Source organism: Dipodomys merriami, unplaced genomic scaffold (genome assembly GCF_024711535.1).
Source record: "Dipodomys merriami isolate MVZ:Mamm:240054 unplaced genomic scaffold, mDipMer1.0.p SCAF_35, whole genome shotgun sequence".
Taxonomy (NCBI): Eukaryota; Metazoa; Chordata; class Mammalia; order Rodentia; family Heteromyidae; genus Dipodomys; species Dipodomys merriami.
In genome coordinates, this window is record NW_027205048.1 from 9,989,902 (window position 1) to 10,134,080 (window position 144,179).

General features: G+C 45.9%; 4 long non-coding RNA genes, 1 other non-coding gene and 2 pseudogenes across 5 annotated transcripts; 4 read left to right on the forward strand and 3 right to left on the reverse strand.

Moving 5' to 3' along the window:
• Window positions 1-282: 282 nt before the first annotated feature.
• Window positions 283-13,397, reverse strand: LOC138803923 (uncharacterized). The gene is made up of 4 exons (XR_011365097.1): window positions 13,330-13,397; window positions 7,155-7,317; window positions 5,065-5,175; window positions 283-3,693 (listed from the first exon to the last, which is right to left on the reverse strand). It is a non-coding gene; the product is annotated as an uncharacterized lncRNA (long non-coding RNA).
• Window positions 13,398-14,875: 1,478 nt separating this feature from the next.
• Window positions 14,876-71,487, reverse strand: LOC138803921 (uncharacterized). Its single transcript, XR_011365095.1, has 4 exons — window positions 70,982-71,487; window positions 61,225-61,326; window positions 26,054-26,168; window positions 14,876-15,088 (listed from the first exon to the last, which is right to left on the reverse strand). It is a non-coding gene; the product is annotated as an uncharacterized lncRNA (long non-coding RNA).
• LOC138804005 (U6 spliceosomal RNA) lies at window positions 27,092-27,194 on the forward strand. Its single transcript, XR_011365125.1, has one exon. It is a non-coding gene; the product is annotated as a U6 spliceosomal RNA (small nuclear RNA).
• Window positions 30,146-35,875, forward strand: LOC138803845 (transcriptional protein SWT1-like; annotated as a pseudogene).
• Window positions 36,108-38,352, forward strand: LOC138803846 (transcriptional protein SWT1 pseudogene; annotated as a pseudogene).
• A 1,186-nt stretch (window positions 71,488-72,673) lies between the features above and the next one.
• Window positions 72,674-104,741, reverse strand: LOC138803922 (uncharacterized). Its single transcript, XR_011365096.1, has 3 exons — window positions 104,671-104,741; window positions 78,308-78,380; window positions 72,674-74,179 (listed from the first exon to the last, which is right to left on the reverse strand). It is a non-coding gene; the product is annotated as an uncharacterized lncRNA (long non-coding RNA).
• Window positions 94,285-106,916, forward strand: LOC138803924 (uncharacterized). Its single transcript, XR_011365098.1, has 2 exons — window positions 94,285-94,631; window positions 106,134-106,916. It is a non-coding gene; the product is annotated as an uncharacterized lncRNA (long non-coding RNA).
• The last annotated feature ends 37,263 nt before the right edge of the window (window positions 106,917-144,179 follow it).

Consider the following 144,179-nt stretch of genomic DNA (forward strand, 5'->3'; position numbering starts at 1 on the left):
TGCCACCATCAGCCAGAGTCAGCAGGTGCCATGGTATCCATGTTGGCATCAGTGAGAGCAAGACACCTGGTTTTTCATGGCCATTCAATCCAAGCAATTCTCACTGGCACACCAGATGATTGGACCAATGCTTCATGAACGTAGGGGCCAACATGCCTTTTATAGCTTTACCAGTTATCAGAAGAGTTGGTTTATATCTGATCATACTTAAGAAGAGGCAGATACAAATGAATATTAAGTCTGTTTCATACACAAATGGTAGTTTATTCGTCATATCTCAAATAGCACCATACATTCTAACCCCCATGTTACAGATTTGGCAATGCTGCTTCCTGCTACCATTGGTCAGCTTGTGCAGCTTCCCTGTTATCTTCTGTTATCTGCATGTTAGTATATGTTCGTAAACATTGCCTATTTTACTTCATTGATTTTGTAAAAATGTACAGAAAATGGAAAATTGGATGAGCTGATGCTAGTGATTAATTTTTAAATCTATATAGATACTCTAGATACAGGGACCACTAGACATGTGGCAAGCAGGGACTTAATCCCTTACTTATTCACTGGAATTTAGCCAGTAGCTTGTGTCTAATTGCAAAGAATAAAAATTAAGTTCAAGTCAGGCAATGGTGGCTCATGCCTGTAACCCCAGCTACTCAGGAAGCTGAGATCTGAGGATTGCAGTTCAAACCCAGCCTGACCAGGAAAGTCCATGAGACTCAACTGCAATTAACCACCCCAGATCCAGAAGTGGAGATGTGGCTCAAGTGGTAGAACACCAGCCTTAAGCAAAAACTCAGGGACAACATCCAAGCCTGAGTTTAAGCCCAAGGACCAGAACAAAGAGAAAGAAAGGGAGAGGGAAGGGAGGAGGAAGGGGAAACCTTGGGGTTATGATAGTGGGAACATTAGCCAGCATCTCCAGAATACCAAAGATAACACATTAACAATGTCAAGGCTATTAAAGGTAATAAATAATAACAATAATAATAGCAAGCATCCATTGTGTGCTAATGCCATGCCTCACTGTGCTAAGTAAGTACTTATTTAATCCTCACAAAAACGATCAGAGGTAGCCAGGTACCAATGGCTCAAGCCTGTAATCCTAGCTACTTAAGAGGCTGAGATCTGAGGATTGCAGCAGTTCAAAGACACTCTGGGCAGGAAAGTCCATGAGATGCTTATCTCCAAGTAAGCACTAGGAAAAAAAATCCAGAAGAGGAGCTGTGGTTCAAGTGGTAGAGGACTAACCTTGAGCAACAAAGCCCAGGACAGCATCCACACCCCAAGACTAGCACACAAATAAAGCACCCCAAGGACAGGTATAGTGCACATGGCTGGTGACACTGAGGCTGAGAGAGTATGATGAAATCTCCAAGGTCCGAAGAGGAGCTGGCGTATAAGGACAGGAAGCCTGACCCCATGCACTTGTTCACCATGCTCCATTCCAGAAGTGGGGCCACCCTGGCAGCAGAGGGAAGCTGGGCTGGCCAAGGCTCTGGGGAAGTCTTGAGTAGCTGGCCAGCAGAAGACAGTCACTGTAGAAGGCAGCCGTATGCAACGGAATAACACTTCAAGTCAGATAGAAGCTTCTGACCTCAGAGACATCTGAGTTACTTAAGGTACTTAGAGCCAGTCCCTTCTTTTCCAACACCTTCATTCCAAGAAGCAGTCTTCCCATTCTCCCCAGGGATAACAAGATGACCTGGCCACTCCCACATCATCTATACTTTCCTTCTAGTCAGCTCTCCTCCATCATCATCTAGAAGGTTCTCTCCCCCCCCCCTTTTTCATCCTTCTTTCCCTACCTAACTGTGCTTCATTTAAAAAAAAAAAAAAAGGCACAAAAGCTGTTTATGGTGACGTATGTCTGTTACTGTATCTATGCAAGAATTACAAGTATGGAGATTGAGATCTAAGTGAGACCCTGTCCTAAAAATAACTAAAGCATAAAGGGTTAGAGGGTGTGGCCCAAGGGATAGAGCAGCTACCTAGAAAGTACAAAGCCCTGAGTTCAAGCCCCAGTGCTGCCAAAGGGGAGAGGGGACAAATATAGAGATGGCACATATTCAGTAGAGAGTGAGGGAGCAACTGGATCTCTTTGGTGCATATTTCAGCTTAGGGCCAGCTAGATGTGACCACACTGAGGCCAAGAGGGGACTATTGATAGCTGAGTCAGCACCACACTGTTTCTATGGCCTGTACACATTTGCTGGCAGGTAACCGTGGTCTCTAAGGAGAGCCCTGTAGGATGAATGTTGGCTTGCCCAAAGCCAATGGGTGCTTCCTTAGGAACATTGACTTATAGTCTGGTATGTGATCCTGGCCAAACAGTCATGAGAAGTCTACTGGTGGCCAAAGGATTTGAGGAAGAAATGTTCTCTTCTGGAGGAATAGGAAAGCTTGGGCCCCCCAGCAACCATTATACAACCAGTTAGGGACAGGCCTGAGGTCCAAAGTCAGTAATCTAAGTTGGCAGAGCAGGGAGACAGAATGAGTGTGAATACCTATGGATGTGCTGATACCAAGTGAACTCACAGTGGGACTGCCTGACCTCTTGAGCTTCCTATTGTGTGAGAGTTCAATCCCTCTTAGGGTCTGAGTCATTTTCATTTGGACCCTCTAGTAGACAGCTGAAAACCCCAGCAGCCTTTGCTAACAAAGGGATCCCTACCAAGTTCAACTCGGCACCAGACAGAGGTGAGTCCAGTAACTGCCATCCCAGGGCTATGAGCAAAATGAAAGTAAGAAAGCAGGAAGTTACACATATAAGGAACTTTCCTGGAGGCTGGGAGAAGTGTCAAAGCACTTTACAATCAAGACTAATTGAAAACAACAGCTCTTTAATCTAAATTTACAACATAATCAGCCTTCTGGTTACCTAATTATAATTAAATTAGATTGGCAGTGTATTTCATATATGCTAATTGAAAGCATAGAAAGGAAAAGCTATGCTGGTAACTGCTGGATCTGTTGCTTCCCTCTTGGAGCTGGTATGAGTGCTCCTGGGACTATAAAGTTGGAGATCTAAGTTCTAGTCCTGCCTCTGCTCACACTGGCTGTGCGAGTCACTTTAAGCCAATCATTTAGTCCTTTGGAGTGTCTTCTTATCTGTCAGATTCCAAACCAGAAGGATTTGGGGAGAAAAGTACTTGACATTATACAAAGTAGAATCATGGATCATTTTGCCTGTTGCTGGTCATATAACTAAATAATGCAGTACCTGTGTTTTGGTGTCGAGTAAGTAGCTCACTACATTTCTGAGGGAATTTCATAGCCAGAGAATTAAGGAGCCTAAACCGGGGAAGATATCAACTACTCATGCATTAAACAACCCTGGGCCCCAAGATTGTGCAAGGGGGAAGTTGGCTTGCGCAAGTCTGCTCACACAGCCTCTAAGTAAGGCCAGCTCCTCAGTGCTTGCTTTAAAGATGGAGATGCTGAGCACGATGGGAGCCACTCAACCAGTGGAGTCGGGGCCTTAAAGAGGAATGAATCCTGTGAACTCCTCCCAGAAGTCAGAGGAGGCATCTCCTGGAGGGCTGGAGGGTGTGTCCACGCCTTGTCCACACCTTTTGTGCTTCTGCCCAGCAGGATCTTAGACTGCTGACCTTCGTGGCTTCTGTTGGCTCTTCTTCCCCTTTCTCAGTAGTTTCTGTTGTTGTTCTACAGTTTCTGCTCCTCTTCTGGGTACTGGGATGTGTGAGACAGATGTAGTTTATGTCATCAAAGCAAGAGAAGCCACATCCAAACTCTAGAGTGGACTGCATATCCGCTGATAGGGAGGTGGATGGGGGAGGGGTGTGTATACCGGGGGAGTGGAGGGAGAGGTAGCAAAAGTGTGCACCTGTCCTAAGCGCTGGTGGCTTATTCCTGTAATCCTAGCTCCTAGCTACTCTAATTAACCAAAACGCTGGAAGTGGAGCTGGGGCCCAAGTGGTGAAGTGCTAGTCTTGAGTTCAAGCCCCAGGGCCCACACACAATCTCTCTCTCTCCCTCCCCCCCCTCACACACACACACACACACACACACACACACACACACACACACACACGTGTGCGTGCACATGTCCCAGTTCCATAGTATATGGTTGTATCTAGTAATCAAGTACCAGCTCCTTTGCATTTTTTCCTACCAGTAATTCACACCACATAGAAGTACCATTTTAAAGTGTATCTAAGGAATATGTCTTACATTCACAACATCAGGTAGCCAGATTTTCCCTACATCAAGTTCTAAAACACAACACACCAGGAGAAAGACCCTCTATCTATTACAATTACTCCCCTTTCCTCCCTCCAACCAGCTCCTGCTTTCCATCTCTATGAATTTATCTTTTCTGTATGTTTCTCATTCCTCATGTGGCTTCTGTCCTGCAGAGTCTGGATTTTTTCACTAACCATGTCTTCTGTGTTTGCCCACATTGTAGCTTGAATCCGCATTTCATTCCTTTTGATGGCTGAATAACACTGTATTGAATGGATATACTACAACTGGTTTATTCACTTATCCATAGCAGTACATTTGGACTATTGCTGCTTGTGGGCGGGGAGCTATTGGTAGATGATGCCATTACAAAATCTATGTCCAAAGATTTGTTTGAATAGCTGTCTTTACACTTGGGGATACATGTCTAGAAGTAGGATTGCTGGGTCAGATAGTAACTGACTTTCTGAGATAAGGACTAGCTCATACTGGATTCATACTTGAGATCCTCCTACCTCAACCTCTGAAACTGCTCAAGTTTTAGGCATGTACCCCTGTACCCTGCTGGTTCAAAACTGCCAAGAATAACTATACTGTTTTCCCCAATGTCCTTTGGCATAACTAGCTCTCCCAAGTGGCAGGTAAGTGGCATTCACAGACTACTCATATTAGACTGCTGAGCACCCCAAGGATGCACAGGAGGGAGGAGCCATGCAGTGGGGGATTGGTGTCCACTTAGATGAGGACTGTCCAACCAAGAGCTGCCAGGCACCATGGTGTAAACAAGACACAAGCCTGTGCATACTGTGGTAAGCCACTGAGGTCCCAACCACAGGTATTAACTACTACAACCCTTACCTTCCTCTGAATTCCCAGCTTCTTCGTATTGGTTTATGTGTGCGGTCCACCCACACATAACCAGTTGCTTACAACCAAAAGCAGGCTCATCATTTCCACTTTAGACAGGATCTGTGGGTTACCAGAAGCAGAAACAAACTAGCCAAAGCCAAAAAGGTGTTTAAGGCTTCCAAGATCTCAATAACCTTTGTGACAGCAAAGGAAGTCCTTCTGAGACTCCTGCAAGCTACCAGGCAGAGCAAAGAGGGAAGGTGGAGGAGACACAAGTGCCAGTCAATGGGGTGCCACAAAGACAGAAGGAGAGAACCTTTACTATTTTAGTTTTGCTTAAGCTGCTATCTTTAGTTATGCTAAACTTGAAACCTCTGGTCTGCTATGTCCATACAAACTCTGGTCCTCAGGTTCCATGTCCTTTTCTCTGCCATGGAATAAGTCTCCTGTCCTGCCACAGAGAGCCAGAGAGCTCCACTTCCTGATTCAGGGCCATGCCATCTCTCATGTCTGCTTCTGTCTGGACAATGGATTCATGTTCTGCATGAAGTCATCATCTTCTCTGAGCCTCTCCCTGCTGGGCCTGTTTCTCCACTACACACAGCCCAGCTCTCGCACCCCATCTCCAGACTCAGTCACCTTTCTCTGAAAGCCTAACTTGGGCACAGCCCTTCTCCATTTGACTCCTATACCCCATTGTCCCATGTGGCTTGTCTCAGTGCAGAGAGGTTCCCCACGTGGCACCTTGTCATCGTAAGCAAGTTAATGTCACTGAGCCTCTATTTCCTCCTCTATAACATGGGTGGAATAACACTATCCCACCTCAGCAACTCTATTCTTTTTTTGTTGTTGTTGTTCCAGTCATGGGGCCTGAACTCTGGGCCTGGGCGCTGTCCCTCAGCTCTTCAGCTCAAGGCTAGCGCTCTACCACTTGAGCCACAGCGCCACTTCCGGCTTTTTTCTTTTTGCTTATGTGGTGCTGAGGAATCGAACCCAGGGCCTCATGCATGCAAGGCAAGCGCTCTACCACTGAGCCACCTTCCCAGACCAGCAACTCTATATTATATATTTTTTGAAAAGATAGCACAGGCTTGCTGGGCACTAGTGACTCACACCTATAATCCATAATCCTAGCCACTCAGGAGGTGGAGCTCTGAGGATTGCAGTTTGAAGCCCGCCCAGGCAGGAATGTCTGTGAGACACTTTATCTCCAATAAACTACCAAGAATCTGAAAGTGGAGGTGTAGCTCAAGAGATAGAGCATTAGCATTGAGGGGGGCAGGGGAAGCCCAGGAGCAGTGCTCAGGCCCTGAGTTCAAGCCCCAGGACCTAGATAAATTTAATTAAATTTTTAAAAACACAGGCAAAGTGGGCCCCTGAGACACTGCGTGAGCTCTCAATCCCTGTGCTCTGACCCCCTCTCGGTCTAGCAGGTGCTTGGTGAGTAGTAGTAGATATGATTGGTGGGTCAGTCTGCAGATCTCAGACATTGACGTGGCCAGGCCCAGATAACTTGTTTTAGGGAAGGTTCCTGGCCCCTCTGCCAGGCCACAGGACCAGAATCTCAGGTGTCTGAGCTTAGAATCTGAGATTCTCATGATTACTGGGTTTTGGCATCCTCAGGGAGACCTCTAGAGCCACCTCAGGAGGAGAGAAGGGGGAGAGAAACTACCAATCCTCTCCTAAAATAGTCTTCCCCAAGTGGTCCTCGGAATCACACACACACACACACACACATACCCCTTGCTCAATGATCCCTCCCCAGGGAGGAGGCAATCTCCTCCCCCACCCCTCCCCCACCAGTCCTCCACAGCTCTTTTACTATACCGTGAGTTGTCTGCTTTGCATTTTTGGTCTTTCTCACTACAGTGCACTACTGTGCACCTGCTGGTGCCTGACACACAGGGGTGGAGAGCACACGGAGTGAACAGCAGAGGACCCTGCCTCAGCTCTCCCCTTCCAGCCATCTCAGCAGAGCCTGGGCAGAGCTACTGGCTTCTTTCCTCTCAGAAACAGCCCACCTGGGCTAGAATCCATCTCTACCTGGGGCCAAGGGGACCGTAATCACCCACAGTTGGCTTGGGGCTCCAAGGACTTACATGGAGTCAGGTGGTCCACTTTGCTCCTTTCTGACCTGGGAATACAGGGGTCTTTGCCTCTGTGGCTATCCTCTCTTTTCCAGCTTCTTGGCCATGGGGGCTGGGAAAAACAGGGGGTCTCCTGGGATGGGCTTGCCTGCTAACCCTTCCAGATGCTGGCATCCTGTGGGCAGAAGACATAAATTCACCTGGATCGAAGGGGTCTCCCTCACCTCCTCCCCTGATGTGAATGGTCTCACCCCCCTGAGCTAGCTTTCATTCCCTCCACCCCCAGCCCCCACCCAGCTGCTCCATCTACTGTGACTCTTGGTCCTAGGAGTTCTTTCACCTGGAGTCAACAGCCTCCCACCATGGAGCCTGGAGACCTGGGGCAGTGGCCTACCCCCACATCCACCTTGCCTTTTCTTCTTTTTGCCCCATCCCTCTCACCCCCAGCTCTGTGATGATCATCATGGAGTGTACCCAGGGCCTAAGACCTAGCTGATCAAAGTAGAGTGCCAGCTCTTCCTGTAGGTACCTCAAGCCCTCCAGGGAAGGAAGGAAGGAAGGAAGGAAGGAAGGAAGGAAAGGAGGGAGGGAGGAAGAGAGGAAAGGAGGGAGGGAGGGAGAGAAAGGGAGAGAGAAAAAGGAGGGAGAGGGAGAAAGAAAGAGAAGGAAGGAAGAAAGAAAGAAAGAAAGAAAGAAAGAAAGAAAGAAAGAAAGAAAGAAAGAAAGAAAGAAAGAAAAGAAAGAAAGAAAGAAATGAGGGAGGGAGGGAGGGAGGGAGAAAGAGAAGGAAAGAAATAAAGAAAGGAAGGAAGGAGAGAGAGGGAGAAAGAAAGAGAAGGAAAGAAAGAAAGAGAAAGAAGGAAAGAATGAAAGGAAGGGAGGGAGGAAGGAAGGAGAGAGAGGGAGAAAGAAAGAGAAGGAAAGAAAAGAGAAGGAAGGAAAGAAAAAGAAAGGAAGGAAGGAAGTAGGGAGGGATAGAGAGGGAGAAAGAGGAGAGAAAGAAAGGAAGGAAGGAAGGTAGGAAGAAAAGAAATAGAAAGACAGGAAGAAAGAAAGAAAGACAGGAAGAAAGAAAGAAAGAAAAAGAAAAGGAAAAGAAAAGAAGAAAGAAAAAGAAAGGAAGAAGGAAGGAGAGAAAGAGAAAGGAAAGAAGGGAGGGAGGGAGGGGGATGGAAGGAGGGAGACAACACAAAGCACAATGGAATGGCGAACAGTGAGAGGGTACTGGGAGCGAGGAGGACTGAGAGGATAACCTCACGTAAAGCTCCAGGCACAGCCCTCATTGCCAGGAGCCTCAGTCCTCCTCTCTAAGCAGCCAGCTCTGACAGGGGCTCAGCATTCCCAACACCCAGTGGCCCAACATGCAGCTTGTATATAGATTCATTCTGTCCAGCTGCCTCTGTCCACCTGAGCATGAACAGACGGCAGGATCTCTCTCTCTCTCTCTCTCTCTCTCTCTCTCTCTCTCTCTCTCTCATACACACACACACACACACACACACACACACACACTCACACTCACACTAGTACCAACAAAGCAATTGGCCACAGAGGTCCTGCCTGGCACAAGCCCTCCACTGTGCTGGCTTTGCTCCTTTGCGTAATGGGCACCACCTGGGTCCCAGGGACTACAACTGGCATCAATTAGTTCTCACTGAGCCCAAACTGGAGCAGCACCCTGGCTCTCCTCCCAGGTACTGGCATCTGAAGCAATCAGCTTCTGGCTGGGCATTTTCATCCTGACGACCTCCATTGGTGACCTCTTCCCGATCAAGCTGGGTCCACAGCTGCTACCACCATGAGAACCCCAGATCCAGGAATGAAGAGCGCAAACCCCAACCACCACTCTGACCACGGAGGGACTGGTGGCCAAGGACAACGGGAGCAACATTCTGTGTGTAGAATTTGATCTCATATGGAATGACAGCCGGGCTAGAATCGGTGTGGCGGTGTTCCCAAGCGACTTCAAGGAAGTATGGGTAGGATCAAATCCCCACTCGGCAGTTTCCAGTGGTTATGTTTGGCAAATAATTTCCCTAAGCCACAGTTGCCCTCTGATAATCATAGTACTTACCTCAAAGGTCAGCTAAAATAATTCCTGTAAAAGCACTTGTTCAATGTATGTTTTGCTATGATTTATCTTTTTTGTTCAAATGCCTTTTTCTTTTTCTTTTTGCTAGTCCTGGGGCTTGAACTCAGGGCCTGAGCACTGTCCCTAAGCTTCTTTTGCTCAAGGCTAGCACTCTACCACTTGAACCACAGTGCCACTTCCGCCTTTTTCTGTTTAAGGTGGCACTAAGGAATCAAACCCAGGGCTTCGTGCATGGTAGGCAAGCACTCTACCACTGAGCCACATTCCCAGCCCTCATTAAAATGTCTTTAAACATCTATCACATGCTAGATGCCTTTCTAAGCTCAGCAAGGACAAGTAACAAAGCTGGGCTCACTAAAAGTTCTCCCACCTGACCACTGTCCATTGTATAGGCTCCAGCACATTTAAACGTGGCCTTAGATCTTAGACTGTCTAATCTTAGACAGAGTTATTGGCTTCAAGCAATATATGTTCCTACTTTCCTTACAACTCTGTGGACAGTCTGGATCATTCTTACAGCCTTCTTCAGGCTGGCCAGAACTGGGTGGTACCTCAACACACAGCTCCTATCGAACACCTCATTTCTTGTTGTTTTCTGAGACTCATCCTACTGTATTTAATCTTCAGTTCTTTGTGAAGACCTGTTTTTTTGTGTTTTTTTTAAAATTTTGTTTCTTTGTCGGTTGTGGGGCTTGAACTCTGGGCCTGAGCACTTCCCCTGCACTCTTCAGCTCAAAGCAAGTGCTCTACCACTTGAGCTACAGTGCCACTTCCGGTTTTCTGGTAGTTTATTGGAGATAAGAGTTTCATGGACTTTCCTGCCTGGGCTGGCTTTGAACCGCAATCCTCAGATCTCAGCCTCCTGAGTAGCTAGGATTACAGGCGTGAGCCACCAGCGCCCGGCTTATGAAGACCTGTTTTTATAAAACTTTTTTTTTTGTTTTTTCCAATGCATAATGATCAGCTTAGTTAAACCTAGATTGTGTGTTTGTAAATCCGCTTTCTGGAGAGCAGCGCATTTGGAAAACAGTATTCAAATTCTCCTGGGCATTGAGGCAAGGGCTGATGAGAAAGTTTGTTGCCCTTATCCAACACCACAGAGCAGTCCATGGCACGCGAGTACCACAGGTACTGAGAGCCTGCTCCCAGGTGCACTGAAGGAAGTTGCTAGTACCAATCAGAATCTTAAAGGATTAGGAAAGCATAATTGCTTCCTTATTGTTTAGCCCCAAAGGTTCAATACTTTTCTCACAGCCCTATGGATTGTGTTTAACAAGACTCCATCTCAAAGGAAGAAGCAAGATGAGGTGGAGCACACCTGTCATCCTAGCAATGGAGGGAAGAAGTGAGACCCTATCACAAAATAACAAGTGCAGGTGACCACAGACTGTCTTTGTCAAAAAGTATGCCGTTTATGGAAGTGGCACTGTGGTTCAAAGTGGTAGAGTGCTAGCCTTGAGCAAAAATGCTCAGGGATGGCTCCCTAAGTTCAAGCCCCACAACTGATTTTTAAAAAATTATGCAGTTTGGGGCTGGGAAGGTAGCTCAATGGTAGAGTGCTTGCCTAGCATGCATGAAGCCCTGGGTTAGATTCCCCAGCACCACATACACAGAAAACGCTGGAAGTGGCACCGTGGCTGAAGTGGTAGAATGCCTAGCCTTGTGCAAAAAGAAGCTCAGGGACAGCACCCAGGCCCTGAGTTCAAGCCCCAGGACTGGCAAATAAATTATGCACATATTAAAATGTAAAGCAAAACTGGTGGCTCACGCCTGTAATCCTGGCTACTCAGGAAGCTAAGATCTGAGGATCACGGTTCAAAGCCAGCCCAGGCAGGAAAGTCCGTGAGACTCTTATCTCCAATAAACCACTAGAAAACCGGAAGTGGCGCTGTGGCTCAAGCGGTAGAGTGCTCACCTTGCACTGAAGAGCGCAGGGACAGCGCCCAAGCCCAGAGTTCAAGCCCCACGACCGACCCCTGCCCCCCAAAATGTAAAGCAATTCCTTCTGTCCTGTGTTATTTATAATTGTCTGCTCCGCAGGATTTGGTCTTATGTAAAAGTGGAAGTTTATGATACAGTGGCTGTTTGCTGGTGGCCCTTGAGGAGAACTTTCTCGGTTCTCTCTCCCTCCTTCACCCCCAACCATGGAATGGCTTTTAGTATTTTGGTCTTATATCCTGTTAGCTTCCTATAGCTGCCCTAGCAAATTACCATAAATTGGGCAGTATAAGACTATCAAAATGGTATTGTCACAGAATAAAACTTCAAACCAGAAGTCTGAGGTTAAAACATGGCAGGGCAGGGCAAGGCCGTGCTCTGCTCCCCCCTCAGGCTCCAAAGAAGGAAGTTCCTGGCCTCTCTACCTCCACTGCTGTCAGCGTCCCTTGGTTTAGGATGCTCCGCCTGCCCTCATGTTGCCTGTCCCTCCATTTGCCTGTGGTCTTCCTGTGTGCCCTTTACTGTGACACCTGTCATTGGACTTCAGTCCCACCTGGGTGACCAGGATGATCACTTCATATCATAATCTTCAATTGCATCTACCAAAACAGTATTTCTACCTAAGGTCACCTTCAAAGGTTTGGAAGGTCACCTTTCCATCCACTGCACATGTAGTTCCTGCAGTTTTCACGTGTGAGGTGGGGCCAGCCTGGACTCCTCTCCCCAGACCACGTGAGCTTCTCTGCACATCATGCTTCCTCTCAAAAGGCTTGCTGAGGCAGGGTATTTGCCGTACACCTGTTCTAGGGGAGAAGGGAATGCTTGGGGCTTTGAAGGGGCCTTCTAAAGGCCATTGAAGGGGCTTCTTCCTGCCTTCCACCCTAGATGGTGGTGAGAGGAGACGGGTCAGGAACACTGCTACTCCAGGGACCAGGGCTTTCTCTGGTATTTCTTGAAAGGCAAACAGACCCTTGCCAGACCTGAGCGGACAGAGATCTCTTATCCATAGCAGCCTGCCAGGAAGGCCACAGTCTGTGGCTAGTGACTTTTTTTACCCCTCCTTCCAACTTGAGACCCAGCACAGGACCTGACCTGCTTCTGGTTTTCTCACATGCAGCTTTCCTGGGCCCCGCCCCACCTCCACTGGAGCTCCCCCAAGGAAGTCCTCTTCCCACACAAGCTTCCCCACCCCACGCCTTTGAGTCCTGCTCTAAAGGAACAGTGTGTCTGCTCTCATTTGAGAGATTTTCTTTCATTTCCTCAATACAGACCATACACATTGATTTGCAAGAAGGGGAGAAGGGAAACGGGAGTAATTAGCTCTGCAGAAACTGCCACCCCTATATGATGTTAACACAACAGCAGATGTGGGGGCACAGACAGCCAGAAAGTCTGCTTCTAAGACCCTCTACAATCTATACACACGTGTGTGTGTGTGTGTGTGTGTGTGTGTGTGTATACTCAGATTCTTTTATATTCTAAAGAAGGGCTTTGAATAGTTAAAGTGCAGTTTGGTGGGTTTGGGGTTTTCGTTTGTTTGTTTGTTGTCGATCTTGGGGCCTGGGCACTGTCCCTGAGCTTTTGGGCTCAGGACACTCTACCACTTTGAGCCACAGAGCCACATCTGGTTTTCGGGTGATAAGAATCTCTCAGACTTTCCTGCTCAGGCTGGCTTAGAACTGCGATCCTCAGATCTCAGCTTCCTGAGTAGCTAAGACTATAGGCATGAGCCACCAGTGCCCATTAAAGTATAGTTTTTAAAAAGCAACAAAAGAAGTTGGGCATAGGAGCTGGGGGTTTAGCCCAGCGGAAGGGCGCCCGCCTGGCACGCCCAAGGCCCTGGGTTTGGTTCTCAGCCCTGGTTAAAAAAAAAAAAAAAAGAAGTTGGGCATAGTGGCACACATCTGTCGTCCCAGTTATAGTGAAAACCATAAAATAGGAGGATTTTGGTCTATGCACAGGCATGGTCAAGAAGCAAATCCTCAGCCAGGAGCCAGTGGCTCACACCTGTAGTAATCCTAACTACTCAGAAAGCTGAGACCAGAGGATTGCGGTTCAAAGCCAGCCTGGGCAGGAAAGTCCCCATGAGACTCTTATCTCCAATTAACTACCAGAAAACTAAAAGTGATGCTATGACTCAAGTGGTAGAGTACTCACCTTGAGATGAAGAGCTGAAGGACAGTGCCCAGGCCCAGAGTTCAAGCCTCACCACCGACAAAAAGAAAAAAAGAAAAACTATCTCAAAAGTAACCAGTGCAAAAAAAGGACTAGTGGCATGGCCCAGCAGCAGATCACCTGCCTAGCAAACAGAAGGCCCAGGGTCTAAAGCTTAGTACTACCCAATAAAAAAGCAAATTCAGTCTTCAATAAGACTATTTCTTCAGCACAATGAACATCTTTTCCTGGTGTTCTACATCTCACTTCAGTAACCAGCACCTCTAGAAAACACATTAAAATACCATTAGATTTCACTAACCTTACTGATCATTTACTAACTTGATTAACCCCCTACCCTGTGCTCAGCAGAAACAAGCTCATGCCAAGCTAGTTACATTTTGCTAGAGTGCATCTTCAATAGAACAAAGAAATGAAACCTAAGGGGTGTGTGTATGTGTATGTGTGTGTTGTGTTATTGTAGTACTGGGGATTACACTCGAGACTTTGTCCTGCCAGGCAGGTATTTACCAACTGAATCATGCTCCCAGCCCTTTTTGGCTTTCATTGTTTTTAGGATAGTGTTTCATGTTCAGGTTGGCCTGGATCGTGGTTCTCCTATTTACACCTCCTGTGTAGCTGAAAGGACAGACATGTGCTACCATATTGAGCTTTTGGTTAAGAGACGGTCTTGTTGACTTTGGGCCTGGATTGACCTCAAACTATTATCTTCCCCATCTCCACCTCCTAGGTAGCTAGGATGAGAAGACTTGAGCCAATAGTTCCTAGCAAGATGTTTAAAGACAACTAAATCTCAGGCCACGCTTCAGACTTGCCCAACTTTCTCCCACGTTGGGGCCACCTCCAGGACTCCTTTATCTCCTGAAACATCTCTCTCTGGCTAACAGCCTGGAAACATTCTCACCCAGCAGTGCCTAGTTCAAAAGTCCATTCCTCTCCAATTCTGCCTTGTACTCCCTGAGGCACTGCTGCAGGAGAGGGGCTGACGTCAGGCCAACCTGATGAGCCATCAAGTTCTGTCCCCAGGGAGCTGGGAGCCCTCAGCCATGGAGCTCTGCTTGTTAAGCAAATGCTCAGCTCACCTATAACATGTGAATCTAGAAATAGGGGTCATGATTGCCCTGCCTCAGGCTTGCACTGAGGCAGGTATGAGCTCATGTAAGAGATCCTGGCATAGAGCAGAGGCCTCAGGCCTGTGCTGGCTGGGACACTTTGCCACAGGTCCAGAACACTTGTAGCCAGAGGGACTGCATTCATGGCTCTGCTTTCCCTTCCATGTACAAAGGGACCACTGGAGTTCAGTGTGTTCAATATACAGGCTGTGACTTAGACATTCAGAGGCACCTGAGAGGTTTCTGTTTCGTTTTTGTTTTGCTTTTCTTACTAGTTCCAGAGTGTGTGGAGACCACTGGTCCTAGGTCCACATCTAAAATAGCCAGACTTGAAATGACACTGTCTCCTTGTGAATATCTAACACCAAGAAGCATGAAGCCTGATAGGAGCTTTTCTGTACCCAAGGAGACCCAGAAATTTGCTGAGAAAAGCAACCCAGAAGAGTCTGCTTAGTGGAGTTGAATAAGAATCACTGTTCAAAGCAATGGCTGATTGGAAATAACCCTGTGAGTTTTATCCTTCAATTATGAATTTCTTTTCTTCACCCCAAGATCCAATGCTGGTCAAGCTGCTGGCCACAGGAAGATGAACTCCTGACTGAGATGAAGGCAGAGCAGGTGCAGGACAACTGTAAGAACACAGGAAATGCAGATTTAGGGATAGCAGCGAGGACGTATCCAATGCTTGCAACCAAACATTAGGGGTTAATATATTTGGATAAGTGTCCCCCAAAGGTCTACATGTGAAAGACTTAGTCCCAGCCCATGGAGCAACTGGGAAGTGATAGAAATTTTTTTCCAAGTGATGTTTTTTTTTAAAAAAACTTTGGAAGTGATGGAAATTTTAAGAAGAAGGAGCTTGTGAGAGGTCTTTGGGTCACTGGGAGTGAGTCCTTGAAGGGGATCATAGAACCCTTTTCACTTTTTCTTTTTTGCTTCCTGGCTACAAAGTGAGTGACTTTTTTCATCACACTCCTCGCTGTGGGGTGCTGCTTCATCACAGGCCCAAAAGCACTGGGGCCAATCCATCATGGACAGGAACCTCCCACCTTTCTTTTTTATAAAATGATTGTCTCAGTCATGTGTTACAGCGGCAGAGAGCTGACTCACCCAACTAGGCGGACTTCTGCTCTGTGCTATTATTTCCTGGCAACCTCGCCCCAGGTAGTGCCTTTTCCCTTCTCAGCTGCTAAGAGAGACTTGGAGCTCCTTTGGCCCCCTGTGAGATGGCAGCGGGGGTGTGGCCTCTTCCCCCAACCCCAGAAGAAGACATTCCTCTCTGGTGCTGATTGGTGAAGGGATTCACTTTCACTAAAAGTCTCCACCAACTACTTCCTTTCCCTTGGTTTGGCCTTCATTCCAGATGCTGTCATTCATCCCACAAAGATTGACTATGTGACTGCCTAAGGTTGTAAGCTGAAGGACAGAATGTGGAGGAGAAGTCTCAGGAGTGGGGAAAGTAGACAACAAATAAGACACACAAATAAGCAGGGTGTGGTGGTGCCTGTCTGTGATCCACGCTACATGAGAGCCAGGGCTAGCAGGATCTCAGTCTAAGGGTAAAAGTATGAGACCCTATCTGAAAAGCAAAGCAAAAAAGGTAAACCAGTATCACATAAAGAGTAAGGGAAGAGGAGGAGGAAGAGGAGGAAGAGAAAAAAATATCAAGTATCTGTAACATCAAAGGGCTGGGAACAATTTAAGTGACTTTCAATTGGCCAAATTAACTTTTGTCCATAACCTGAAGACCACTCTGCAGAGATCAAAACAAAGATCAGAGCTCTGCAGACTGAGAACACACTGCCTGTAACTTTCCCAGTGGTAGGCAATTAGGAATCTGGAGCGGGAGGGACACTTCTGGTCTTTTTATTAGATCTTTCTATATTGTTCTTATTCTTATAATCATGTGTGCAGGTGTTGCTTTTAAAGAAGTAATAGGAAGCATTGACCACCAGTGGCTCACAACTAAAATTCTAGTTTGAACCCCAGAGGACTAGAAGGAAAGAAGGAAGGTAGGGAGAAAGGGAAGGAAGCAAGGGAGGGAGGAATGAAGAAAAGAGACACACTAACCTCTGCTGGTAGGATTAGGTCCTCCCTAACCCTGCATCTCTCATCACTTCAGGACCCTCCTTATTGTTGGGAAGTCTTTGTACTGGGAATTTCCCCCATCGTGAACTTGTATTTGCGCCCAATTAATCACAAAGTTCACTAGGCCACCTGGCCATTGGTGAGCTGTTGTGAAGGGCAGACAAAAGCACCCACATGATCCCTTGTCACCAGCAGGCCTATAGGTTGGACTTGAGATAGTTTATTGGCATCTGACAGGGGCCTCACTCATCACTGAGCATCAGCTCCAGCCCCCCCCCTCTCATTCCCTGGCCTCCTAGCTTGGTGACTGCCACTCTAGATATTTCTCCAGATGAAGAAGATCAGCTGCCCCCAGAGTCCCAGCCCTCTGAATTGGCCGTCCACATCATCAAATGACGATAACATTGAAAGGACAGTGCAAAGGGTAGGCAGTCAGGCAAACAAAGCAGCTTCAATGTCACTAGATGTTAAAAAGTAATAAAACAGTGGCTTGTGTCTATAATTCTAGCTACTTGGAGGCTGAGGTCAGGAGGACAGTGGTTCCAGGCAAGCTTGGGAAGGAAAACTCAGGAGATCCCATCTCAATAGAGAAGGCTGGGCATAATGGCACATGCCTGTCATTCCAACTCCTGCGGAAACATCCATAGGAAGCCTAAAATAATGAAAGAAAAATAAAAGCAAAACAGGGGCATCACTCAAGCAGGAGTTTGATAAGCACTTGCTTATCAAACTAAAAACCTTGAGCTCCAACTCCAAGACTCCTCCCTGCAGAGATTTTCTGTAACTTCTCCAATGTCTCAAGCCCCAATACTGACTCTTCTCTCCCCTACGGTCTCATTCCCAGCTGAAAGTGCTCATTGCCACAGCCAGCACCACCCACACCCAACTCTCGAATAGCCTCTCCCAGTCAACCTTCACTTCCCCCTGTTTCCAGCCCATACACACAGTAGGGTGGCGGTTCATTAGAGGAGCCTGTCCCCAAGAAGGCCCCCATGTTCTAGGTCTCTCGAGAGCATGGCCCTTCTAATGTGCCAGGAAACCTTCCCAGGGATATAGGGATACGACTGCCTGGCTTCCTGCTTAGCTCTACCACTTACAAGCTCTATACTCTCGGGCATCTCCTTGAGCCTTCACGGCAATACCTTTGCCTACCTCTTACAGTTTCTGAGGATTAAGTAGCTCATAAATCCACATTTCTGAGAATAAGAAATGAAAACATATATCCATACAAAAACTCATGGATATTTATCATAGCCAAAAAATCAAAACAACCCAAATGCTATCAGCTGATGGATGGATAAATAAAATGTGATATGTCCACACAGTAGAGTGTTATTGGGCAATAAAAGTAAACAAAGTAATGATACATGCTGCATGGATGAGCCTTGAAAACATGACGCTAAGTGAAGGCCGCCACTCACAGAGGACCACTCGAGTATGAATCATTTGTGGGAAATGTCTGGAACAGGGAAATCTAGAGACAGGAAGTAAATTAGTGATGGATGGGACTGGAGGAACAGGGATGGAGTCAGCTGCATTTCCCCTGGGGGGGGAGGGGATGAGAACATTGTAAAATTCATTGTGCTGTCTGTATCATTCTGTAAATATACTAAAAGTCATTGAATCATACATTTCAAATTGGTCAGTTGAATAGCATGTGAATTTTATCTCAATAAAGCTGTTTCGAACTTCTTAGAACAATGTCTGCTATATACTAAGCACTAAATAAGTGCTTCATACTACTGTTGTCCGATACCAGGGAAACCAAAACGAAAATGAGGAGCAGATACTCTGGTCTAGATGCGTGTGCTCCCTCAGTAATTCTGTGCTGGCAGTGAGAGGTGGGCCTTAGGGAAATGATTCGATTGAGAGGACAAGCACTCATGAACAGGATTTTTGTCCTGTGAAAACAGGTCGAAGAAAGACACCTTGTCTCTTGCTGCATGGAAGGACACAGAAGAGACAGCCATCTGTGAACCAGGAAGCAGTACAGGTACGGATCTGCCTGTACCTTGATGTTGGATGTCCCCACCTCCACAGTATGAGAAATAAACTTTTGTGGCTTATGAAGTCACCCAGTTTGTGGAGTTTCGTGATAGCAGCCCAAAGACTAGGACTGCTCTGCCTCCTGCTGCCGCCCACCTGACCCTTCTCTTCACTCTGCCTGACTGAGGGGACAGGGCAGGTGGCTAGCTGTGTTCGAGCAAGTCCAGTGTACCGCTGTATGTGAAGAGGCGACTTGTCATGACCAGCCAGGCCGTCCACCTGGCCTTTCCCGTCCCATTCTCATGGCCCCCACAGCCTGACTTTTTCGCGTTCTGAGCCCCTGACCTCCCTCCTGGCCCCTCATCCCTACTCTTGAACTTGACAGTGTTGCTCAGTTTAGATCTTCTGCCAGCATCTCACGGGATAGAGGAAATGCTATTCCCAGGGCCACGCCCAGGTTCCAAGCATACTGGTTCTAAGAAGGTGGCCCTTCACAGTGGGACTCCAAGTCGGGGACAGTTCCTTGTCCCCAGGAACCACCCTTGACCCACTGCCAAGCTGCCCTCCTGGAGAGGCTCGGAGTAGGAGGCTGGCACCCTCAGGCTCAGGCCCACGTGCAGGAGCCCCCTCTGCTCAGCGCTTTGCTCCCTCCTCCACTCCACACGGAGGAGTTCTCCCTCTCCAAGGTCCCAGGGGAGTCAGTGACTCTTCACACAGTCACCTGCTCTCCCTCCTCCAAAGCTGGTGGCTACAGCAGAAGGCGAGGACCAAGCACACAGGGTCACCCAAGGCTGGGGGGCCTGGCCTCACCCCCACAGGGGCTGTAACTGAGGAATCGCATTGCTGTAGGCGAGGCTGCAGTGCCCCTCCTTCATCAGCAGGTGATCCTGGCTTCCAGGCTCCAGGTGATGAGGAAAAGACAAGGAGACCTGGGTGGCAGCTGCACCATGAGAGGACTGGACGGGGTGCCCATCCCCCCTCAGCGCGTGGACTGGCTCTCAGCTCTGCAACTGCCATGCTCGCCCCTGTTGGCCACAGTTGGCACCGCTGCATCGTGCACCTGCCTGGGTGACTGCCATCTTCTGTCTGCCAGTGCAGGCAGCCAGTGGTCATTAGGTATGATGAAGCCAGAAGATGAAAACAAGCGACTACAGGGAATAATGGCAGGCAGGAGCCAGACAGGGCCACCAGAGTTAGGACCTCCCCATCCCCAAGTGTTTTTTGTTTTGTTTTGTTCCTACTGGTCAGTCTCTCCATTTGAAAGCGACACATCATGCATAGGCATTCACATCGGGCTGTGGTAGGGTGTAGGGAGCAGGCTTCTGAGGTACAGGGGGCAGGGGAGCTGGCCACTCTGAGCCTTCCTGTTTCTAGGGCGGAGCCACCACCTCTTGCTTAGGAGGACAGGTCAGGAAGAAGAGCTTCTCAGCTCTCAAGAAACCATGCAGATGATGTCGCTTCCTCCTCTGTCCCTCCTACCCTGCAGCGGTCCCCTGTGGGAGGCTGGACATACTGCGTGTATCTATCTGGGTACACTGGAGAGCCATGAACTGGTGCTCCCAACTTGGGCTTGAGGTAGGGACTGATCCTTGCAGGCAGCCCGAGAGGGTGACCCACGGAGCTGTGAGCACGAAGCCTCAGCTGCAGTGAAGAAGCTAGGATGCAGGAGAAGCCAGGATTGTGGCCTGCCTGCCCAGGAAAGCTACAGACAAGTGGAGCCAGCTCACCAGGCAGGATGTTTGGGCAGCCAGTGTCAAGGTCATGGGGGTGAGGCCGCTCAAGCCCATCAGAAAATCCCACCACCCAGATCTAGATGTGGAGTCATCACATTTAGTGTTTGCACTGCTAAGTTTGGGTCTTGCTCTGGTCTGATCTTGATATGCTATTTCTCCCTTTTGAAGTGGGAATGTTTACTCTGTGTCATTGAGTTTGCCCAGAGCCTCTGAGGAGATGTTAATTTAGACTTTCAAACACTGTTGGAACCGTGGGGAATGTGGTGAAGCACTAAACATCTTCTGTGCTGTGAGATGGACAGGAGCTTTGTGGAAGGGGCGGGATATGTGGTTTACAGAGATGAGTTGGCAGGTATAGATGACGAGAGACGGACTAGTGATGGTTAATCTTGTCAACTTTATTGGATTGAGAAATGCCTAGGGGATTAGTAAAACATACCTCTGGTTGTGTTGGTAGGGGCCTTTTTCAGAGATAATTAGATCCTGAGGACTCTGACTTAATGAATGGATTAATCCTCTGATGGATTCGTAATCTGATGGCATTACAGAGGCCTGGTTAGAGGAAGTAGGTCACTTGGGGGCTGCGTCTTGCTCTGGCCCTTCCCATATTCCCTCCTTTAGCTTCCTGCTCACCAGAAGGGAGCAGCCTCCTCCATTCCATGCTCCCACCAATGTGCTCTACTGCTTTACAAAGGGTTCAGAATCAGCGGGGCTAAGTGACCAGAAACTGAATCCTCTAAAACCATGAAAAGAAATCCTTCCTCCCTGAAGTTGTTTCTGTCTGGTATTTGGTCACTGCTATGCAAGAGTAACCCAGCAAGCAAACTGTGCCTGGCATGCAGTAAACAGTTCAGAAATAGAGTCATCCTACTTTGAGTAAAAGAACACACTCCCCAGGAAGCCTGCTCGGCTTTCACATTTCTGATTCATTTTGAGGAGTGAAAAGAACAGAGAGAGGTGCGCTTGGGAGAGGGAAAAAGAGATAAGGAACAGGAACAGGTATGCATTTTGCGCCTACCTGGACCAGGCCCTCCCTGTGTTAGACCCTTGATATATACTATACCTCATTCTATCTAGCCAGTAGCCAGGAAACAGGCATTCTGGATGGCCAACAAAACAATTACTGGAGCACAGTTGCTGGGGACCTGTCAGGCTCAGAGGGAAGCCCCTAGCCAAATCACCATGAGTGGTGTTCAATGTCAGTTCAAAGGAATCAGGCTTGTGGGCACGAAGAAGATGCATTCTTTCTGGGGCTGCGGGGCTGAGAGCCTCCAACACTGCGCATTCTTTCAGAACAGGGAGATGAGGGCACAGCTATTTCCAGATAGGAAACAGAACTATGGCCATGCACCCTTCAAAGGTGAGGCCAGTACCGCTCAGGTTTAAGTTAGAGGCTCAGCTTCTTTGTTGTGCTGGGTCACAGGGTAAGCTGTGGGGCGGAATTCTGGAATGATCTGCTTGGCTCTTCATGAATGGCTGATTGCCATGGCAACAGGAACTGCAGAGATTCTGAGCCTGCTCTAATGCGAGTCTGCTTACTGGGAGCATTTCAGAGCTCTTTCCCCTCAGTGAGGAATGCAGGCTCCTCACAGGATGTGACCCCAACCAGAGAGAAGCCCCACAATACCCATTTTCTTCTTCACTAGCCACCCGTCTACCCCTTTTCTACCTCTTTTCCACTGTCAGCACACAGTGGATGCAGAGAGGAGAGAAAATGTGGTGCAGAATCAAGCCAGACCAGCCCCTTGAAGAACCCACCTGCAGGAGTCAGCAAGGCAGAGAACGCTCCATGTCCTTGTCTGTGTGGAGCCAAGCATCATTTCCACATCAACACGGCCTCAGCTCTTTATCCCTGTGCCCATTCTACAAGTAGTACCTACAGGGTTGAGAATGATACAGCTCCCCGGGGAACCGCGGGGCGGGTCCCAGGCTGCAACAGTCTAGTTGAGTATGGTGCCCAGGGAAAGAGGGGTCCTGAGAAGTAAGTGGGGTGAATCTTCTGGAGATGCCACCATCCCCTAAACTTTCTTCCCTATTGTGTTCCCCCCATAACATAATTGTCAGGGCCCCTCTTCTAATAATCCCAGGTCAAACCTTGGAGTTGGATTCATTTGTTTACAATCACATCTAAGCTGGGTGCTGATGGCTTACACCTGTAATCCTAGCTACTCGGGAGCTGAGATCTGAGGATTGCAATTCAAAGCCAGCAGGCAGGAAAGGCCATGAGACTTTTATCTTCAATTAATCAACAAAAAGCCAGAAGCAGAGTTATGGTAGAGCACTCTCTGTGAGCAAAAAAGCTCAGGGATAGTGCCCAGGCCCTGAGTTAAAGCCCAAGGACTTGGGTACACACACACACACACACACACACACACACACGCACACATGCACACGCACACGCACACCCACACACAGCCCATAAATCCTTTGGACTCTTCTGAATCTCTGGAGCATGATACTCTTCCTATAGAGCTGCTTTAACCAATATGGTAATACTTGTCAAGCCTGTAGGATTGTGCCTGGTACATGATAAAGGCTAAAACGATAAAGATGTTGATGTTATTTCTCAGCTTCCATCACCTCCAAAAGCTCCATGCTCTACAGCACAGTTTCGTCCCACTGCCACGGTTCTCTCTTATGCTTGGGGATGTATCTCATCTTCACATAAGTCTACAGGCTCATAGGGGCTAGTCTCAGGAAGCCAAAGAGAAAGCCATAGTGCAAGGTAAGGGCTGGGATCTATTTTTCCACTGTGGAGAGAAGAAGGCATGTCCCAGGTGGCCAGTCATTTCCTAACAGAGCTGGGCAAGAATTCCCAAACAAGAAGGCACCACCGTGGGAGAAAGCTTACATGAACCAAAGCTACAGCAATTATTTAAAATTTCCTGCCCTCACTCCCCTTCTGCTGAGATGTTATAACCAGAACAAAAGACACATTCCCATGCTCAGCTCCTTCTCTGGAACCTAGAGGAATGCTTTTCCGAAAGCTCTCTGCCTCATCAGAGACAGAGAGAGACCCAGTCTGTGGGCTCATCACTTTAAATGCCAGTGAGACAGACACTGGAGTTAGCCAAGAACCCAGCAGGAACATGGGTCAACCTCTGCAGGCAAGCCTTCATCCCCAGACACAGCTAGCTCAAGGGGCCCAAGGCTCCTGTCTAGAATAGATAAACCCAGCCATGCCCTGAGGTATCATCTCCCTGCCCTGAAGATTTAGACAAGGAGGCCTCTGACCTCCCACAGACCAACCCAGGCTTTGTCTCAGCATTACATTTCTACAGTCCCCAGTTTGTGTTCACCTGGCCCTCGCCTGTGCGTAGGCTGCCCCTGGGCTGGCAAAACCCATGCCAGGCCTCATCAGGAAGGCAGAGGGATCTTAGATGAGTTTAAAAGTAAACCTCAGGGGCATCTGCTTTCAAAACAGTACCTCCAACAGTGCCGACCAGTGCCTGTGTGCGCCAAGCTTCTACCTTCTCTTTGGTTGTGGGCTCCTTACAACCTCAAGTACCCATTTCATTATGTCGAGTCACTGCACGCTCTCCAACTCCATCAGAAAGTCTGAGGTCCCTTTGCTTGCACAATGGCACTTTCTTTACAGTGCACCATCTGTGCAGTCTACCAACACACATGCACATGTGCTCACACATGAACACATACAGATGCACACGTACATGCACACACACACACACACACACACACACAGATTTCCTCATTCAGACATGAAGCAAGCCACCCACTGTCCCTAAACAGACTGGCACATTTCAATTGACTTAGACAATGATTGCCTTACCAGGGCGTGAAGCTGGATCTGCCCTGGCCCTGCTGGACTCTCTCAACTGCCCTGTACTCCTGCTCTTCTACCTGAGTAGAGCTCGAGAGGCTGCAGAAGGAGAAGAAGGCTAGCCATCATTTGTAAAGCTGACCTCTCAATGTGCTTGAAGCCATTAATGACTAAGAGATCATCCATCACAGTCCTCACGTGAGGGTGAACAGTGAACCTGAACAGCCTACCTGTGGCCCACAGCCCAGCCTGGACTATGGACCACTGAGCCTAGGCTGTGAACCACTTCTTATACCAGGAAAGGAGAAAGGCTGAAGGTTGACCTGAGCTAGAGATGCCTCTTCTGGATATGTGCAGGTAAGATGGCCACAGTGCAGCCAAACTCCCTACCAACAACTCACCTTTATTGGTCTCCTGCAATAGTAAGAATCTAGCTGGCAGGTCTCTAGGGACAGTGACAGGAGAGGAAAGGAAGGGTAGTTGGCAAGGAGTCAAGATTAAAAGCTGGTTGGCCCAAGTCAAGGCAGAGCACACCTGGAGTCCTTCCCACAGCCACGATAAGGGTCCCTTCTGCCTGGCAGGCCTCTCCCCACTGCCCTGAGCCCAGCCCTTCTTGAGAACGTTTTCACCCTCCGTTAGGCACCATCTGGTAGTATCACTGGAAGCCTGGAGGGTCGCCAGGAGCTGGCGCTGGCTGAGCATGGAGACTGCGGGGCATGTGTGCTGGGCCTGGCTTGAGGGAGCTCAGCCCTTCCCTGATTCGATGGCTAGGGAGGCTTCCAGCTGCACGGAGAGTGGCCTCCCCGGCCTGACAGATGGGCCGCCCCGGGAGGAAGCCACATGGCAGGCCCGTGTTGTTGTTAAACGCAGCTCATTAGATTTCATCCACAAGATGCTGCTGGGTTGACAGGAACACACCTGCTACCAACAGGAGTGACCACAGAAGTGCCAGTGGCCCTGGGAAGACTGGTAGAGAGGCCAAAATGGTGGGCTTGCTCTAAGGGGGTGAGATTCAGACTTCAGAGGCCCTCTCTGTATGAGGATCTCATGAGAGAGCCTGAGATCAGGTAACCCCACAACCTGCCCACCCTACAGAAGATATCCAAGAGAGCAGACAAGATGTGGACAAAGCCAGGTCTCTCCACAGCTCTCCTGCTGCCCCTTGACTAGTCTCTGAAAAAAACCACACCAAGAACTTGGTAATAACTATTTCAGGCTTTCAGGACAAAAGCCAAAATGGGTTATATTGTGTATTTGTGCAAGTATTTCACATGCAATCATTTAACGATGTGAAAACCTTTCTTGGTCCATATGCAATACAAAAGCAAATGGCGGAGGGTAGTTTGTTGAGGCCTGGACTTCAATCTCCTGGGTAAGGAAGGCAGCAGAGAAGCCACTGGTGGCTTCCTCCAGAGCAGAGCCCACAAAATGCAGGCTCCATGAAAATGTTAGGGAAGGGCTAAGTCATGACATCTTATATGGAGCCTGGACCTGCCCGTGCACACCACTTCCCAAAACTGGCCTAGCAAAAGAGGCCTGGAAAGGATCAGTCTTGGACAGATTCCCATTGCCAACTTGAGCCATGCTAAGTCTCCTCCCCATTCTCAGGACCCCACTTGGTCTTCCCAGGCCCCAAGCTGCTCTGTGGCCATCCTGACATCTCAGGGTATCACTCAGCATCTCCTACACTAATTGTTTGCAGAAAAGAGACCAAAGGGGACTGTATCTGAAGCTCCCAGCTGTGATCAACTCAGTACCTGTCCCCTGTCCCCTGGTTTGTACTAGGCTCTAGTCACTCCCTAGTGTGATGCAGGCCATGAGCAAGTACTAGGTGGGCTCTGGGGCCTAGGTCAAGCCATAGCCCTACACTGGGACCTTTGCCTACTCAGTATTTCCCAGTCTGTCCTCACCTTGGACAAACTAGATGGAAGAGGCAGCTTGGCTAGAAACCTGGTCACATGGCCTTGGAGCCAGTCATGTACCTCCCACAGCTCTACCTTCCTCACCTGGGAAACATGGCAGCCACATACCCAGCTGGTGCCATATGTCACATGTTGGTCATGATCATGGAAACATCCAAGGCAGCACATCTGTGGCATGGCCCATTTTAGTCTTCTGCACCTGAAATGGAAATGCAGAATCCAGCTAAGAGATGGAGATGGGTATGGAGAAACAGCTGTGGGGTGGGCAGAGATTGGCAATGGTCAGAGCCGATGAGGAGGGAACTCTTAAGAAGGCTGGATCCAAGCCACAGCACCTTGTTTCTCAGGCTGCACCCCCGGGTCAGTGGCACAAAGGCAAGGGTCCCCAGAAAGGAAGGTGATATGGAAAAACCATCTGACTCGTGTCACAGAGTGAGACAAGCCTGAGAACTATATCCAAGTGATCTTACAATCTCCGCCCTGACTGGAAATAAGATGTCTTCCCATCGCTGCACCTGCCAAGAGCCTCACCACCAACCTGGCAGGAAGAGTCAGTGACTAAATGCAAGACCTTATGGAGACATACTTGTTGTCAGTTAAAACTCCTGTGACAGAATTGAGTTAATGCTGTGAACATATTTGATTCTCCAACATGGATCCACCCATTCTTAACCAATTCAGTTGTCTCAGTAAAGTCTAGGGTTCAAAGTAGTATTTCAAAAAGCCTTCCACTGAAACACCTATATGAGAATGTTCATAGCAGGTCACTTAGAATGGCCAAAGCTGGATACAACCCAAATGTCCATCAACAGTGGGATACACTCATGGAATAATTCCATCGTGGAATGCTACTCAGAGCTAAGAAAGAATCACTGATATGTAGAACAGCAGGGATAAATCTCACCAGCATAAAAAGGAGGTTAAGACTCATCAGTGGGGCGAAGGGATAGATGAGGATGGAGCTACTGTGGCATACTGGCTAGAAAGAGGCAGAGTTGGCCTGCTGGGAACATTGCTAACAGCAGGGAGTCCTTTGGGTACACTTAATCTGAGCACTTTTCTCCCAAAGTTCACTTCGTTAGACCTCAACAATATGTTATTCTCAAAAACAAAAACAAGTATCCGCTTCCGCAGCACATATACAAAAATTGGAACCATACAGAGAAGATTAGCATGGCCCCTGCGCAAGGATGACACGCAAATTCGTGAAGCGTTCCTTATTTTTTAAACCCTAGGTCTCCTTGGCACAGGCCGAAATTTTCTTAATAGAGACCCAGAAACACAACAAATCAAAGAAAGGTTGGACAAATGGGATTGCATGAAATTACAGAGCTTCTGCATGGCAAAGAACTTAGCTAGCAAGACCAATAGAAAGCCCACGGATTGGGAAAAGATCTTCACTAGCCATACAACAGACAAGGGCCTCATATCTAAAATATACTTGGAACTCAAAAAATTAAATCCCCCAACAACAAATCGTCAAAGAAACAACTGCCCAATAAATAAGTTGGCTAAAGACTTACAGAGAAACTTCTCTGAAGAGGAAAGAAGGATGGCCAATAGACACATGAAGAAATGCTCAACCTCCCTAGCCATAAAAGAAATGCAAATCAAAACAACATTGAGATACCACCTCACCCCAGTTAGAATGGCTATAATCAAGAACTCTAATAACAACAGATGCTGGAGGGGATGTGGACAGAAGGGAACCTTTCTGCATTGTTGGTGGGAGTGTAAACTTGTTCAACCACTTTGGAAAGTAGTATGGAGGTTCCTCAAAAGACTTCACATAGAGTTTTCCTATGACCCAGCAATCCCACTTTTGGGCATTTATCCAAATGATCACAAACAAGACCATACTAAAGCTACCAGCACAACTATGTTTATTGCAGCATTATTTACCATAGCTAAGATATGGAACCAACCCAGATGCCCCTCAGTAGATGAATGGATCAAGAAAAGGTGGTATATATACAAATGGAATTCTATATCTCCATCAGAAAGAATGACATTGCCCCCTTTGTTAGGAAATGGAAAGACTTGGAAAAAATTATATTAAGTGAAGTAAGCCAGGCCCAAAGAAACATAGGCCTCATGGTTTCCCTTATTTGCAATAACTAGTATATGTCTGAGACAAGCAGAAAAGGTCAGATAAGTTGATGTTAGGTGAAATGAACCCTAAGATAAGGATTCAAATGTATTTTCTTTCATGCCATTGTTTCTAACATAGTTATAAGATGATTTCCTTGTTGCTTTGTATGTCCCTCCCCCACAATATAACCCCTGCTTTCATTGTATTTGATGTTGGTATAATTTGTGGAGGGGAAGGGAAAAAACAAATCATTTAAATGGGGATACAGGTGTACCCATTGCAACAATAGTGGTGGGGGGGAGAGATGGGAAGGGAAAGGAAGGGGAAACAAAGGAGAAGGCAACAATGCTTGATCAGAAATGTACTCATTATCTTGCCCATGTAATTGTAACTCCTCTGTACGGTATTTTCATAATAATAAAAAAAGAGAATTTTTTTTAAACTTTGAGACTTGTTTTTAAAAAAATTCAGATCAAGAGAACCCAAGGACCATTCTTTCCATGGCCTTCAAAAGGAGTGATCAGATTAGTACAGAACCATGAGACCAGCCCTAGGTCCCTTCTGAATCTGTCCATTGCCCTGGATTTCTGGGATTCCAGGCATAACTAGTAGATATTACACTTGGTTGTCTTTGTTTAGATAGTTCTAGTTGAGATGGCATTTCACTGTAAGTAACACCACAAAAACCTAGCTTAAATAGTGGAGGCTGTCAGCCAGGCACCAGTGGCTCACACTCCTAGCTCCTAGCTACTTAGGAGCTAGGAGTGTGAAAAATCTGAGGAAAAATCTGAGTGTTGAAATCTGAGGATCTCAGTTCAAAGCCACCCCAGGCAGGAAAGTCTGTGGGACTCTGATCACCAATTAACCACCAGAAAACCGGAAGTGATGCTGTGGCTCAAGTGGTAGAGTGCTCACCTTGAGCTGAAGAACTCAGGGACAGTGCCCAGGCCCAGAGCTCAAGCCCTACGACCTATCAAAAAAAAAAAAAAAAAGTACAGGCTGTCATCTTATAGGACAAAAAGTCTGCAGGTAGGAGGTTTGAGGTGGAGCTTTGGGGCACATCCTCCAGGAGTATCTCATGTTGGCCTACCCCTCCTGGTGTTAAGATTGGTGCTGCAAATGTCTCCCCGCCCCAAAGTCTTACATCATTAATATGAGGGTGGAGGAGATCTTGTCATCTAGATAAAATCCCAGGAAATCTTCCCTCAATTCCTACTGGCCAGAACTAGGTGACATGCCCATCGCAAAAGCCATCTTTGGTAGAGAGAAGACATATGAGCCAGAAGTCCACACCCCTTCTCCAAACACACTGTGCCCACCCCACTAAGCATAGTTGGAAGGAAGATGGTGGGAATGCTATTAGAGTGGGAAACAATTGAGTTACATTGGGATTTTTGGTTTCTTAGCTTCTGCATATTTTTAACTAGATATTGCACTGTCAAAACAAGTGAGTCATTGTGCCCTTCTGAGTGAAGCTTGGTGGATTAATGCTTCTGTCCAAATTCCCAGGGAGACACAGATGCACGGATGGGATAAGGCAAGGAAATGTTAGGCTGCCCTTGGAATGGTATGCTGTCATCTCAGCCAGAGCTGGGAGGCTGTCTGTGGAGAGGAGGTAGGCTGGGACCCCATGGATAGGGAAGTTGTAATTAATGACTGAATCATTCACTATGTGACAGGAACTCTGCTAAGACACAAGAAAAGCAGCCCATAAAACACGAAGGGAAAAAACAAATTAAATTCTCCACAGAGTCCATGTGTGGTCCTGCTAGAGAGGGGAACCATCTCCTGGGCCTTACTAATCATTAAAATGGCTCAAAAAAGCCAAACATGGCATCAAACAATGGAACAGGAAGATGAGAGACTCTGACTCCAGCTGAGACACTAGCTCTGGGCCTCAGATTCTTCATTTTCAAAATCAGTATTGTGTGTCAAGGTCAAGATCTTTGCAGCTTTGATTTGTGACTACAGAGATTAGAAATAAATAAAAAGCCAGCAGCTATCTGGGTCCTGGTTATTTCTCTTCAAACTGAAAAAATAACCTCATGGTGGGAGTAATGAGGAAGAAGAGACTGACAGCAACAATGGCGATGGCTATCACACCATCCTTGCCATATGCTGGTATTCAAGTATTATCTTTCTTAATTCCCCTTAAAACTATAAGCCAGTTATTTTTATCGTCCTCATGGAAGAGATGAGGCAACTGAGACTTAGGGACGCTCTTGGCTAAGTTCCCTTGCTTTTGACTGAATTGTGCCCCCACCCCTGCCACTCACTGCTCAAAATTTATGTTATTGCTCCAAGTTCCAACCTGACTGCGATTCAAGACAGGATCTTTAGGACCTAATCATGGTTAAATAAGCATAAGGGTGGAACTCCAATATGACTGGTGTCCTTATTAAAAGTGGAAGAGACAGCAGGCTATCCTCATAAAGATCACAACAAGAAGGCAGCCATCTGTAAACCAAGGTGAGACCTCAGAAGGAGCCAGTCGGAATCTTAGATATCCAGCTTCCAAAACTGTGAGGAGAAAATGTCTATCATTCAAGCCACTCAGTCTGTGGTATTTATCATAACAGCCCAAACTGACCACTCCATTGCCCAATGCCACAACCAGTATTTGAACCAAACAATCAGGCTCCAGAGACATATTCTTACAGGCCTCAGAACCTACAAGTCAACACTTTCATCACAGAGATAGGGAATATGTGTCCTATGAGTAACTCGGTACAAAGTGTACAGATGGTCAGATTTTACCCCTTTCCCCCTCCTTCTATATAACAGGGACATTCCATTCAGGCGTAGCCAAGACCCAAGTTTGAATAGAAATATGGTCCAGTATGTGGTGGGTGGTTACCACCATCTGGGTAATTTGCAGAACTAGGTCATGCCTAAAATGGCTCTAGCCCCAAGGAGATGTGGTACCATTGTGCAATGGTATCACCATCTGCCTCCCTGGACGCAGTCTTGGATGCCGCACCAACCAAGTAGACTTGGGTTTAAATCCTGCCTTTCCCCAAGGACAGGCTTTTGGACAAGTTACTTCACCCTCGGAACCTCAGTTTATCCATCTGGTCCATGGGAGCTGAGGGATAAAAGAAGTTACCACGTGAGAAGCTGCTTCACAGATGCTCTGAATTCTGTAACACTTCACACAAGGGGCCACCTGAAATCCTTTTAGTTTCATCAAAGCAAAACCGGCAGTTACAAATCCCCTGGAAGACAGCCTCCAGTCCTTTCTGGAAGGAGCTGCGTGTAAATTATAGATCATAGCCTCTCCAATCAGTTGCTATTCTAGATTTTGCCCACCGGCATGCAGGGATCTAGGCTATCTTTCTTCAGGGCGCTGCTCATGGTCCTGGGGGCCCTTCCCCCATGCCGTGCCTCTCTTCTGCTCCCAAAGAGCAAATGCTTCCCAGGCTGGGGTTAAAGAGATTCTCTGGCAGGGCTCCCTGGCAATGATCCTCCTAAAAGCCCCCAAGGCTTAGCCCTAGCTACACTTCAGCCCCACCCTTACCACTGCTGAGCTTGCCTGCTTCATCCTCCACCTCAGAAGACAGTGGGAACAGAACAATTTGTCTTTAAGATAGGGAGGCTGTAAAGGCCAGTTATCAGCAGGGTTCTCCCCAGGGGGAGAGAGGGGGGGACAGGGACGGAGGGAGACTCCTGTGTCCTCTGTCCTCTCCACCCACTCCCCACAGCAGTTACACTCCCAAGGCCACACAAGACACTGGGCTTTCTCTGCTTCCCCCAAACCCTCTCTGAGAAACACCAAGTAGGGCATTTCTTTATCTGGGAAATGAAAGAATCATCCAGAACAGCACTGTCCCGGGAGCCAGATGGCCAAGCATCCCAAGCTGCCACCTTTAGCCTTGTGGTTCTGGACAAGCCTCTCCTCCCTCTCAGGAAAAAAAATGAAGATGTTAATAATACCCACATCACCGGACTGTGGCGGGCGTGGGGAGGGGTGGGGTGGAGGGAAGTGGGGGAGGAAAGAAATGAGATAATACAGCAAATGCTTAGCAGGCAGATGGGCAGGCCTTAACTCCCAGTAGATGTTAGCCAGCTGTGGTACAGGGCCTGGGTTTCCCAGAGCACAAAATCTAAGGCAAGACTCCTTCAACTTTGTGCCTTAAGGTACCTTGCCTACTTTAGTCTTAACCCTGTTCTTGTAATGAGTGAAAATGTTCTTGAAAGATGCAAGAAGCCCTGAATCATCTGACATTGTCATCAGCTTCTAGAAAAAGTAGCTAGAAACAGGGCTCAGCCAGCATGGCATCATCAATAACTCTCTCAACTTATGACACTTCTCTGGGGGCTGCGCTCTCATCTGAAAGCTCATAGGTTGGTCTTTCCTCACCATCTGCAATACAGAGCAATGAGGACTAACCAAGATACAGAATAAAAGGGTTTTGTAAACTATGATGGGGCAGACCACTACTAGAGAGTTCATTCTCCCCTTCCTAGCCCAATCTTGCTATTCACAACTTGAAAGCAGCTCTAGGTACTTGAAGTCTCCATTAAACATGGCTATGATTCTTATGCTTTATAATCTTGTTTCTGAGGAAAAGAAATCCAAGTCATGCAACATATCAGTAATAAAGTGCTTGATGGCAAGATACATCCATCTCACCTACAAATTAATTGTTTAAACAACCACCACAAATCACCATGCACCACTGTCACTGGATAAAATCGTAAGGAAAATTAGAAAACAGCTCGAATTTTAATCAATGTTTGTCTTGACCGTGAAAAAAGAAGTTCTTCTTTTGCCTGTCTCTAATCAGGAGTGTTAATTATCTTGGTTACATACTAGCAAATTAATTACGAGCTAATGGAGTTAAAGAAGGTCATTTGTTAAGGGAAACTGATCACATATTGTTAGCTCCAGGGATTAAATGGAACATCACTGTCATGAAAATGGTTTTGAAAATCAGACCAATATTTGATTTGTAAGGACAGGATGAATAATAAAGCACACTACCCTCACTCTGCAGTTCACAGATGCCATCACCCTGGGAGAGCTGTTGCCTGTTTAACTGTAGGATTAACAGGCAGAAAGTAGATGTGTCCTTTCCTTGATGCATGTCCAAGAGAGGAAAAGAGAGTTGGAGGAGGGAATGTAATAGCATCATGAAAAAGACTTGAGGGGGAAGTATAAGAATATATATAAGAAAGCAAGTAAGCTTTATCTCCCACTTACTGGTTCCTTTACCTTGTTTCCTTCCTTAAGATAACAATATTCTCTGTACTGAAGATATAATCATAAGACAAAGCAACATAACAAAATAAAGTCAAAACTTATCAAAAGAGAGCCGAATCTTGGCTGGTGCAGTAGTTCATACCTGTAACTCAAGCTATTCAGAAGGCAGAGACCAAGAAGTAGTTTAAAACTAATCTGAGAAAAACTCAGTCAGCAAGAATCTATCTCAACAGATAACCCAGGTATGATGGTTTACATTTCAATTCCCTGCTATGTGGAAGGCATAACTAGGAAGATCATGGTCACAGGCCAGTCAGGGCAAAAAACATATGGCTCTATATGAAAAGGAACCTAAAGCAAAAAGGACTGGAGACATGGTTCAAGTGGTAGAGTGTTTGCCTAGTACAACTAGAGTAAGAGACAAACACAGAGAGACACACAGAACTGAATTTAAACTACATTTACATGACAGACTGAAACAAACTTGTATTGCCTATCCACATATTGGTAAACTATAAGGTTCTTGTTTCCTTCGGGTTTTGTACTTTACTGCTGCTTGAATTTTCTCAAAAGGCCCTTTCATACTATTTCCCTCCCTTGGTCACACAGGAGTCTAAGAGTTACAGAATGGTGCATTCTAGCTAGTGCTGGCTAAGATAACAAAACTCCCAAAGTCCTTGAAATGCAAAACTAAGTACAAGGATTGAAGGAGAAAGCAAATGACTACTTTCTAGAGCACTAGGGGAGACTCCAAGAATATAGACTACATGGGAAATTCACCCTTGGGTGCAGTGGTGGCGGGCAGGGCCCAGAGTGTATGTCCTCATTCCACTGCTCCCTTTTTATTTCCCTGCCTTGTCAGGGTGAAAAAGCAATAGTGGATCCCAGATTTTGTAGAAAAATTTGACCCAACGGATGGGGGAGGTCAGACATTCAGGCATGACCAGCAATGTCTTCTCAGGCACAGGAGAGAGGAGAAAAATCTCCACTTTGGAGAACTTCCCACAACTCCCATCACAGAAGATAAGGGTCCAAGACATGAGAGAAAAACTGAAAAGATGGTCCCTGTGATGATTAAGACTCAAGTTTGCCAAACATGCAGAGTTAAGCAGGGCTCTGCCCCTCCCGTGTGGATGGTCTTGGCTGGGTCTATAAAGGGTCACTGGCAGCTTCGGTCAGACATGGCCACTAGTTGCCTTCTGAATCTCATCCTAACTCCCACTTCCAGTGCCCTTTTTGTTTGCACATAGGACAGGGCATCTTTAGTAGCTATCATCCTCAAGTGTATTCCTTGCTCCCATACCTGGGCAAATAAAGCAAAGTCCTTAGCCTTGGACCTTTGGAGAAGAAGTACTTCCGTGTGACATGAAGGCATCCTGGCTCCTCAGAGGGTGACCATAAACTTGGTTTTCTTCTTCTTTTTCATTTTACTCTTTGGTCTCATTTCTAAACTCAGGCCCTGTGTCTTTCCTCTTCTGCTTGTTCTCAGTTGCTAAAGATCAAAAAAGCTACAGGCATTCCTTGGTTTCCAGGGGCCTGGATCCCAATGCTAACTTCTGAAGATTTCTTGTAATGCCTAAGGCTGATTGCTCAATAAAATGTCCAGATTGATAATCCATTCTGTAGTTACATTTAGCACTCACAGAAACCCTCAGTCAGATTGGCCACATTTCCATGCTCAGTAGCTACATGTGGAAAGTACTAGAAGGTCAGTGGGAAAATGTTACATCCTAAAAACAAAGCATTCCATGGCCATCAGCACCTGCTCCAAGTCCAGCAAGCATGAGAAGGTCTTTTCTCCTGCCTTCTCAGCACTGCTAGAGATCAATCTCTAAAAAATTGTTAGTCTAATTCTGTCACTGGCATAGAAAAAGAAGGCAAGGCCTAAAATGATCAAGTGAAGAAACTGGCTTGCCCAGAGAGACCAAAAATCAATTCCTCATCCCAAGTACCTATTAAACGCCAAGAAGTATCATACTCAAATGATAATCAAATTACTTCAAAAGTGCTTCTTCAAATGGAACTCAAAGAGATAGTAAAGATATTAAATTGGCAAATGGTAGGAGTATGCTTGACTATGGAATTCAAATCCTTAACAGTCCTAAAACTTCCAAAGATGCAAAAGTGAAAGCCAAAGGTCAGGTATGAGATTTCATTTACTCACTCAGAGTAAAAGATGAAAGAAACCAAGAAAGATAAGAATAATAAATTTTGAGACAAAGCTAAAGAATGTGTCTCAGAGGAATGCACCAAAAAAATCAATCTTCTAAGGATAATGATTTCAACAAGATAATTACAGGAACTTTTGAATCCAGAAGGAAGATGAGCTTCTAAATCCCAATAAAATCCTGTAATGCCCACCAGAAGCCTACAGAAGCAGTGTCTTCAATTTAGAGTCTAATGAGTCAAAAGACTAAACCCGGGGGGTGGGGGTGGGGGAGCGGGTAGGGGAGGGAAAATATCTGGAAGCCTCCCCCGTTTTATTACATTTGACCAGCACAAAACAGAACACTTGGATTCAGATTCCACACATAAGCACACTGCCTGTGAGCAGAAAAGAAAGATGGTAATAAGCATAAAAATAATAATGAATAATAATAAGGTAGCATAGGGTCTGGAGGCAGGGCTCAGCACCAGCCTGTGAGCAAAAGCATCAGATCTTGAGTTCAAATCTCAGTCCCAGAAAATGAAGAGAAGGAGGAAGGAGAAGAAGGAATGAGAGGACGGGAGGGGAAGAAGGAGGAGGGGAAGAGGAGGAAAAACTGGCTCAAATTCAAAGGAAAACTTTACAGAATTTTGCAGTTCACTTTCCTCAGAGTCACCTGGACATTTTTGAAGCTCAGATGACGATCAGGAGACAGAGGTGGAAGGGCTTCCTGCTGCAGCGGTGGGTCAAGGTGTGTTGTTACCTGGAGCTCCAGCTCTTATCTCCTCTGCAGAGTTCATGAGAATAGACTCGGACTTGGTAGAAGATGTGTGACATTTTTCTTCTGCAAGTACTACTTCAGACAAACAACTTCTGATTGTAATTACCATGACTATTCTGATGAATCACTTCAAGTTTTGTTAGAATCTTGAAGACAGCAGAAATACCAGGCTTTGTCAGACTTGTGTTAATTCCCTGGCTTCTTATACAAGAGATAGATTGTATGAAGGCAGGAAAACAATGAAAACATGTCTAGCACAAAGCTATATCAACAACTCACTTCATCAATGACAATCTCAGAAATCAAGGGAGAAAGCTGTCAGATCAACAAACTTCATCTCAAGTAAAGAGTGCTGATAACACTGATGATCTAGAATAAACTGCTGTCTTTAGTAACAAGAATTATTCTTATTGTTCTCTTGTTTTACTGTGCACATATGCAAAGGCTGAAGTTGGGAGCTGGTAATCCTAGATACCTAGGAGCTGAGATCTGAGGCTCTCAGGTCCTCAAAGCCAGCTCATAGTAGGAAAGTCCATGAGATTATTATCTCCAATTAACCACAAAAAGCCAGAAATGGCTCAAGTGGTAGAGCACTAGCCTTGAGAAAAAACAACAACAACAACTCTGGGACAGCACCCAGGTCATGAGTTCAAGCCCCAGGACTGAAACAAAAATAAAAATAAAAGGCCTAACAAGTAGTGTGATATTATTCAGTAAAGATTAGGTAAGAGGACAGGTATAATCCCAGCTACTTGGTAAACAGAAATAGGAGAATCACAGTTCAGGGCTAGGCCATGCAAAAAAAAAAAAAAAGAAGAAGAAAAAAATTAACATGATTTTACCTCAGATAACAAACTAGACATGTAGCATATGCCTGTAAATTGAAACTAAACAGGAAGCACAGACCCTAGCTGAAAAATAACTAACGCACAAAGGTCCGAGGTGTAGCCCAAGTGGAATTACATTTTGCTTAGCAAGCACAAGACCCTGTGTCCAAACCCTAGTACCACAAAAGGAAAAAAGAGTGCAGAACTACTAAACATCTGTAAACACAGATATGTGCTATCAGCCTTCTATTTCTAGGCAACAGTAAAGTAGAAGCAACACTCATAGAAGAGAACTCTCAGAAGAGTCAGCAGATTCCAGACTGTCCATTCTACATGTACACATTTGGAAGTTTTATCTTTGTATTAGAAATAGAAATGAAAATTGCTTTGGGAAATATTTGGATGGAGATGTACTTGAAACTGCCCTTGACTCTACCTCATTTATTATATATAATACTTTAAAAAACAGCAGTTGAGCCAGGTACCTGTGACTCAACTATAAGCCTACCTACTCAGCAGACTGAAATCTGAGGAACATAGTTCAAAGACAGCCCAGGCAAGAAAAGTCTAGAAGACTCTTATCTCCAATTAACCACCAAAAAGTTGGTAGTGGAGGCATGGCTCAAGTGGTAGAGCATCAGCCTTTAGCAGAAAAGCTAAGGTAAAGTTCCCAGGCACTGAGGTCAAGCCCCAGTATAGGCACAAAAACAAAACAAAATTGGTGCTTGCCTGTATTTGGATTCGTTAGGGAAAAGTTGCTTTGAATTACTTAGCACCTATATGAAAATCTACCCACTACTAATAACAAGGTGGATTTTACAGCAGTGAAATTCCTGCCTCAGGATTCTAAGAGCTTGTGATGTGCTTCTAGTACACTGTGAAATTAGGATGCAATTCTTCCACAGGCCCTCACTCAAGTGAAAAACTGACCCAAGCACCTGCTGAGGTCAAGACAAAACTGAAGCCAAATTCTCCTGAATGCACAGAAGATAAGAGCAGGAAGAGACTACCTTGAGAAAGTTTCATAATCAAGAAAGCATAGTTTTCTTGGATTTGCCTCTTCCCCAACCCACCAGACTTGAAGAAAGGTGGCCTGTCCCAGAGACCGTTCATATGACAAAACATCAGAACAGCAAGGATGTGTTTCCAAGACTGGGCTCAAGTTCAACTCTGATTACTTCAAAAATAGCATCATTTGAAGAAGCATTTAGAGATCTTCAAAAGTTAATGGCAGCTGCAAAAGATGTTCTTGAAAGAAGGCAGAGCTCTGGGGCCCTAATGGGAATTATCAAGATGTTGAGATCGTCTGTAACATTCTAATCAAGAGGAGGTAAAATTCAAAGTCACCTTAGGGTTTTTCTCAGACTGAGGATCTGGACCTGGCTGCTGCCCACCGACTAAGCTGGAGTCTGTCATCATCAATGCAATGCGTCTGTCTACACAAAAGCCCCAGCTGGATGGTGTAAAGGCATTCAGTGACAAGACCCACCTGCAGATTTTGAATTCCAGAACAACTGCAGATATAATAGAGTAATTGTCAACTTGGTCACTTTTTTTGAGACAAACACAAGGAAATCTAAAGAAATGTAAGTCAAGCAGGGCATCGGTGGCTCACGCCTGTAATCCTAGCTACTCAGGAGGCTGAGAGATGAGGATCCTGGTTCAAACCTAGCCCGGGCAGGAAAGTCCATGAGACACTTATCTCCAATAAACCACCGAATGGGAAGTGGCGCTGTGGCTAAAATGGTAGAGCACTAGCCTTGAGCTGAAGAGCTGAGGGACAGCGCCCAAGCCCAGAGTTCAAGCCTCACCACCACCACCAACAACAACAAAAGTCAAAAACACTTCATACAACTACTTACAAATAATGTTTAAAACATTTTTCAATAATTTTTTTGGTTGGTCACGTGTCTTGAATTCAGGGTCTGGATGCTATTCCTGGGCTTTTCTGCTCAAGGCTAGAGCTTTATCACTTGGAGCCACAGCTCCACTTCTGGTTTTCTGGTGGTTCACTGGAGATGAGTCTATGAGACTTCCAGCCCTGGCTGGCTTTGAGCCGCAATCCTCAGATCTCACCTTCCTGAGTAGCGAGGTTAGGTGGCATGAGTCACCAGTGTCTGGCAAATAAATGTTTCATATGTATGTTTTTAAAAGTTGGGAATCTCAGCAAAGCTCTAAAAAAAATCTACTATATCAGTTGTGGGATAAACTGTGGACTCGATCCTCTGAAGCTGGTAGTCCTTCCACACCTCTACTCCTAGGTTACTGAGCTAGTGTCTCTGAGCAAGGCCAGCCATCTCCTAGTGGTCCAGGACTGGAGTGGCTGTAGCACCTAAGGAAGGCCCAGGGCTCAGCGCTAGCCTCCCCTAGCCCTGAATAAGGGCATGTGACCAAACACTGACAAACCCTAAGAAAGAATTAGGACACAACCACTGCCACCACATTCCACAAACGAACTTGTGCCCTGAGAAACTTGTCGTGCATATAAACCTGATGGAAATGGTACCTCTGCCTCAAGGGATAGTAGAATTTTTGACTTGAGCTCCTATGTTCTATATGTCCTATATTTTGAGGGGGAAGCAGTATTAAGGTTTGAACTCAGGGTTTGAGGGCTGTCCCTGAACTTTTTTTGCTCATGGCGAGCGCTCTACCACTTGAGCCATACCTCCACTTCTGGCTTTTCTGGTGGAAAATTGAAGCGAAGAGTCTCATGGACTTTCCTGCCCTGGCTGGTTTTGAACCACAATCCTCAGGTCTCAGCCTCCTGAGTAGCTAGGATTACAGGTGCTTTCTGACCTTGTATTCCACAGTTGCAGAACTACAGAATAGCAGGCCCTATTTTTATAGGTTACAATTGAATTTATTTTTTTCAAATTTTTATTGTGATTAAGTGGTTACATAATTTCCCAAATTTCACAGTATTGTGGGATAGTGATGCTCAGTTAAAGTCACACATTCTAACTTTCCTGGAGCAAATTGTCTAGCACGGTCTATAACATTTATGAATTCTATGAGCTTTGCGATACAGTTATTTCTTCCACATTGGGTGATCTGTACATTTCTTTTGTTTTGCATAGCATCAGCTGTTCCCTCTTTCCCACTTGTTCCCTCCCTCCCATCGCTGCCATTGAGTTGCCTAGTTCATTTTGGTCAATGTCCAGTGCAGCTGATGGGTCCCGCTGTTATATGTTTTTCCCTGATTCCCTCTAGTTCTGTGTCATCTTCGTGGTTCCCCTCCAGTGTACACATATATACTATACATGTGATCAGCAGCATGGGGTTATTTAGTAGTGATTCAACCAGATGAGTGGAAGTCCTTTGTTCTTAAGTCCTGTTAATTTTGTCGTATCACCTAACATTTTGGATTTAACATCCACTTATCAGGGAGACCATGTGCCGTTTGTCTCTTTGCTCTTGGCTTACCTCGCTCAACATGATTTCTTCTAGCTCCATCCATTTCCCTGCAAATAGCAGGCCCTATTTTTAAAAATAAATAAAGCCAGAAGGGCCTGGGGTGTGGTTCAACTTAGAGCACTTACGTAGCAAACACAAAGCTCTGAGTTCAACCTCTAATATTTCCCAAACAAAAGAGCTCTAAGTAACTTATTTTCATAAGGAAAACTTGTCAACCTAAGTTTCTAATAGCATTTCTGCTTTAGTTTGACTTTTCCTGATCACAAGGAAATGGCCAAGTTCATGTTTACAGATCAGTTAACAACGGCAACCTCTCTTTTGCCAATTGTGCTAGTTACATCCTTTACCTGTTTTTTTTTTTAATTGAAGGGCTTATTTTATTGTGTGTAGCAAGGCAAACCAGAGAGTACCTTATGTATTATCACAAGCTAGGAAACAAAATGGAATAGGTAAGAAAATTCATATAATCTGTATATAGTAACACTGAAGTTGTTTTTGAGACAAGATCTTATCAGGGAGGCAAACTGTCTTTCGGTCTTAGCTCCTATGTGCTGGAGTTACAGGGATATGGCTTCACACCTGGGAGTAACACACAGACACACACATACACGCATACATGCACTCACATATATATAAATACACATATAGGTATACACATGTGTATGTATGTATGTGCACATATGTGTACACACATACATATAGATACAGATATCAAATCAGGTAATGCCTGAGCCATGACTACATGAACACACATACCTTTAAAACCACAACCATCTCACTGCAACCAAGTAGACATCATAACTGGGCCACTTGTATGTTCAGGGCAGACTCAGTCTTCAGTGCAACCAAGTATTGCCTGAGCACCTTGATCGGCAAGTCAAGCAGGAAAACAGTATTTTTTTCTTTCCAGTGCAATTTGACTCCATTTTCAGGTAGCTTTTCTGCCATTTTAAAATGCTCAAATCAGGATCTACCAGGACAAAGACATTACACATACACCATGGATATACATACTTATAATTTCAGAGTATTCAGGTCTGCTTGGCATATATTTTATATATGCCATTATACCTAATGCTGGCAGAATTTTGTTATGGGGAAGATTCTGCCTGCATTACATATAAGGGATAGTTGATAAAGCGCATCCATCTGCCATCAGTGCTTCTAAGGCCTGGGTAATCAGCACACACAATAAGGACAGATACATCTGTCCACTACTCAGCCAGACTCCCTTTCTATCTCCCTCTCCTAATCTTACCTCTTTCTCCCCCTCCTCTTTATGGCTTTCTACTCTTTCTTCCTCTGCAATATAAAAGCACAAAAGATTTGATTTGTTTTTTCATGCATCCAAACATTTCCTGAGCACTTACTGCATGCCAAGTCTTGGGCAGGAAAGACAATGTTGAGTAAACAGGTACAACTCTTGTCTGCTTGGGCTTGGATCCAGTAGTTTCATAAATATAAACACACAAAGACTTACACTTGTGAATACATATAATCCACATACTGTGAAGACCATTATGAAAAGAAAGTAGATAGATTTTTGGTAATGGGGAGGAATTGACTTTACATTGGTACTGGGTAGAGGGCTAAGGAGGGGCTAACATAAAGAATTAACTTGACAAAAAAATGAGAAAGACTATCTAGTCACTGAACACTATGAACAATGGTCTTTAAGTGAAAAACTGCTGCTCCCCCACAACTGAAAGGCAGATGGCAAGATCTGTCTGGATCTTGTAGAAGTTTTGTGGGTCCTCTGGTACCTAAAGCATATCGTGTCAGAATAGTGTCTGCAGTGCAGACAAAGGCCCCCTGGATATGTAGGATCACACGAATATTTCCTCCACACCACGGTCCTTGAATTCTTCCTAGGCCACATTTCTGAAATAGGCAAACACCCTAAGATTTTCTCATAGGATGGTACATTGTCTTGCAACAGCTTGCTCAGATGTTTTGTGTTTAAATGTAAAACCTCTTGGTTTTTCTCTCATTACTTTTCATCTACAACTGGAAATAAAAGGCTACCTACACTGTCTTTGGGAATTGGTAAGTCAAGTCCTATGGCTACTCTTGCAGACAGTGGGCTGGATAAACTTTGTGTGATAGATATCTCATTAAAATTTCTTGGTTGGTCTCACAATGTCTCTGGAGGTAAACCAGGCTTTCCAAAACCGAGGTTTTTAAGAAGCAGAACTCCTCGCTTCATTCAGATGGGAGAAAAAGTTCTCCCTGCAGCCACAGCAGATCTAGGACCTCAGATCTTGTGTCCTCTTTTACTCATTATTTGAAGTTAGGTTTTACTTTGACTTTTTCCTCATTAACCACATCAGTTCTTTGTTAGACATGAGGCTGTGGTTTTGCCTCTCTCGGCTTGCAGTGCTTTCTGTCTTTCTGCTTTTAGGCAATTGTTTTTAGCATCTGGGTTTTGTGCCTTGCTAAAGAAGGCTTACATCCCCAAGATGACAAAAAAAAATACTCTCTTATATTTTCTGCAAATATTATTCTATTCTAGTTCTCTTGTTTTGTTTTACTCTCTGCTCCATCTGGAATTTATCTTCAGCCAGAATTGTTCTTTGCTGACAAAATGTTAGCCTCTGGCGGAGTTTGAGGAGAATGGAACTCTCTGGAAAGGGCCAGTTTGATGGGACACGGGGAAGCACAGCTAGGAAAGAGCCCACTTGCTAGGCAGAGTGTACAGAAGCCACAGCGAGGGGAGGGCAGCAGCTCAGGCCCTTTGGGCCTCCTATCAACTCCACAGCCACTGGCTTGGAATCCAGTACCACGCAGATTTTCTCACTGTTACAATCTCAGTTTACCATTTGTAAAATTGGTATATTAACATTGTCCTAGGAACTAATTTGTTTCTCTGTGTCTCTCACTCCTTCCTCTCTGAAGGATGTAAAATGACTGTTCCTAGGTTGTTGGGATGGTAAAATTAGCTAACAGTCCATGACTTGCAACAGCCTACAACAGTATCTCTCATGGTTGCAGGAGGACCAGCTCCGCCAGGCAGCTCTCACTTGGTGTCCTGGTAGTCGGTGACCCCTGCAGTGGCAGCCAGCGAAGTGCTGAGTGAGCCAGACATCTTCAATAGCTCCCTCAAGTGGTTGGCAGTGGAACTGCCTGTGGGCTGGGGGGGTGGTGCTTCAGGCGGGTAACCTGGAAGCACTTCTCTGAAGAGGTGACCTTTGAGGCTTGATCTGTGAGATGACAGACATGCATGTGCCTGGGGGATAGCCTGTCTCCAGATGAGAGAAAACAATCATGACAGCTCTAATTCTGATTAGACCCCATCGCAACAACCCTGTTGGAAGACATTCGTTCCATGGGCATGTGAACCAAACTGGCCAAAGAATGAGGTACCTAATACTCTCAGCCTTGGAAAAGAGCTTTCCAGAAGAAAAACAGAATGTAGACTGGAGGTGTAACCAGCTTGAGGCCCTGAGATCACATCCCATGCTGCCAAAAAGAAAGAAAACACACTAGAGAAGGGACCAAGAATGTGGTTTTGGAAGACAAGATTGGAGCCAGGACGCTCTTTCATCTGAGAACCACCTCCTTGTATAGCCAGGGCCTTCTCAATGAATTAGGACAGTTCCCCATTCTTCAAGTTATTTTGTTACTGCATTACCTCCAGTGACAAGTCAGTGACAGCTTACCCTAACAGAAATAGCAGGCCCGGAGACAGAATGTAAGATAACAAGACTTCTTTTATAAAGCAAGCCCAGCAGGCATCCGAAACACCCCTTACTCTGTTCCTTTTTCTTTGACATGAACAGCTGCACTAATGTAAGTTTACCCATCAGATTAAAAATAATTTGCTAAATATCACGGTAGAGTTATTTCTAAGTGGCTTCAGTTACCACCGTGACATGCAGAGCTTGTGCTCCCTAGCTAACAGTGGGGTGCGGCTCCACATCAAAACAAGGGCTGGAAGCAAAACTCCAGACAAATTAAACCTGTGTTCGTGTTTCCATTAAGTGGTATTGAAGCCTGGATTACTTAGCTCTTTGTTCATAGTTCTTCATTTTTTCATGGTATAAATAGAATACGGGACCAGAGATTGGAAAGGACTGTGATTCACTGAATTTTATTTCATCTCGACAGAAACTAAAATGTCACCGCTTTGAGTCAGCAATGAACTGGTCTGTTTAGGAAAACATGAAGTTAAGATTCAGTCCCTGCATGAAGAACCCAGAGGTTGGCAGGAAGGGGGAACGCTGATACATAAACAAGGATCCCTTGAGAAAAAGTGAAATGAAATAAGAACTGATGATAGACGCTCAACCTTGGCCATACACAAAAAAATAATTCTGGGAGGACAGGCAATGTAGCTGGGCTTATGGAAGACATAGTCACTAAGCTAGGCCTTCAGCCGCAGGTTAACAAGGTATCAGAGGAAGCCATGTACAGTGGTGTTAGGTCCTAAAGCTCCAAACAACAGAGCCCATGTCATGTGTCTGCTCAGGGAGGACTGTCAACCAAGTGCTCAGATTGCCTCCCCTCCTTGAAATCACCCAGGGAGTTTTCAAAACATCACCCAAAGCTGGGTGTTGGTAGCTCATGCCTGTAATCCTAGCTACTCAGGAGATAAAGATCTAAGAATTGCATTCAAAGCCTGCCAAGGCAGAAAATTCCACTGGATTCTTATCTTTAGTAAGCCATCAAAAAGTCAAAGTAGAGCTATGGCTCAAGTGGGAAAGGGCTAGCCTTGAATATAAAAGCTCAGGAACAACATCCAGACCTTCAGTTCAAGCACCAGCACTGGAACAACAACAACAACAAAAAGCCCACACCTGAGCCATAATCTGCAAAGATCTCAAGCTAAATAGCCTAGAGAGAAAGGGGACTACCACAGAGCTTGACAAGACTGCCAAGATGACACTAATGGATGGCCTATTAGAGTGGGAAACAATTGAGTTACGTTGGGATTTTTGGTTTCTTAGCTTCTGCATATTTTTAACTAGATATTGCACTGTCAAAACAAGTGAATCTTGGGGTATCAGTGGACCTGGGATGCCTTGTAATAAGCCCTCCACGTCACATCATAGAAAGCCAAATCAACAATAATAAGCCCTGTCCCTTATGAGACACTTACTGCTCTATTGACATTCTTTCAAGTGGGTCTTATTATCACCCTGCTGAATACTATACAGCTAATAGCCAGGTCTCTAACTCCACTTTGTGTTTGTTCCATTTTCTCTGGCTATCTGGCTGCAGTATGTTTGATAAATAGTGTGCATGTATAGGCACCTACTAACACCTCATGTCTACAGAAGGGTTACAGTGCCTTCTTGTAAGGAGAAAGTTTCTATTCATGTCTGTAATTTCCTATTGATAAAACATGATTGTCTGGGAAACAGATGCTGAACAGAATTCTGATAAGCCTTCCCAAGATTTTGGACTACTCTGCTCCTACTTACCCAATAGGTTAAAGGGTAATTTAACTATGACCTAAGGTGAAGCTCAAGAATTTAAAAAATCCAACATACAGCATTGTAAAAGCCATAACATCTGACATGAAACTGAACACCATGAAGAAAGCAAAGAAGCAGACAATTGTGACTGTCAAGAAAGAGATTAAATAACCGTAACCCCTCTGTATAGCATCTTTACAATAAAATTATTTAAAAAAGAAAAGAAAAAATCAAGCAGTCAAAACCAATCCAGAGTAACCAAAGGCTTCTGGGGTAAGTTGATGGACTAGAAGTTTCCTCCATGTGGCTTTGTGGGTTAGAAGATAATGAATGACAGGTGAAATTGTAAAGAAAGAGAGAAACAACATCAGGAATTAGGAAAGAAGTGACAGGAGAGCTACAAAGCAGAGAGAAAAACAGAAAAGTGTCACTGAGAAAAGTAGGAAGGTATGCAATTCCAACAGCATCTGAGGGGTGGTGAGCCAAAGATGCAACTCCAAGTAAGCAGGCAGCTGTGGGTAACCACAGACTGGCAGGACAAACCCACAGTGCTCCCTGCATTGCAGAGATTCTGCTGTGGCAGAGACTTCTCCTGTAATGAGACTGGCATTGGAAACAAAATCTACTGCATTGCTCTCCATATTACAGGGCCAAGGCCAAACACTATCCTGAGAGGAACCTGAAAACAAAGAACAATCACAAGTCAGGGAGTCTAGGGACACCATGCCACCGTGTTGAAGTGGAAGATGGCCATGAGGGGCAGTCATGGAGAGGGAGAAAAAGACACAGGCCTGCTGTGAAGTTTAAGGCTGTAGAGGGCATAGTGGTCAGTAGTCTAGTTTCTGTAACAAGGAGTAAGTCCAATCACTTGAGGAATATTGAGAGCTCCAAATTTGTAGGTGGTGATTGCTTCTTGTTACATTTAGTTCTCTGTCTGGTGAAAAACTAGTTCTAAGCCCATGTCCTACGGGTCACTCCATTTCCACAGCTTTCTCCCACCAGCTGGGCAGAGTCTGACAGCAGTGAGACCAACCTAGAGTCAGGTTTCCTCAGTTCTCCTCCTACAAGGCAGAACTCAGGGTGTGTGCGCTCCCTCCAGCCTCCAGCAACACTGAGCCAGTGCCTTTCAACTTGGACATTTGCCTTCCCTGGGCACATAAACTGGGGACCTCTAGAGTGAATGTGCTTGTCCTAATAAGGACAAAGAACCTTTGATTAACAGATACAAAAATTCTCAAGTAAATAACTGCAAACCAAATTCAAAAACATATTAAGATTATATATCATGATCAAGATCAAGTCAGTTTCATGCTAGAAATGCAAGGATGGTTCAACATCTGAAACTCAATGAACAGCACATAAGCAGAATCAAGGGCAAAAATCACATGACCACCTGGAAAGATGCAGGGGAAAAAAACTTTGCCAAAATTCAGCAACCTTTCATGACCAAAAGTTCTGAAGAAACTAAGACTATAAGGAACATACCTCAACATAATAAAGATTATATATGACAAACCCATAACTAACATTGTACTAAAAAGAAAAAAAAACTGAAATTGTTTTCTCTAAATGAGAGAAGTGAGACCACAGTAACCACTGTCCTTATACTTATTCAGTGTAATACCAGAATTCCCAGCCAGAGCAATCCAGAAAGAGAAAGAAAGAGAAAAGATGAATTGAGTTATTGTGAGAGTGTGTGCCAACACTGGGGCTTGAACTCAAGTCCTCATGCTTTCACTTGGCTTTTTGCTACAGGCTTACTCTCAACCATTTGAACCACACTTCCACTTCCAATGTAAGAAATTTAAATAAGGAAGGAAGAAGTTAAAGTATCTTTATTTTCAGATTATATGATCTTATAATTAAAAGGCTTTACACTCTTCACTTTTGGTAGTGAAACAGGATATACAAAAATCAATAATTTTTCTGCATGCCAACAGTGACCAGGCTGGGCAAGAAATCTAGTAAACAGCCTCAAAAAATAAAATTAAAGGGCTGGGAAGGTGGCTCAGTGGTAAAGCGCTTGCCTTGCATGCATGAGGCCCTGGGTTCGATTCCTCAGCACCACATAAGCAGAAAAAAAAAAGCTGGAAGTGGTGCTATGGCTCAAGTGGTAGAGTGCTAGCCTTGAGCTGAAGAGCTGAGGGACAGTGCCCAGGCCCAGAGTTCAGGCCCCACGACTGGACCCAAAAAAAGTAAATAAATAAATAAATAATAAAATAAAATAAAATAAAATACCTAGCAATAAACTAAGGAGGTGAAAGATCTCTGTAATACAAACTATAAAAACTTCAAGAAGAAATTGAGACACTAGGCGATAGAAAGACTTCTATGTCGGTGCATTGGCAGAATTTTGAAAATGGTCAGTTATGAAAGCCATCTACAGGTTCAATGTAATCCCCATAAAAATTCCAATGGCATTCATTGCAGAACTAGAAAAAACAATCCTAAAATTCATATGACACCCAGAATGACCAATGCAATTCAAACCAAAAAGAGTAATAAATGCTAGAAGTATCACAATGTCTGGTTTCAAATTCTACTACAGATCAATAGTAACAAAAACAGCATGGTACTGGTAGAGAAAACAGACATGAAGACCTATAGAACAGAATACAAGGCCCAAAAATTAACCCACAGAGCTACACCCATTTGATTCTTGCAAAAGTGCCAAAAATCCATATTGGAGAAAAAACAGCCACTTCAATGAATGGTGCTGGGAAAACTGGATATCTACCTGTAGAGATTGAAACTATTCCCTTTTACTCTACATAAAAACCAATTCAGAATGGATCCAAGATCTTAATTGTAAGATCTGAAACTTTGAAACCACTCAAGAAAACAGGGAAAACACTGGAAGATACAGGTATTGGTAATTTCTTTTCATATTATTTTTTTTGTGGGTCATGGGGCTTGAACTCTGGGCCAAGGCACTGTCCCTGCACTCTTCAGCTCAAGGCTAGTGCTCTACTACTTTGAGCCACACCACCACTTCCGATTTTCTGGTGGGTAATTGGGGGTAAGAGCCTCACGGACTTTCTTGCCAGGGTTGGCTTTGAACCACGATCCTCAGATCCTCCTGAGTAGCTAGGATTACAGGAGTGAGCCATCAGAGCCTGGCACAGGCAATTATTTTCTGAATAGGATTCCTACTGCTCAGAAAATAAGAGCAAGAATTAACGGATGGCATTGCATCAAATTAAAAAGCTTCAGCAAAGCAGAGGAAGTAATTGCTAAAAAAGACAACCTGCAATTGGGAGAAAATCTTTTTGGTGAGTCACACAAAGGATTATTATCCAAAATATATTTAAAAATTAAATATCAAAAGAATACATAATCCAATTTATAAATAGGCAAATGAACTGAATTCTGCTACTCTCAAAAAAAGTACAAATGTTCGATAAACACATAAAAACATGTTCAAGATCTTTAGCCATCAGGGAATTGCAAATCAAAACTATGTTGAGATTTTTTTCCTCACCCTAGTCAGAATGATTGATCATTTAATCACTAATTCTTTGGGGGGTTTTGTGTGTGTGTGTTGGTCCTAGGGTTTGAACTCAGGGCTTGACAAGTATACCTGAGCTAATTTTCGCAAGGCTAGTGCTCTACCACTTGGGCTACAGCTCTGCTTCTGGCTTTTGGCAGTTAATTGGAGAGAAGAGTCTCACAGACTTTCCTACCTGAACTGGCTTTAAAACATGATCCTCAGATCTCAGCTCCCACAATAGGTAGGATTACAAGCATGGAGGACCAGCGCACAGCTAATCACGTATTTGTATTCCAATCATCATCCCAGCTATCTTCCCACCCACCATCCAGCCAGAACTTAAGTACCACGTATCTCTCCAACATCTATCAACTTTAATGCCTGTTGGTGTCTATCAATCTAGTCCACCATTTGTGTGGCTATTATGTTAGAGTTCTATAGAGAAACAAAACCAATGGTGGGGGGGGGGAGAGGGGAGGAAAGACACATACATATAATAGAGGGAATTTATTGGATCAGCTTACACAGTTAGAAACTAGGTAGAACAAAAACGGCTCTCTGCACGCAGGAAGGGTAGAAACCCCAGCAGGTGCTCAAGCCAAAAAGCTGGAAGCTTCACAAGAAGAACCAGTGATGCAGCCCCAGTCTACACCTCGTGGCCTGGGGTAAGGCAGCACTGAAATATGCGATCACTCAGGAAGAGTGCAGCTTGTACACCCTGGCTGTCTGCCTCATCTTCAATTTTAATTCCATCTGGGCCTGCAGCCTACTTATTGGTGATCTCACATTTAGGGTGGGTCTTTCTCTCACAATTGTTCTCCTACGTGTCAATCATCTCTGGAAACTGCCTTACAGACACACCCAGAAATGTGCTTCGATCATCTAGGCATCTCTTAATCCAGTCAAGTTGACAAAAGATGATCTATCTCAGTTATTTAGTGAAAGAACATTTAGTGAACAGCTATTATATCCTGGGTAATGTGCTAGTTACTAAAAGCATGGCTGAAAAGAAGAAAAGCATGGCCAGCCACTGGTGGCTCATGCCTGTAATCCTACCTACTCAGGAGGCTGAGATGTAAGGATCGAAGTTTGAAGTCAGCCCAAGCAGAAAAGTCCATGAGATTCTTATCTCTAATAAACTACTCGGAAAAAGCTAGAATTGGTGCTGTGGCTCAAGTGGTAGAGCATTAGCCTTGTGCATAAAGAGGCTCAGGGTCAGCACCTAGGCCCATAGTTCAAGCCCCAGGATTGGCAATTTAAAAAAAAAAAGCATGATTCTTGCCCTAGCAGATATATAGCCTGTAAAGAGACAGCAAGCAACTGTACATACACATACACACACACACACACACACACACACACACACACACACACACACACCACACACACACACACATTAAAATTACATTTGTAATAACTGATATACATTTGTGGCTAGTGACATATGAGTTTCTTCAAAACTAGTCTGGCCAGGGAGGCTAAGGAAGGCTTCCTAGAGGAAATGACTTCATTGTTGGAGCGGGACCTCAACAAGGAGTAGGTTGGCCTCAGTGAGTGGGGGAGGAGCTGAGTTGTGTGTCGGCGCGCCTATCTTGGTCAGCTTAGTGGCTATAATACAATAGATAGAATGATTTAGAAACAACTGACTGGAACAACTGGAGGTGTGGCTCAAGTGGTAGAGCACCAGCCATGCATGAAAGAGGCCCTGAGCTCAAGTCTCAGTACTGGTACAAACAGGAGCAACTGACCTTTATTTCTCATCGTCCTGGAGGCTGGAAGTCCACATTCAGAGCGCCTACATGGTCAGGTTCTGGCATGGGCCATCTTCCAGCTGCACACTGCTGACTCCCATCATCCTGGCACAGGACGAGAGCAGCTGGAGCTCTGGTCTTTCTTATAAAAGCGCTAAGGCTGATGGCCTAAGTACCTCCACAAGGTCCTGTCTCCAGATACCCTCCCACTGTGGGGTTAGACTTCAGTTTATACACTTGGGGCAGAGGAGCAGAAACATTCCAAAGCAGGAAGGAAATCACAGAGTGGGCAAAGGCAAGGAGTAACCCCAAGTTCAGAAGCTGCCTGCAAGTGGGAAAAGGAGGTGGCTCGGTCTAAGAAGGGAAGCAAGGATGGACAAATTCTAAATGCAGGCTTCAAGAAGTCTCTACCTTGACTCAAAGGAGGTTATGGAAGGAAGATAGGACACCTGGGAGGATATCAGGAGTCCCTCTTGACCCCTGGTTTGCCAACTTTCCTGTCCCTGCCTTCCCTGTCAGCTGGCTATGTGTTGTGCAAAAGCAAATAAAACACTGGTCAGACCCAGTGTTGGTGACCAGTGTCTGGCTTGACCCAGGAGTAAAATATTTTCTAGGACATGAAACTTGGTTTGGGTAAGCTGAGGCTCAGTACCGTGTCTCCTTATGGAAGGGGATGTCACTACTTTTGGGAGGCAGCTTGAAAGGAAGGAGTTAGACCAAATGTCCAGAGAGTGGACTGGGTGCACAACCCCGGTGCCCGGTGCTGGCCTATGTGAACCTGCATTGCATGTGGAGGAGCCCCATGTATGGCCCTCCATTCACACTGTGCCTTTGTCACTGCTGCCGCCCCAGACCCCACAAAAGCCTCCCAGGATATAGAAAATCACTCAGGTATTAAGATCAGATATTACAGATGAGGAAATTGAGCCTAGATCATAGGGACGAGAAGGAGGCAGGTGAGGAAAAGGACATCTACTCTTTGAATTCAGTGGCCCTCAGAGTTCTGCAGGAGGAGGTGAGAGAAAGGAGAAAGCTGTCCACACAGAGGTCTGCCCTTCCAGAATGTTCTCTCTCAGAATCCTTGTCTTTGCCTCTTTCCCACGCCCTACCTGATTTTGCAACAACGGCGCCTTTCCATTTTGCAACAAGGTGCCTTACAAGATATGAACTTGCTGTTGAAGGGACTTCTAAGATAAATGGATACAAGTGCTCTAAAATGTAAAATCTAAAGAGATGAAGCCACAAAGTCATAGAACAAGCTGAGCTCGGTGTGGGAACAAGACAAGAAACAGGAGCCACACAATCTCAAGGACAGAAGGCCTTCGCAGAGCAGCCACTGGACAGACCTTCAAGGATGGAGCCAGCAGACTCTTGGAGCTCCTCTTCTGTGTCATACGGTGTGAGTCCAGATCACAGCTGAGGTAGATCTTCAGTCCCACCCAGCCCCACACAACCCAACTCCCCAGTGGAGAGAGGAATGGTACCCAGGTTGCTCTTTAAGAACCTAGCATGGGCTGGGAAGGTGGCTCAGTGGTAGAGCACTTGCCTTGCATGCATGAGGCCCTGCGTTCGATTCCTCAGCACCACATAAGCAAAAAGAAAAAAAAGCCAGAAGTGGCGCTGTGGCTCAAGTGGTAGAGCACTAGCCTTGAGCTGAAGAGCTGAGGGACAGCACCCAGGCCCAGAGTTCAGGCCCCACAACCGGACCCCCCTCCCCAAAAAAAAGAACCTAGCAAGTTATGTGGTTCACATAGATAAGTGAGCATAACATGTTATTAAACATATGAGAGAAGTTTATCAAGGGCATTGGCAATAAACTCTGCTGCAGCTGTTTTCCAAGTGATGTACATACTTTTTTTCCTGTGATTATTATATAGAGCCTTGGAATAGCACCTTGTAACGAACACATCTGTGTCTGGATTTGTGTGTGTGTGTTTTTTTTTTTAATTCGGATATATATATGGTGCTCACTTTAGGATCAGCAGTGTTGACCACTTATACTGCGGTGCTGTATCATAGCATTAGTAGTGGTATGTGATTGGGTGGCCCCCTGGGTATACAGATGTCTGCTGAGTGGGGTCTTAACTCACCTGTTGGTAAGTGGATGCCTGTGCATGTGTTGTATGTCATAGTATATCATCACATAAAAGGAGGGAGCTAGAAACCATTACACCAAGATAATACTGTGGGCTGGAAATGTGGCTTACTGGTAGAGTGCTTGCCTAGCATGTACGAAGTCCTGGGTTTGATTCCTCAGCACCACATAAACAGAAAAGGCTAGAAGTGGCACTGTGGCTCAAATGATAGAGTACTAGCCTTAAGCAAAAGAAACTCAGGGACAGTGCCCAGGCCCTGAGTTCAGGGCCCTTAGTTCAATCTCCAGAAGTAGCAAAAAAAGAAAAAGAAAGACTAATACTGTGCCTCTTTTTGCATAGAGTTACAGTAGTGTATTAAATATTGTGGATGGGGAAAAAGTTTTGTATTTTTCTGTATGTATGTGATTATATATTTGCTTATATATATGAACATTATGTATAGGTATGTAATTATGTACTTCTGGCAAGTCTCTGTATTTAAAGATATATGACTATCTTGACACCAATTTTACCAAGACCTGTGAAAATTAAAATATCCCTACCAAGTAGGGATATCTCAGCTGATTTGGTCACTAGTTTCCAATTCTGTTTTGTTTTTCTTCCTCACTGTGTAAACATTTGCAGGAATGTGACAAATGGGGAAATAAGCCAAATAATAAAGTGACAAACAGAACATATGCGCCTCATATGTGGAAGCTAGATCTAAAATACATCTAAAATGATAGCTTATACCAGGCTCTATGGATTTACACACAAACAGACTAAAGGAGAGTATACGTAGGAGAGGAATCCAAAGATGTAACTGCTCTGAACATCTAAAGTACTGTTTACCAAAACAAAATCCAAGAAATGGAAAAATGGGTTTGGTTTTGTTTTTTCTTTAGTTTTTGGCAGGGAAGACACAGGGAGAACGTAAATGGAGGGAGGGGTGAACAAATGCAGCCATTGTCTTCAATATATACTACATAAAAATGAACTCTGTAACTTGTAGGTAGGGATGGGAGGAGGAAAATGGGAGAAGGCAAGCAAGGGGTGAAATTGCCCAAGAAGCAGTCTAAGTGAACCTGACTTAGGAAATTTTTAACTCCTTTGGACAACTCCTTAGAAATAACATTTTTTTTTTCCAGGGCTGAGGACCGAACCCAGGGCCTTTCGCGCGCCGGGCGGGCGCCCTTCCGCTGGGCTAAACCCCCAGCCCCAGAAATAACAATTTTTAAAAAACTATTTTTTTAAAAGGAACCCAATGAGTAGTTCTGGTGATGACCCAGGTCTGAAAACGTTCTGCAGCCCATTTTGGTGGCCCTGCCTAGCTGTAACACACACATAGAGTCTGTCAGCAGAGTCTCAGGAGGCTGCACCTTACAAGATGGACAGAATAATGTGTCCATTTCACACACAAGATAACTGAGCCTGACTGAGATCAGCTACTTCATGACTCCTTATGAAACCAGTCTTGGTTAGCATGCCCTCCAACCCAGATCCTCCGCCCCTCCCTCAAAACCAGTTGATCTGGCCAGGCCTAACTGCAGCTAGCCTTCAGCCCCAGCCTTTCTTTCCACTTTACTTCCCAGAGCCATGTTTTACCCCTAGCCCCCAACTACATCAAGGAATGCTACCTAACTGTAACTGTTGCAGTCAGAAAACCCCACCATGGCTATGTGTCATCTTTAGTGTTCGGCTGCACACGCATGCAGAGGACTTCCCATCTTCCCACTCCTAGCTCCCCTGAATATAAATTTGACCCTGAACAAAGGACAGACACCATTTCTCCCTCTCCCAGGGGAAAGGTGGCCTTGTCAGCCCCTGCTGGCAATAAACTGTTTCTCCAGTACTTAGGTGTATCTGTGTAGTTTTCTGGGAGGGGGCTTACAGTCTTAAACTCCAAATCCTGGAGTTTCACATGGCAAGTCTGGCCACTCGCCCCTCTATAGCAAATAAAGAGATGAGTTGTCCCATCTTCAGGGCACCCATAAGCTTTAGAATTAAATATAGATTGATTAGGGCAGAGGGAAAAACACATGCGTAATAACAGTCAAAGGTGTGGCCACTTGATCAGATCAGCATCTCAGTCTCTGTTTGGAGAAGGTCTAGAGAAGTTATGGCTGTCAATATTTAAGACAGGGTAAACAGATCCTTGTTTCCTAAAGGATGGCCAGTTCAGAGGAAGTTTTGCTATTCCTTTCCCTGGGGCAGTTTTCTCCAAACTGCTTGTAAAAATGTTATCAAGTAGTCCTGTCCTTCCTGGATTCCCAGGTGATTACCTCTGACTGCAGAGGGAATGGCTCAAAGCAAATGCAACATAGATACCAAATAGGAGCCAGGGTGTCAAGCTTTTCTCTTGTTTTTAGTTTATTTGTGGGCCCAAGTCAGGAGTTGGTGCTTCTCAGCAAAAGCAGTATAAGTTCCTATTACAGTTTCACTTGGCTCTTATTCCATTCCAGAGCCCAAACAGCATCAACCCCACGCTCCTAAATGACACAACTCCACAGGGTCAGCACACTTTTCTGTGAAGGACCACAGCAAAGAGCTTGGCACTGGTGGTCCACTCCGCCTCAGCCGCAGCTGCCTCAGCAACTCTGCCACCAACAGAAGCCTCAGATACTGCGAGAGGGAGAGGGGTGCACTGGTCTCCAAAAAAGTCAGAAAAAAATACGCTGGAAATAGAAATGCAGATACTTTACCTATAAGATAGCCTTCTGTTGATTCTCCTAACTATTTAAAAACATAAACATCATTCTTAGCTCACAGAATGTAACAGAATGGTCATCAGGCTAGACCTCACCCCCACAGCCATAATGTACTGACCCTTGCAATTCATCCGTCCATTGATCAAGCAAGCAGCTTTCCATAGGAATGAGCTGAAGGGTCTGGGCTCAGGGGAGAGTGATTCCCTTGAACCTCTACTTAACTCTGTCCTTGTCCCTCATTTATCCTTAGGCCTACCTAAGGCCCTAGCCCTGACCACTTTCTCAGGTATGTACTGGCACTTCAGACCTGAACTATCTACTTCTCCTCCACCCAGCTTCAGCAAAGGTCCTTCCATAGGGCCCCACCAATGCCATACTGCCCTTCCAGGCAATCAGACACCTTGAAAAAAACCATCTAGAAATACAAGGTAAGACCAAGTACTTTAGGGGGTGGTGGGGGACACACGTAGCCCTGGGCAAGCCTGCTGAACTCTGGACAAGTCACATTGTCTACCCACTTTTCAAATGGCCTCTTCTGCATCTTATCCTCAAGTTCTCATGACACAGAACTCTCTTTTCAGTAGATTATTTTAGCTACAGAGCCAGTTCTATAATCTCTATCCCCTGGGGTCAAGTTCAAAGAGAATTCCAATGTGATTAGGTAAACATATGCAAGTAGTAGATTTATGTGCTACTGTGTTATTCTTTGTGATGTTGGCTTTGGGGGCAGGGAGTTTTAAGAGCTCCTTCGTGTTCTGTTTATTTCCTGAGAAATTAACTCATCGGTCCCCACTGTGGATGAAAGCTCTTCTGGGGACATGGACAGGCAGTTATGGTTCTCTCGGTTGAAGAGGAGGAGATGAGAAGATAATTAACAAGAAAAGAGCTGCGGTGATGAATCCTGGCTGTTTGTAAACGCAGGTGGTTCATGGAGAGGAGCGGAAGTGAGCTTCAGGTATTTCAGACCACCACTACAGTGAAACTGAACTGTAAATGGTACCTGGAGCGGTAGACTGGAACTGCCCCATGCAGGGAGTTAATGGAAACGTGGAGAGCCTTTTTCCTTTAACAAAGTACTTCAGCAATTATCTTCACACCCCCACAGCGCTAGGGGACCCTGCAGGCTGCTGGGTTACCCAGGCATTTAGAGGCAAATAAATTCCCTGACAGCCTTTGCCTGCCAGATGCTCTGGTCCTGATTTTGTACTGGCAACAAAAGATGTCTAGGACCTGAACTGCACTACAGCCACCCAAAACTCTGGTCGGGGACTCTGTTCACAGCCCTTTTTCTCTGCCTAAGCACCACTGGATGTTCCTACCTTCTAAACACAAAAATCCCACTTTACAGTTGATAAAAATTGAGACTTGGAAGGCTGATAAGGCAGAGCTAGGGCTGGAAATCTAGTCATCTAATTCTACATCTTGTGCTCTTTTCATTCTGCCCCAGTGATATGACTCATGAAATACTCTTATGCCTCAGCCCTCAAAGCAAACTAAGGCAAACTCTGAGCTCAGTCCAGGCTCACTGGAAATGAGGAAATAGCATGGCACTAGCCTTGAACAAGAAACTAGGTAAAATAGGAAGTGACTGACCACATGGAAATTGCATGAAAGCCATCTTGCCTTGGGAGAGGACCAAGGCAGTGATGGAGTCCCTGTGGAAACCATTGGCCCCAGGCATGGAGGGTTGGAGCAGGGAGAGTTAGGGCTAGATCTGTTGTTTGCATTGTTGGTCTCCCAGGCAGCCTATGTGATGTCATGGCTGGATTTTACAGGGAGTAGAATCTAGTAAGAGAAAGGTGGTTTGGCACCTACTCAGCAGCAGCCAGGCTGAAGAGCGGGAGGATTGAAGTCCCAGGCTGGCCCCAGGCAAAAGAAAAAGTGGTATGGAGGGAGGGGAAGCCCTACTGAAATGAAATAACTAAAGCAAAAAGAGTGAGGGTATGGCTCAAGTGTTAGAGCACCTGCCTAGGAAGCATGAGGCCCTGAGTTCAGACCTCACTGCCATCAAAAAAAAAAAAAAAAGAAATTTAAAATAAGTAAAACTTCAACATTTTAAAGATGTATGCAATATGACTATTTTAAAAAATAAGTAGGGAAGAAAATATACTTGATTCTGAATGAATGATGAAAACATGGGACTCATTATATTATTCTAATTTGCATGTGTTTAATTTTCCATTAGAAAGGGGGAGGAGAGAGAATAGAGATCACACATGCTCAGATGTAAAGCACTCAGTACTCCCCAAACCATTAGCTATTGGAAGAAATAGTAAGTGAATATTTTGCAAAAACTCCATATAGCTCTCAGCATGATGCCTTCAGACGTCTCTGACCCTGTTTCTGCAACAAACCCTGAATGTATTGGCCCCAGGAAGACTTGAAAGCCTGGGCTTCGGTAATGGGTGAAGGTGACTGCCAACTCATGGTACCCAAGGATGCCTCGCCAAAGATGGTGGAAGCCTAGCAGAACCTTGGGTGGCCCAGAGCGCCACCTGGTGGGCGAGTACTTGATCCTTACTGGTACTTGGTGGGAGTCTCCTAAACTGCCTGGTTTTGTAGGGGGGACTGGAGATGGGAGTCTGGGGGGTGTGGCGCACATCTGCCGTGGAGCCAGGTCCCTGGAACATGATTCTTCCATAGACAGGCTGGTGCAGTCTACAAAGAGTCAGGTGGCTTATGACTTGCACATAGGTAAAAAATTATTGTACACACTTGAAAGGAACTTTTCTAGATAATCAATTTGACAGCTCCCTGTGAGAAGAGAGGTCAGATGGTGTCTTCTGCTTAAAATCACTTAAGCCCTGATGTATTTCAGTTGTTTGATCTCTGAATAAAACTGGGGTCCAAGAACAGGGCCTCTTCCTTTTTCTTCTAAGCAAATATTTCTCAAACCAGTTGTAGGGCACCAGCATCATTAGATGAAAGTTCAGGCATGGGCAACCCCACCCCAGACTTCTGTAGGCAAGCCTAGGAGAACCAGGGTGCTTAGTGAACCCTCAGGCCTCCAGGCTGCTCTCATGTCCCCAGTGGCACCAGCTCAGGGCATGCAAGACCACCTGCATGTCCCTGTGCTAGAGGGCGAATGCTCGCTCTATGGCTTAAGAGGAGTTGAGCTTCACAGCATGAATCCAGGAAAATCCAAGGTCCATTGATGATCATCCCCATGAGACTTGAGCTTGGACCTTTTCCCTGCCATCCTGACCAGCTGATTCAGAGACCTCCAATCTACCCAGCTGCTCTGTCTTCCTGTGGCACCAAGAAGAGGAAGCAGCCTCCTGGCAGAGAGAACTTGGGATGGGAATGGTTTCATCTGCCAACCTCTTCTCTGAGCCTGAATCTTGGGCAGGAAACACCAACCCAAGACAAGACCCAGCCCCTGCTCTGGGAGAATCAGTCTAAGTAGAGGGGCATGGGTTCTGTTTTCTGTACAAAAAAAAACAAAAAAAAGAGCCCATCTGGGACCCCAGAAGGCATTTGTAACCTGCCTGGAGCTCCTCTGGACTCTCAGGCCTCAGGTCAGCTTCACAGGGAGCCATTCCTTCTCAAGAAGACAAGAGATTTCAACAGGCATTTAGAGAACACAGCCAAAAGAGAAGATTTTGTTTTCTAGGACCCCCAGGATCCCACTTAGACACTGGTTCCCGGAAGTACTTAGACCTGCCCAGAAGAGAACAGTGCCTAATCAAGATGACAGCACACCAGATGTGGGTTTCCACACTTCACTGAGTTACGGTGTGGGAATCTTCCTTCATGTTCCTTTGTCTGCTAATTTGATCTGAGTTAGATGAAGCAATCCCTTAGCTTAGCTCAATATATAAAGGATCAAAACTAGAAGAGAATCAAGGTATTCCGACTAGACACCATCTCCGGAGTGACCTTGAACTCATCTGTGTTCTTCAAAGTAAGGAGAAGACATTTCATATGTCACTTTTAATGAGACATTTAAAACAATATAGAGACTGTTACTAGAAACATTTACCTTCATCTCCTGTGCTGAGAGATGGGGAAGATTTGTCGGCTTTGATCTCCACTTGTTTAATTACCGAGAAATGAAGTGCACTTGAGCTGGGGGGGGTGATCAGCAGGACTCACTCTAGCTGCAAAAGTTGGCAGCCAGGGACCCGGCCTTTCTTTTTCCCAGATCAAAGCTGACCCAGCCCTGAGAAAGAAGAAGCACCCAGATCGGATGAACATTGGACCAGTCTATCCCTCTATATCTCCCATCCAATCTCTTCCTCCCCAAGAAAGGGCTTTGCCCACATCCTGACCGACCATGTGTCACATGCCATGCCCCTACTCTAGGCAGATCCAACACCTTAGTTCTGACTCCAGATGTCTGCCAAGGTACAACCTTGGCAGGCTTTTCTTGACCCTCATTCACACAGCCCGGCTGGCAAGAAGGAGGCCAGAAGATGAACTATAAGGCCAAAGCTGGCCTTGTCTGAGGACAGATGGTGAGGAGGCTGAGGTCTGATTCCCGGGTGGGGGGAGTTAGCTGGTAACCATGGAAACAAAGGTGAGAAGTATCTGAGGGAGAGTACAATCAAGATATCCAGCACTCTTTAATATAGGGATGACTCCCTTATGCCTGTGTCTGAAATAAACATCGAACTAAAGACCCCAATCACTTTCAACTTTGCCAGTCTCTCTGATTCTATTCATTGAGGCTCTTCTGAAAACAGATCTATGCTACCTACTGAAGGCCCATGAGAGCAAAACAATAACAAGGAGGAGGGGGAGAGGAGGAGGAGAATAGTTACTCATTCTACTCCCTGTGCTACACGAAGAAAAATTCCTTTAATCTTCACAAATCCTTCTAAGGTCAGTACCACTATTGTCCCTCTTTGACAGATGAGGAAACTGATGCCAGAGAGGTTAAGTGAGTTATCCAATTTTTTAAGTGACAGAGTATGATGTCAAGATAGTCAATTTCTCTTATAATCTAACCAAGGAGACAAGACTAATCCATATGAAACAACCAAAAATATTTTTAAGACATTCATGGAGTTGAATTGTGCTATTCCAATGCTGAGTTCTAAAGGATCAGAAAACTATAGCCCATGTACCAAAGCAGTGCACTGCCTGTTTTTGTAAATAAAGTTTTATTGGCACATGGCCACACCCATTTCTTAAGTATTATCTAGAGCTGCTTTCATCTGGTGGTGAGTATTCATAACAGAGACCTGATGGCTCACAAGGGCTACGCGCTGGCCCTTTAAAGTTGCTTTTCAATGGTGACTCCTGACTTGGTGACTTTGCCTGGACTGATGGAGATCCCAAGGTACACTGCTTTGCATTTTAAAACCAGTACAGTCTTAACGCAGAGGGAAACACTTTGGTCACCCTACCTGCTTCAGATAGGCTCCAAGGAAGGCAGGAGTTGCAGGCCCAGGGATTGGATATATATTGGGAGGATGAGAATATTCCAAACATGAAAAGCCAATGGAAACCTGGAAGAAAAGAGAGAGTGAGGGGAGGGAGGAGTGCCTGAAGCAGAGAGCCTGGGAAGACAGCACAGTGGGGTCCATTAACGGAAAACACCATGACAGAGACACTGTGAACTGCTCTCCTCTGCCTGCCTATTTGTAAACGTGTGTGCAAACATTGAAGGAGCCTGTGCTTTGTCTGCCTAGGGAAAGCTGATCCTCAGCTTTCTCAATCAAGCCTGGAGCTCTACCAATCTTCCACTTCTGGTGTTTTGTTGATTAACTGGATTTATCTTCAGATAAATCCCCAGATCTCAGCTTCATGAGTAGTGATTACAGATGTGGCCACCAGTGCCCAGCATACCTCTTGATTTTGAGTTCAGCTCTGTGATTTGTTTTCATTAATAAGATACTGGCAGACTTGACTCCATCCAAACTAGAAAAGCCCTTGAGTATTTATTCTTCCTCTCCATGATTCTGTGTGTGTGTGTGTGTGTGTGTGTGTGTGTGTGTGTGTGTGTGTGTGTGTGTGTGTGTGTGTGTGTGTGTGTGTGTGTGTGTGTGTGTGTGTGTGTGTGTGTGTGTGTGTGTGTGTGTGTGTATGCGTGAGTGCGTGTACCAGTTCTGGGGCTTGAACACAGGGCCTAGGAATTGTCTCTAAGTTTCTTTTGCTCAAGACTAGCACTGTGCCACTTGAGCCATACCTCCATTTCTAGCTTTTTTAGCTTATTGGAGATAAACAGTCTTATGGACTTCACTGCCCAGGTAGGCTTCAAACCATAGTCCTCAGATCTCAGCCTCCTGAGTAGCTAGGATTACAGGTGTAAGCCACCAGCACCCAACCTTATTATTCTGCTTTTAACCTAAGAAGATGTGTGAGCCATAAAGAAAATCCAAAACACCATAGTTGTTCCCCATTAAGGCCACCTGAGGTCACCCTACCTGTAGCTGACTCACAGACATGGACATGAGCCCAGCCCACCTACAAGAGGATCCAGTCTAAATTACCAAGTACAAACTTGTGAGCTAAAAATAAACACCCACTCTTTTAAGATACCAAGGCTGGGGGAGGGAGGATGTATGTTACACAGCATTGTAGGTAACTGATACTACCTGGTCCTTTCCTAGATATTCATCCTATGGTGCTAACCAAACAAATATTCACAGAGGGATGAACAAAGACTTCCCTAACAGCATTGTTGTCACTAGTTAAAAGACAAAAACTTCTTTGGTTATTAAGACCAAGGATAGACATTGATGTCAGCAGTTAAAAAAAAAAACACAACAACAACTGTAGTGCAGTCCTGAGCACAGTAACTGTAATCCCAGCTACTTGGAAGGTGGAGATTGGAACTGGGGTCAAGGAGGCCTAGACAGAAAGTTATCTAGCTGGGAGCTGGTGGCCCATGCCTGTAATCCTGGCTACTCAGGAGGCTGAGATCTGAGGATCACGGTTCAAAGCCAACCTGGGCAGAAAAGTCTATGAGACTGTTATCTCCAATAAACCACCAGAAAACCAGAAGTGGCACTGTGGCTCAAGTGGTAGAGTGCTTGCCTTGAGCTGAGAAGTTGAGCGACAATGTTCAGGCCCAAAGTTCAAGCCCCATGACCCACCAAAAAAAAAGTTACCTAGGCCCTATTTCAACAAATAAACTGAGCAAGATGATTCATCTGTAATCTCAGCTATATGGGAGATGCCAATAGAAGGATCACAATCCAAGGCTGGACCTGGGCAAAACATGAGACCCTTGAATAACAGAAGTAAAAAAAAACAAAAAACAAAAAACTCAAAGTAAAGACTGTGGACATGGATTAAGTGGTAGAATGCCTGTCTGGAAGTTGCAGGACCCTGAATTCAAAACCAGTGTCACATGAAAAACTTTATGCTACCCAATACTCGCACACACAGAAAGAAATTAATTTCACACTAAACTTAAAAACTGGACTGCAAAATGGTGCTTAAGGTGTAGAAGGTTTTGCTGAATTTAAAGTATCAAAACATAATACTGATTACCTTAAATTCATTGCATTTTCTTTTTTTTTTTCCTTTTTGAACTCAGAGCTTTGCACTTCCTAGGAAGTTACCCTACCACTTGAGTCAAGCCTCTAGCCCTTTTTTCATTTTAGTTATTTTTCAGATAATGTCTAGTCTTATATTTCTATCCTCCTGTTCTCTGCCTTCCAAGTAACTAGGATTATAGATTTGCAACACTGCACCCTGCTCCAGTGTTTTTAAAATCTATTCTGTATTGTTTGAGTTGTTAAAATGTCTACATATGGTCTTTACAGATAGAGGCAGTAGAACTGTCACCAAGGAAATTTATCATAAGATTATGACCTTCCCTCTACTCCTCCTCCTTACTGTCTTCTCCTGCTGCTAGCAATCCCAGAATTGAGTCTGACCTTGAGGTTCCTCTTTGCACTGGGCCAGAAGATTAGATCCCATGTCGCCAAGTGGCAGGGATACCACACCCCAGGGAGGTCTTACTCAAAGCGGCCAAAGGAAAAGTCGCCCTTCTCAACTCTGCAGAGTGCGCAACCAACACCAACCATGTTTGTAAAAAAAATCTTCCATCCAAGTCATAATATTTTTAGAGTGAGATTTACTTTATAATATTTTAATAACTGCAGCATTGTAACTAAAAGTCCTTTGTAGCTGGTCTCCAGGGCCCTCCTGGGACGTTGCACTTAATGAGGTTTATAATTCAATATAACTACATCTGCATCTTTAATTATGCCTAACATTTAATCTTCATTGCTCCACTTGAATTGGAAAAGCTAAAATTAGGCCCGCTGTAGTTTAATCTGATAATAAACACCCATGACATTTAGAGCAAAAATGTACTCATTTCATTAGAGTAGCCGACACATTTGCTGTTTGCCTGAACTGAACAAATACTATCATCGCCCCGCCAACGGAAGCCAAAAGCATTGTTTCAAACAAATGGCCTGGAGACCTTTGAACTCTGGAGTGGACATAAACCTTGAGGGTTAAGTATCAAATATTGCCACTTCACAGGGGAAAGCACTGTCTTCACCTTGGACGTTAATTCAAACATCCAAGATCACTTACAGGTAGAAGTTATTGCAAGAAATAGACCCAGGATGCTTTGGTCCTTGGCCAATAGTCTATTTGTCATTCCTCTACTGGCACCGGGCAGTGTGTATGGACATTGATTTTTGTGGCTATAGCATCAGTGAACAAGCATCACTTCCCTTTAAAAAAAAAAAATAGAATCAAGGCAAGATGGCCTTCAAGTACACCCAGCTCCAAGTTTAAACTAATAGTAAAAGTCATACTCTCATTAAAAACAAGATAAATATATCTGTAAGCCAAGCACCCATGGCTCATACCCGTAATCCTAGCTACTCAGGAGGCTGAGATCTGAGGATCCCAGTTCAAAGCCAGTCAGGGAAGGAAAGATAGAGACTTATCTCCAATTAACCACCAGAAAACCTGGAAATAAGAGCTGTGGCTCAGTGGTAGTGTGCTAGCCTTGAGCAAAAAAAAGCTCAGAGACAGAGTTTAAGCCCTAGGACTGGTGCAAAAAAAGGAAAAAAATGGCACAAAAAAAAGGAAAAAGAAAAAAATGTGTCTCTGTGGACCAGACATCCTCCCTCCAGAAAACTATTAAATGGGCTGAAGCTACTTAGTTGCATTTCCAGACATTGGCAGAGGAAGTCAGAAGTTTAGTTGTTTCTGGAATACTAAGAATCAAGAATTCCACTCCCCATTTAATCATGCCTATAATCCTAATTTTTCCAGAGGCTGAGATCTGAGGATCTTGGTGGGAAGCCAGCTCAAGCAGACAAATTCAAGAGTCTCTTATCTCCAATTAATCAGCAAAACTCCAGAAGTTCAGATATGGCTCAAGTAGTAGAATTCCAGCCTTTGAGTGGGAAAAAAATAAGCCAGGTAAGAGCTCAAGGCTCTGTGCTCAAGCCTCAGTAACCACACCGAAAAAACTCTGCCAATTAAAATGTGAGATCCATACTCGCTGTTACAAGGTCAGGCAGAGGTTGAACACAATCTGCCACTGGTCACTACTAGAACTAGAATTTACATGAATAGAGGGAGCAGATGGGTTTCTCCAACAATATCTGGACCAAGGACCGCTAGACTGGTGGCAGAGACTGTGACATTGTCACTCTCTGTCCACCACAGGACCTTACCCACTACCATGACACCTAGTTTTGAACTGGGTCTCAAAGGAACTGGTGAAAACAACTGTGAAGCCACATGTCAGGGAAAAGTAAGAGCAAAGAGAAAAAAAAAAAAAGCTAAACATTCAAGAAGGGCCTGCAAACCAGCCTTCCCAAACAATGAGGAAAACTACAAGGAAGAATGACAACACAAACAACCAGGAACAGTAAGTTACCTGACACAAATAAAAGTAGCAGTGATTAGAAAATAAGTGACTAGAAAATAAGTCCATTCGTAATCCTTTAGGAGATAATATCCATGAGAAAAAGTGGAAAATAAAAATTATGAAACAAAATGGAGGTCTGGGAAGGTGGCTCAGTGGTAGAGCGCTTGCCTTGCATGCCAGAGGCCCTGGGTTCGATTCCTCAGCACCACATAAGCAAAAAGCAAAAAGCCAGAAGTGGTGCTGTGGCTCAAGTGGTAGAGTGCTAGCCTTGAGCTGAAGAGCTGAGGGACAGTGCCCAGGCCCAGAGTTCAGGCACCACAACCAGACCCCCCCCCAAAAAAGAAACAAAATGGATCCATATTTTAAAAAGTCAGAAAGCGGGGGGCTGGGAAGGTGGCTCAGTGGTAGAGCGCTTGCCTTGCATGCCTGAGGCCCTGGGTTCGATTCCTCAGCACCACATAAGAAAAAATAAAAAAGCCGGAAGTGGCACTATGGCTCAAGTGGTAGAGCGCTAGCCTTGAGCTGAAGAGCTGAGGGACAGCGCCCAGGCCCAGAGTTCAGGCCCCACAACTGGACCAAAAAAAAAAAAAAGTCAGAAAGCGGGCCTGGGAAGGTGGCTCTGTGGTAGAGGGCTTGCCTTGCATGCATGAGGCCCTGGGTTTGATTCCTCAGCACCACATAAGCAGAAAAAAAAAGCCAGAAGTGGCGCTGTGGTTCAAGTGGTAGAGCGCTAGCCTTGAGTTGAAGAGCTGAGGGACAGCACCCAGGCCCAGAGTTCAGACCCCAAGACAAAAAAAAGTCAGAAAGCCTGGAATGGCTAAAGGAGAAGGTACCTCACCTGATCAAACCCAAGCTGCAAGGGAAGTGGGAAAGGCACTTGGCCACATGTCTGGGATGGAGCAGTGGAGCTGGCAGAAGTGTACAAAGGCAGGAGGTACCTATAGCAAGGCCAGAGAAATTTAGCCAGGCTATTCAACAAGGACCCCAGAAAAACACTGAGTCATGCCATTCAAGGACCGTGCTCAGCTTCTGCCAGGCTCCCTACTCATTAACTGCATCAGGCTCAGGATACAAAAGATGACTAATGAGGAAGTAATCTCCTGTCCTCCCCTGGCTCAGATCCGATGGCAAGGTCTCAGGACATTTTCCATTCTTGGTTAAATCAACAGAGTGATAAGGACCACTCATATGAAGCATTAGCAAGATGAAATGAAAAGCAGTAGCACTGAGAAGATAAAGAAAATGGACAGAGAGAAAATGGAAGAGAGCCAGGTACTAGTGGCTCATGCATGTAATCCTAGTTACTCAGGAGGCTGAAATCTAAGGATCATGGTCTGAAGCCAGCTTACATAAAAAAGTCCACAAGACTCTTAACTTCAATTAGTCAGCAAAAAGTGGAGGAGCAGCTCAAGTGGCAGAGCTCCAGCCTTGAATAAAAAAGCCAGGCAATGATAGCTGGGTCCTGGTGGCTCACACCTGTAATCCTAACTACTCAGAAGGCTGAGATCTGAGGATCATGGTTCAAAGCCAGCCAGGGCAGCAAAGTCCATGAGACTACCAGAAAACCAGAAGTGGTGCTTGATTCAAAGTGATAAAGTGCTAACAAAAGATCTCAGAACAGCATGCCTATGCCCCAAGTTCAAGCCCTATGACCAATTGAAAAAAAAAAAAAATGCCAAGCAAGAGCTGGAAAGCCCCGAATTCAAACACCAGTCCCATCACAGAATGGGGGGCAGGGAGACAATGAAAGAAGAGAATGGGGAAGATTAGAAGGGAGATGGGGAGGGAGAAAGAGGAAGAGAGGAAGAAAGGAAGGGAGGGAGGGAGGGAGGGGAAAAAGGCCAAGAGGGCAGATATTCCAAAAGTAAAAGCTGGGGCTGGGAGGGTGGCTCAGCAGTAGAGCGCTTGCCTCACATGCATGAGGCCCTGGGTTTGATTCCTCAGCACCACATAAACAGAAAAAGCTGGAAGTGGCGCTGTGGCTCAAGCAGTAGAATGCTAGCCTTGAGCTGAAGAGCTGAGGGGCAATGCCCAGGCCCAGAGTTCAAGCACCATGACCAACAACAACAAAAAAAGTAAAAAGCTAGGGTTGGGGATGTAACTCAGAGGTAGAAGGCATGCTTATCATGTACCAGGCCCTGAGTTCCGTCCCTAGCGGTGCAGAAGCAAAATAAATAAAAGATGAACCCAGTCTGTAAGAAAATGTAACTTTAAAAAAATCCCAGAAAAATGCTTCAAGTAATTTCCACCCTGAAAGAAACTTAATAAGGATATTCATCCAACTAGATAAGAGCTTGTGAGGAGAGAAAATTCCCTAACTACACCATTTCCGATCCAAAAAACATAAAAATAAAAAGATGGGGGGAAGCAAGAAACAAATCAGAAACAGCTGAAAATCAAATTGCCAGCACCTAAGAAAACCTGGAGAGTATTGTAATACTGCGGCGGAAACACATGCAGCCCCAAAATGAAGCTGTGTCCCTCCGCATGTCCTAGGGTGTGCCCATGACCTCATGCAGCCAATGTCACACAGTCTGAGGCTCATCCGCCCTGTGGACAGTCTGTGGAAAGCCATAAAGTTCCTTTAGGGTTAAGCCAGTTGAGTAGATTTAATTGTTCATTGTAACTACAAACATCCTACTCTCCCCTGGACAGTTTCGCAAAGGGTGCCCCGTACTCTAAACATCCCATTGAATTTCAAAGAAATAAGAATACCTGCTTCACTGGGTGCTAGTGACTCATTCCCATAATCCTAACTACTCAGGAAGCTGAGATCGAAGGATCCAGGCTCAAAGCCAACCAGTTCAGAAAAGTCTATGAGACTCCTGTCTCTCCATTGAATCACCAAAGCTGGAAGTTGAGGTGTGGCTCAAGTGGTAGATTTGCCAGCCTTGAGTGAAAAACCCAACCAAGAGCTTTAGGCCCTGAGTTCAAGCCCTGGTACCACCCCTGCCCCCAAATAAAATATCTGTCTCGCATCACCACCTGCCTGCTTTCTTTAAATGGCTATTACTACTTTCAGCTTTGCAGGAAGGCTGCTCTGAGTGGCAAGATGCAATCCCAGTGATGAGGCAGATGCAGAGTCTGGTCCCTGCTACCCCCTCCCTTCCTCCTCTCCCTTGAAGGACAGCTTTCTTCTGGTAGCCACACACATGCAATTGATTGCTAACTGCACCAGCAGGTTCTAATCCTGTAGCTTGCTGCTTCTGGTTATTCGCTTGGAATTTGAGCCACTAGGAAGTCAAAATTAGTCTCATGCAAGCAGCATGAGATAGAAACACACAGCGGTCCCTGGGCTTCGGGAGGCAGGAAGCTAAGCTTTTTCTCCTCTCTCTGTGATCACAGAGCTCCGGGTCACAAGAGTCTCTGATTACACAGTCATCTGGAAGTTGTGTGACTTGGAGACCACAGTGTCACCAACATCCTGTAAATGAGAGGCAGCAGGGGAGACCTTCCAGAGGAGGGCCAGAGGGCAACCATCCGGTTGGAAGTCATTGCATTTCCATGAGTTGTCTCTCCACTTGAGCTGGCAAGGATCAGGTGTTAGTTGACCCTAAGCCATGCTGGACACTGTGTATAAATCATAGTTTTTATCTTCTGTGTTTTATGGAGTTTTGACATCCTGGGGCCTTGTAAATGCTAAAGAGCCTGCCTCTCTCTCCCAAGATGAGGAAATTCTTAGGAATATTAACAACTTGCCTAAAACATACCTTCATATCTAATTAAAAGCCCATCTCCCTAGTCACCTCCTTTGTTTAACTCTCACACAGCAAGCCATTATTCTCCCTGTCCTAAATCAGCCCAGGGCCAGGCACTAGACAACTATACATCACCTCTGTAGCTCAGAGTCCTACTTAAACTGCCAATTCTAAATGTACTCAAACTGGCTCAGCCTGCCTCACCCCTCCTTTCTCAAAGATGCCCCAGTGAAGGCTGTGGATCATGCTTTCCCCTCATTTCCTCTGCCTGCCGTCTGACCTGGACCCTCACCACGTGACCTGGCATAATGTGCCACTATGCCCTCTGGAGCTGTAAGGCATACACTCTTTTTTTCCCCTAAGGCAATTGTCTCTGTGTCTGTCTTCTTGCCATTCCTGATTAAAACAAATTCCCAGGCACGATTTTTCAAAGCTCGCCCATCTGTAAATTGCTCTGAGCTAGGTAGGTTCACATGCATTATTTTAGGCACTGTCTGCCACACTGCCAAGCAGGAATTGTGAACTCCATCCTGTGTGTGAGAAGAGCAGAACTCGGAGGTGGAGCACCTTGCTGCAGCTCAGGAGCAGGAAGTAGTGACTCGGAGCTAAGGAAGCCACCTTGCGCCTCTTTGTATAAAGATGTTAAAACATTTAAAGATAATGGTACGGGGTGACAGAGTTGGGCATTGTGGATCAAAATTAAAATCCATTTTAGTTTGAGAGGGAAATGTATTTAGGCTTAGCTGAATGGAAATGAAATGTGCTAACGGACATATTTGAAAGAGATATTGGGGTAGGGGGACCGGCCCAACAGCTACAAGGAATCAGTGCTTGAGGATGGAATGACTGGAGCGTAGTTAGTATTCTCAGGTTCTCCCTTCGAGATGGCCCTGGCTGGAATGAAGCAGAAGAGGGGCAGAAAGTCAGCTGCGTGGCCTCCTCTCCACAGGGTCTTAGGCACAGATCAGGACACACTGCCCCCAGCATGCTAATGACATCATGAAAAGCCACAGGCAAGAGGTAAGTGAGAAATGGGGGAGGAGTCACTCATGGTCTTCCTTCCACTCCACATCCGGCCCATGGACCTGGAGCATCTGTATCACCTAGGAGATTTTAAAGGGCTGGAGGGCTGGCTCAAGTGGCAGAGCAGCTGCCCGGCAAGCACAAAGCCCTGAGCCCAAACCCCCATACCACCCAAACAAACAAACAAAGAGAGTTGAATATTTTTAGAAATGCAGAATCTCAGGTCCAGCCTGTCTGTGGCAGTATGTGGAGGAGATGGCTCACGGGGAAAGAATGTAAATTGTCTTTAGGCAGCCAGGGTGGAGCTTCCCTTTCCATACGTAAGAGAACTTCAGTGTGGACTTGTTGCTTTCTATTTTGAGCCATACTGGGATTTGAACTCAGGGCGGTGTACTTTTTGCTTAGCTTTTCCCCCCTCAAGACTGGCACTCTACCACTTGAGCCACACCTTCACTTCTAGTGGTTTCTTCCTAAATCCTTAAGCAATTGGATTTCAGGTTTTTTGTGTATAGTTACATCCAAGATTTAGATGTCTGTGTAAATCAGAAAACTCTAAATTATCAGTGACTTCAACATTCCAGGCCTCACCTGTCAGGATTCTAGAAGCCGCCAGTCCAGGCCTTGTCTAGCAGTGCCCAGGGGCTGTGTGGGGGTCTCCATTGCCACATCTCAGCTGGTTGCTCCAGCATCAGCATCAGTGCTCAGAAAGGAGGAAAGAAAATACTTCACAAGACTTGCGCCAGAAAGTTCATAGCAGCCTGATTTGTAATGACCCTAAGCCAGGAAGATAACAAATGTCAGGAGAATGAGCAAGATGTGATACGCCCATGTAACCAAATACCACTTGGCAATTAAAAGAAATAAACAATAGATTCAAGCAGTGATAAAGATGAATCTCACAGACATTGTGCTGAGTGGGAGAAGACATCTAAAAGGATACACAAGGATACGTGCAGTAAAATTCTACTTCTATGAAATTCAAGAGTAGGTAAAGCTGCATATGGTGATGCATGCTGCAATCCTAGCACTCAGGAGGCTGAAGTAGGAGGATCTCCAGTTCAAGGCCAACCTCAAGAAAAGACAAACTTATCTATGTGACCGGAAACTGGGGGCTCATGCCTGTCATCCCAGCTACTCAGAAGGCTGAGATCTGAGGATCGAGGTTCAAGCCAGCTCAGGCAGAAAAATCATTGAAACTCTTATTTCCAGTTAATCAGCAAAAATCCAGAAGTGGAGGAATGACTCCTAATGGAATGTAAGCCTTGAACTAAACAGCCAAGTGAGAGTGTGAGGTCCTGAGTTTAAGCCCCAGTATTGGTGCACGCATGTGCACATGCTCACACTCACACACACACACACACTCACACACACACACACACACACACACACTTATCTATTAGTTGGTTCAAGCTAAGGAACCATCTGGTTTAAGGCAGGGAGAGAGGATTAATTGGAAAGGCAGATGCAGAGAGTTTTCATTACTGGGGTGATGAAAATGTTCTTTATCTTGAGTTCGGTATGCAGGTTTATCTATCTGTATGTAAATTTCACAGTTAGCCTTCTTTCTATGAGAGTCAACCAACTGTGGATCAAAACTATTTTATGAAAGAGCTGGGAGTGTAGCTCAGTGTTAGAGTACTTGCCTAGATGTGTAAATCTCTAGATTCCATCCCAAGCACAACACACACACACACACACACACACACACACACACACACACACACACACACAATTTTGGTTGAAAAAATTCAACTACTTAAAGATAATAAAAATATAAATTAGCCGGGCGCTGGTGGCTCACGCCTGTAATCCTAGCTACTCAGGAGGCTGAGATCTGAGGATCGCGGTTCAAAAGCCAGCCCGGGCAAGAAAGACCATGAGACTCCTATCTCCAATAAACCACCAGAAAACCGGAAGTGGCTCTGTGGCTCAAGTGGTAGAGCGCTCGCCTTGAGCTGAAGAGCTGAGGGACAGCGCCCAGGCCCAGAGTTCAAGCCCCACGACCGACAAAAAAAAAATAAATAAATAAAATAAAATAAAATAAAATAAATTTTAAAAATTCATCTATACTGAACATGTGCAGACGTTTTCCCCTGAGCAGTCCAGGTTAACAAGTGCTTCTAGCATGGGCATTGTTGTTTAGCAATGACCTAAAGCTCAAAGAGTAGCGAGTACAGGTTCTATGAAAACACCACACCATTTTATACAAAGGACTTGAACATCTATGAATTTTAGTATCCACAGGGAGTTTCTGGAATTCCCCATAGAAGCTGGGGAAAACTGTACCTGTTACACACACACACACACACACACACACACACACACACACACACACACACACACACACACACACACACACACACTGAAAAGAGAACAAAGCAGCTGTATACATCACTTCTGAATGCAGTCACATGGGCACACTGGGCAAACCCACCAGGAAATCCAGCCTCCATTCCAAGTGGCTTTGTGCCACTTGGAGGTATTTTCGCTGTGAAAGAGTCAGAAACTTGATGTTGAGGGACAATGAGCAATCTCTGTCATTAGCCATCAAGTCAGCAGTCTTCCTGAGGGAGGCAGGCTCAGGGAAGAGGCCAAAGACTTCGCATCCAATCACTTTTCTCATTTCCCTGTTAGTGCTACTTTCTAGAATGCTCAGGGCTAGTTTTTCCTTACTGAAATCGGGGAAGACCACTATTTCTATGGGGACCAACACCTTGAGACTCTGCCAAGGACATGCAGGGTGACAAATAGAAAGAGGCGTAAGAGGAAGGAGCGTAGCTGCGCTGGGGAGGAAAATAAAAACAGCCTGGAAAGTGTGAATGAGAATGAAACCCTGCACGGGACACTTGGTGTGTGTGGCATCTGCCACTTTCCAAGTACATCATTGTACCATGTCCTTTGTGTTGAAAGCTTGACGTTGCTTCCTTTGCCCCTGCACTTGACAAATCACAGAAGCTAGAAAAGCCCTCCGCCCAGCCTCTATGGCAGCCGCACACACTTAGCCTGCAATGACTGCACAGCAACACAGGTGATTCTGTTCTCAGCAAAAGTGGTTCGGGAAGGGCCCAGCAGCACTGCGACTGGGCTGGAATTTCCCTGCATGAATCTTATTCCCTAGGCAGGAAGAGGAGAAGCACATCCCTTCTGTTTCCCATAGGAGCCGAGCCCAGTGGATTTCATGAATGTTCAGGAACCTTGAGCTCTCTCAGTCTCACCCATAGCCAGTCCATCAACAGACATTTATGGAGCTCCTGCTTTGCCTGGCTCTGAGCTCAACATTGGAAATGGAGCAAAAGCACTAGAACTAGCCTGGCTAGGGGTGCACCACCTGCTCATGGCCATCCCCCCCTCTCTCTTACTCTCCTTGGCTCTGTCGTTGACTGGTACCACACCCAAGAACCTCCAAGCCAAGCACCGGGGAGGAGCTGTTTCCCCGGTGCCCTCTTCCTCCCACCACTTCTCCACTCAGGTCCTGGCTGCTAGTCCGCTTCTGCCGAGCCAGACACAGCCTCCTTCCCAATACAGACAGATGAGAGATGAGCAGGCTCCGCTCGGTGAAATTGGTCCATGGGCTGCCTCCAGGATCTGGCTGCAAGGAGAATGGCCTGGAAATTGCACAGCCATTATCTGTGCTGACAAGCCCACTCCCCATCTCTTCTCTGTAATGAATTGCTGGAGAGCTCAGCTGTCGAGCAAGCTTCTGAATTCCAGCCCTCCCGTCCACCGGGACGTCCTCAGAGGTTATCTCAGCAAGGCAGGTGGAAGAGGAAAGAGACAAGCTTAACCCTAGAAGAATAATTATGATGTATTATTAGAGACTGATGACAATCTAATGCGGGACTTTCAATACAGACACTCCTGGCTATAATATTTCTCTCTCTACACAACACACACATGCACACACACACGCACACACACACACACACACACACACACACACACACACACACACACACACACACACACACACACACACACTCCGAGGTTCAGAGCTGTTTTTCCAACTAAACTTAGTTCCTTAGAAGCAGTGTGTTAATACAGCATATTTTAATGCAATTGAGCTAGAGTTTGAATATGGAAAGCACTTTTCGGAGCAGGGGAAGGGCTGCGGTCAGCATGGTATGTGAAAAACCCTCAGCTGGCAGTAGTCTTGGGTTCCTATGACCAGGCTGACAGCGAGTGCACTGTGCAGAAGCAAGCCTGACCCTTGACATTTGCCTAAGGGCCTGATCACACAGGAACTCGAGGATGGGAAGTTCATCTTGTGACTTTCTCTGTCTCCAGCTCCTGGCACCATGCTGGGCACAGCAGAGGTTTGATAAATGGGTGCTGGCTGGAATGCTGAGGGGGTAAATGAATGGATGGGATCATTTGAAAGAGCGATGAATATCCACAGATGCACCTGTAGTGGTTTGTTTTAACTCGTCAGGAAACCGATCTCCTTACGAAGAGGCTGAGAGCCTGGGGATATAAATTCAGAACACAGTAATGTGATTGCCTGCAAAATGTTTGACTTGGTTTACAAAGTATCAATATGTGGGTCTGTAAATTAGTCTTTGATGTTTCTCTTCCCTGGTCAGATTTAGAATGAAAATAGTAGTAGTGATGAGAAGAAGAAAAAGGAGGTGGGAAGGGAGAAGGAAGAGGAAGAAAGTGGCAGCGGCTTCCAAGTAGACCCTGCAACAAGGGTTGAGATTACAGCTGGCCAATTTGTAGGTGAGCCTAGGAAGTGTAAGAAAGAGTGAGACAGAAAGGGAGGAAAAACTAGAATGAGTGAGTTACCATGTGGGCACCAGGGGCCCCTCTGAAGAATCCTGTCAAATCTGCCGCCGGGACTGAAAGCTGAGCACCTACCCACCAGATCCTCTGCCCTGATGGCTGGAAGCTCCCCCAGGGCATTCACACTTCACCCTCTGGATCGCTCCTGCACTTAGAATCCCAAATGCTAGAAAAAAACCTTCAGCCAACCAACAGTGGCTCATACCTGTAATCCTAGTCACTTAGGAGGCTGAGAATGGAAGGATTGAGCTTTGAGGACAGCTCTAGCAGAAAAGTTCATGAATGAGATGTTTCCCCACCCCCGCCCCATGCTCAACCAATAGCTGGGCATAGTGGTGTGCTCCTACCATCTTAGTTACATGGGAAGATAATGGTTCTAGACTAACCCAGACAGAAAAGCCCAAAAGACTCGATTTTAACAGAAGGTTCTATGGGGAGCAGTGAGTACTTGTTATCTAGCTATGACAAGAAGCCTCATATAGGTGGTCCAATCACATGTCTAGGCAGGTATTGAGACACCAGCTCAAAAGTCACCCATGCAACACTGGGGGGACAGCGCTGGAGGTGTAACTCAGCCTGAATTCAAAACCCTAGTACTAGTCTGAAGGTGTGGCTCAAGTGGCAGGGCCTCTGAGTTCAAGCTCCATTGCTGCAAAAAGAAAAGAAGAAGAGGAAGAGGAGAAGGAGGAAGAGAGGAAGAAAGATGAGGGAAGAAAAAAGGGATGGAGCACACACCACATTTTCGCAGGAAGGGGTTACACACAGGGAATCAGATGCTTACAGTGTCACTGCTGGCCTCTAGCAATGACTCTCAGAACAAACAGAACTGACCCACCTCGACCTTTGACCCTTGAGACCAACTATTGTTGCTGTTGCCACCACAAACTGCCTCTCCCTGGCCAGGGGGCTACTGAAGGGACTTTGCAAGGTGGTGATAGGAAATCTGTGAGCTCAGCTATCATCAGAAGACACCCAAAGGTGTCTCCACTTCCCCTCTCTGAATCTTGTACACTTGCAGCTAATTGACAGAACAAAATTTGCATCCAGGACCTGAGTTATAAGTGAGGAGTGATGCTCTATTTCCCAATCTCTGCCCTCAAAGGAGGAGACAGCAAGTCTGAGGAAGCCAGTGTACTGGGCACACTGTGCTAATGACCCATTGTCAGCTTCTTCTTCCTCCACCACCCTGGGCTGTTCCCCAAGGCTGGCACACACTCGGATCCCTAACTACAGGAACTGATATCAGCATGGCTAGGAGAACACGGGCTGCTAGCTCTGTAATGCAGCCACACAGTCTCCTCTGGGTTTCCCAAAGGTGCAGAGCTCTCCTCAGCCACGGGGCCTTGGCACACACTGTTTCCTCTTCTGGGATGGTCTCCATACCTCCTTCACCACCATCTTCACCTAGTGAATGTTATTTATTAAATTGTAGTTCAGACTACGCCTTCTTGGGAAGTCTTCTCTGACTCCCCAAAGTGGATCAATTTCTCCTGTGTATGTTTAGCATATCAGAGTGTCTGTGCATTATCAACTGACACTGAGCCCCTGGCTGGCCAGGCACTATAAGAGCATGCTGGGAGTCTTCTAGGGAGGGACTGAGTCTGGCTCAGGCTGTCTCTCAGACCCTCAGAACTGCATCCTAACACCACAGTCTTTATCCCCGTGCTGTGACCTGCCAAGGTTTGCTCCTACTCTACTGCACCACCCTGGACAAACATATATTCCCTAAGCCCACAGGAGAGCCATTGAAGACATGTGCTGTGCAGTCAGATGAACCTAACTGCAGTCTCAGCTCCAATACTCAGTGGTCATATCAGGAGGTTCCTTCATCTCCCTGAACCTTGGTTCACTCATCTCTAAGAACAAGTGATAGAGAGCCCCGTGCCAGTGGTTCCTGCCTATAATTCTAACTACTCAGGAGGCTGAGATCTGAAGAGCTTGGTTCAAAGCTAGCCTACACAGGAACATCCGTGAGATTCTTATCCCCAATTAACTACCAAAAAGCCAGAAGTGAAGGTGTGGCTCATGTGGTAGAGGTCAACCTTGACCACAAAGCTAAGGGACAGTGCCCAGACCAGAGTTTAAGCCCCAGCAGCAGCACAAGAAAGAAGAAGGAAAGGAGGAGAAAGAGGAGGCACAAGAGGAAGATCTATAGATACCAACTTGGAGAGCTAGGATAATAAGCAAAGTAAGTCAAGTCAGAGAGCAAAAGCCATGCCTACCACCCAGGCAAACATTATTATCATCACCATCATCATCATCACGGAGTCTTGGTTAGTGCTATGTAATGCCAGGTTCTTTCTCATTCTTCCTCAGGAGAATGAGGGCAACTTTTTGCAGCTCTGAGTAAGAGAGAGCTAGGATCCCTTTCTTGACTGTGTTCTGTCCCCACAGTCTGCATGGAGCCATCAGGATGGCAGAGTGCCTAGACATTTATCAAAATTCAGAGAAACATCTCCACCCTTGGACCCCATCACCCTATGTCTGGACTGCGTGAAAGAAATAATCCAGAGAAAGGAAGATGGTTTCTGACTCCCCCACCATTACCCACAATGCAAGGCTGGGTTGGTCACCTCAGCTCACAGAGGAACATATAAAATGAGGAGCTAGGAAGAAGAGATATCAAGGAAATTTCAAAAAACTTTTTATGTTAATGTTATGCTATTTTATAAGTTTTAAAAATGACCAGCCTAGCCAGCCGCCAGTGGCTCATGCCTATAATCCTAGCTACTCAGGAGACTGAGATTTGAAGATCACGGTTTGAAGCTAGCCAGGGCAGGAAAGTCTGTGAGACTCTTTCCTCCAGTAAGTGGTAGAGTGCTAGCCTTGAGCAAAAGAAGCTCAGAGACAGTACTCAGGCCCTGAGTTCAATACCCAGGACTAGCCATACACAAACACACACACACACACACACACACACACAATGACAGTTCACTACCCAGGACTAGCCACACACACACACACACACACACACACACACACACACACACACACACACACACACACACACACACACACACACACACACACACACACACACACACACACACACACACACACACACACACACACACACACAATGACAGCCTACTGGATACCTTTTAGTAGGAGATTAAGAGACTTTGGAAACCTTACCTTAACTCATGGAAACAAAAATTTCCTTCCTCAGTGATGATGAGGGAAGGGATTAAATCCAAAGTAAGATTTTCTGGAAAAGACAAGGCATACAGCATTAGTGAGAAAAAATCAGACCCTTCCCCCCCAGCTTACAATGAGGTGAACTTCCAACAACATTTAAAGGCTCATAAACTCTTGTGAGTTTTAAAGATTCAGGATGAGACAAGAGGTGAGGGGCTCCCATTTTGATGCACTGTTTTGGGGTCCCTTAGGAGGGGAGAGAGAAGCAACCTGGACTGTGCTCCAAACCACATGTGGGTGAAAGCAGAAAGCTTCCTTCAACCTAACAGGGCACTTGGAATTGAGTCCTTCCATAAGAAACTGACTTTACAACTGTTTATGCTATGAACACTCAGAAAAGGCTTTGCCCACCTTGTTCCTGTTTGTTGTTTGTTTTTGTTTGTTTGTTGCGGTATTGGGAGAAGAACCCAGGGCCCTGAACTCTATCCCTACTCAGTCTTAAATTTAATTTTGAGACAGGATATTAAATTGCTCCCAGGCTAGCTTGAAATTCGTTTTTGTTTTTTGTTATTGTTTTGGTTTTTCTGTTCGTTTTGACAGTAATGGACTCCAGGCCTGGAACTTGGTAGGCAAGCACTCTACCACTGAAGCCGTACTGCCAGTCTTTTTGCTTTTAGTTTGTTTTTCAGATAAGGTCTTGGGCTTTTGCTCAATCTAGCTTCAGACTTTGATCCCCCTGTCCCTACTTCCCGAGTCACTGGGACCACAGACATGCATCCTCAAACGCTGTGTTTGCCTCAAACTGGTGATCTCCCGCCTCGACTTCCCGAGTCCCTGAGATTATAGTTAGCTGCCACCATGCTGCAGCTGCCCATGATTTTCATAAGCACAGAAACTCCCTCTAACTTAGGATGTGCAGATTCATGAGTGTCTAGCACTGGTGACTTTAATCATAATTCTGGATTTTTAGGATCAATGCAATCTAAATGTGTTCCAGTCTAGGTAAGAGCAAGGCACAACATGTAGTCCTACCCCAAAATCTACAACAAACTCAGTATTTGGAATGTCGTGTCTGGGAAAATCTCTTCCATAGCACACCTAGGTGATGCATGAGGATGACCAGAACTGGCAGATGATGTCTGGGCAATAGGTAAGGAATAGCCTGAGGGACAGAGGGAGAGCTCTTGGGAATGAATATCCAGGAGCAGGAAATCAGCCAAGGAAATCGGAAAGAACCATGGGACCAAATATAGGACCCTCCATTCTAAAGCCCTAGGGGACAAGATGGAGATAGACAGATCATAACAAACCGAGCCAGAGCATCAACCCTGGGGACACAAGCAGGTGGTGGGACTGAGGGGGACCCTGCTATCCAGGCAACGGGGAAAGGATATAGGAGCAGCAGGCAGGAGATTATCAGAGAATTACATCTGTTCTCCTCAGAACTGAGACAATCTCTCTCTCTGACACAATATGGTACTGTATTCTCCATTGTCAGGCCAAGGGCCCCTGTGTAGTTTGGAAGATGATCATTGTCTTGGTTGGGACTCCCCTAGAAACAGTCCCTGCAATAAGGATGCTTGTGTGGCAAGAATGGAGGTCTGAGGTAGGTTAAGGAAGTTAATGAAGTGTCACCCAATAAAGAGTCCACATCAAGCAAGTTACCACCTCAAACAACGCTGTTTGCCCCCCCCCCGCTAAAACACCAGGCTAACTAAATTCCCATAATTCATTCATTTAAAGAATAAGGGATACTTTTGAGAAAGAAACACAAAGGCACAATGCCTAAGTGCCTCTTCATATTTGCATACAATAATATGCATGCTGAAATGAACTCCAAGATATGGAAACAATACGGTCCTTTTTTTTTTTTTCAGTTTTTAGTTCTTGATGGTTCTGTCTTCTTTACCTTATGTATGGTATATTCAAGAGTTGGGGAAGAGCCGGGCGCTGGTGGCTCACGCCTGTAATCCTAGCTACTGAGGAGGCTGAGATCTGAGGATCGCAGTTCAAAGCCAGCCCGGGCAAGAAAGACCATGAGACTCCTATCTCCAATAAACCACCAGAAAACCGGAAGTGGCGCTGTAGCTCAAGTGGTAGAGCGCTTGCCTTGAGCTGAAGAGCTGAGGGACAGCGCCCAGGCCCAGAGTTCAAGCCCCACGACCGACAAAAAAAAAAAAAAAAAAAAAAAAAGAGTTGGGGAAGGGTACAAAACTCAAGGGGAAAGGGGTAGAAAAGTACAGCAGTGGAGCTCAGTGGACACTGAGGAAAGTGAACTATACAACTAGTAGGTAGAGATGGGAGGGATGGAGGGAGGGAGGGACTGGGAGAGAATGAGGAGAAACAGAAGACATTGCATGAAAGGAAATATACTCATTAGCTGTCTCATGTATTTGTAATCCCTCTGTAATAATAATAAAATAATTTTTAAAAAGAGTAAAGGAGTTGGGTCTGGACACCCACCAGTCACTGATTAAGGGCCACATGGGCAGAGGGCATTTATTTCGTAGCATTCCCAACATGAGCAGCAAGGGCAAGTGAAATGGTGTCTATGCCCCACCAATGCCTTCAGAGACTGACACCTGGAGGAGAGGGTGTTGGGCAGGTCATCAATGTCACCACATTTAAAGGTTGTCTGAGCCAGTGATGCAAACTTGCAAGTAGCTCTCTTTAGAGATCGTCCTGCTATATCCACAGTGATCCACAATAATAGGGAGCCCATTACCCACCTCCCAAGGTGCCCTGGCATTTCTGTTCTCAGTGAGCTCTCCCTGGGAGGAAGGGAACTGCCATTAGGATCCCTGCAGCTTCCACCCGCTGCTCTTCCCATTGCTCTCCCGACCTCGCCACACTGCAGGCAGTCGCCTCCTCCAGGAATTCAATTCTGTTCATGATGGCTCTTAACTCGGGCAAGACGATGAAGCCCGAGCAAGCAAAGGCATTCTAGGAAGAATTCCATAAAGGATCTCTCAAACTGGAGAGAGATTTGAGTTCATTAATTCTAGAGTTCAAGTAACCGGGCAAGGCCACTCCTCGCCTTTGCATAGAAGCACGTGTCCACTGCAGGCATAGTCCTTATCAGGCAGACAGAGTGCTACATACATTTATCAGGAAATAGGAAGCTTAAGTTCAATATCAAGATGAAGGCCACACCAGGGCTCCCAGGGAGATGAAGAACTCTGCTTTCAAAAGCCTGGAGGGGAGAATATTGCCTTTCAGCAAATAGTGCTTCTAATTTGATCTGACAAAAGATTCCTACAAAGAGGAATGCAGGAAGATGTCAGGGGGACATAGGGTATAAGTACTTCTCTCTCTCTCTCTCTCTCTCTATATATATATATATATATATATATATATATATATATATATATATATAATTTTTTTTATCATAGCCACATTCTTCAGGATCTCAGTCATCAATTATTTGTGACAGGTAGTCAATTGTTTATCTTTCAAGAATGCTACCACTTACTTCCCTTTATACATCTCCCCTGTATTATTGTGGGTCCAGGTCATCCATTCCCCTCCCCCCCACACACACAATGAATCCTTCCTGTCACTCACTGTCCAGCATCCTGGCATAATGTCTTGGAGTGATGGCTTTGTGAGACTGCAAGAGAAATTACTTTGTGCATCCCTCTCACCTTACTCTCCACAAAAAGGCACCAAAACCAGCACTGAATTCAATATACCTTAAGGCCCTGCTAAGGGGAAAGCCACATCTGTGTGTTGGAACAGGTGTTCCTGGAAGACCCTCAGAGAAACTAGAACAGGTGGAAGTGACAATACTTCCCCTACCCCCGCCCATCTCTGTTCAGAAAAGAGAGACAAGTTTCTCCCATGAAAACCGTTTGTGCTTAAAGCACCAGCCTGAAATAATTGCATATTTGTTGGGAATTGACAGCAGAATTTTTCATGAATTTTGCTATCTTTTGACAGTGGCAAATAAGTAGGTAGAGAAATGCACTCTTGTGGGGCTTTTAACAGGAAAAAAATCACAGTAGGAAAATTGCACCAAAGAGCATGGCAATATTTCCATACTTTGCTGCACTTATGTGGAGAAAATGGGCATTAGAGTAACGGGGTTGTTATAAAAACAGCATTGCTATTTCCAGGTCTTTCACTTGCCAAAGTCTCTATATGCAGTCACCAAAAGTGGAGGAATGCCAAATCTGAATTTCTGTAATATGCCTTGCTAACAATTGGATTTCTTCTTAATGGGGCCTTACTGCGTTCTTACATTCTGCAGCATGTAATTAGCTATTAAACAACTTAGGAATAACAGACCCCAACTTGTTGGGCTAAAGCCCAATGATTGATTTCCTGCTGTCCGTTTAGACCAGTGCTGTGGTGATTATAATTGAGTGGTGGATTTTTGAGAAGAAAAAGGCCAAGGATCTCCCAGTTTGGGAACTTGAAATGACAATGTAATATTAATTATAAACCTTTTAACCAACCTGCAGTCTCTAAGGCAATTCTGGGCAGCACAAATTAAATGCAATCCCTATAAATCCTGCTCAGATTCTCTTAGGTCTTTTGTGCCCCAAAGCAAAACCAAAAACCAAGTCTTCCTTGTACTGTGATATCAGGGGATTGGGGGGAAGGAGTAGATTATTGACCATTCTGTTTATGAAACTTCTACCATGTCAAGTTCCAGAATGGTTAGTGCTGGGTAACAAGGTCATATCGGGAAATGCATCCACATTTTGTTCTTGCTTCCATTTTCTCACCTTACCCCCTCATCTTCTCCTCCAAGAAGGTAGTCAAGGATGAGTGGCCCTAAGCCCAAATGAAGCCAGCACACCTGGATCCTAAGATAGAAGCTGCTTGCTGGGGATCTCCCTAGCCAGCTTCTGTGACAAGTCAGCTCTCTGGGCCTGCATGCTGGTGGTCCAGGAGTCAAAAAAAGAGCTCAACGTCTATGAAGTGGGCAGAAGTAATAGACAGTGCTGGGGAGGGGCCGACCTACAGCAAGCAGCCCAGAAGGTGATAGGACCTGGAGGAAGTGAGTGTGCCCAGCATCTGTGTCTGGCCGAAGGTCTGGCTGGGGCCCCTGGATGCCCAGGACAAGTGCAGGCTTACTCTTTATAAGGATCCTGGGACCTGAACATGATCCAATGCAAGGGGCTCCAAAAGGGCCAGCAGTTCCCCAAAGCCCACGGGATCAAGCCATCAAGTCCAAATCAGTACAGTTGTTTTACAGGGATCAGGGTATTTGGTACATCTCCATGCTTGTAACCAACAGCCATGTCCCTACAATTACTAGTCCAGACTGACAGCCTAAGGGTGATCATTTCTCCAGGCATTGCTGTTACCACCTGAACCATGATGGCCAGGACTGGGAGCCTTCAGCCCCCAGCCAGCATGCCTGGAATGACAACCTGCAAGGTCGCCAGAGCCAGGGGCTAGGTCCTAAGTCCCATCAGCCCTTCAAGTCCTCTTCTCATGAGTACCAGTAACTCCTCAGCCAGGGTTTCCATGGTAACATCTACTCTAAGATCTAAATGGCTCCCCAGCTCCCTCCAAAGCAGGCCCCACCCTGTGCTAGGTGCTCAGGATCCAAAAAGGAACAGAATAGATTGTGGGCAGTTCTGCCCAATTCTACATTGCTACCTGCTACCCTGGTGCCTCTCCTGAGAGGCTCAACAGCTGGAACTTGGATCCTGATAGGTAACACCAAAGTCTCCTAGGAGGGCCCTGCCTGCCCCAACACTGACTTCAGCCCCAGAATTCTTTGCAACACAAAACCCAGCCAGAAAGACCAAGACTGGCTGCCATCTTGGAATGGAGAAGAAAAAACACTAATCACAATGGACCAGAGTCCGGGTTTCCTAATCCCAAGACAGAACTTCCTTCATCTATGTCCAAATTCCTGGATGGATGGCAGCTCATCAGAATGCTCAAATCAGGGGAGTGTGAACTCTCTTTCAAGACCCAACCATTTCGTCCACAACTGTATTGATTCATTTAGCAATCTTCTCTAAGCAGCTATTGCATGTGTAGATCCTCTTCTAGGTCCCAGGGACTCAGAGATGAAGACAACCTAGGGACACTCAGATCTAATTAGCATTTCTTCCTAGATGCTCCCATTCATTATTCAACCAACAAGCAATTACTAAGCGTCTACTAGGTAGGTACCAGGCTTGAGCCCAGACTTAGGTCCATGAACAGCCAACAGGTTGGACCTAAGCCATCTCCCTCTGAAGTGTGCCTCTGAGCCCTCCCTCCCTGTACTCCACCTCAGTTTCTCCATCTTAAGCACTGGCACTTGATAGTTAAGAAGCTATATCAATACACACACTATCAGGCTCCCTTCAGATAAATGCTCAGGCTTTAGTGAATGATCACCAGCTTGTAGTCCATTTATAGGGTCAGAAAGAAACAACTGATTAAAACAGAGCTCCTCTAGCTTCTGGGGAGAGAAGCCCATTCCCCCATCCCCCACTACCACCATGGACCAGACACAGCAGAGTCAATAGACAGTTCCTTCTTTCTGGCTGAGGGAGTACTGAACGGGCACTACCTGCACAACTCCACCAGGCTGGGTCCTGTGCCGAGGGCATGCCACAGAGCTGTTGGCTATGGGGAAAGAAACTGGAAGAAGGACATGGAAACAGGCCCTGTAAGGTGGTGGGTGAACAGGAGCCTGTGGTTCATATACAGAGAGCAAAATGCAAAGTCCACGTTTGAGTCCTGTCATGGCTGTCTAGGCAGATAACCTCCACAATGCCAGGAAGAGGGTTTGCAGGGCTGGCGGACGATGAAGGGGAAAAATCAGTTCAGACAGCTCGCTTTAGATTTAATTGTTCCATTTTGAGAATCTGGCTGGCTGCAGGCGGGTGGATCATTGCATCAGATGGGGGGTGGAGTGCCCCTCCTGATTGAATTATCACATCTCCAGGAGCTCAGGGCAGCGGGCGACAACTCTCCTGTCCTGCCACATCCCTGCACCACTGCTCCTGGCCCACACAGAAAACCTTCACAGTTAATTTAATGACAGTCCGCAGCCCAGAGGCCCTAGAGTGAAAATGTGGCTGTGGCTGACTCAATACCAATTTCCATTAGCCAGAGGCCCCAGGAAGGGACAGGAGGGGACAAAAGGGATGGTGAGTGTGGGGCTTGTTTGAGGCCTCATGGACACCAGGAATATCACCTGTCTACCTGTCTTCACTAGGCAGGGCCTTTCTCACCATAAATAGGGCCAAAACAAATAAACAGCCCTCTCCCTCTGGTCAGGGTTATGGCCATAATGCATAAACACACACACACACACACACACACACACACACACACACACACACACACACACACCTTGTTCCTCTGACTCTTGTTTTATCCTTTCAGAGAGGTGATAGAAAAAAATACCCTGACAGGGAAATAGAGGAGAGTATACAGCACTAGATCTGCCATTCACTGTGCATTACTGGATGAATGGCCTTGCCTCTCTGGGGCTCATTCTGGAAGGATTGCACTGAATGAGTGCTTTTCAAATTTCTTTCTTCACAAGAAATCTCAGCAGAACCCCAATATATTGTAGAGACACAAATTTATCCTCCTAGGTTCCAAGCAGATGGACAGAGATCTAGTCGCAGGCCTGTGAACTGCCATAGAACATCAGAATATATAAGTCACTTGTTTAGAAGATTCTGAACAGCTAGCACTGTGGTCATCTGACTAGTGCCACCAAAGCACATCACGTCCTACCCACTCTTTGAAAGCTGTGACTGTGTGTCCTTAAATGACAAAAGGGACTTTGCAGATAGTATCAAGTTCAGGGTCATCTATGGAGAAACTTCTAGATTATCCAGATGAACCCAAGTAACTGAATCCCAGGGGTCCTGATAAGGGCAAGAACAGAGATATGAGAAGAGAAACGCTGTTTCCATAGAAACAAAGAGGCTTAGATGCAGCACAGTTGGCCTTAGGGATGAAGGAAGGGTCCTTGAGCCAAGGATTATAGGTGGGCTCTGGAAGCTGGTAAAGGCAGGAAATGGATTCTCCACTCCACACTCCAGAAGGAGCCAGCTCTGTTGACACTTCCACTGTAAGGATTCTCCCTCCAGAAGCCTAGAAAAGCTAATACATGTGCTGATTTAAGCCACTCAGTTTGTGGAAATTTGGATTAGAGCAGCCGTGGGAAGCTCAGAAGCCACATTCTATAATCCTGTGAGAAGAGGAGACAGTTCTGTAATCTCACACAGCACATTCTGTAACATCCAGAGATGATCCCTCTGTCCCCAGCCCCCTCCTCTGCTTCTGGCCAACGAATACAAAGTTTGTCCTGGAAATTCTTCTCACTGGAGCTGTTCTATCCCCATCTTCCATGGCAGAATGGTCCCCACCCCTAGCCAGGGTTTCGTGCTGTATGTTCAGCATTCTCTCATTCTCTCTCTTCCCCCAACCCTCCTTCCTCACCCCTATTTATTTGGGGAGAATAGAAAGAAAAGCTTTGGTCACAGATTACACTCAAGAATCTGAAATAGGAAGTGGTGCTGTGGTTCAAAGTGGTAGAGTACTAGCCTTGAGCACAAAAGCTCAGGGACAGTACTCAGGCAGAGTTCAAGCCCCATGACCAACAAAAAAAAAATAAAGAATAAAAAAAGATAAAATGGGGCTGGGAAGGTGGCTCAGTGGTAGAGCGCTTGCCTTGCATGCTCAAGGCCCTGGGTTCGATTCCTCAGCACCACATAAGCAAAAAGAAAAAAGCCGGAAGTGGCGCTGTGGCTCAAGTGGTAGAGCACTAGCCTTGAGCTGAAGAGCTGAGGGACAGTGCCCAGGCCCAGAGTTCAGGCCCCACGACCGGACCCAAAAAAAAATAAAAAAAATAAAAAAAATAAAATGAACCAATTGAACATTTTGGGGCTGGGAAGGAGGCTTAGTGGTAGAGTGTTTGCCTAGCATGCATGAAGCCCTGGGTTCGCTTCTCAAGTACCACATACACAGAAAAAAGCCGGAAGTGGCACTGTGGTTGAAGTGGTAGAGCGCTAGCCTTGAGCAAATGAGCTCAGGGACAGTGCTCAGGTCCTGAGTTCAAGCCCCAGGACTGGCAAAAAAAAAAAAAAAAAAAAAAAAAGAATCTGAAATAAATACTGATGCCTTTCTCCCTACCACCACAAACCACTCATTTAAAGCACTGTTCCTTTCCCCTTCCCACCCAACCCACCCAGACCTCACACCCAGATCTGGTAGCTGTACCCTCAGTATTCTGACTCCTGTGGGATGATAGGACAGGTGACTGCTATATACTAGGCCAGCTGCTAGACAGGACAGAAGCACAGGCATTGAGCCCACCAACTCCAACATTCCAGGCTGGGCAGTGGGATCCATGACCTAAAAGTGAAAGGTCAAAATGCTCTGGAGGCAGGAGTGGAAGGCGAATGGCTGGGTCACACTAGTTCTCTGGTACCATGCTCCACGCTGAATCCGCAGAGTTCTGTCACCTGTGGAATGAGTCCCACAGTATTCTTTTTTTTTTTTTGGTCCGGTTGTGGGCCTGAACTCTGGGCCTGGGCGCTGTCCCTTAGCAATTCAGCTCAAGGCTAGCACTCTACCACTTGAGCCACAGCGCCACTTCCGGCTTTTTTCTTTTTGCTTATGTGGTGCTGAGGAATCGAACCCCAGCCTCAGGCTTGCAGGGCAAGCACTCTACCACTGAGCCACCTTCCCAGCCCCCACAGTATTATTGGACCACATTAATGCCTGGAAGTATGTCCTTGGAACATTTGAAGAATTGACAAAGATACAATTTATTTTTTTAATTTTTTAGCAACAATTTTTCAAATTGTTATCGTAAAGGTGATGTACAGAGGGTTTACAGCTGCATAAGTCAGATAATGAGTGCATTTCTTTTTTAACAGTAGCACCTCTTCCTTCATTTTCTCCCAGTTTTTTTCCCTCCCACCACCCCCTCCTCCACAAGTTGTATAGTTCACTTTCAACATAGAGTCTAGTAAGGATCACTGCTGACTTAGTTCATTCTTTGTCCCACCATTTCAGTGCTTCCTCTTCCCCTCCCCAAATCAGATAAACTTACATATAAGACAAAAGGTACAAAAAGCAAAAAGAGTGACAAAGAAGAAAAAATGAAGCAAAATGACATAAAAAAGTATCTTCTACTTCTTGGAGTTTATTTCAATAAACATCATTTTATATGATCATATGCACATAGCTATTGAGCCTTTGTAATCTCCTAAGAATATCCTCCTTGGATCTGTGTGAATACCCAGAGTCCTGCATAATTTATCATGTCTAAGTGTATTTTTTTGTCTTTTACCATGCAGTGTGTTTACTGGTAGAGTTATAGGCACTTTCTAGTTACAAAAAATGAGGGAATGGCTGGGAATGTGGCTTAGTGGTAGAGTGTTTGCCCAGCATGCATGAAGCCCTGGGCTCGATTCTTCAGTACCACATAAACAGAAAAAGCCAGAAGTGGATCAAGTGGTAGAGTGCTAGCCTTAAGCCAAAGAAGCTCAGGAACAGTGCCCAGGGCCTGATTTCAAACCAGGACTGGCAAAAAAAAAAAAAAATGAAGGAAACCATGCAAACTATGTTTCTTTGGATTTTGATTACTTTGCTTAATATAATTTTTTCCATTTTCTTATGAATGGTACAATATTCTTTCTGATGGTAGCATAGAATTGTGTACATATACACCATATTTTCTTGATCTATTCATCTGCTGAGGGGCATCTAAGTTGATTCCATATCTTGGCTATGGTAAAAAAAAAAAAAAAAAAAAAAAAAAAGCTGCAGTACACATAGTTGTGCTGGTAGCTTTATTGTATAAATAACTGGATAAATGCCCAGGAGTGGAGTTGCTGGATCATAGGGAAGCTCTATGTTTAGACTTTTGAGGCACCTCTACACTGCTTTCCAGAGTTGTTGAACACGTTTACATTCCACCAACAGTGTAGCAGCAGTATTCCCTTTGACCACATCCTTGCTAGCCTCTGATATTGTTGGCTTTCTTGATAATGGCCATTCTAACTGGGGTAAATTAGAATCTCAACGTTGTTTTGACTTGCATTTCTTTTATGGTCAGAGATGTGGAACATTTCTTCATGTGTCTATTAGCCATTCTTACTTCTTCTTCTGAGAAGTCTCCCTTTAAGTTTTTAGCCCATTTATTACTTGGGTTGTTGTTTCTTTGAGGGTTTATTTTGGAGGGGTTAATTTTCTTAGCTCTAAGTATATTTTAGATATAAGGCCCTTGCAAAGACACAATTTCACAAAGGCCATTTCTAAATCTCAGAAGAGAACTTTAGCTGAAATCTATGAAATTCTGGGTTCTCTCATCTTAAAAAAGAAAAAATTAAACTGCCTTGTCCAGGATCCAGTGATTCACACCTATAATCCTAGCCAAGCAGGAGGCTGAGATCAAGGATCGAGGTTTGAAGCTAGGCCAGGCAGACAAATCCATGAGACTCTTATCTCCAATAACCAGCAAAGGGCTGGAAGTAGAGGTGTGACTCAAGTGGTAGAATACCAACCTTGAGCACAAAAGCCCAGTGAGAGGGCAAGCCTACCGAGGCCCTGAGTTCAAGCTCTAGTACCAGCATGTGTGCACACATGCATGTGCACGCGTGCGCACACACACACACACACACACACACACAAATATTAAGCTGCCTTACCTACTTCTCCCCAAGTCCCTCTTCCTTCCTTTCACAGCCAAAGTTTTTTGTGTCTTCTTGTTGTTGTTGTTGTTGTTGTCAATCAGGGGGCTTGAACTCTGGGCCTGGGCGTTGTTGTTGAGCTCTTCAGTTCAAGGTGAGCACTCTACCACTTGAGCCTCAGCACCACTTCTGGTTTTCTGGTAGATAACTGTAGATAAGAGTCTCACGGACTTTCCTGCCTGGGGTGGCTTTGAACCCTGACCCTCAGATCTCAGCCTCCTGAGTAGCTAGGATTATAGGCATGAGCCATCTGCGCCCAACCACAGCCTAAGTTCTTTGAATAAACTGACCCTACTCCTCCATCTCCTCACTGTTCCTCTCATTCCTAAATCTACTAGATGACTTCAACACCACTTCTTCCAGCCCACCACCACCTTATGCCCACTAAAATCACTCTGCAAGAAGCACCAATGACCTCCTTCTCAGTAAATGCCATAGGCTTTTGTAAGTCCTTATCTTGGCTCATGTTTTAGTGACATTTGACACCATTGACCTTTCTGGAAATCCCACTGGCTAGCTTTAACAGCTTGATTCCTCAGGCCCTCATCACACCTTGAGACCTGCCTGCCTTGCTGACTAATGCTTCTACAAGCCCTCACATATCCATCCACACTCTCCAGGGCCAGCCTGGGGTCTCTGCTCATCCCATCAGTCCCCTGATGTCACCTGCATCCCCTGGTGACACAGTGCCTCCCAAACTGCTAGCAGACTCGTCTTCCACAACATCCCCTGGGCCGTCAGCATCAAGTCCAAGCTGAACTCCACTCCATCCTACTCCAGTGAAGGCACATACCCAGAGTTCTTCATATACACACTCAGGTGGATCAGCTCCTTCTCAAACCTTGTACCAGAGGGAAACAACTTGATTTCTCTGAATTCTTGTCTCTTACAATTAGACAAAGACCTTAGAATCTGTCATTTGCTGCCCCCTCCCTCTTTTTTTTTCCGGGCCTGGGGCTTGAACCCTGTGCCTGGACACTGTCCCTGAGCTTCTTTGGCTCAAGGCCAGTTCTCTACCACTTGAGCCACAGCATCACTTCTGGCTTTTTCTGAGTAGTTTATTAAAAATAAGAATCTCACAGACCTTCCTGCCCAGGCTGGCTTTGAACCAGGACCCTCCAATCAGCTAGGATTACAGGTATGAGCCGTGGGCACCTGGCTTTATTTGCCTTTTTGTCCTAGCTTAAGCCAGTAAGTTCAGAGCCAAACATAGACCTCCAGCATAAGAAATAAATAAATTTATTTCTGACTTCTGTTTCCTTATCTCCTTTTCTATATAGTTCTTCCTTTATCATTTGAGTGTCCCTGTGGTCCTGATGCATGTCTTTCCTATAACATTGCCCTTGCCCCATGGAAGCTGGTAGAACACAAGGCCTATTCCATCCTTATCTCAGCAGGAGCCAAAGCCCTTATCCAGCTCTCAATCAACTCCAGCACCCATTCTGAATGCTGGAGCCTCCTCCTGCCCCCAGCCCTGGCCAGCACCAGAGGTCAAGGACATAAGCAATGAGCCTGGCCCAGGTGGTCCAAGGAAGGGCCCTGGCCACCTCCCACTGCCCCTTGCATGGCAGATATGCTCAGTAAAGGGGCAGCTGACCGAATGGAGGAGTAAAGTCATTTAAGCAGAGACTCCCAGTAGAGGGAGTGCCAGGGAGGCCCTACAATGGCCCCCTCAAACCCACAGCTTCACATGCAAGGGTGGAGGAGGTGAGATGGCTTTCTGACGCTGTGTGGTGGTCTGCTGATGCCACACTACCCCAGGCAGAAGGCTGACAGAGATTTCATGGGTGCTTTCTGGGAACCACTGAAGTACCCAGCTGCTACTAAGCAATGACTGCTCTCAGACAGTCATCACCTAGGAGAACAAAAGGTATGTAGAGAGGACTTGCTCCCAGCCAAGCAACCCCAGCTCTGCTTATCTGAGACCCAACTCTAACCAACTCACAGGTATATAAACAGAATATACGTGTTTTAAGCTTGTCCTGAGGTTGTTTGTGACACCATAACAAGTAGCTGACTCAATGTAAGCTCTCATTCCTATTCTTAGGATCCTTACAGACAGGAACTCCTTATATATTGCCATCTCTTCATGCCTCTGAACAGCTACTGACCCAGGGAAGAAAGGATGGAGGGAGGAAGGCAAGGAGGGATGGAAAGAAGGTGAGAAGTAGGAGAGTCTGAGCTCCCTTCAATCAACTTGGAAATGCTGACCTCAGCAAAGGAGGCACCAGGCACACTTGGATAGTGAAACTCTCTTTCTGGACTAGAACATATGCTTTGGCCACAGTTATCCCATAAGCCATCGTCCCAGCCCTAGTCTCAAAAGTCTCAAATGCTTACTCATCAGCCTGCAATTTGATGGAGGCCATAAAGCCATCTCTGTTCGCTTCAGTCCCCGTGACAGTCAGGCAGGCTTAGGCTGGTGCATAACTGGGTGCATAGTACCACAGCCAACCCACCACATGAGCCTGCTAATCACACCCAGCTGATACTTGCCATTCACCAGTGCAAAACATTTCACAGTGTCTCATTAAAACTGGGAGAAGGATTAAGAGGTCCCTTTCTTGATTAATGACTTTCTCTGCCTGAGAGATATAATCCTATCTCTAACCCCAAATAACTAGAAACAAAATTAAATTTCTGCCATGAGATCATTCTAGGCACGTGTTCCACCATGCCCCTAAGTCTTCTTTTCTTTACATATTTTATCCAGCTTAAAGGCACAAGATATTCTGAGTCCCCCAAACCAGAACTGCTTTGCAGTAAGAAGCAGCAGGGGCTGAAAGGAGTTTTCCTGGCTTTCCCAAGACCCTAATGAGTTTATATTTGTAAAAGAAGAACCACTTCCCCTTAGGTAAATTTACATACAAGTATACAATGTAGCTTCTAGAGCTACATAAGAAAGAAAACTGGGCGCTGGTGTCTTACCCCTATAATCCTCTCTAGTCAGGAGGCTGAGATCTGAGGATCACAGTTCAAAGACAGCCCAGGCAGAAAAGTTGCTAAGATTACTATCTCTAATTAACCTACAAAAAGCCAGAAGTGGAGGAGTGGCTTAAATGGTAAAATGCCAGCCTTGAGCAAAATATCCACACGAGAGTTGAGGCCCTGAGTTTAAGCCCCAGCAGCACACACAAACAAAAAGCAGAAACAAATGCCTCTTCCATTGACTTCACTGATACCCTTCCCCGTATCTGTTATCATGAGCAAAGTCAGAGCATCATGGAATATTCAAGAACACTGAATGAAACCTAATCACTTGACAAAGACAGTGATGCTAGATAGGTCATCAACTGAGGTCAGCTGACTCCCAGTCCAGTGCTCTCTGGTACCAGTGCTCTCTTCACTTGGGACCTTTCTGACATGGAGAAGCTATACCATCCTTGATCCTGGAAGTTCTCCTTTTTTGGGTCCCTAGTGGAGGGTAGCCTCAAGTCTATTTCTTTAGCCATCCCAACAATTTGTGGGCTAGCTAGATTTCCTAATTAATCACACCTTACTTAAGCCACAGTGGATTTTGTTTCTCTGTAGTTAAGAGCACTAATTAATATTAGAGAAACATGAATCACTTAAAACGCGTATCAGCCAGGTGCCAATAGTTCACGCCTGTGATCCTCATATCTCAAATGACTGAGATATGAGGACTGAGGTTCTAAGCTAGTCCAGGCAGAAAATGCTGCGAGATTCTTATCTCTAATTAATCACCAAAATCCAAAAGTAGAGCTGTGGCTCAAGTGGTAGAGCACCATCCAGGGGCACAAAAGCTAAGGAACAGTGCCAAGGGCCTGAGGTCAAGCTCCTGTACTGATGTATAAAATTAATTAACTAATTAATTGTGTGTGTGTGTGTGTGTGTGTGTGTGTGTGTGAAGAGAGAGAGATTGCAAGCGGATTATTTGTCTGATATGCAAACTCTCCAATCTCCCCTTATCTGTTTTTTTCTTCTACATCTTGGATTTACAACCTATCACTGTATTCAACCCCTAGGTGGGGTTGTTCCCGAGGAGCCCACCCACCTCAAGACTAGACCACCCACCTCAAGACTCTCTGATAGGGAAGAGTTGAAAGTCCTCGTGTTGGAATAAACAGCTTCCCAGCAAATCGTGGAAAAAAAGAGTCTGCTTCTGTTTAGGGAACACATACTCAACACCGAACAGCCAGCAGATGGACATCTCCTGAACACCTAATATGGGCAAGGCTCTGTGCGATGCTCTGCCCCTGGTGTAATCTGAGCTAGGAAGGAGATAATATTCAGAGCTAATTACCAGAAGAAAGTGGTAAGGACAGTGAGGAGGGGAGAAAGCGCATGCCTCCTGAGGGCAGAGAGAAGGAACTACCCCCAATTAGTAGATGGAGCAGACTTTACGGAGGAAGAAACCAAACTGATGTTGTATGAGGTGCGCCATTACCAGAACTGTGCTGTATAGAAATGCTGCCACATCATGCACAGCTTGGAGAGGAAAATGCCATAACAAAGCAAAGATGAGAGAGATTTGGTCCAGGGGACCTGCATGGAAAAAGAGGAGGAAGAGATCACACTGGAATGAAGATATAGACGATCTTGAAGGGGAGAAACAGCCAATGACAACCTGAGAGGGGAGACGGAGAGAGCAAGAGATTCAGAACAGAACTTCTCCATCCTTGGGGGTGAGTGGAGGTGGAAAAATAATGCAGTGTGTGTGTGTGTGTGTGTGTGTGTGTGTGTGTGTGTGTGTGTATGTGTGTGTGTGTGTGTGTGTGTGTGTGTGTGTGTATTGTTGGTTAGAAAAGAACTCTATTGCATTAAAAGATGAAAGCCAGTCCAGATTAGTGAGTAAAATTGGAACGTATTAAGTCACAGAATTCAGAGAAAAGCATAGTAGGAAAGCAGATTAGATAAGGGAAAGAAGATAGTGAGCTGTTCCCATTCCGGCAATAATCACACAGGGAGTTTAAAGCAGCCTGTAAGTAGAATCTGATCACATAATATCTTCTTGCCTGGAACTACTGAAAACAAAAAATGACAAAAAAAAATATTTGGACCAAGAGACTGAACACTGGGCAGTGAAAGACAGGAACCCCAGAGAGTCAGGAAACAGACGAAATAGACAATTATTCCCAGAGCTGCCTTGCCAGTCTCCAGACCGCAGCAGAGTGTGAACCACCAGAAAACCAGCATTGGCGCGGTGGCTCAAGTGGTAGCCTTGAGCTGAAGAGCTGAGGGACAGCACCCAGGCCCAGAGTTCAAGCCCCACTACCAAAAAAAAAAAAAGTGTGTGGGGGGGGTTTGTTCCCCAGAGGAGACAGCTCACAGAGGAAAAGCTCCAAAGACCGCAATCCTGATCAGCACGTGCATGTATGGACACACCCCAAGACCAGGGAATGGCCCCATTCAGAAAGATTACACTCCACCATGCTCACACAGGCCTGGGAAAGAGCTGTGTCCCCTCATGGGGTGGGGTCAGGCTTCAGTAGTGAGAACAGGCCCAATGAGTCATAAAAGCAAGGCCTTAAAGGATCAGCTGTTTCTAAATAAGGTGACCATACCCCAGAACAATGCTCAACAACATTTATAAAATCTAACACCTGGGCTGGGAATGTAGCTTAATGGTTGCCTAGCATGCATGAAGCCCTGGGTTTGATTCCTCAGTACCACATAAACAAACAAACAAACAAAAAACAGAAGTGCCACTGTGGTAGAATGCTAGCCTTAAGCTAGCTTAGAGACAGTGCCCAAGCCTTGAGTTCAAGCCCCAGGTCTGGCAAAAAAAAAAAAAAAAAAAAAAAAATCTAACACCTAAATGGTAAAATTCAAACATCTGGAATCTAACAGAAAATACACATCCAGAAAAGCAGAAAACTATCCCAGTTTAAAGAGAAAAATCATCTACTTTAATTTATCTAGAACTAACTATATTTCATATGCTTGAAAAGTAGCCACCTCCCAACTTCTCTGAGGCCAGTATTACCCTGATATAAACCTAACACATTTGAGACACATATACATATATGCATATATGTATATATATATATATATATATATATATATCTCCCTCATAGAAACAAATATCAAAATTCTAAACAAAAGTTTATATCAAAAAAACACTATAGAGCCAGGTATGCTGGAGCATGCTGTAATCCCAGTTTGTAAGACAGAGACAGGAGAATCAAAGTCCAAGACCAGCCCAGTAAAGGGTTAGCAAAACTCTGCCTCAATAACATGCTAAACAAATGGTGCTTTCCTGTAGTTTCAGCCACTCAGGAGGCAGAGGTAGGAGGGTAGGAGAACTGTGGCTTAAAGCCAACCTAATCAAAGTTAGAGTGATATTTTAATCTGAAAAACAAACTTAAAAAAAGGCAAAAAGGCTGGGCACAGATGGCTCACACCTATATTGAGGCTGAGATCTAAGGATTATGGTTCAAAGCCAGCCCAGGCAAGGAAGTCCGTGAGACTCTTATCTCCAATTAACCACCAGAAAACCAGAAGGGAGCTATGCCACAAAGTAGTATAGCGCTCACCTACCACAGACTTCTGTGAATCATAGTGGTGACTCCAGAGTATGACACCAAAACCAAAATTAGTAAGAGGAAAAAAATAATAAGCATACTTCATCAAAACTAAATCCTGCCTTTCAAAAGAGTCTCTCAAGAGAATGAAAAGACAAGCCACAGACAGGGAGAAAACATTTACAAAACATATATTCCATAAAGGTCCTCTGTACTGGTTCTATGAAGAAGTCTCAAAACTCAATGGTAAGAACAACTAAACTATTCTTTTCCTCCTCCTCTTCATCCTTCTCCTTCTCCTCTTTTTCTTCCTCCTCCTTCTCTTTTTCCCTCTCCTCCTCCTTCATTTTATTATTGTATGAGTAATAGTACTGGGGCTTGAACTCAGGACTGGAGATTGCCCCTTAGCTTTCTTTGCTCAAGGCTAGGGCTCTACCACTTGAGTTACACCTCCATTTCATACTAGTTAAGTGGAAATGAGTCCCATGGACTTTCCTGCCTAAGCTAGCTTTGAACGAGATTATACGATTAAGCCATCAGTATCCCACTCAAATTATTAGTTTAAACTGATCAAAATATTCTGGCACACATTTCACCAAAGAAGACAGATTGGGGGAGATAAACACATGGGGAAAATGTCAACATCACTGTCATTAGCTATGCCATTCCAGTTTTGTGTTACTGAAACAAAACACCTGAGTCTGGGAAAGTTTATAAAGTTACCTCATCTTTTCATTTTGCCAAAACCCAGTTGACCATATGGGTGTAGGTCTACTTTTCTATTCTGTTCTATTATGTTATTTTCTGGTCTATTTGTGTATTTTTTATTTTTATGATACTGTTACCATCTTGGTTACTGTAACTTTCTCCAATTTTGATCTTCTGTTTCAAAGAGGTGTTAACAGGCTATGGTCCTGGTTTAAGGCTAAGGGCTTGCATCTGGTAAGGGCTTCTTGACTGACAGAGTACCAGCATGGCCTTAGGGCATCACATAGAAAGACACAGCAAACACGGGAGTATGTTTTACAGTCTCTCCCCCTCTTTTAACTCCATCTTAGAAAGCTCCAAATGATTATCTGCTTCTAATAGGCTCCCAAAAAGCCGCCTCTAAACACCATAGTTAGATTAGGTTTCCATTTTCTTCTTGCTTCAAAATGGGGATTAAATTTCAATACACGAGTCCTTAGGGGACACACTCAACTCATATCCAAATCATTTGGGAATTAAAAACTGCAATGAGATATCACTATACACATATTAGAATGTTTAATATAAAAAGGCTGAACTTACAAAGTATAGGATGGGGCTGGGAAGGTGGCTCAGTGGTAGAGCACTTGCCTTGCATGCATGAGGCCCTGGGTTTGATTCCTCAGCACCACATAAGCAAAAAGAAAAAAGCCAGAAGTGGCACTGTGGCTCAAGTGGTAGAGCGCTAGCCTTGAGCTGAAGAGCTGAGGGACAGCACCCAGGCCCAGAGTTCAGGCCCCAGGACAGGACCCAAAAAAAAAAAAAAAAAAAGTATAGTATAGGATGTAAAGAAACATAGAACACACACTAGTAGTTGAAAAGTCTTTGGAAAACATCTTGATAGGTTTGGGGGGGGGGGGGGGTTGCTTTGTTTTTCTTTTTTAGTTTCTACCCTGATCTATTGAACCAGAACTACTATGGGGCTGAGACCCAGAAAGCCCTCTGGGTGATCCTGATCCCACACTGGAGTTTGAAAGTCACTGGTCTAAGCCGGGCACTGGTGGCTCACGCCTGTAATCCTAGCTACTCAGGAGGCTGAGATCTGAGGATCGCGGTTCAAAGCCAGCCCGGGCAAAAGAGACCGTGAGACTCCTATCTCCAATAAACCACCAGAAAACCGGAAGTGGCGCTGTATTTCAAGTGGTAGAGCGCTCACCTTGAGCTGAAGAGCTGAGAGACAGCGCCCAGGCCCAGAGTTCAAGCCCCACAACCGACAAAAAAAAAAAAAAAAGAAAAAGAAAGTCACTGGTCTAAGAAAACAGCTAGTATGCACTAATGAAATACTCAAGTGCCTACCTCTTAAGTCCACTGGGACCAGGTATTCCTATTGATTACTGCTTTAACCATGCTGGCAGAAGATTCTGGAATTCCTTCTTTTGCTAGCATATCAGGGATTGAACCCAGGGCCTCATGCCTACTTGGCAAGGCATTCTCCCATTCCTTCTCATTCTCTCATGCCTTCTGGAACACTGTTGACTGATCTCAGCACAGGCCAGGGAACACTTTAAGGGAATTTTTTTTAAGTTGGTGCTAAATTCAACTGAAGTCTCTTCTCTCTTCTTCTTCTCTCTTTTTCTTCTTCTTCTTCCTTCCCTCCCTCTTTTCCTCCCTTCCTTTGTTTCTTTCTCCTTTCCCTTTCCTTCCTTCCTTCCTTTCTCTTTCTTTCCTTCCTCCCTCCCTTCCTTCTTACTTTCCAATGCTACAGACTATAGTCAGAGCTTAGCACTTACAGATAGTTTTTAAAATGTTAAACACACATTTACTACGCAATCTAACCATCCACTCCAGTCTCCCTAGAGAACTGAAACCATACATACATAAAGACCCTTGCACAAATGTTCATAGCTGCTTTAGGTTAAAAGCCCCCAAACTGGAATCAACCTAATGTCCACCAACATGTGGATGGATAAACAAATTGTGCTGTAGCCATACCATAAAATTCAACAAGTGATAGGGCACTTGCTCATCAACTGCAAGGCCCTGAGTTCAAACCCCACCACTACCAAAAACAAAGGGAACAATCTATGCATGCACACAATCCCAAAATATACTCAAACTCACTAAAACAGTACACAGTCTTACACAAGTGGGTAAATGCTAGATAATCCCACTCACTTAAAATTCTTGTAAAAATGTAACAGTTTGGACAGAAAAATTACTGTTTGGGGACTTTGTAGGAAGGGAAGAAAAAGGGACATGAACAATAGATTGCCAACTTTGGAGATGGATGAATATGCTCTTTTTTATTATTATTGACCCGGTCCTGGTCCTAGGGCTTGAACTCAGGATCTGGGCAGTGTCCCTGAGCTTTTTTTTTTTTTTTTTTTTAATCAAGGCTGGTGCTCTATCACTTTGAACCACTGCTCCACTTCTGGTTTTCAGGGGGTTAATTGGAGATAAGAGTCTGCCTGGGCTGGCTTGGAACCAAGACCCTCAGATTTCAGCCTCCTGAATAACTAGGGTTACAGTTGTGAGCCACCAGCACCCAGCCGCAATAATACTTGAATGAGAATAAAAGTGCACGCAAATGTATAGAATGGTCACAAAGACCTGGCCAGCCCCACTCCGAAGAAGGCCAGAGGAGGGCACCCAAGGGACGGTGAAGGACAGAGGGGCAGAGGAACTGCATGTGTTCGCTGAGGCTCCTAGGGTCCCCAGACCAGTTGGCTGTCTCACTGATGGGGTGTGGCTGCGAAGACATTCCCAAACATTTGGGGATCAGCTCTTGTAGGCTCCCTTTCCTATAGGGAAAGGCAGCTGACTCTGTCATGTTTCTAAACTTAAGTTTTGGAGGGCCCTGACTGGTCTCCTTCCCACTTCTCACATCCATTCCCAAGTCCCTGCACAGATGACTAAATTTTAGGACTACCAGAAAGCAGGGACAAAGACAGCCATCTCAAATCTCTGCCATATGCAAGAGACGACCCTGCCACCCTTGTATGTTCTCAGAAGAGTGAGTGCTCCTAGAAAAGCTGCTCTGTGTGCAGCTGTGAGAGCATTTATGTTCCCTCACACCACAGCCAGAAGCACCATCATGTTCTGCTAGGAGTAGTTAACATGGTAACACTCTGAAAGGAGTTCTCTGGCTTCCCATCACACACTGTCTGATTTGATGCTCCTCGCAGATCTCTGAGGGGCTCCTTGTATCTGTACAGTGTAGAGGGAGAAGCAGATACCTTAACTGACCACAGGACAAATACATTCAGACTCCTCTAACTCCACCAGCCATGTTCTGTCTCCATTCACCACGGGCCAGATTCAGGGGGAAAGCGGGCAGAGATGCCTTCAAAAAGCCATCGCAGCTGGGTGCCGGTGGCTCACACCTGTAATGCTAGCTATTCAGGAGGCTGAGATCTGAGGATTGTGGTTCAAAGCCAGCCCGAGGAGTGAAGTCTGTGATACTCTTATCCCCAATAAGTAGCACTGTGGCTCAGAGTGGTAGAGCACTAGCCTTGAGCTGAAGAGCACTCGGGCCTAGAGTTCAAGCCCCACAACCGACAAAAAAAAAAGAAAAAAGCCATCATGGTTCCCAGCATCGTCAGATAGGGCTGCACATAGCCCTAATTTGAGACTGTCTCCTGGGGTTTTGTACTTTTTCCTCAAACTTCTATGTCCATCCTTAAAACCCAGGACTTCTCCTATCTCAAGGAAGGACTTCCAGGACACGGGACTCTCTCGGCCCAAGAGACCTTGGATGGTTGGCATGTCTCCCAAGTGGTCACCCTCATTCTGGACAAAACATTAAGGCCAGACAGAGATGGCCAGACTCAGTCAAGCACATGACCTGGTCTACGATCACCAAAATGTGACACGGCCAGCTTTGGCTACTTAACCTCAATCTGCCCTCTGAGGGCAGCGTGTGGACTGAGTTTCCTCTCTCTGGCCCACAAAGGCCTGGGAATTAGAGAAAGACAGCTGGTGTGCAGCAATTCATAATCAATTTACGCCGTCTGAAATGTCCCTCGGGGTCAGTATCACCCTTCACCCAGTTAATGATTTGAAGAACACCTCTGGTCACTAGAAGCAGGATGGAGACGTCCCCCTCTCACCCTTCAGTGGGAATGAGTGATGAGTCTCCGTGTAGCCCACACCCCCGGCTCTCTCCACATATGTGCACGCTGCAACCTTGGCTTTAATTAGTCTCTGTCTTCACAGGAAATAATTGTATCTCTGCTCTGGATTTCATTCATAAGATCACTTACATTGAAAAGCATAGGCTTTTTATTGACTCACTCAACTTACCGCAGGGCCACATGGTTCACTCAAAATAGAGCAAGACAGCATGAGTACTAACCCAGCAGGAACATGGGGAAAGCTGACAGTGATGGGAGCCTGGCAGAGAGCTGATTGTGTGTGTGTGCATGTGTATGTGTCTGTCTGTCTGTGTCTGTGTCTGTGTGTCTGTCTACCTGCCTGCCTGCCTATCTGCCTATAAACAAACTTGAACTTAGACCTCACGCACAGGCTAGTGCTCTACCATTAGAGGCACAGCTCAAGTTCTGGTTTTTTGGTAGTTAAGTGGAGATTAAGAGTCTCAAAGACTTTGCTGCCAAGGCTAGCTTTGAACTTTGATCCTCAGATCTCAGCCTCCTGAGCAGCTAGGATTATAGGCGTGTACCACTAATCCCCAGTTAGCCAGTTGCTTTTTAATATCCATCCACTATCCACCTCCAAGTATCTGAGAGACTAGAGGGAGGGTAGAGATAAGCAAGAGGCAAAGATGCTACCTGACTACCCACCTACCCAGGCTCTTAGGCTCAGCTCTACTTTTCCAGATGTTATTAATGAGAAGCTGGGATTGAGAAGCTATATGTAGTTCCTGTTGGCTCCAACACTGTAAACTTCCTCATATGGCAAGAGGACATATATTGAGCACTCACTAGCCTGAAACCCAGATGCCCCATGGGATCCCTCAAGAAAGGCTAGAGAGCCAGATGCTAGCTCTTTACTGCATAAACTTCAAGGAGACACATCATAATCCTTAATATATGCAATAATTAGGTGCTAGGCACAAGAGGTACCTTGAATGCCATCCTAAAAAATGTGGCTCCTGAGGGCTGGCCTCAGGTAATGCAGAGGGTCTTCCACCAGGACCAAGTGCCCTTGTGCCCAAGCATGGAGCCTCTGATCCAGTGCGGGCTGGTCACAGTGCCATTACTCACCCGAGCTTCTGTTAACGAGGTGGTCCCATGGAGGACACCCACATTTATCATCTGATTAGGAAAGATGATCTATTTTTAGATAAAACATATATCCCCTAACAGGGATGGACAGTTATAAATAACTTGGAGGACTCTAGCTGATGCCCAAAACATCATGATTTAGGCCGAAAGAAAAAGGCTTTGTGATCACTGTCCCTTCGCTTTCCCCACCACATTTTTCATGTTTAGGCGCTGTCACCCCAGGTAAGTGATCACCTTGGCTGCATCCCATTTCCTCACAAGCTAAGGGGAGGAAGAACTGTCACCATCAAACAGGGGAGACCAGGGATCAAGGGAGGAGAATCAGGGGTCTGGGACCTTTGCCCGACCATCAGTTAATTAGTCCACCTCTAATTTATGGCTTATAGAGATGGCTTCAAGTAAGGTCTCTACTCAAGTTAGCTGATAAAGGAGGGATAAGCTCTAGTTAAGCATTCCTCAAAGGTCCATGTGTGAAGGGCTTGGTCCCCAGGCCATGCTGCTGTCTGGGATGGTGGAGCTTGAAGAGGCAGAGCCTAGCCAAGCACTGGTGGTTCATACCTGTAACTGAGAGCATCACAGTTCAAAACCAGCCCAGTCAGAAAACTCTGTGAAACTCTTATCTCCAATTAACCAACAAAAAATCCATAATTGGAGCTGTGACTCAAGTGGTAGAACATAAGATTTGAACAGAAAAGCCAAGCCTGAGGCTCTGAACTCAAACTTAGCACACACAAAAAAGTCAAAATGGTTCAATATGATACTTGGGGTAATTATAAGTGAGAAAGTATAAAAGTATATACAGGAAGTAAGGTTTCTATACCTCAAACTGGTGATATGAAAACACCAAAAGACAGTTATATGTTTAAAAAATGTAATACCTACATTAGCAATTAAAAAAATAAACAGATATACTCAACACTAAAGCTAAATAAAAATGGAATTCTAAAGACTAGTAATAAAGCAATAATCTCACAATTCTTATTTAACATAGTGCAATAAGACAAGAAAAATACAAGGCATAGAGATAAAAAGAAATAGAACTGCTTCTATTTACAGATGATGCAACTATGTATATTCCCAACAAATTTATGAAAATCCCTAGAAATAATATGACTTTAGCAAGGTTGCATCATATATGCATAATAAAAATCAAGTGTAGTTTTACATATTAGCAATGAGCATATCAATATGGAAACCAAAAACACAAACTCCATTTAAAATTGCTCAGGAAAAAAATAAAGTACTTAGATGCAAACATAATTTCAGTTACCAAGCAAAAACTACAAAATGCTGATGAAAGAAATCAAAGGCTGGCTAAGAAAATGAAGAGCTTTTCATGTTGAGTTAAATGTCATCATGGAGTAAATGGGTTTAACAGATATCTACAGAACATTCCCCGCCTAACAGTCATCGATATATATATGTTCTTCTCAGCAACCCATGGAACTCTTTCCAACATAGATCAAAATGCAAGTCTTCACCAATACAAGAAAAACTGAAATTACTCCCTAAATTTTATCAGACTACAATGGAATAAAATTAGAAATCAACAGTAAGAAAAACAGAAAATATCCAAGCCCAGGGAGATTGGACACCTTCGAATAATCAGTGGGTCATTGAAAAATGAAAAGGAGATTTTTTTTTAAATTACTAGAATCAAATAAAAAAGAACACACAATTTACCAGAACCTTTTGGAGTACAGTAAAGACATTGCTAAAATGAAAGTTGATAGTTATAAGCACATACATTATAAAATCAGAAGGCTGAAATCTAAGGATCTAAGTTGAAGCCAACTTGAGCAAGAAAGTCTGCGAGACTCTTATCTCCAATTAACAACCCAAAACAGGAAGTGGAGTGGTAGCTCAAGTGGCAGAGTGCTAGCTTTGAGTGTAAAAGCTAAGGGAAAGCACCCAGCCCTGAGTTCAAGCTCTGTACCAACACACACACAAACATACACACGCACACACACATACACACACACACACACACACACACACACACACACACGATAGCCATGATATTACCTCTCCAGAATGGCTAAGCAGGACTTGAGTGGTGGCTTTTGCCTCTTTTCTGATCATCCTCTTTAAGGAAGCAGCCAGGACAGAGAGAAGCAGAGCACTACTGAGTGTGTGGAAATGCTCCTGACAAGGTGAGCAGCATCGCTAGCACCAGAGGCTCAGGGTACCAGCTAAGACTTCCTTGGCACATGTAGGGAACCCAGCAAGAGGAGGATCCCTTGTCGGTAGCCTACAGGGCCATGTCTCACCTCTCAGCAACACATGACCTCAGCGGTGGCAGGGAGCTAAGAAGCACAAGAAGAGTCCAGCACGTGATTCCTTCACCACCAGCTGCAAAGCAAAGGCAGATGGGGTAACTTCCAATCTGAGAAGGAAGGAGGCTGCTTTTAAGAATATAATCCATTTGGCATTGTATACCAAGACACTCTAGCATTTGGGCTCAAATTAAATAGTTCACTTGCTTCTAGGAACCAAATCTGAGGAAATAATACAAATTGAGGTCAAAGGCCAAGAAATGTTCTTTACTGTTAGTAATGAAAAATCGTTAGCAATTTAAGCATCCATTAAAGGAATGACTAAGTAAATTATGAGAGATATAATTACAGCCATATGATAGAATAGGTCATCATCCAATTTTTGGTGAAAAGTTGTCAAAGGCATGCAAAATACATGGTGAAAAAGTAGAGTATAATATTAAATGTAAAGTGGACATGGTGGAATATCTGAGGCAGAAGGACTGTGAATTCAAGGCCAGACTGGGCTACTCTGTCTTAATAATAATAACAATAATAACTTAAGACATGACTCCGAACTGGTAGATAGAAAGCACTTGTCTATAGAGTTAATAATGGGAGTTAAATTGGTCATGGTTCTTTTCTTTGGAAAACTGGCCATGTATAAACTATAAAATTTAACAACAAGCCAGGCGCTGGTGGCTCACGCCTGTAATCCTAGCTACTCAGGAAGCTGAGATCTGAGGATCGAGGTTCAAAGCCAGCCTGGACAAGAAAGTCCATGAAACTCTTATCTCCAATAAACCACCAGAAAACTGGAAGTGGAGCTGTAGCTCAAGTGGTAGAGCACTTTCCTTGAGCTGAAGAGCTGAGGGACAGCACCCAGGCCCAGAGTTCAAGCCCTACGGCAGACCAAAAAAAAAAAAAAAAAAAATTTAAGAACAATAACTATAGCTGGATGCCAGTGGCTCATGCCTACAATCCTACTCAGGAAGATGAGATCTGAGGATCATAATTTGAAGCCAGCCTAGAGGGATAAATCACAAAGATTCTTTTTTTGGGGGGGTGAGGGGTTGGTCCGGTCGTGGGGCCTGAACTCTGGGCCTGGGCACTGTCCCTCAGCTCTTTAGCTCAAGGCTAGCCCTCTACCACTTGAGCCACAGCGCCACTTCCGGCTTTTTTCTTTTTGCTTATGTGGTACTGAGGAATCGAACCCAGGGCCTCAGGCATGCAAGGCAAGCGCTCTACCACTGAGCCACCTTCCCAGCCCTCACAAAGATTCTTATCTGTAAGTAATCACCAAAAAGTTGGAAGTGAAGGTGTGTCTCAAGTGGCAGAGTGCCAGCCTTGAGCAAAAAAGCTAATAAGGGACTGTGCTCAGGCCCTGAGTTCAAGCCCCTGTATCAGCACAATAATAATAATAATAATAATAATAATAATGCATTGCCCAAAGTAAAGGATGCTATTGTTGACTGCAGGTTTCCTCTGAGAACCTAACTCCTCACTCTCCTCATGAAGACAGCCCACAAAGGATACTGAACTGAATTCATCCCATCACCTTTGAAGCTGAAGAGTCACATGCCTACTTGCCTTATAGGTTAAAGGACTGATGTGTCCTTGGATCTTGCTGAATAGAATCAGCAGGTGGGGTTTGGTGGCCAAGACAGAAGATAAAAGAAATAGGAGTCCTCAGTCCCAGAAGCCTCCTCTGAGCTCAGCACTTCAGCGGGGACTGGTAAAAGTTCCTTTGCAGCCAAGATTCAGCCCTGCAGGACATGGAAACAGAGAAAGGGGTCAGCAAGACAGCTGGGCACCCTTGACGCTCTCCCCAGACATTCTACCCAACAATCTCTCATGAGCTGCCTTACAGGGAACATCTCCCACACTGACTTTCCTTCCATACAAAAGTCTTTGTTAGGCTGGGCGCCAATGGCTCACACCTGTAATCCTGGCTACTCAGAAAGCTGAGATCTGAGGATCACGGTTCAAAGCCAGCCTGGGCAGAAAAGTCTGTAAGACTCTTATCTCCAAAATAATACCAGAAAAATGGAAGTGGCTCTGTGGGCTTAAGCTGAAGAGCACAGGGACAGCGCCTAAACCCAGAGTTCAAGCCCCATGACCAACCAAAAAAGGGGCTGGAGGCATGGCTCAACAGTAGAGTCTGCCTTGCTAGTGCCAGCTCCTGAGTTCAAATTCTAGTGCTCTAAAAAAGAAAAGGAAGAGGAGGAGGAGGAGGAGGAAGAAGAACAGGAAAAGAAAAAGGAAGAGGGTGGAAGGGTCCCTGCAGTCAAATACATTTGTGAAATAATTCTTGCTCTATCTCCATTTAGGCAATTTATACTGCACAGTAATGTATTAAAAGGCTCTCAAGGGCTGGGAAGGTGGCTCAGTAGTAAAGCGTTTGCTTTGCATGCATGGGGCCCTGGGTTCAATTCCTCAGCACCACATAAGCAGAAAAAAAAAGCCAGAAGTGGCGCTGTGGCTCAAGTGGAAGAGCCCTTACCTTGAGCTGACGAGCCGAGGGATAGAGCCCAGGCCCTGAGTTCAGGCCCCATGACTGGACCCAAGATAAATAAATAAATAAATAAATAAATAAATAAATAAATAAATAAATAAATAAATAAATAAATAAAAGGCTCTCAAAGTCCTGTACTAAAGACAAATATTTTTAAATTTTTTCCCAAATTATTTGCCCTCTTGTCATAAGTGTCTATTGACTTCTTTCACAACACACACAGTTCTGCTCCCCAATTATGTGAATTTTGTTGGGATGACCACTGATGGTTGTTATTACTACTTCTGGAATTCCTATTGTTTGACCTTGAAGTAAATTTCCTTTTGACTGAAGAATGTACTTTATTTGATTGTGAAACCAAAGGCAATTTTCCTGTTTTGACCTTTTTTGTGGGGGGGGGGGGCCCTAGGACCTGGGTATTGTCCTTGAGCTTTTGCATTAAAGGCTAGGACTTTACCACTTTGAGCCACAACACCACTTCTGGTTTTCTCATGGTTACATGGAGATAAGAGTCTCAGGAGCGCCAGTGGCTTAGGCCTGTAATCCTAGCTACTCAAGAGGCTGAGATCTGAGGATCAAGGTTCAAAGCCAGCCCAGGCAGGAAACTCTGTGAGACTCTTATCTCCAATAAACCACTCAGAAAATCAGAAGTGGTGCTGTGGCTCAAGTGGTAGGGCATGCGCCTTAAGATGAAGAGCTCAGAGTCAGCGCCCAGGCCCAGAGTTCAAGTCCCACAATGCACACACACACACACACACACACACACACACACACACACACACACACACACACACACACACACACACACACACACACACACACACACACACACACACACACACACACACACACACACACACACAGTCTCATGGGCTTTCCTGCCCAGACTGGCTTAGAACTGCAATCCTGATATCTCAACCTCCTGAGCAGCTAGGATTACAGGCATGAGCCACCAGTGCCTGGCCTCTCTTGGTTTTGTCAGAGTAGTGTGGGACTATTATTGGCATGAACTATTAGTCTTATTTCTTCTGGAAGTGATTCAAAGTTCAGACAACTAATTTTTCATTTACTCACTGTGCATTTATCGAGTCCCTACTGCATACCAGGGCTTAACACACAGTGTTTCAAGTCCTCACAACCTGGAGGGAATGGCTCTTACAAAACAGGCTAGCTTTTCCAAAAGCATGGAGAGCTCAAGACTTGCACTGCATGGCCTGCCTGTTCCAAGAGCCTGCGTTCTCCTCTCACCACCCTGCGTTACGGGGCTCTCAATTATTCCTGACCTGCATCTTTGACATTGCATGGGTTTCAATTTGCTGTCCCTAATTGGAATCAAATATTTCTGACTCTGGAAATAAATACTGTTAAACAGTGGCTCGTGCATAGAATAAATGGATGCCTGTTGCTAAGGAGACATCAAGGAGGAAAAGGAGAAGCAGCTTACAGCCTCATAGCCGCTTCCTGGGCTCCAGCTGAACTGCAGCAGGGGGTAGGAGGGTACAGAACCCAGAGAGGCATGAGGTGCCTGTGGACCAGGCGGCTGCCTCTGACTGCACCCCATCCCTGCCCGCTACAGGCTGGGCTAGTTGCATTGCTCAGGGGGAGTTAGAAACCTCCATGTTTTGGTTTTGGTTTGGTTTGGTTTTCTTTTGTTTATTTTGTCAGTCATGGGGCTTGAACTCAGGGCTTGGGCACTCTCCCTGAGTGCCCAAGACTCGTACTCTACCACTTTTTTGTTGTTGTTGTTGTTGTTGTTTTTGTTTTGGTTTTTTTGGGACCAGTCATAGGGCCTGAACTCTGGGCCTGGGTGCTGTCCCTCAGCTCTTCAGCTCAAGGCTAGCACTCTACCACTTGAGCCACAGTACCACTTCCGGTTTATTTCTTATGTGGTGCTGAGGAATTGAACCCAGGGCCTCAAGCATGCAAGGCAAGTGCTCTACCACTGAGCCACCTTCCCAGCCCCGCGTACTCTACCACTTTGAGCCACAGCTCGACTTCTGATTTTCTGGTGGTTAACTGGAGATGAGTTGTATGGACTTTGCTGCTGGACTGGTTTTGAACCACGATCCTCAAATCTCAGCCTCCTGAGTAGCTAGGATTACAGGTGTGAGCCACCAATGCCTAGCTCCTCCATGTTTTTATGAAACCAAATAGTATTCTCTAAAAGTCATGCCACCCAGTGACTCTAAATGGAACTTAATCTGAAATGCAATAAACTGCACAAATAATAAAAATAAACACCAGGAGATCAGAGCCAGGTACTGGCGGCTCACAACTGTGATCCTAGCTATTTGGGAGGCTGAGATCTGAGGATCATGATTCAAAGCTAGGCTGGACAGGAAAGTCTCTAAAACCCTTATCGCCAATTAACCACAAAAAAGCTATAACTGAACTCAGGCTCAAGTGGTAGAGTGCCAGCCTTGAGCAAAAAAGCTAAGGGACAGTACCCAGACTCTGCCTGAATTCAATGTGTAGTACACAGATACACACATACAGAGAGAGAGAGAGAGAGAGAGAGAGAGAGAGAGAGAGAGAGAGAGAGAGAGAGAGAGAGAGAGAGAGAGAGGAGATCAGAATGGATTGAGTGGGTCCCAAATCCAGTGAATATCATAAAAACAAGAGAAAGACACACTAAGACTCACAGAAGGCAAGGTGGAGACAGAGACAGAGGCTGGAGGAATACTAAAGCTGCCAGTGCCTTCCAGAAGCCAGGAGAGAGACTGGGCCTGTGTCTCTTCAGAGACTCCAGAAGGGACCAGCCCCACAACCACCTTGATTACAGACGTCTGGCTTTCAGAAGTACAAAAGATTAAATTCTGGTTGTGTTAAGCTGCTCAATTTGTGGTAATTACCTATGGCAGCACCAGGAAACAAAAACAGCAATGAACTTTAATTTTTTTTAAATACCACGGAGCCAACAAAATTGATTTGTGTGCCTGTGAGTCACCAGTCACACTGGCTGGGGTCAAAGGGCACTTCCTGCCAGATATCCTTCTCCAAAATGATGACATCAGTTCCCCAACAACTCTGCATAGACATCCCTAGGGAACCCTCATCTGCAAGACCTGACAGCAGCTCCACTGCAGGTGTTCAAGCCCAGCTATGTACCTTACTGCAAAATGACTGTGATCTTCCAACACTGGGGAGATACTGCTGACCAGGCCAGTTCCAAAAAGCCAAAATATGAAATAGTCAAGAACTTGCCCTGATGACTTTTACACTATATATCTCTTTAAATCAGCCAAAACAGGAGTATTTATGCCACTAGAAATGACATGAATGGGGGTCCATTGTAGGGGGAGAGCTATCGTACCAGCATACGACCACCAAAGCCTTTCTAGAGGAGAAAGCCACAGAAGTTTTATTTCACACTCTCTCACCGTACTTCCCATCTGGCCTTCAAGTCCCACTAATTCTCTCTGCAAATGCTCTCTGGTGTCCTCTCCTCTCCTTCCCCAACGCCCTGGCTCTTATTTGGGCCTTACCCTTCTTGTAGTTGAGCTACTGCAAGAGTTTAGTAATTTTCACCCTGTCACCAGTTACATTCCTCAAACAAGCAATGACATAAATGCCTCCCATTAGACATTTTTAACATCCAAGCACCACCACTTGGCATTCAGAGCTCCTTTAGTTTGAGCTTCTTCCCATTGCAAATGGCAATGACTCAACTCACACAAGGGAACTTGCTAGTTCACCGGGAAATGAGGCTGCTGGTATAGTTGGATCAGGGCTTGTGCCTCACTATTTGGCTCAGCTTCTCTTTGCCTGGTTTCATTCTCAGGTATGTTCTTTTCCCATTGGAAACAAAGTGGCCAGAAGCTGGCTGAATCTCATCCTTCTAGTTCAGCCGAGTGTGACAGCATAATTGCCTTCATCTTCTCAGTCTTTTTCAGCATCCCTAAACCCATGAAATGTGACCTTATATTTCTCACAGGAAGGAGCTAGAATCTATTTCCCCTGTCCCTTGATTGTGATTTTGGTCATGTGACTTCCTTTAAACAATGGGATGATAGCAGTTGTGAGGCAAGAGAGCTCTGTAAAAGCAAAGTGCATTTCCATTGCTCTGTCCTGGCACTGTGCTGAACTACTCCAGATACCCCTGCCATAGCCAGGCCAGATCAGCAGACTCCCAATCAATGCTCAGCCATGTACATACACAAGCCCAACTGGGTCCTCCAACCTCTACAACGTAGAGAGCTAGATAAAAGTTCATTGTCATCTGCTACTGAGGTTATGGAGTTGCTCATAACATCATTTAATAACTGATGCACTTAGCTAACGCATGGGCAGAGAACATTTCTCTGTGGCTATATAGCCCATTAGTTCTGCTTGAACAGCCTGGGTCTGGGGAGTACAGGCCACCACCACTGATAGAGAAAAGCAGAAACCACAGAAAGGGGATGGCAGAGCTGCTGCCAGAAGGAATTCCCCCAGCCCAGCTGCCGCTCAGCCAGCCCTGCTCTTCCCAGGCACGCCAGCCCCACCATTGCGAACCGCTGCCATTTTCTTTCTCTCTTTCTTTCTTCTTTCCTTCCTTCCTTTTCTTTTCTTTTTTTCTTTTTTTTTTGTCGGTCGTGGGGCTTGAACTCTGGGCCTGGGCGCTGTCCCTGCGCTCTTCAGCTCAATGCGAGCACTCTACCGCTTGAGCCACAGCGCCACTTCCAGTTTTCTAGTAGTTTATTGGAAATGAGTCTCACAAATGTTCCTGCCCGGGTTGGCTTTGAACCGCAGTCCTCAGATCTCAGCCTCCTGAGTAGCTAGGATTACAGGCGTGAGCTACTGGCACCCGGCCTTTTCTTTTTCTTTAGTTCTTTCTTTCCTTCTTTCCTTCTGTCTGTCTTTTCTTCCTTCCTTTCTCTTTAATTGGTATATATTAATTATACAAGGTAAAGGACTTACTTTGGTATTTCTATTATGCACATAATACACTTTGGTCATACTCATCACCTTTAGTACTTATTTTCTTTTGTTAGTTGTGGGGCTTGAACTCTGGGCCTGGGTGCTGTCCCTCAGCTCAAGGTAAGGGCTCTTCCACTAGAGCCACAGCGCCACTTCTGGCTTTTTCTGCTTTTGTGGTGCTGAGGAATCAAACCCAGGGTCTCATGCATGCAAGGCAAGCATTCTACCACTGAGCCACCTTCCCAGCCCTTTATTACTCATTTTTATCTACCAAATCCTCTTTTTTTAACTTTCTGGTAATTTTTAAAATAAGTTTCATTATGATCTTTTCATATGTACACTTAAGGCCCACTTACCATGTTCTACACCTGTCATTTGCTTTTCTTGGTCTTTACCTTTGCTCACTCTGCTCCCCACCACCACTTGGAAGGTTTCTCCTTCTCCTTCTGCAAGGCTTCTCATCTCCAGACCCAAAATGAGAGAAGACATGGGGCTGGCAAAGACCAGAGCCCAGGGCCCAGAGCAGGGTCACTCAAGAAGACATCCCTGATCACCAGTTCCCCTCTAGATCATCAATCCATGTGGCAACCGAGGGGCCACACCTAGTACAGTGACAAGTCTAAGACCTGTAGGCAAATCCAAGGGCCTACAACCCCTGGCAGGACAGATGCTGGGAACAGAGGTGGCCAAGGTGCAGGTCGTCAAGGGACAGAGAGCTGAACAAAGGTTTGGAGGCGGGATCAAAATCAGAAGGGTCCAAAGCAAAAACAAAGTAATGAGTAGAGCCACTGCAACCCTTCTCCAGGCACAGCAGGAACTATGGTGGGGATGGAGTGAATATAACTATCATCCACATGCAGAGGCGGGGACAGAGGCAGCAAGAAATGGAAGGGCTCCCCAGCCATCTGGGAAGCAACAAAGCAAGGATAAAAGTCCAGTCCTTCACCTCCAGAGCCCACCCTAACCACTGTGCTTTCTTGCCCAGCATGGGGTTGATTTTACTCACTTCCTGGATTATGACTGAAAGGAGGCCCCTGCCAGCCTCACATCCAGATGCCACTTAGGCCTCTACCTCCAGGCCCCTCTCCTCAAGTTGACGAATGTGATACTTAATACAAAGCTCCACTGGGAGCCAGTGGCTCACACCTGTCATCCTAGCTACTCATGAGGCTGAGATTTGAGGGTTGCGGTTCAAAGCCAGCCAGGGCAGGAAAGTCCGTGAGGCTCTTATCTCCAATTAACCACTAGAAGACCAGAAGTGGCGCTGTGGTTCAAGCGGTAGAGTGTTTGCCTTGTACTGAAGAGCTCAGGGACAGTGCCCAAGCCCAGAATTTAAGCCCCATGACCAACCAAAAAAAAAAAATACAACGCCCGTTGAAGACCAGTAGAGAACCCTCTTCCTCCAGAAGACCTCCCAGGTCTTCTTGGGGTAAAACTCATCCTGTCATTCCTCACTTTCCCCAAAGTTTCTGCTTCTGATCAGCTGTGTGGCCTCATCCTCTTGTTACTGGGTGACTGTTCACCTCTGTCCCACTGGCCAAGCTAAATGGGGAGGACTGACCATAGGCTGGCTTTGCATTCCCACGCCACCTGGCCCAGAGCAGCAGGTGCTAAATTCCCTCTCACTGAACTGAATGTGTATTGCGATTTACCTCACTCCACCAACTTGAGCCCAACAAAGCCTTGGAATCCAACCTCTGCTGCTGACCTGATCCTGAGAATGGTGTTGTGTAAATGGAGATGACAAGAGAGCTACTGCCCTCCACTGCCAACAAATCCCATTTCTTGGCCCAGCATGAAGGTCACACTGCACGGATCAGCCTAAGGTCCTTCTTCTGGCCCAGAGACCAAAATAGCTGGAGGTGATTCGCTCTTCCCCAGGAAAGGAGGTCCACAGCCCTCTTCCAGGGGGACATTCACATATATACTGGCTGTCCCCAGGGAATGTTTGGTCCTTTTTTGAGTCGGTAACTTCTTTGAACTTGACTTTGCTGGTGTCTCTATCAAATTAGAGCCACAATTACAGAGTGAGTTAACAGGATTAGTCATACACAGGTATTCTGTTCACATACTTGCTTCCCCTGTTAAAGGACATCTGGGCAAGCAATCCCTCCCTATCTCCTCAAACACAGGTGCAGAGCCACAGATTAAACACAAGATTCTCAGCTACGCTGGGATTCCAGAGATGCAATGAGTAATTTCAAGTACAGTACATCCTGTGATGTAATTGGGACATACATATACTAAAAAAAATGTAACCAAGGGGCTGTGGGTTTAGCCCAGTGGAAGTGTGCCCGCCCGGCGCGCACAAGGCCCTGGGTTCGGTCCTCAGCCCTGGGGGAAAAAAAAAAATTTAACCAAGCATTCTATTGTTTTATCTGATAAAATGCTTCTCGGGCAGGATTTCAAAATCAGAAGGCTAGGATCCTGGAACTGCCTCTGGAGGGTGGGGGGAGGGTACAAAGAGGGAGAGGTCCTAACAGTTGACAGATCAGAGCACCCCAATATGAAATCATGTAGGCTATTTGGGGCTCATGAGTGAATGTTAAAACACATGGCATAAAAACCCAATCATACACTCAGTACAATTCACACAAAATATTTTTCAAGGGTCTAATAGCTTAGATAAAACCCATTAGCACACAAATTAATTCTGTACTCAGCGTAATAACATCTCTGTCTCCCGACTTGCTCTTCCCGGGGGAAATATTTGGCCACTTACGTCAGTCTCCTGCTTGATCGCGTGGGCAAAACAACTGTGTGACAGTTATTGATTTTTGATGAATGACAGAGCTCTCTCTTCTGGGCTATTTACTGCTTTGTTTTCAAACCTTACCTAATTGTTCGGTGATTTTTGATGTTTTGGTCCTCCCACCCCTCCCTTTTCCAAAGAAATAAATGCAAAGTGTTTATTCTCCAAAGGCCGTAAACAGAGCTTGTGGGTCTGGTTTCTATGACAACCCCACTTGATGCAGCAAACCTAGATTATCTCTAATGACAGACATGAAGTTTAAATTGCACATTCTGAACAAACAGTGCTCTGCTGACCTTTTATTGAAAAATGGAATACGGGGTGATTAGCATAATGTGTTATATAAAAAAGGAAAACCATGTATTGGTGAGCATTATGTACCAGCGATTAGCTGCACGGCTAGTCTATAACAAACTGCTCGCCAGGATGGAGAGCTTGGGAAATTAAGATTTGCCATCTATCATTTTCAAATTCGGTCAAATCTGCAGTGGTAATTGCACTAAACAGTTTTCAAATAACACATGCAGCTGTTTCTCTTACTTATTCAATTGAATCTTCTAGCAGGGGAGCAAGTAAGGAGAGGGAAATTTTACCCATTGTATAAAAACAATAATAATAATAACTGTTGGCTACAATCATTATTCTGAAACAATCTCTGCCTCTTAATCCCCTCATGTAATTCCTGGAGAAAGCTTTGGGTCTTGAAAAACCTGACAACCACCGCCTGAAAACTGGTCAATCAGTGCATGGAGCCCAGGTTGGTTAACTGAAGGCAGAGTCTAGGTCTGGATCCTTGTGCCCCAATCTATATTCTTGTCAACCAGGAAATGAATAGTTGGAAATCACCTGATAGAAATCCTCCTTTGAGGTGACTTGTGCCTATAATCCTAGCTACTCAGGAGGCTGAGATCTGAGGGTCTCAGTTTGAGGCAAGCCCAGGAAAGAAAGTCCACAACACTCCAATTAATCAGCAAAAAGCTGGAAATAGAGATGCTGATCAAGTGGTAGAGTGTCAGCCTTGAGCAACAAAGCCCAAGTGAGAATGCAAGACTCTGAGTTCAAGTCCCAGTCCTGGCACAAAAGAAAAAAAAAATCTCCCTTCTACCTCTAGCTTCCTTCTAGCATTAGGAAAATTATCCAGTCTCTCCAAGACATGACATCTACATCATGGAGGAAACAGAACAGTACACACCTTACTGTGGGGATTAAGAAAGTAATACCACAGGGTTGACAAAGCCAGCCTGCAGTGACAGGTGGCTGCCTGCAGTGCTCCTGGGTCAGGACATGTCCCAGTGCTGCTAAGACAAAATGCAGCAACTGCTTGGCCCCCAACTGCAGTTCCTGAGTACGGACTTTGTAGGATACTCAAAACCTCAAGGTCCAACAAGCAGTTAGCATCAATACACTTGGCTGTGTGGTTTTGTGTATGTCATTCAATCCCTAAGAAATAATACAAATATCACTTGATTCTCAGAACATCCCAGTGAAAAAGAGATCATTCTGATCATTTCTCCACAGAGAGGGGAACTGAGGCTGGGAGTCACAAACAGGTGGCTGAGTTGGCACAGTGCTTCAAATAAGCACAGTGCTTCATGGGACCTTTGGTGTCCTTCAACACTCTGCTGGTGGTTCTGGCCAATGAGCTCCACAGCTCTCAGCCACCTACCTTAAGGTCCCAGACTAACTTGGAAGCACTTGCAGGCTTGGGCAGCGTATTTGGTCACTTCCTCTGCTCTGGCCTTGTCCTTGCTAACCCCCTTAGGGGACAGGCTTCCCCTAGCTCTTACTTTAGTGCTCATAACACCATCTTTCCTAGGTACCCAGATCACAAGCCATCCTATCCCCAGCCAGCCTGGCTTCCTTGGCCCTGGTTGTATTGCAGGTTCCAATGGCACAGGGTATCCTCTCAGGCAGGTCCTAGGCTATCTCCAAGAAGCCACCTGCGTCCCGAGTCTGACAACACTTGCCAAGCCAACTGCTTCTGTTTCTTGGTTTTAAAGGGACTCAGAACTAATTCTTGAAGCTGAGGGCTGTGGGGAGACCTGCTGTCCCTCCCCAATGCTCATCTCTGCCTCCAGACAAGCACATCACCCCCAAACTTTCCCATCACCCAACTGAAAATATCCTTCACAACATTTTAAAACTCCCTTCTTAATAGCCTGAAAGCCAGACATCCCCAACTACAAAGCAATATGACTGTGCTATCTGTGCTATTGCTATTTTCATTTCTCAAGGAGATGCTAGGTTCAGCAGGTCAGGAGACTCACTCAAGATCTCACCATGGATGTTGGCAAACACCCCAGTCTACCCAGAGTCACCCCCAAGCCCAAATCCAAGCTCTTTTTCCAGGCAGTCCCTCAATATCAGGAAGAGCTGACATGCTTGGATTCTGTAAGAGTTCAGGAATCATACAAACCCCCAATTTACCAGGGTCACCAACCACAGCTAGTCTTACAGGCTGAGGTACCTATAAAAGCTCAGGACTTGTGACAAGTGATTATCCTTCAGAATATGATTGTGACCAGGACCTAGATGAATGCAACTGTGAATTGTGTCACTTCCAGAGCAAGGCAACAGCTGACTTGACAAATAGCCCTGTCCCTGAACTGTAAGCTCTCCTTTGAGGCCCCCTCTGAGGTCCCCCATGGTTATCCTGGTCTCAATAAGGTATCCTTCTAAACAAAGGAGAGAACACCTGAGCTGCCCCATAGGTAACTCAGTTACCTCCAGCTCAAGTCAGAAAACCATCACTGAGAGAATGCACCAGCTTTCTCTAGGAAGAAGTGGACCACATCTGGTTTTGGCCCAGGTTTCCCAAGCAGAAGCCAGACGAGCAAAGCCAATGCCCCAAACCAGCTGCATCAGACACATCACATCTGTGACGAGCTGCCCAATCTTCCCATCGTGGGAGAAGGAGGCCCCTGATTCTGAATCCTTTGCTGCAAAAAGCTACCACCAGCCCTTCCGGAAAGTGACAGAGAATGCAACACTTCTGTCTGCCCTAAAATTTGGCCGGAGAGCAAAAAACAGAAGAGGGCATTGAGGGGGTTAGCTATTCCCTTCTTGGGGTACAAATCATCCCAAAGCCCTGCAGTATAAATCGAGATGGAGATGGACAGGGAGACAACACTTTCCTGTGGAGAAACCTTGGAAGCAGCACCTGGACTGTCATGAGCAGGCCTTGCCGTGAGCACAGATTTGCCACCGCACACATTTGTATTATTCCATAATGTCAAAATAGATCTACCAGCTACATGGGTTTCATTGGCTTTGCTTCACCAAGTGTTCCTGGTGTCCCTGGGGAGTCATCAGCACAACACTTACAAGTTCCATGGAATGGAATGTCCATGGAATAGGATCACAAAGTTACTTACTAAAATCTATAACACTCAAATCACACTTCCCATGTGTCACCAGGTTACAGACAAGTTGAATAAGCAGTAAAAATGACATAGGATTTTGAAAATCAAGGCAAAGATGCCACACAAATCACTTCAGTGGTCAGATAACAGGTTATGAACCAATCACAGAACTGTCAAGGCATGGGCTCTAAATGGCTTTTAAGTGGGCAGCATGAACAGCAAGGAGAATCCCAGTGAACTGAGCCTGGGGACAGCTGAGAGTTTGTCATCTGGCAATCTCTAGAGTAGAAGTTGTGACATACATTGGAAGAGTCCAGGATAAAGTAACGGGCCAGCATGCCGTATTACAGCCTAAGGTATAAGGGAGAAATAAGCCAGCCTGGGACTCACATACACATTCACACACATACAGTCTCTCTCTCTCTCTCTCTCTCTCTCTCTCTCTCTCTCTCTCTCTCTCTCTCTCTCTCTCTCTCTCTCTCTCTCTCTCTCTCTCTCTCTCTCTCTCTCTCTCCCACACACACACACCACATGCTCACACACTCACTGTATGTGTACAAGGAGCCACAGATGAGTCAAGTACTCTACCTGATTCATTCTCATATACCTCACAGTGCTACAAACAAGGAACACAGAACTTCTCCAACTCCAGATGAGAGACTAAGGCCCACGAGAACAGGAGAGATGGAGTTCCAAGCCACACATAGCCAGGAACAAAGAGCTGATGATTCCAGACAGTGCAGTGAGAACTATCAATTAACCTATAAAATTAGCTTATGAAAATGGACCACACTGGGTTGTCGTGGGGAAATGATCAGGAATAATATATATGATAGAAAGAAAGCAAATTATAGGTGTTAAAATGTAAGTATTTAAGTATTTGCCATCTCCACTCTCCAAACCCCACCCCCAAAAAATGATCCCCTTGTCAACTCCGTGTGGGTTTTGTGACACCCAAACAAGGTGAAAATTGGCCCAAACAAGACCCAATAGTAGAAAGAGAATCTGCCTCATATGTAATCAGATGAGAAAAGATGAGAAAAAAGAATAGACAACACACAGATTTCCTGAGAGAGTTTGGTGTTGGGGATGGGGCAGAAGTAATTAGTTGCAAGACTCAACACTCCATGCAGTACTAGAGAGCAGAGGGAAGAGAAATAGGTCAGAAGAACCCAGAAGTGGGGCTAAGGATTTGATTCCTGCCTTAGATAGACTTGCAGATGTTGTACCTGCACTTCAACTTCCCTTTCTGACTCCTGGGGAACCAGCTGTGTTTCTTTGAAAGTGTCCGTCACAGACACAAGACCCAGGAAGCAGTTACACAGATGCAGCACTAGGACTCAGGTACAAATACTAAATGAGAGACCATTCTTGGGGCTGCTGTTAGCATTACCAGTGAGCAGCTCAAGCAGGTGGCTGGTCGAGTCTCAAATATAAGCTTCAACGCCCCAGGTGCCTGATCTCCTTCCCCACACTTGAAGATCTACTGGCCTGTGTCTGGCATTTTCAAAGGGCTCTTACATATCTCTTACATACTCATGGAGATACTTCCTGTCCAGGGCATGATGCCCAGGAACAAGCCAGCCCTGAATTGAAGTGAAAGGTTCCAGAATACTGACCCATTAACTCCAAAGTTCACCTGTCAGGAGTCCAACTGAAAGTCACACAATTCAGCCCCAGAGAACCGAAGTGGCCTGTGATCATCACCCTGCTGTTTCTCCAAGTAACTCTGAGACCATGGCCCACTGGTGACAGTTCCAAGATGCTACCTTTCTCTGTGCGGAGCTGCCCTGAGAATTCAGGGGGAGGTGGGAGTCAGTGGAGATCAACAGAGCTACGGGGTGCCAGGCTTTGGGCATCTGGAACCTTCTTTGCATGTGTCAGAGGACTGTGAAGGCAGACAGTATTTTTGGACCAGAAAATTTTCAGAAAAGACAGATTTAGTCCATTTTGTTCTAGGGATTTTCGTGGGTGTCATTCTTCCCTCTAAACATAAAGATTTCCTAACTGTCCCCAGGCAGCCCCAGTTAATCCAAGGCTTATGTTGGAGCTATGACCACTTAGGGGCCTCTCTCTCTGGCCATTGTAATGAGAAAACCTGTAATTCACATCTGGTTCTTGCTCCAGAGGATAAAACTAGAGCAATAAAGAACATAGTCTTAGGAGAGAATCACAAAGGTGTAATGCCTAAGCACCTCTTCATATTTATATAAAATAATACACATGCTGAAATGAACTCCTAAGATATGGAAACAAAAGACTATTTTTAATTTTTTTTCTTTTTCTGATGATTCTGTATTCTTTACCTTATATGTGGTGTATTCACATGCAGATCTGTGTGGGGAGGGCACCGAATTTGAGCGCAAAGGGTGAAAAAGTGCAGCAGTGAAGCACACTGGACATAGATGAAAGTGTCATACAACGTGTGGGTGGAGATGGGAGAGAGGGAATGGGAGAGAATGAAGGACCAGATGACACTGTATGAAAGGAAAGGTCCTATTTACCTGACTCATGTAAATGTAACCCCTTTGTATATCACCTCTATAATAACAATAAAGTAAATTAAAAACTAGAGCAATAGCTTGTCCATCCTGTTCAGAACACAAAGAAAGAGTCTACAACCCCAATTCCAATGCACACACCATGACACCATGAGCCAGTAAGGCACAGCAGACTTTCCCTGAGGCCCTCAACTCTAACTGAGCCCTGTACTCTGTGCCCTCTACTCTGCCTGCTGATCACCAGCTTTTCCCTCCACTCCTCCCTGCTTTCCCCATTGCTCTCAAGAGACAAAGCACTTTCCTTCAAACACAACCCACAGTACAGCAGCCCAGACAGGGAGTCGTGGGTTGTATACTGTATAACTTTGCAGGGAAAAAGACTACAATGTTCAGAATTGAGCACTAAGCCCAAGTCCCACCAAGACCTGGCTCAGCCAGGTGTTCAGAGGCTATATCCTCCTTGCCCTCATCTTCAAGGTTCCTTCAGATGACCCCTGGCCAAGCCTATCCCAATAGCTGTTGGCCTAAATCAAGTCCTGCCTGCATTCAGGACACTGTCCAAGAGGCTCTGGAGGCTAAGAGACTTCACTGATGACAGGACAGGGGAAAACCCACTCCCCCTACAGGCTGCCTGCCTGTCAGCTCTGCCTTCTGCCTGCTGGGTCCACTGGGCTCTCCTGGGTCTGTCCCAGGAAGAGGACTTAGGAGAACTCAGCTAATAAAATCCCAACACTAGACCAGAACCAGGCTCCCTCCAAGAACTGATCCTCACTCTGTTGATTTTCCAGTCTGGTTGAGCCACCAAGTGGCTTGTTAATAAGAAGTGGGAGCCGGGCACTGGTGGCTCACACCTGTAATCCTAGCTACTCAGGAGGCTGAGAGCTGAGGATCAAGGTTCAAAGCCAGCCTGGACAAGAAAGTCCATGAAACTCTTATCTCCAATAAACCACCAGAAAACTGGAAGTGGCGCTGTAGCTCAAGTGGTAGAGCGCTAACCTTGAGCTGAAGAGCTGAGGGACAGCACTCAGACCCAGAGTTCAAGCCCCACGACTGACCAAAAAAAAAAAAAAAAGAAGTGGGGACACAGCCCTATAGCTCCATCATTCAGAAGAAAAAGGGAGAGGAGGGAAAGAAAGGAGGGAGAGGAAAGAGGGAGGAAGGGAGGGAGGGAAGAAGGAAGGAAGGAAGGAGGAAGGAAAAGGGAAGGGGAAGGAAAGGGGAAGGAAGATGAATTGGAAGGGAAGGGGGAAGGGAAGGGGGAAAGGAAGGGAAGGGGAAGGAAAGGGAAGGAGGAAAGGAAGGGAAGGGAAAGGGGAAGGGGGAAAGGGAGGGAAGGGAAATGGAAGGAAGGAAAAAGAGAAGGAAAGGGCTGAAGGGAAGGAAAAGGGGAAGGGGAAGTGAAAGGAAAAGGGAAAGGGAGGGGAAGGGGAGGAAAGGGAAGAGAAAGGAAAGGAAAGGAAGAGAAGAGAAGGGAACTCTGTCTCCATCCCACAAGAGATTCCCAGGCCAGAGAAGCAGGGTGGCCTAGGCAGGCTGGCTTTGGAACCAGGTCTGCAGTGACACTCCTGGCTCAAGACTGGAAGCCTTTGTTCTCCCCATCCCTCTATGTCTACACATGCACCACAGAGGTGCAGATTTGGGTGGCCAGCCAGGGGTTAATTAGTCATACAACATGAACTTGCACAGAGCAAGGAGGGAGACCCCAGCAGACTGCACAGTGGGGTCTTCTAGACAGAAGAGATGGAGATGGAAGGGAGGCTCCTCCAAAGAACTACTGAGGCTGAAGGATGCCACAGGGGCTGTGAGAAGACCCCGGGGCAGGAGGCAGGAGTGGTTCCAAGAAACAGAAGGGCCCAGTGTAGAAGACAGTACTTACTGGAAGATTCCATTAATATCAATTTCTAGGAAAGGCAAATGAATCTTTAGTGACAGCGGTTGCCTGGGATGAGAGGTAGGGGCAGAGGAGGGCAAGAGGAAACTTAAAGGCTATTACCCCATTATCTTCATGGGGTGTAGCAACACATTTGTCCAACCCCATCAAATTGCGCACTTGTGTAGTTTATTGCAAGGCTACCATCCCATGCGAAAGATGTTAAAATGAATCTTTGAAGGCTAGTATGGCTGGGCCACAAAGGGGAGGAGAGGAGGCTGGGTGAGAGAAGGCCAGTTCCGCTGGGACTAGAAACCCCTGGTATCTGGCCTCTGGTTCATGGTAAAGCAACTAAGTACTATAACCAGGTGGGTAAAGAAACAGGAATTTATTGTCTCGGGACCAAAGCCTTAAGACAAAGTGTCAGTAAGGTTGGCTCCCCTGAGGACTGCAAAGGAGAAACTTCTAGGGCCCCTCTCCTGACTGCTGGCAGCTGCTAGCCATCTGTGCTGTTCCTTCCTTGGCTTGTAGAAGCATCACCCAATTCCTGCCTGTATTTCCATGTGAACTTCTCCCATATGCAAGTCTCAGTCCATAATTCTGTAATCTCTGTAATCTCTACCCTGCTCCAGAAATGACTTTCAGCCAACTACATCTGCATCAACCCTATTTTCCAGTTGTGTCACATTCTTGGGTACTGGCAGTTAAGACTCAACCTCTGAACCTAGGTGGGGTGAGGGGCATAATTCACCCTGTTGTGGTCTGGATCTTGAATTCTCACCAAGAAGTGAGTAGGTTGAAGGCTTGACTCCCAGCTAATGGGACTGCTGAGAGGTAGTGGGACCTTTAGAAGGTAGAGCAAGTTAGATCATTGGAGACAGGCCCTCGAAGGGGATATTATTAGAACACTGGTACTATTCTGTGTATGTTTCTCTCTGTCTCTGTCTCTCTGTCACTCCCCCCTTCCAAGTCACCCTAACGCAAACAGGTTTGCTCTACCATGTACTCCCCCACCATATTCTGCCTTGCCACAGGCTCAAAGAGATAGAGCCACACAGCCATGTATTGAAACCTCTGAAGCCATGAACCACAACACTCCTTTCCTTCATTTAAATTGAGTGTCTCAGGGATTTTTGTCACCATGATGGTAAGCTAACTAACTCAATCCCACCGCAGGCAGTCTGTGGAATAAAGGCTGACTGAGCAAGTTGGGGAGGGAGGCTGGAAGGCCTGAGTTAGAATTTACTGTGGCTTCCCTAGGAGCCCAAGCAGCCACCGCACCTCTCGAGCCTCTGTGGTCTCACCTGTGTATTCTCAGTGAGGCAGGGAGACCTAGCCATGAGCAGTGCCACACAGCATGACAAAGGGTGCAAATGGTCACAGAAGTGCAAAGAAGCCACCTTTGGGTGGTGCAATCAGAAGGGCTTCAGAGAAGAGGTGCCTCAGCAACTTGAGTTGTGCCACAGCTCCTACTCAGGCCTCAGAGTGGGGTGGTATAGGAGTCAAAATAACGGCCCTCACAGGCGTCCTTGCCCTGATGCTAGGAGCCTGTGGATGTGGCACCTCTGATAGCCAGGGGCTTTCAGATGTGGGTAAGGAAAGGTCCTTGAGATTATCTTCATCTTGGGCCCCAACTTGGCCCATTTGTTGTTCCTCTAACAGAATCCTGAACACTGGGTGACTGATAAAGAATAGAGGTTTATTTGGGCTCATGGTTGTGGCAGCTGGAAGTCCAAGTGTATGGCACCAGCATCTTCCGTGCTGCCTGCGAGGGCGTGGGACTCCCGCTCAAGGCGGGAGGCAGAAGGGCAAGCTGCATGTGCAGAAGTGCAAACGCAAAGCAGGATCACCTCACCACCCACGCGCTCTTATGGGCACTCACCCAGGTCCACAGGAACCAGAAGTCACATGACAAGGCATGCATCTCTCTTAACGACCCCATCTCCTCTTACACGCTCCATATGCAAAACGTCACCACAGTGATCATCAAGTTAAATATGAGTTTGCCCAGACTATATCCAAACCATATCAGGCCCAATCTAATTCCAAGAGTCCCTAAAGGTGGAAGAGGAGGGCTGCTGAGGGAACTCACCTAGCATGTTCGTAGCCCTAGGTTCAATCCCCAGCACTGTAAGCACTGCTTACAATGTTTTTTAAAAATAGAAAAGAAGAGCAGATTGAAGAAGAGGCAAATAAAGAAGCAGAGGAGAGATGCAGAGTTGGAGAATGATTCACCTATCACCTTTGAAGATGAAGGAGAAAGAGGCCAGCAACCAAAGATGCACGCAGCCTCTAGAAGCCAGAAAAGGCTCAGAAGCAATTTTCCTGAGGACCACCAAAAAGAGCCTGTCCTGCCAATGTCTTGGTTTTAACCCAGAGAATGCTGGCTCCGACTTCTGACCTGTATATCTGTAAGGTAATGCTTTATGTTGTTTTTACTCACTCACTTTGTGATCTTCTGGCTAGTACCAAAAACTGAGGAGTGAAGCCCAGTGCCAGTGGCTCACACCTGTAATCCTAGCTACTCAGGAGGCTGAGACCTAAGAATCATGTTCGAAGCCAGCCCAGGCAGAAAATTCCCCGTGAGACTCTTGTCTCCAATTAACTACTCAAAAACTGGAAGGGGTGCTGTGACTCAAAGTGGTAGAGTGCTAGCTTTGAGCAAAAGAGCTCAGGAACAACACGCAGATCCTGAGTTCAAACCCCATGACTGACCAAACCAAAAGCAACTGAGCTGCCATCAGATGCTTGCTTTGTCCCTCCAAGGAGAGGGCTCAGGCAGGGGTATGCAGACGTGGGATGTGCATGAGGCTTCCTGGTAGAGACACTGAGTTAACTTAGGAACCTCAGATAAAAATCCTCACCCCCATGCATCCTCCTGGGAACCAAGTGCTTACTGTGACCACACTAGCACTTTGGAGGCCATACTGGACAGGCACAGGGTGTTTGGAAAGAGCTTGGAAGCCTCTATGCTCTTGGCTGTGGCTTCCGATGTTGGTCAGGGGACTCCAGGGTACACTGAGGCGGGGCTCACAGAGCCAGCAGGGACCTCAGGGTGTGTATAGACTCACTGTGTTGCTGATAAGAAACCTGAAGGAGGAAAAGAGAAAGAGAGAGAGATGGAGAAAGATAGAGGGAGAGGGGGGGAGAGAGAGAGAGAGAGAGAGAGAGAGAGAGAGGTGTCATGTTTCCAAGAAATTAGAGCCAGGATGTGAGTCCAGTCCTGAGTGGCAAGATCAGAAGCTGGGCGCTGACGGCTTCTGCTCAGGAATGCTGTGGCTCTTGAAGGTAACTTCTGCTGTGTAGCTCCACCTTTCTGGACAAGCTTTCTGCATAAGCATGGCTCCGGACCACACACACAAGCTCTCTACCTTTCACCTTCCTGATTCTGGCTTAGAGGCAGCTCTGCGTGTCCCACTGGACGGCCCCAACCCCACCCAGCTTGTGAGGCAGTGGCTTAGGCCACCAGCTGAACCACTCCTCATTCCCAAGTCAAGCCGGAAAGGCTTATCCCGTGCAGGGATTCATTTCCACTCCCCGGCCAGAAGGGAATACACAGCTCAGATGGGGGCCTGGCGATGGGGCCATCTGCACAGACAGAGCTTCCAGGTGGGCCATGGGCTGCGAGTGGGGATAAAGAACTAATCTTTAGAGCCTGAGACCCAGCTTCCCGGTTAAAATCACCTTTCAGGGGCTGGGAATGTGGCCTAGTGGTAGAGTGCTTGCCTAGCATGCATAAAGCCCTGGATTTGATTCCTCAGTACCACATAAACAGAAAAAGCTGGAAGTGGTGCTGTGGCTCAGAGGGTAAGAGTGCTAGCCTTGAGCAAATGAAGCTTAGGGACAGTGCCCAGGCCCTGAGTTCAAGCCCTAGGACTGACAAAAAAAAAAAAAAATCATCTTTCAGGTCTTGGAGAACTCACAGACTATTCTAAATGCATCCATCTTCAGGCCCCACCCAGTAGATGGATGTGGGCATGCCCTCGGATCTTGGCATGGTGAGTTCAGTTGGAAATGACAAAAGCAGATCAGCTGTGTCCATCACCTCACTTAGGAGGAGTGGGTGGGTTTTGTGCATGTCAAAGGGTTTTAACTGCAGTGTGAGCATCCAGCATTTTAGGGGCTGTGGCAGTAAGTGCATGGGAGCCCTTCACATCCCCCTTTCAAGTGACGACACAGGTATTCAGAATGCCACTTGAGAAGACTTCACCTTTCTGTCTTCCCAGCAGCAGAAGTGTCCATCAGTGGCAGTCCTGGGACATGGCTCTTTCAAGGTGGGTGAAACACAAGCAAAAGAGCAAGTGGAGGGAGACATGGCTCCACATGCAGGGCTGCTTTCAGCCGAGAACAGAAGAACAGAGGGGAAGGAGGCCGGTCTAAATTACAGCTGCACACTTAGAACCAGGACTGGCACATTTGTTGTTGTTAACAGTGCCATTGTAAAAAACAGGCTGCCCACTGGGGCGCCGGTGGCTCACGCCTATAGTTCTAGCTACTCAGGAGGCTGAGATCTGAGGATCACGGCAAAAGCCAGCCCCAGAGAAGAAAAGCCTATGAGACTCTTATCTCCAATAAACCACTCAGAAAACCGGAAGCGACACTGTGGCTCAAGTGGTAGAGAACTTGCCTTGAGCTGAAGAGCTGAGGGACAGTGCCCAGGCCCAGAGTTCAAATCCCACAACTGAAAAAACAAAACAAAACAAAAAATCAGGCTGCTGCCTCTATATCCCACCATTGCCAGATACAAATTCAGTCAGACACCCAAAGCCCTGGGGGCGATGTCTCCCGTGGCTTCCACATCCTTCTCTACCCAGCTCTGTGTCCCAGGGCTGGCCTAACCCATGGCCTTAGCTCCCTGATGGCCTTCTCTAATGGAAATTCTAGCAAGAGGTTTATGGGGGTGGTAGGGACAGGAGGAGAATCTGCTTGCCCCTCGACAACATACAGATCAGCAAGGACCAGCTCCTCGCCTTCTGCCGCAGCTCTGGGCCCTTCCCAGCTAGGAGCGGTCTTCCCTCTGCTCTCTGCTGCTAGTGCTGAGGTCCTGCCCCCTTCAGGTGAGTTTCTTTTCCTCTCCCCTGTAAACAGTCCCTGAATTCTCTCCAGGTCCCCAACTTGGGTGTCCCCTCTGTTTCCTGCAGATTCTAAATGATCTTCCTCCTTCTCCAGGGATCCCCGGGGCCACTCCAGCCTCCATCTTCTCCAGGGATCCCCGGGGCCACTCCAGCCTCCATCTTCTCCAGGGATCCCCGGGGCCACTCCAGCCTCTGTCTTGAGCCGCCACAAACACTCAAAGTCTGTCATTCTCAATGTAGAACTCACACGTCCTGGGCTTCAAATGGTGGCAATTTTTCCAGGAAACACTGCCTGGCTTGCCAAGCTACTTTCTGCCCTTCAGGGCCCAGACCAGGGCATCTGCAACCCTGCAGGCCTACACAGAGCCCGCTAAGCAAGTTCAGCTAGCCACACTTTTCCCTGCCCAAGTTTATGGCTCCCGAAGGCAGTAGCTAGGCACCTGAGGGGACAAGGAGAAACACCTGAGTCACTAGAGACAAGGCCAGGGAACGCGCCCTCCACCCTTCTTGTGTTAGCCACACTTCCCATTGCTGTGACAAAATACCTGAGCTGGACAACATTAAGGGAAGGATTTATTCTGAATCATGGTTTCCGTCCACAGCCTTGGCTCAGCTCTCCTGGGTGAGCACATCATGGTGGTAGAAGTGTGTGGCAGAGGCTGCTCACCTGATGGTGGACAGGAAATGGGTGAGGCACTAAAATGAGATCCAACCCCCAAGGTCATGCCCCAGTAACCTGCTTCCTCCAGCTAGGCCTCATCTCATAAAATTTCCAGAACTTCCCCAAATATAGGAGGAGGCTACAATGCTTGATAAGAAATGTACTCATTATCTTGCCCATGTAATTGTAACCCCTCTGTACAGTATTTTCACAATAAAAAAAAAGAACTTCCCCAAATAGTGCCACCCAATGGGAACCACCAGCTCAACGTATGAGGCTGAGGGACATTTCATATTTGAACTACAACACTCTTCCTCCTCTACATCCAAACTCTTCTTTCTCCCTCCAGCTAACAGCCTGCCCAGAGGCAAGAATGCTTTGTCTTCCCACATCCAAAAAGCAAGCACATTTGGGCCAAGGTCACAGAGATCATGCTGAAGCCAGGTGCAGAGGCTGTGAACACACTCAGCCCAGGAGCCTCTGATGCAGACCCACAAACTTCCCCAGGCCCAGCCACCAGCTGACATAACCAAACCTCAGTTTGACCAGGTAGCGGATGAGGGGACATGGACAAGGGTCTTATTCTAAGTTTCCCCAAAATTGAATGGTGATTGCAATGACTTGGGTGTGGGTAGTTTCTCTCAAATCCAGGGAATGTAGGTGAGGGGAAAGAAGGGTGGCGGGGAGGGAAGAGCAGCCAACAACAGTATGTGCATGAGTGTTTCTCACTACCAGTAGCTCAGCCCTCCAGGGAGCCCCTACACACTAGTGAGAGCACCCCAATTAACCCACCGAGGCTATGAAACTGTGGTGTTTGTCTACCAAACCTCGATCCTCACTGGTTGGGAATTTGGAGCATGGTCTAGATGTTACTGTTTCCTGGCACTTCAGGTCAGCGCAGGGCACAGGCCAGCACAGAAAGTCACCAGTGTGTGTAGGAATGGTCTACAGGTGACCTCAGACGTGGGCTGTGGCGCTCCCCCACAGCTGGTCATGCCACCATCTGAGCCTCACGAGGGAATGGGGAGTTGAGGCTGTTGCAAATGCTTAGCAGCAATGGACCAGGCGCAGGCTAAGCACTGTGCCTGCCACCCGACTCCGGCCAGTCTGTCCGGGGCACTGCCGTTGTTGAGAGGCGCCAGGACTGTGGCACGTATTTTGGAGCCTGGAGGCTGCAGAAATGGCTCCAAGTTGGAGCTGGAAGAGAACTGGCATAGGAGGGGCATATAAAGTCTCAGTGGTGTTCTCACCAGGGGAAAGAGGATCCATGCTGATGGCCAGACACTTTCTCTGGGGAATCACAGGCAAGATGGCTCTGGAAAAGGGACCTCAGCAGGAATCTTGGAGGAGAGGGGGGAGAACTTCCATGGAAAAAAAGAGGGAACCAGAGAGCGGAGCCAACTCACTCACCCAACGAGCATTTTGCCACACAGATGGATGTCCGGACATTGAGACCCATCTCCCTACCACCCTAAGTGGACTGAGCCCATGTCCCTACCCTCAGCCTTGCAGCTCCACCTCCTCCAGATGGCCACAGTGGGCCTGAGGCACCACTAGGACAGGTGCCAGTTAAAGGACCCAGCTGCCTGGTTTTGCTATCCAACTCCCTCAAAGTGCAGAAGGCTCACCAAAAAGATGCCCACTGGTGACTGTGATGAAGCCAAGTGTCACAGCCAGCGGACAAAACATCAGCTCGAGCCCAGCCTCCAGCTGCCCAAAATCTGCTGCATGAACAGCATTCTCGGGATTTAATTCTGCAAACCTTTAGGGAGTAGTAGTGCCTTTAGGGGCCAGACATTAAGGACCAAGGCCAGAAAGATGAGTTCAAGTTGATGGCAACAGAACCAGAGCCGTGTATTGGGAATGCAGATAGGGGAGCGATTCAGTATGTGTGGGGGACAAAGAAGCTGGCAGCAGTTGAGTTGGGTCTAGAAGGGTATGTAGGAGTTTGCCAAAAAAAAAAAAAAAAAAAAAAGCTGTTTTAGGAAAACATACCAGCTGAAGGAAAGAGCATAAATAAAAGAAGGTACAGCGGCAGCAGAGGGAAGCTGAGAGGTTTGTCTGGCTAACCGCAGGTGGAGGGGCTGGCTGGGCCAAGGCTACAGAGTGGGTAGAGCGGCCCCGGTACTGAGCAGCCAGCGCCTATGTGTATAACCACATTCACGATCATGCTTCCTGAGCCAGTCAACTAGTAAGAGAGAAGCAAGAGTCAGACTCATGTTACAGGGCAATCCCTGAGTCCAGAAAGGATGGTGTGAGCTGGGGAAGGTGCAGGGGGAGAAGGGAGAGCCCGACCCAGCGCCTGAGCCGTGTGTGTGTGAGAGTGTGTGTGTGTCTGTCTGTCTGTCTTCTTGTCTGACTGTATGTCTGTCTGTCTGTCTGGAAATTGGTCTCAAGGCCTCATGCTTGCTAGGCAGGCACTCTACCCACTTAAGCCATGTTTCCAGCCCCTTTTGGCCTTGATTCTTTCCAAAGCAAGGTCTCACTTTTATGTCCAGGCCAGCCTGGGCTGCAATCCTCCTACTAGTGCTTCCTCATGCTGCATGATGACTGCCCCTGCACCTAGCCATTGTGCTTCCTCCATAGCTGGAATACCCAACCACTGATTGAGATGGGATCTCTCCACCTTTCTGCCCTGGCTGGCCTCAAACTGATTCTCCTACTCTCCACTTCCTAAGTCTCTAGGATGACAGGCTGAGCCACCATACCCAGCTGTACCTTTTGCTTTACCTCCAAGCTGCTCAAGATACCACACAGGACAAGATCAAGTCAGGCAGATCAAGTCCCCTCATTGTTCTGCAGATGAGATTCCCAGAAAGCACCGTTTGGGTTTTTTTTCTGGGGTGTGGGGAATAGGAGAAAGCCCATTTCAGAGATGAGTCACCACAGATGAGCTTGTAACTGATCAGAGTTTGTCCATTCCTCTGCCAGTAACAGAGGGCCCCTCCCCCACCAACCAAGACCATCCTAGGCCTCAGAGACAAACGCAGTCAAGATCTTGTCCCTTGAGATGTTCACATCGTGACAGAGAAGCCAACACTAAACAAAATAAGATAATGATTCAGATGATAAGGATTCCTAGGAGTAATCGGCCAGGCAAGGCAGCCCGCAGCCTCTCTGGGTATGGTGAGCAAGCAAAAAGTAGCTTTGCACTTCAGAGGTGTGGGAAACAAAAAGAAAGCATAGAGGGAGCAAAAGAAAATGAGGCAGAGTCCTGAAGGCCCTTGAGCCTAAAATGTTAGCTGTCTGTCTTTTTACAGAGAAAGCTGGCCATGCAAGAGGGGGTTCTTCACTCGCAGAGTTTGTAACTAGACGGGGCTGTCTTGTAACACGGCCTCTTCCTTAGGGAGGATGTAACTTGGAAATGGTTCATCAAAAGTTCACTGACTTGGCCCCCTGCCCATCAACCAAGAGTCCGGATTTCCGGTGTCTCCCTCCCCACCTGATGTCTGGGGTCTCATTCAAGTAACAGGGGCCTGAGCCTGGCCATAGATGCCCCTCCTGCCTTCCAAACCCTGGCCCCTCCCCCACCTGAGTCCCACTTGAACTCCTTGGCCAAAAGCAGAACCACGCATATCCCTCAGGACCTCCCTGGACATGACAAACTTTTATTTCCACCGAATGCATTTCTCAACCCATGACTCAGAGTTCAAATTTAAAAGTTTGGCATTGGACCACAGGAGACACAATGTTTAGGCCAAAGGGAATCAAATATGTAAGTGTAGCTCTTCCCTAGAAAGACTGTCCATAAAGCATTCCAGCAACCACTGGGAATGGAACCCACATGTAGTGTGAGCATAAGCCCCCGCTCACCACTCAGCAGCATCTGGGAGATCTTCGTCTCCTTCTGAGCTGACGGAGGAGCATGGTGCTCTCAAACGAGTGACCTTGTCCCATCAACACACAACAGAATCTTTCCTTTCTCAGCTCACTGCCTGGAAGGTTCCAAAAGACTGTTTCGCTTAGTTCACAACGAATCAGTGATTGGGGTGGACTATAAATCACACCTGAAGAATGAATGGTTAAAATGGCTAAGTAAGCCCTGGCCTAAAATTGAAGTCACATGTCCATACAAAGTCACATGTCCATACAGCTCTTCCTATAGCAATGTGGGCATGACCTACAAAAAAACGCTGGGCTAAGCACGTTCCCTTGGGACTCCTCTACAGAGCCCACTAAAATCATAAAGGAGCTGGGTGCCAGTGGCTCACACCTGTCATCCTAGCCACCCAGGAAGCTGAGACCTGTTCAAAGCCAACTCGGGCACAAAAGTCCGTGAGACTCTTATCTCCAATAAACCACAGAAAACCAGAAGTGGTGCTGTGGCTCAAACGGTAGGTGCTTGCCTTGAGCTGAAGAGCTGAGGGACAGCGCCCCAGCCCCACAACCCACCAAAAAAAAAAAAAAAAAGAGTGTGAAGTCTTAGAGTACTTTTTCTTTAATTTTTATTGTTTGTGTCCCAGTACTGGCACATGCATGCGCACACACACACACACACACAAATTTTTTTTAATTTTTTTAATTATAAAGGGATTTTTTTCTCTTCTTATTGCTTTTAGGTGCTTAAAACTGAATCCAGGGCCTTGTACATGCTCTCTACCACTGAGCTCCACTCAACCAGGCCAAAAAGGGACCCTTCAAAGAAATTAACACATAGGAACAAGACTTTGGAAGGTGGTAATTGATGAGCCACAAATGTTGAGTGAGAAAGTTGAGGCCCAACCTCCATCCCAAAATGAGGGACTGCATACAAGGAACCACCTAGTGTGAGGGGTGAAAGTGGGGTTTAAATCACAGAAGCACTCTAATTCAGACCCGATGACATCAGCCATTCTGCACAGTTGGCTACTCACCCTTCCTGCCTCAGTGGAAGATTTGGACACTGCTCCTCTACAAAAAGTCAGATTCTCGGCTGGGGGGACACTGAGTATTTTTCCCTTTCTGTGGGGACAGAGGAACTGTACCCAACATAGGAAATTCAATTAAAACCTAAATATTGTATATCAAGATATGCATTCTCCTTTCCCACTGAGATTTCATAAATTTGACAAAAACAAAATCCAGAGGTTGGAAAATTCTTCACAGGACAACCTGACCAATTACCAGAGAACAGAGCTAAGGGCACAAACAGGTTTGTCTTGTGTCCTCTAAGAATGAATGATCATCAGAACAAAAAGTTGTCTCCATTCTTCCTTCAAGAAATACTTCGTTTAGAATTAACTCCTGTCAAGAGAGAACACAACTCTATATACAAACTTGTATTACCCCCCAGTGTTTCTCATTCAAAGGAGGATAAATAGAACACTGTATTTGACACATCTGATTACAAGTTTCCAGAATCTACTTATGTTTTTACTATTATAATTGTTTCTCAACACAGCTGAACTGAATTATCCTAGACCTGAGCGCTCCACTCTCCAATTAGAACCACCTGGGTTACTTTTCAAACCACCAGTCCCAAAGCCCCAACTCCAGAGATTCTGAGACATCCTAGTTTTAAATAAAAACCTCCCAGATGATTTCAGTGTGCAGTAAGTTTGGAAAGCCCTTGCATTCAAGTGAAGCATGCAGTGGACAGCCTCATTTATGCACTGAGCCTCCAATCATCCTCTCAGATACTTTTGTTTTATGCCAGTCCTGGGGCTTGAACTTAAAGGCTGGGCTCAAGGCTAGCTCTCTACCACTTGAGCCACAACTCCACTTCTGGCTTATTGGTAGTTATTTAGAGATAAAAGTCTTGTGAACTTTCCTGCCCAGGCTGGCTTCAAACCATGATCCTCAGATCTCAGCCTCCTGAGTATCTTAGAATTACTGGCATGAGCCACCAGCTCTCAACAGCTTTCTAATATGTTTAAATAAGATTGAGCAAGCAAATGGGTGAAAATGAGGGAGGCGATAACACTGTTCAAAAAGAAATGTACTCGGACCTTACCTATGTAACTGTAACCCCTCTGTACATCACAATCATTTTTTTTAATTGAGCAAGCAAGGTGTCCAGACACCTAAGAAAAACTGTTCATGTGACAGACCAAAATAATCAACTTGGAAGAAACAAACTATGCAAGAAGAGGAAATCTTTGGGTGAGGGGAGATATCATTAATATCTCAGTTAGATCATCTGAGGTTTGTAAAGAGATTAGAAACTATATTGATCCATGAAATCAGAACAAGAGAAACAGCTAAAGAACCAATAACCTTAAGATAGCAGGAATAACAAACTCAATGGAAAGTTTGGAAGTTAAAGAAGAGTAAATCAGCCAGTCATGGCGGCTTACACCTTCATCCTAGCCACAGAATCACAAATTCAAGGCTGGCTTGGGCTATATGGCGAGATCTTGCCCCCCCCCCAAAAAAAAAATCACATGCACTCAAAAAGATAAAGAAAAAGGTAAAAAAAGCAAACTAGGAGAGAAAATAAGATGATGGCATCCAGAAGTCTACCACCAAAAACACAGACATCTCAGAAAGACAAGAAAAACAGGAAACAGGATAAAACATCAAAGAAGTTAATTAAAGATGAAGGCCTTGAGTGTCCAGATTAAAAGGTTTGAAGTATACCAGCTCTGTCAAAGGAAGCTGACCTACATGAAGGCAATAGATGATCGAGTCATTGAATTTCTCCCCAGTACAAAGCTAGAGAGGTGATCAAACAATCTAAAATTTTAGATTGTTTTAATTCCCACTCAGAACCCTGTACCTAGGTAACTGCCACACCACCAATTATTAATTATAAAAGAATAGGGCATTTGGGGGCTTAAAAAATCAAAAATGTTCTCTCTGTTATACCCCTCCTCCAAAAGTCATTGAACATATTCCACCAAGGGTAAGGGAAATCCAGGAAATAGGTCCAGCACAGGCAAGAAGCCAAGGAAAATCTCTAGGAAGAGGTGGAAGGGAGCCCCCAGGATGACCTTTGAGCAGCAGACCTAGAGAGCACCTGGTCCAGATGAATCAAGAGCTTTCCCTGCCTCCTTCACCGCTGGAGTGTGAACAGGTGACATGACCTCCACCAACAGATTTCAAGCATGTGAGACTCCTTCATTTGTAGAAAAGAAACAGTTAAAGCAGCCAATGTCAATAGGCATTTTCAGGAAAAGGTCGAGAGGAAGGTGTCTACCTTGCTGGGACAGCAGGAGTGGAGGGATGGGCAGCCCTGACTTCCAGCCCCACCCTGACTGCAATGTCCAAGCCTGACTCTTCGCCCTCCCGAAGAATCTGGAACTGGAAAATATCCTCTAACAAGTTCCTCTTCCAGCCAGAGAGCACTCTAGGTTTTCAGGCCTTGAGGAATAGAGTGTGAGCGAATATTTAGGAATGGATTCCTAAGTACAATATTGTGTCAACCTTGTAACCCAACTGCACACCCAAGGGGCCTCCCCTAAAATGGTATTGCCAAACCACATACAACCATCCTAGCTACTTGTGAGGTTCCACAGCTAAGATAGTAGGCATTTCCAGATACTTTAAGCTTTGGCTACAGGACTAGGGGTCAGCAGGTCCTAGTCTAACTCGCTGGACCTCTGAGACCCAGTGCAGGTCACTGTTCTGGTCAGCATTACTCTGTGAAAAGTAGAGATGAACAAGGCCTTTAGCAGTCCCCCTGGCTCTCATTCATCCTCCCACAAGCCCCCTGGCCTCCTCCAACTGATAGCACATAGCCACCCTGCTAGACAAAGTACAGGGGGGGCCTTGGCTTTGGGAAGAACTGGGACTTGGGACCGGAGCAAATCCAGGAGAGACCTGCAGATCACTATCAGGAGTCTGAAGGCCCTGCTCTAAGACCCAACTGTTAGATTTGGTGAGCACCAAACCAGTACTTATCATACTTAATCCTGCAGAGCAGTAATTACTCAGGGGTCTTGTTAAATCTACATTTAAATCAGGAGGACTGAATAGGCCTGAGAACCAGCATTATGAATGAGTTTCCAAGTGATTCTTTGGGTTGTGCCAAAACTCAGGCCCTAGAATCGATCCTGAGAGCCAGTTATATTTCCACGTACCTCCTCCTTCTTCCTCTCCTCTCCTACCTTCCTCAATCCTTTCTTTTCCTCTCTCCTTTCCTCTTCATTTTTCTTTTCTCCCCTCCCCTTTTCTCTCACATACTTTTCCCTCTCCCTCTCTTTCTTTGCCTCCCTTCTCTCTTTCCTGTCCCATGTCTCTCCAGACCTCCATCTCTACCTGTCCCCTCCCTCCCCCAGCTCTTCCTTGGCTTGCTCCTCTCCCTTGTCATCTCATTCACAACCGTAGGAGCTCCTTGGCTCTCATAGCTGTGCAAGCCCAGCCTTGTTCCTGAGAGCTCCTGAGGAGGAAAAGGGTCTGGCTCTGTATCTTCAGAGGCAAAAGCAATATTCTCACCAGAGACGTGAGTCTATCAGCAGAGCTGGGCTCGTACATTCCCTTCTCAATAACCACATAATGATTCCTATTAACAGCTCATCAAAGGCAATTACTCCTCCAAGGAACAAAGGCTCCCATGGCCCTTCTTCTTGGCATGTCGCAATCACTCTCCTTCCACACCTGCAGCCTGGCCCCCGTCCCACTCCTGAGGGGACCCTGCTTTGTCCTCTCTTCCTGTCTTCCTCTGAGGCTTCTCAGCTGACAGCACCCAGCACAGAAGGGCCGGGGGAGTCCTCACAGCCCTTTCCTCCACTGCACTTCCACGGGGACATTGATGGCCACACAAAGAATCATCCAAAATGGACACAGCCTGTCCTCTAGGAGAAACTCCCAAAGGCCTGTGCTTATGAGTGAGGTTATGCATCCTGGATTCTAAGAGCAGAAAAATGAAAATGACCTACTATGCCACCACTCTGCACCAGAAAACCTGATAGTCATAAAAACCACTCAAAGGAGCCAAAACAAGAGGGATGAACAGGCTGGGAAGGTGCCTTCGTGTAGAGCGCTTAACTTGCATGCATGAAGCCCTGGGTTCCATTCCTCAGTACCACATACACAGAAAAAGCTAGAAGTGACACTATGGCTCAAGTGGTAGAGTGCTAGCCATGAGCAAAACAAGCTCAGAAACAGTGCCCAGGCCCTGAGTTCAAGCCCCAGAACTGGCAAAAAAAAAAAAAAAATGAATGAGGGTCTAAGGCCGAGAGGGGTAATGCAGGCCTATAACTTCAGGTACAGGTGTCAGAGATCAGGAGGACTGAGGATTTTTGTCCCAGAAAAAATGTGAGGGAAACACCCATCTCAACCAGTAAAGATGAGGGTGATGATATACAACCCTACAGTATCAGCTCTGACTGAGACCACAGCTGGAGATCCTGATCTGAAGCCAGTCTGGGACAAAAATGCAAACACTACCTGAAAAGTAACTAAAGCAAAAACTGGCTGACGGTGTGGCTCAGGTGGGAGAGGGCAAGTACAAGGCCCTGAACTCAAACCCTAGTACTTCCACCACATGCCCCTCAACTTAAAGGAAAAAAAAAGTAAGGCCTATACTGAATGAGACTGACTATGTGCCTGCCCTTCCTCTGCGCACTTAACCTGCCACAACATTAAATGCAAAGGAGGGAAATGATGACCTCAGTCCCCAGCTACGGAAACCAGAGCTTAGGAGATATTACCTGTTGGGTTCCCCCCCTCCCCCCAGCAAATTAGTTTTCACTCCACAGAGACTACTCTCCAATCTGAACACAAATTCTCATGGGTTTTCCCGCTTAAGAATACAACATGGGAAGGAGAAAGTCGCGTAAGGGAACATCTTCATGACACTGGGTGAAGCCAAACTTTCCTCATGCGGATACAGAAGAGCCAGAGGACAGCGCCCCGGGATTTCCACAGCATGCCAGCCTCCTTCCACTGCAGTCTGGACAGTGTGTGGAGAAGAGAAGACGTCACCTGCCTCTGGCAAGGGTGGACCAGTCACCTTGTCAAAGCCACACAGGGAAGATTTGAGTGATGGGCACCAGGGGGCGCTTGCCCCCGCCCACAGCTCCAAGTCCCCATTGAGCCTGCCCCTGCCTGTCCGTTGGCAGCCTGGCTGACCATGGATGAGAAGTTACTAGATGGTTCCAAGGAGAAGCAAAGGCAGTCAGGGCACTGCACGGCCACCTTCTGTTCCCGACCTACACTTTCACATTCCATACTCCTGCCTGCCTGGGGGGAATCTCCCACCCCACCCCCCAAAAGCTACTGATGTTGGGCTTAAGATGAAGAAAAATAGCTCATGGGAGACCTAGCAGGTGACCAGAGAAGAGGCTGCTGCACTTCACCTGTTCTGGGCACTTCTTTCAAGCTGCCCAGGATTTGGAGTATGTCAGGTGTTTGCAGAATTGTGGGAGTAAATGGATGGACGTGAGAGGGGCACTGGTAGGCTCTGCTGGTGGAGCCTGGACACATGATGAGGGGTCACTCTAGCTGACCAACACAGGGGAGAAGGTAAGAGCTCTGGCCAGCATCCTTATGTAACTTGATGACTGGTGACCACTGAGACCACTCTAGGGGCCTCAGGAACCTCTTAACTCCCACTGCATGAGCTACTTTCCAGGCCCAGCCCAAGGTGCCCATTTGAGCTTGGGGAAATCTCTCCACACTGGGGCAGAAGCCCAGGCCAAAAACTGGCCCTAGCCTATTGCCCTTCGCCACAGCCTTGTTCCCGGGATGCCCAAGTCTGGGTAACCCACAGTGGTTACAACAGACAGCTGTGTACTTATTCCTGAAGTGAGCTGCACTTTGGTAGGACACCGGGTGAGGAAAACAATGGAGTCTGTTCTCTGAATCTCCAGTACCTGTGCTCTGAGAGCTGATGGCTGCTCTGACCCAAAGTGGGAGGCTAAAAGGCAAACAGCCATCGTGGCTGCACGGCTCTCACGGAAAGTCCCTCCCCTTCCAGCTAGCCTGACTACCAGAAGAGTTCAGGGGCCAGCGTCCCCCCTGTACTTTTCTCTTTTGGGACTCATAAATTAAGAAGTAGAATATTCAAAAAGCAACCATATATTTGGGGAAACTTAGAAGCTTCATATGCTCAAGAAAATGTACACATGGGCTGGGAAGGTGGCTCAGTGGTAGAGCACTTGCCTTGCATGCATGAGGCCCTGGGTTCAATTCCTCAGCACCACAAAAGCAAAAAGAAAAAAGCCAGAAGGGTCGCTGTGGCTCAAGTGGTAGAGCACTAGCCTTGAGCTGAAGAGCTGAGGGACAGTGCCCAGGCCCAGAGTTCAGGCCCCATGACTGGACCCCCCCCCCCAAAAAAAGAAAATGTACACATTTAGAAAAGATCTGAGAAGACCTCATGTTTACACCTCAAGCTGACTCTTGTCCCCAAGGCAGCCCACAATCAAAAACTGAAGACAATAAATAAAATCAATAACAGCAAGCCCCCAAGTAAGGAGGAGAATCAGATTTCCAAAGTTACTACTAATTAAACGCCACTGGCTCCGTCTTTTTTTGGGGGGGTGGGGGGGTGGGAAGAACACCAGGAATTCATAAAACATAAAAAGGAACAGCAAAGTATGACCCATTCAAGAAAATAAGTAAACAGCAGCCATAGGCTGGGAATGTAGCTTAGTGGGAGAGTGCTTGCCTAGTATGTATGAAGCCCTGGGTTTGATTCCTCAGTACCACATAAACAGTAAAAGCCAGAAGTGGCAGTGTGGCTCAAGTGGTAGAGTGCTAGCCTTAAACAAATGAAGCTAAGGGACAGTGCCCAGGCCTTGAGTTCAAGCCCAGGACTGACAAAATAAAAATAAAATAAATAAAAATAAACAGAAACCATATCTCTGAAAAAGATCTGATAATATTTATTAGACAAAGAATTTAAAACAATTCTCCTAAAGATACCCCAAAACTAAGGAAAGCTATAGATATACAGAAAGTCAACAAAAAATGCTGCATACACAAAATGAAAAAATAATAATAAAGAACCAAAAAGAAATTCTGGAACCAAAAATATAATAAAAGACATGAAAAAACTGCTAATGTTTCAAAAGCAGATTTGACCAGGCAAAAGAAAGATTAAGTAAACTTGAAGACAACACAATGGAAATTATAAGGTTGAAAAACAGAAAAAAAAGCCTAAAGGACCAAAAGCAGACCAACATACAAGCTGCAGACCTTCCAAAAGAAGCCAGAGAGAAAGGGGCAGACACTCTCTGGAGAAGTCATGGCTGAACATTTCCCAAAATGGATGGAAGACATAAATAATAATAACATTTAAGAAGTTCATTGAGGCCAGGCACTCGATGCTTACAACTGAATATATATACATACATATATATATATATATATATATATGTGTGTGTGTATATATATATACACACACACATACACACACACATACAGAAAAATACAAGACTTTTCCCCTTATCCATAATATTTAATACACTACTGTAACTCTATGTAACTTTTGAAGACAGTTTAAGAAGTATAAGTGTATACCAGGCACTGGTGGCTCACGCCTGCAATCCTAGCTACTCAGGAGGCTGAGATCTGAGAATCATGGTTCAAAGCCAGCCTAGGCAGGAAAGTCCATGAGACTTTTTTTTGGGGGGGGGGGAGGGGTCCAGTCGTGGTGCTTGAACTCTGGGCCTGGGCGCTGTCCCTCAGGTCTTCAGCTCAAGGCTAGCACTCTACCACTTGAGCCACAGCGCCACTTCCAGCTTTTTTCTTTTTGCTTATGTGGTGCTAAGGAATCGAACCCAGTGCCTCACGCATGCAAAGCAAGCACTCTACCACTGAGCCACCTTCCCAGCCCCATCCATGAGACTCTTATCTCCAATTAACCACCAGAAAACTAGACAAACAAACAAACATTACACCAACAAGAGCTACAAAGAATGCTCCTTTCAACAAGCATACATGTTTTTCTCAAATGTACATGGGACACTTTCCAGGATAAGACATATGTTAGACTATAAATTTAGGTACATAGTACAAACGATATATATATATATATATATATATAAAATCATTATAGGGGATGAAGTTAAAATCAGTAACATAAGTAAAATTGTAAAAGTTCACATCTTTAGGGATACAGGTGTACAGGAGGACCCATTGCAACAATGAGATGTACAAGATGTTATGTCGCAAAACAAACTTTACAACTTTGATGCTGGGGGGGAGTGTGGGGAGGGGGGTCGGCAGATGGGAAGGGATGGGAAGGAGAAACAAAGGAGGAGACAACAATGCTTGATAAGAAATGTACTCATTACCTTGCTCACGTAACTGATCCCTCTGTATGGTATTTTTTAAAGTTCACATCTTTGTTGAAATAAACCAAAATAATTTTTTTTTCTTTTTGTCAGTCATGGGGCTTGAACTCTGGGCCTGAGTGCTGCCCTTCAGCTCAAGGCTAGCGCTCTACCACTTGAGCTACAGCACCACTTCTGGTTTTCTGGTGGTTTATGGGAGATAAGAATTTCAGGGCCAAGCCAGGCGCTGGTGGCTCACGCCTGTAATCCTAGCTACTCAGGAGGCTGAGATCTGAGGATCGTGGTTCAAAGCCAGCCCAGGCAGGAAAGACTCCTATCTCCAATAAACCACCAGAAAACCGGAAGTGGCGCTGTAGCTCAAGTGGTAGAGCACTCGCCTTGAGCTGAAGAGCTGAGGGACAGCACCCAGGCCCAGAGTTCATGCCCCACGACTGACCAAAAAAAAAAAAAAAAAAAAGAGTTTCAGGGCCTTTCTTGCACAGGCTGGCTTTGAACCCCGATCCTCAGATCTCAACCTCCTGAGTAGCTAGGATTACAGGGGTGAGCCACTGGCACCCAGCTTCCAAAATATTCTTAAAACAACCAATGAACCATAGAAGAAATCACAAGGAAATGCAGAAAATGCGTAGAGATAGATGAAAATAAGATTACAACATACTAGAACTTTTGAGATGCAGAAAGAAAAAAAAATCACTGGTAAAGAGGAAATGTATAACTATAAATGCTTACATTAGAAAAGAAAGGTTTCAAAGAAAAAAAATCAGTAAAACCAAGCTGGGTTCTTTGAAAAGATCAACATTGACAAACTTTTAAGTAGATAGACTAAAAAGAAAGGAGAGAAATTCTTAGAGCCAGACCCTGATGGCTCACGCCTGTAATCCTAGCTACTCAAGAGGCCGAGATCTGAGGATCATAGTTCGAAGGCAACCAGAGCAGGAAAGTCTATGAGACTCTTTATCTCCAATAAACTACTCAGAAAAAGCTGCAAATGCCACTGTGGCTCAAGTAGTAGAGTGTTAGCCTTGAGTAAAAAGAAGCTCAGAGACAGTGCCCAGGCCTTGAGTTCAAGCCCCAGGAAGAGAAAAAAAATTAACCACCAAAAAACCAAAGTGGAGCTGTGGCTCAAGTGGTAGAGCACGAGGCTTGAGCAAAAAAGATCAAGGACAGTGCCCAGGCCCCAAGTTCAAGCTCCAAGCACCACAACCAAAAATAAACAAACACAAATAAAAAACCAACTCTTAGAAGAAAATGAAACAAAAGCTCCATGAAACTGGATTTAGCAATGACTTCTAGAACAAGGCCCCAAAGGCACAGACATAACAACAACTAAACAAATCCAATTACATGAAAATTAAAGATTTTACTTCATCACTGGGAACATGGCTTAATGGTAGAGTGCTTGCCTGGCATGCATGAAACTCTGAGTTCCATTCCTCGGTACCACATACACAGAAAAAAGCCGGAAGTGGTGCTCTGGCTCAAGTGGTAGAATGCTAACTTGAGCAAAAGAAGCTCAGGGACAGTGCCCAGGCCCTGAATTCAAGCCCCAGGACTGGCAAATATACTCTCTCTCTCTCTCTCTCTCTCTTCTCTCTCTCTCTCTCTCTCTCTCTCTCTCTCTCTCTCTCTCTCTCTCTCTCTCTCTCTCTCTCTCTCTCTCTCTCTCTCTCTCAGACACACACACACACACACAGTATCAGCAGAGTGAAAAAGTGACCCACATAATGGAGAAAATATTTACAAACCATTTGTCTAACAAGGATGAATATCTACATTACAAAGAACTGAAATTTAAAACAAAACACTTGGTTCAATAAATAAACAACATATTTGAATAGACAAGTGCCCCTGGTGACTGATGCTCACCTGTTGTCACCATCTGCTGGAAGAGTCAGGTCCATCCTGTGTGACTGCTGAGAGAGGACTCTCGAAAGTTTACACCTGGTTTCCTCTGGACTTTATCCAAGGTGCTTTTTCTATTTGCTACTTTTCCTTGTGGCCTGTGCTATAATAAATGCTAGTCATCAAACATCTGACTCTTTGATAGCCCTTTGAGTCCTTCTATTGAATCACCTGAGAGGATTCTATTCAATCCACTGAGAGGATATTGGAAACCCCACACATACCGCCATCAAAAATGGCCCCTTAGCCGGGCGCTGGTGGCTCACGCTACTCAGGAGGCTGAGATCTGAGGATCGTGGTTCAAAGCCAGCCCGGGCAGGAGAGACCGTGAGACTCCTATCTCCAATAAAACCACCAGAAAACCAGAAGTGGCGCTGTAGCTCAAGTGGTAGAGCGCTCGCTTTGAGCTGAAGAGCTGAGGGACAGTGCCCAGGCCCAGAGTTCAAGCCCCACGACCAACAAAAAAAAAAAAAAAAAAAAATGGCCCCTTGATCCTGGGCTTATTTGGAGCCCTTCCCACTGTAGACCCAGGTCTTTGTCCTAGCTACAGTTCTGGAACCTGCCTAGGAACCACCAGAAAGCCACCATGTTGGCTCTTATGGCTCATCTTACCTATACTTTGGTTCTGTGGTCTGGAGCCAGTCCTGGAAGCCAGGATATTGATTAGTGCCTCACTCAGGCTCAGGGACATATGACTGAGAGAATTTCTCTCACCTAAAGTCTGACAGCTGAGGTTCAGCACCACCCTGGACTATGGTCTGAGGGGCTCTCTTGGGAGTGCATACACCACACACACACACACACACACACACACACACACACACACA